This window comes from Melospiza georgiana, chromosome 12 (genome assembly GCF_028018845.1).
Source record: "Melospiza georgiana isolate bMelGeo1 chromosome 12, bMelGeo1.pri, whole genome shotgun sequence".
Classification (NCBI taxonomy): Eukaryota; Metazoa; Chordata; class Aves; order Passeriformes; family Passerellidae; genus Melospiza; species Melospiza georgiana.
Genome location: NC_080441.1, coordinates 181478 through 324373, shown reverse-complemented (window position 1 = coordinate 324373; position 142896 = coordinate 181478). Strand labels below are relative to the sequence as shown.

Sequence of the window (142896 nt, the reverse complement as noted above, 5' to 3'; positions counted from 1 at the left end):
CAGCTGGATTACGGCTCTAACGATGCCAGCTTTTACAGGGCTCAGAGACTCCCAACACAGCCACGGGCACAGAGGACTTGTATCCCTAGTATTTAACCAAACAAGGAATTGGAAATTGTTTTCTTGCCTTTTTTGCTTCTTGATTTGCTTTTTAACAAAACAAAAAACTGCTCCCGTTCATGCAGAGCACAGGGAAATCAGCAGTAAATTTTTCTGCAGTTACATTTGTCTGGGTTCAGTGAGGTACCAATGCCAGTGGACCAGCACAAGGCAGATTTTTCTCTTCCTCTGTGCTTCAAACAATAAAAAATTCAGGTGATAATTTACTCCACAGCGCAGCACCCAAAGCAGGAGCACAGGTCCTCCCACTGCTTAAAAAGCACAAGCACGAGGGATAAGGATAAATAAAATTGGAGGCATATTCAATTTTTAAATATTTTCTTTTGATAGGTTGTAATTGTAAATCAGAGGGGTAAATCAGATTTCAAATTCTGTCTGCACTTTATACATTGGCATTTTTGATTTACCCAAGTTACATGGGAGCAGAAGAGGCAATGTTTGCCTCTATGCCTCTGAAATCAAGAGATAAAACCTTATTTTGCAATTACAGCAAGATATACAGGCTAAACTAAAGAAGTATCTTTTTTTTTTTTTTAATTTTGTTTTCCCTCTCTGTTTCACACAAAAAAATAATAAATTTTACATTGCAATTCTGTTCTGGAGCAAAATAATATTCATTGTGGAAAGGGAATTTAACCTGAGAAATCTGCTTTCTGCAGCTCTTGCTTGAAGTGGTTCATGTTGATGTTTGAATGATTTTGTTTACCTACACATTTTGTTAACTGGTTTAATAAATTATGGCAGACCTTTAAAACCAGATCGAAGTGTACAGGGTATAGCCAAACAGGACAGCAGAAGGTTCACAATATTTTAGTGCTTTCAATAGAAAGACTCTAATTTTTTTATTATTATTATTATTATCATAATAATAATAATGAATAGCTGAAGTTAAATGCTCTTTAGCGGTTATTTTTCAAAGTAAACTGCAAAAGCAAAAGGAAACCTTTTAAATCCAGAAACTATTTTGAACCAGTTAGTTGGAAAAACTAAATTAAAATATTGGACTAATATACTCAGACCATGGAGTAATTTAAACTGCAGCAAAACAGCAAGAGGAAAATTAGACAAACAAATGATTTTTCCAACTAAATTCTTCGGGATAGTTTATGGTGTTAATCTCTCTCCTTCTTTCCATACTTTCTTACCAAGCATTTGCTACCAAAACATCAACGACTTTACATTTCTTGGGAGGTGGCTGATGGGATCAAAATGCCATTTCTTAAACCAGAGAACAAACCAGGTTCGTGCCCTGCAGTTTTGCAGGTGTTGTTATTAAATGACGGATGGATAAGACAAATGTACTCTATTGTGAACAAATTGTGAGATACCAAAGGGATAGTCCCTTTAAAAATAATACCATGTTATTTATATTTTAAAAGTAGATGTCACAATTTTGTATGAATAGTTGTATTTAGGTATTTACTGCATTTAACATTATTGCAGAAATCTAAACTAGATATGTACATTCGGCTCTTTTTTTTCTTTAATTGAGATCCACAGAAAATACAAACTAATTAGCCACATGTATCAAAATTATTAATGTAACCTCAGCTATTCAGTTGAGTTGCATTATGCAATATATGATCCAATAAATTAGGTAACATAACAAAACCAAAAATAAAGGCTTAGGTCTCAGTACAAATTAAACTATAAAACATTGTAGTCAGTGCTTGAAAATACCCCATCTTTCATTTCTAAATTATTTAAAAACTAATAAAGGTGGTTTCAAAAAGTAAGGAAAACAAACTTATTCCAATTTGGTGTGAAAAATAATTGAATCTGAAAATTTTATGAAAGGACTTTCTCTAAACAGAGCTACAAAGCACAAATAGACCATAGTGATTACAAAATAGCCATAATTATCTGACTGGCATTTTACGTGCTAGATGCTTGTAAAAAATGGAGATTATAAACTGAGCACCATAAACCTCCACACGGTCGAGAGAAGAAAACCCCCAGACTCAAGAGCACAATTGCCCTGCACCCTCCGTGTGCTGCAGCCTTTCGCTGAGAGAAGGCTTTTAACCAAATCTGGCTACAGGACAGGAATGGGAAAGGGAAGAAATACAGGTTTGTTCTGCACTTTCATCCCTTTCTCGTAGCGGTGTGAGAAGAGACCCTTGGGGTGGTGTTTGTGACAGGGCAGAGTTTCTGCAGCGCCTGTGCCTTGCTCTCAGCGCTGAGCAGCCCGTGGCTGAGGCTGCCTGTGGCTCAGGCTGGTTTCTGCAGCGCAACGGGGGCACCGTCCCTGCCTGCGCCCTCCACTGCGTCCCCCGGGCAGCTACGGAGAATCCCTCCCACGTCCACTCAAGGGAGAAATTCATACTAAAGGAAACAGCAAACTTCTGTTTAAAAGTAGTGACAGAGGCAGCAACGAATACTCCAGAAAAAGCAGTCAGCACTTTAAGGATTTATGTAATTAAATCAATCTGGTGCTTATTCTCTAAAATATCACTCCTGAATTAAGAAAATCCACTCAACCGAACTCTGCATTTAAAAACCTCTAAAAATCTTAAAAAATTAACTGATGAGGATCAGGAAAAAAAAAAAAAAAACACCAAAAGAAATCCCCAAAGCAGCCTCCCCAGCTGAATCAATGTCACATCGGAAGAGTGAATATACTGGAAATTTGCATAAACTTTGAGGAGAAATTTTGTTGTGGTGGTTGTTTAGGAACTACGCTAAGCAAGATAAGCAAGAAAGCTATGGTAGAAAGCGCCACAGTTTACAAAGGTAAGCTACCCAAACCAACACTGCCTTTTTTTTTTTTTTTTTTTTTTTTTTTTTTTTTTTTTTTTTTTTTTTAATACCTTGGTGCCCCCTTTTGGTCTATACAGTTCAAGGCATTTTTCCCCGTTTAAAAATTTAATCATAAAAATACAGTAACTTTTCACTAGTGAAATCTTAATCGAGAGTCTCATGGCTGCTCCATCCTAATGACAGTCCACTGTCCCTGCCATCGATTTAGCCCCTGTGAACACGCACGAGTAGCAGCTAAGGTCAGAGGAACGGGCTGATTTCCATTAGAAAAATTGCCCCTGTGCAAACCCCTGCTTTATACAGTTATCTTTATAGACAGTAGGGAAAAATTTTAAATAATAAAAATATAATTTTAAAAAAGAGAGAAAAAAGAAAAGAAAAGAAAAGAAAAGAAAAGAAAAGAAAAGAAAAGAAAAGAAAAGAAAAGAAAAGAAAAGAAAAGAAAAGAAAAGAAAAGAAAAGAAAAGAAAAGAAAAAAGAAAAGAAAAACAGAAAAGAAAAGAAAAGAAAAGAAAGGAAAGAGGAAAAAAAGGAGAAAAAAAAAGACCCATTCATTACCTTTGCTACAGTACACTCAATGGGGGAAGGCTGAGGCGGGTGTGCAGATGATAACTTTGCCTTGCTACATTTGTATGTGCGACACTGAGGAGAGGAAAGCTCCCCAGCAAGCGGGAGCCTGAGCTCGGGTCCAGGTTCTTGGCATGCTGCTAGCACCCAAACCTCCCCGATCTTTGAGGAGAAGAAAGCAAAGTTTGATATATATTAATTAGACCAAAAAAAAAAGAAGTCTCATCCTGACGACTTTCATATTGCGGTGCTAGTAATTATGCCACAGAAACAAGATCTTTCCACGTTCAACATCACTGTGTGAAGACGAGCTTATTTCCAGCAGGGATATTGAGTCCTGCCATCTGAAGGGCCAATCAAGTGTGAAGTACAGTATAGTTTTAGACTCAATTGAAAGGAAAAAGCTTGACTACTAGTTCATAGCATGACAACTTTCATGGATTAGCTCAGACCCTATTCTACTCTGTGAAAGGGTATCACAGCATGAAGACAGTTTTCAATGCACTAAACTTTAATAGCTGAGTGGGGGAGCCAAAGCTTCCTTTTGGTCTCTATAGAAACAGTATAGCCAAAATTTCAGCCAAAATTAAGATTCCTTGGTTTCAGTCCTGTATTTACCCTCCAAGATCCCTATTCACAAGAAGTCTTCAGATTATATATAGCTATATATATCTCTATATATGTAGATATACATACATATTAAAAAATAGTTATAGAGAAAACTACATACATGCTTGCGCATGCCATTTTTCCAGTGGAAGATAAAGTGAGTTAAATGCAAGTAACTAATTCCCCCAAGCCCCACCACTGCTCTCCAGTGTCCCAGAGTCCTGGAAGGAAGCAGTGTGTGCAGAGAAGCACCCGAGGAGGCATCACCAGCACTCACTGGCTTTTCCCTCCCATCCCAGCTGCAAAGCTGTGCACCCTTCATATCCCCATCCCACCAGAGCCCTCACCCCTCTAGCATGCTCCAGAAAGTTGGAGACTTTATTTCGGCACCAGCTCCTCCACTGAGCATCTCCATAGGGAATGCCGTGTTTTGGCTGTTGATGCTGGAGGCTGATGGAAGCTTAACCTGCTTGGCAGTGTTCAACCCAGCAGTAGAAGTTCCCCATCTGCATTTTAAGAGAAGCACTCTCATGGTGAAATTAAGTTCCGAGAACAAGGGAAAAAAACTCTCCCGCAACAAACGCTTCCCGCACTCCCCTTGCCCAGCCCGTGTGGAGATGCAGGCGGGTTCCTGCAGGCAGCGTGCCTGCCGGGCGCACGGGACACAGGGCAATCTGTGCCATCACACGGGGCTGCAGAGCCGACAGAGCCAGCTCCCTCACAGCCTTCACCTCGGTCCTTGTTTCACCCTGGGCCGTGCATTTCCTGACTGCAGCTCCCAGCAAACATCAGCCCTGTACACCGACATGCAGGCAAACGCATTTTCTCTCCCCGCCTCTTACACGTCCCCTCTCTGCAATCCTTTGATGTGTGCCGCAGGACCAGGGCTGGGCCTCCCGTGGGCTGTTACCTGCAGGTACACACGCCGTGCTTTCCACCCGTCCTATTCAGGTTTGGCACCTGTGCCTGGGCACTGGCAGGGCCAGTCTGGCTCCTTCTGTGAACTTGACTGGGCCACAGATGCCTCTCTTCCCGCTCTTCCCTCCCCGCACCATCAGGATGTGTGAGTGCCTCCTATGGAGAGTCTGTATTTCACTATAATGCTCCTACCCTCCCTTTCTGGAGCACTAATCCTGAGTCACCAGAGCCACAAATTTGCCTTGCATGGCTAGAGAAGTGATTCTACGCCCCCTGCTTTGGGTCTGAAATTAATCCAGCTCTGGGAAAGGTCACTCCACAATTTCCATACTATCAGAGCTGTGAATTTCTGCAGAGATGCAGGTTTTGATGAAGTTTTGATTGTTAAGGCAGGGCCATCCCTGGGATTCTAACACCCCTGACCAGCCCTCTTGGCCATGCAGAGAGGCAGGATCAGCCCAAGGCTATCTCCTGCTGGGCAGGGAGCTGGTCTGGGAGCATGGACTTCCCCCCAGGAATTGCAACTGGTTGCACATGGAGGGCTTGTGCTGCCCCAGCTGCCCTGCTCATTTCTCCCAAGGCTCTCCCTGGGCCCTGCTCTGCTGTGCCCTGGGAATCCCACAGACCCTGGCATTGCCCTCCAGGCCTCACCTCAGCAGAATCCCAGCAAGATCCAAGACTTCCTGCAAGGCTAAGGAAAGTCCAACATCACCCGTCTTCTTCCAAACCCCTCCCTACCATTTAGCAGATGTACACTACCATGAACATCTGCTAAAGGACTTCTGCAAAGAAAAATTTTGAATAAAAAGTTCACCTACTCACAAAGAAACAGAAATTCCACTTTGTTAAGCCAGCATGGTTCAAAGCTGCTCTATCTTCTTTCTTCACTGTTGCAGAGTCACAATGTCCCAGGACCAGCAGCTTCGCTACTCTCCCAGTGCATTCTACAGAGGTGCAAAGAGCTGCTTGCTGTGAAACACCTCTCCCCTTTGGGACCCTCTGTCCAACTGCTCCCAGGTGAAAAGTGAAGTTCTGAGCCACAAAGAGCAGCCAAAATCAATATATACCTAAATGTCCTTAATAAATTTCAGTCATAACCACATCCCATGTAGAGTCTCCCTACTTGGGCATCACTTCAGAGGCTGAGTGCATGGGTCCAGTTCTCTGAAGATCCCACCTGTGTGCTCCAAGGAATGCTGACAGGCACCTCGCAGATGAGCAAACGCACCCAGGAGGAAAAACATCAGCACCTTGCTGTGTGACAAACAAACTCACATTCCCTCCTGGAGGAGGTGCCTTTGGACCAGCCAGGCCTGCCCAGGTGCTTGCTGTAAGTAAAGGCTGTGGTGGCCTACTGGGCTGCTGCTGGAAAGCTCAGCACTGTGTGCAGGCTGGAGGGAAAGTTGCCTGGTCACAGTCTCCAAGGCCATCTCCATCTGGAGAAGCCTGGACTAGCAGCAGCAATCTGGGGAAAAATCTGTCCTTGGAAAGCAGTGACTTTTCTTGTCCCCTGGTAAAAGGGATGAAATCTCTGTGGTCTCGGCCTCAGCAAAATTGCCTTTGATGCTCAGACCCACTCATCATTAGGACTGTGAGCAGAAATTAGAGAGACATGCTTATGGTTAAACACTATTTCCTCTGTTGGTTAAACACTGCCTATTTCTCTCTCCATCAGGAACAACATCTCCAAAGCTCCAGGGTGTAATAATAACCCTGAATGGAGACTTTTTCCTTTGTGCAGTGCTCAGCTATGGAGGGAAACAATCTGCAGTTTAAATGATTTCTTTTCAACAGATTTGAGAAAGCCATGCTGCACTAATTACACACACAGTGGACAGGTCCTGTACCCCCTAGTCACTTCCTGAGCAGCCAAGTATTTTTCCAAGGCTTTGATCAGGCCCAGTGCACCAAGACCAGTCATTTTTGCACAGGACAGAAAGACCAAAACGTGGTCCATGGGCACACATTGACAGCTCAATCGATGGCTGGGCTCCTGCCATCGCTAGTCATGTGCACGGGTGGATGAGTCAATGTTCTTATTTAAACCTGCTCCCAGGGCCCTCGGGCCCTACATGTGTCACTGTGTTAGATGCCATTGATGCTGCAGCAGCTTCCTTGCAGGACATCAAAGCATATTGGAGCAAATCCCTCATGTGTGAAGGGAAAGCCAGCCTTTTGCACTGAGGAATCCCCTCTATTCAGCCCCAGAGAAGCTTGTGTTTGGAGTCAAACCAGACAGACATCAGCAGGTGGGGTGGGACGATGGTGACAGCCAGCCTGAGCATGCCACTGCCACCCATCCCCATCCCTGGGCAGGCATGGGGAGAGGGGATTGGGAGATGGCAGCAGGAGGCGAGTTTGCCTCTCTGCAAGCGCCCAAAGGGTCAGGAGCCCAGCTGGGCTCAGGCAGGATGGGTGGAAGGCGGCGGTGCCATCCCCAGAGCAGAGCAGGGACACGATGCTGGCAGAGCCCAACTTCTCTGTTTCTCCAGCCAAAGCAAAGGCAGCGCCTGCTCAAGGCTGCTGTACCATTGCCTGGCCCAGCAGAGACGCCTGAGAGCAAAAACCACCCAGGAGCACACAAGTTCTGAGAAAAGCCAAGAATGGTGGATTGCGGCCAGGAACTGACTGGTGCCAGCTGCCACGGGCACAGGAAGGCACTGGACCTCACTACAGGAATGATGCACACATCCTGCACCTCCAGCTACACTTGCAGGTCTTGCTTTGGTGCCGTGAGACCCTGCAGTGCCTCCAAGGACACCTCTGTGCCAGAAATGAAGCACTGTTGGAAGTCTCACTTTGCTTCAGTTTCTCCTCCTCATTCAGCTGCAGACTCCCAAATGGCTCTTAGTCTGATAATCCTTTTGTCCAAGGCACATCTGCTTCTTGTGTTCTCTGTTCGATCTGCAACCCAGCCTTCCCCCCGGTGGAATCATCTAAAGGATCTCTCACACTTTTTGCTGACCAATTTTTGTGGTATTTGGGTCATAAACTGTTTGATAGATTCTGAACGGTTGCCTTTGTTTCCCCAAAAAGGTGCTATTTTGTTCACAAACACTCCAAGGAGCTCAGCAGTCTCTTTTCCTACATATCTTTTCATCATTTTAACACAAAAGCAAAAGCTTTTGAAATCCCCATTTCATGTTCGTACATTAGGTATCTGAATTCCTCCTACATGTGAAGCCTGAGTCTGAATATGAGCTCACCCCAAAAATCTCAAGTTTGCAATTTAGGCATTTTCTTTTGATGCATTACTTAAATACACATTTTAACTATTAATTCAGACAGCTTAGCGCTGTAATTTAGTAGCCAAACCCTGCATTGGGACAGATCCTCACCTGCTGCAAATCTAGGCTGCTCCCATCCCAGCACCCCCGCTTTCCTGCCCCCCCATTCCCACCAAAGCATTGAATTATTCCAACAAGCTTCTCTAATTGGACTTCAAAGAATTCAGCTAATAAAATATTTAAACATTTCTGTATCCAAAATTAATCAATTTAAAAACACCCGGAGAAAACAAAATTATAGTTTTATGGAAAATCATGCTTCACAATGAATCTCTGGAGGAAAAATTGTGCCCCTGCTATTTAACTTGAGGAGGAAACGATCACCCATTACTTTACTTGATTTCATGAGAAGTGGGAGCTCTCTACATACATTTCACCCTCTTTGTTCCTATATTTCCCAACCTGCTTAGTTGCAGTCATCATTCCTCCAAGAATGGAGTGATGATTTTTCCGTTCCTAGACCAGGTGGGTCCATCCTTCCTCGGTGCACTGCTCCACCAAGAGCAGAGCAAAACCCTTTCCATGGCTTCTCCATGTGTGGAGAGAGCCCCAAGCAAAGTCACTCTTTCTTGCTCATCTCCTGTCTCACTGGGACTAGAGATTCCTCCTCCTCAAATATCCTTTCATCAAGGTCCATGCCGTGCTTACCAGGTTTAACAGATGGGTGCGAAGGAGCAATGTGCATCATCTGAGGCAAGTGGGAGGGGAATGCTACATCCACGCTGTTAGATGGGAAGGGTGCTCAGGAATAGGGCTGTGACTCAGGCTGGCAGGAGAAGGGAGCAGCCCTGGGAAAGCTGCAGGGGTTGGGGTGCATGCAGGGGCTCACCCTGCTCTGTGCCCCCAGATCTTGGGAGCACAACTACAGCTAGGGGTCTTGAGCACTCAAATCCAGGATTCCTGCTGAATTTGGAGTGTTGCATGGGGACTTTCAGGGTGCTGAGTGAGCTGCAGGGAAGGCAGACTGCTGCACCCAGGCGGGTCAGCCCTGCCCGCAGCAGGTGCCCAGGGCTGCAGTCACCTCTGCTCAGTGGAAGCTCCCACATATCACCACTGGAGCTCTTAGAGGGAAAAATTAGAAGACTGAATGGCCTGCATACATTCAACAGCAACCTACTTCATCCTGGCCCCCAAACAAATCCCTGCTTATTCCAACAGATGAGCAGGAGCCTGGAGCAGCCATGCCCATGCCACAAGCACCAGTTTAACATATGCCCCTTAGCATTTCAGGCATCTACCTGATGAAGATCTCTGCTGTCCACCAGGAATTGCTGAAGGTGATCAGCAGGCAGCTCCCTGGCATGTGCCAGGGTATCCATGTTATCCCTCCCTGGGCGTGCACCAATAGCCAGGAGGAGCTGCTGCCTGCAGTGCAGGAAAAGCAGGGACTCGAAAAAAAACCAGACTTTGCCGCTGCTGCTGCTGCTGGATACCCACAGAGGAGCCCGAGGGTTGATTTATTATGGCTGTACTTTGGGTTAAACTCATATGGTCTCCAAACCATAATTAACTGCCATGCTAAAAAAAATTAAATAATAAATTACACTAAGCAAAAGCCCAGGGGCTGCCTCAACGTGATGCACTTTGTGTGATTACCCAGCACAGCACGAGGGTTGGACCTCACGGGCTGGAGTCACTCATCATATTCACCAGCACCAAATTCATCCACCCTGAATCTCCTGTCCTTCATTTCTGCTCCCTAGGCTGCCAACAGCAAAGAGATCTGAGTGTGCAGGAGGGTTCCATGTGTCCAGAAGATGTAACAAACCCCTGCCCTGGGGAGCACTTCCATTTTGTCTCAGTGGTTGTAAAGGAGGGTCGCTATAATTGCTGCCCTTCGTCTGCCCTCCGTCCCTGTCAGCTGCCCGTGTCTGGCACTGATCAGATATGATTTGCTCACCCTACACACACAGACACTCACCAAAAGTTAAGGCAATTGCAGCAAAAATTTCTCTACCTGCACTGGACACTGGGATGCCCACAACACCTAAGAAACTGGTAAATTAGCTGCATACAGTGAAACTGAATTTGGTTTCCTTTCCACAAAACCATGAAGATATTTATATATAATTTATCTTTCTAAGTTGTCATGTGGCAAAAGACCTCTTGCTGTGAGGCAAGCTTCTCTTCCTACTTAGAGAGAATTACGTGATTAAATAGAGACCTGAAAAGTTGTGAACAAGCATTGAAGAAGAAAAGGTTTCCTCTTAAAGCCTTAATGAAGTGGGTTCATTCCTCCTCCAACATCAACTTAGCCTTGTGTAGTTTGTTTTCACTCTGGTTAATCACTGACCAAAGCTGTAGTGCGGACCACCAGTTTCCAATAACCCATAAAAGGCAGATCAGAAGCTATTGTTCTTTTCTGTAGGGCTTAGCAGACAACAGCTGAATAAACCTGTTCAAAGTCAGAACAGTCAAGGAGGAACAGAAGCCCAGCCATCAGCTGCAGGGAATCCTGAAAAGGAAATTCATTTATTATGACATAATTGATAGCACACACGCAAATACAGCACGCGGGCCTGTGCAATCTCGGGTAATTAAATACAGAGCAATTACCGGGTCACAGTTAGAGATACTGATGTTGTTCCAAAGGAAAAAATTGTGCCTGCTTGCTCCTCATGGATGCTAACACTAGGTGGGTGCTCCTGGCATCCTGCCAGTTCTGGCAAAAATATTTCCATGGGGCAGAAGAGGTGAAAAAGGGAAGTCCATGCAAATGTGTGTCTGGAAACAGCACCCCTTAAAACTGTGAGAGCTGAACGAGAGGTAGGAAGGGCTGCAATGTGCTGGGAAAAGAAAAAAGCGTCTGCTCATGGTGAAGGATTCAGGGCAGCATGAATGCAACCTCCTAAGGGAGGCACATTTGGTCTTGTTTCATTTGGATTTGCAGCACTTCTAAGCATGCACAGGGGGTTCTTGGGATGCAAGAGGAGTCTCTGATGCCATGAAAGTTCATCCTTGTCCTACAATCACCTACCCAAAACAAAAAGTTTTGCAACAACATAACTATCCTCTGAAATAAAAAAATAATTAAGTGAAGCATTGAGATGGTGCTTTTGCTCCAAATAGACTACCGACCCTTCCCGAAACATCATGTGAGAGCTTCCCTGGTGGCTGTGCCCCCTCCAGTTCCAGCAGTGGCTCCATCAATCCTTTCTGCTCTGAGACACTTCTCCAGCCCCATCCCAAGCAGGGTCCAGCTGAGGGAACAAGCCTGCTATAGCAGATTTAAAGAAAGGGCAAACCGACCACATAGCAAGCCTGAAGAGACGTGCTGGTGAGGAGAAACCTGCCCCCTCCAACCCACGGGGCAAGGTCCAGTTCAGCCAACTGTTCCCTGCCCCAAAATCTTTGAAGCCCGCTTGAAAGTGGCTCATACCCTTCACCCCTGCACTGGCACCAGCACCCAGGGTGAGAGCTCATGCTTTTACGGTGGGAGGGGAGGATTCTCATCCCCACTGTCCCTTCCCAGGGCACACAACAGCACCAGGCTCCCTCCATCTGCTCCAGCAGCTCCTTTTCCCTGCAGGGTGTCATTGCTGTTCTCCACACTGCTGACAGTGAGCCATGCCTGGCTCCCCAGTACACCCAGGGCAGAACCTGCCTTCACCACTGCCTTTGCTCTGCTGCCCACAGCCAGCTTGTCTTTCAGCTGAGGGGAAAGGATTCCCAGCATCGCTGAGAACCACCCAAAAATAAATAGCAGGACCCATCCCAGTGAAGGTGGATGCCAGGCTCCGCTCTTCCCAGGGAATGATACACTCAGGTTAATGGGACATTTATGACACACAAAACTTGTGGTTTCAGGGGAAACAGAAGCCATGAGGGGAAAAGCAGGCACCAGGGGGACAGCGTGAAATCCCTGTGGGGAGTTGCTCTGGAGTGATGCAGGCAACAGACCTTGGAGGTCCCTTGGGAGAGACATGGCACTGGCTTTGGTCTTGGTGGGGGGAAGAAATAAGTGGAAAGATTCAGGGAAAAGCAGCAGGAGTCAAAGGAGCTGTTCTCTCACCCCATTTCTTGCCTGAGATAAAGCAAAATAAATAGGTGAAATGTGTGGGTAAAAATAAAGATTAAAGAATAATAAGCAGAGAGTGATGAAGAGCAATGAAGTGTTTGGCTCAAACAAGGATTTGTTTTTGCTGCTGCCTGGAGCAGGGAGGGAGAACCAAGATTTGCTGAGAGCACCACAAACTTTTAGACATAATTTTCTACTTTTCAGCACTTTATTCCTCTCACCTGCATGCTCCATGGGGAAATATTGGTTGCTTTAATTCTAACATTTGGAGTGAAACCCATTCATGAAACTTGCTGGCTGTGTGATTCAAACGAGCCTTCTCTTTCCTCTTTTTGTTCTCACAAGAAAATCAATTCACTTGAAGAGCCTCTTAATCCCATTTTTGCAATCAACAATTGCCACTTGTATATCGCTCTAATAGATTAAGAAGTGGGATGATGCGGTTGTCTGGTCTAATTCAACCCTATTCAGGTAACTGCAGCCCAAGGCACTTTGTAGTGCCAAGTGTAGAGCTCTACAGGAAGACTTTTGCTATCATAATTTCCTGTGGAGCTATGCACTGCCCCCACTGAGTAGCCTGAATTACTTTGAATTAGGCCCGACAACCACAGAGAGCAGAAATCCAACAAGCAACAATAACCAAGTCTTTGAGCATGACTTGCATGGGTTATTTTTTTTTTCTCTTTTTTTTTCTTTGCATTCGAACAGAAAGAAGGAATTTCAAAACGCGCATCTATTTAAATGACAGCGACCTGCCATAAATCAAGTGGGAAACAAAAGGGGAAAACAGTTAAAGTGAGAGAGAAGTTGAAGTGGAGGAAAAATTAATCAAAACAGTTTTCAAAAAAAACTTCATCGTAAGAGCCTGTGAAAAAAAATTCAGGCCTACAGCCTCTCCATGGCAACGGAGAACAAACACATGTTGGATACCAAAATCATAAAAGGTTTGTTTTGCAGGAGCGAAACAGAGACAGATGGATCCATGTTAGTTTTAGCTTAATTTTTTAAAACATTTCAGGCAATTTATCAGCCAGCATGCTCTACTAGTAAAGAAATACCTGGAAAATCATAAATAAACCTTTAGTGACAGTTCTGCAACATGCTCCCCAAAAAGAAGCACCAGAGTGCATTTAAAACCATAAATATAAGGCTTAAAACTGAGATGTGACTTGAAAGTCAGGCTGACATCGCATCAGGTAAACCAGGCTAACACTGCTTTTCAAATCATACAGGCAGCTCTACAAAGGAGTAATTCTGTTTTTAGGGGAAAAAAACAACCCTGGCATATGTTAAATTGTTGTCTGGTTCCAGAGAGTGAATAAATTGGACAACAGAGTTAAAGACGTGCCTCTCAAGGGGTACAAGTTAAAAATGCTCTGGGTAGCAAAACGATGATCTCGGGGGAGTGAAAAGAGGTTTCTTTCCTTTTCCTTTTCCTTTTTTTTCTCCCTCTTTTTTTTTTTTTATTTGTCATCATCCCTTAATTATTACCAACATGGCAAAAAATGAATTAAATCTAAATAAATATCGAAGGTTTCTCTTCTTAAGAGTTTCAATCGCTATTCCTACTCTTTTACCTTTCTGTGTTCAGAAAATAAAGAGAACAAAGCAGGAGCCCTACTGGTTCAAAACTACCAGAACAGACAAACAACAGAGCACAACTGTTCCCTCATGCATGCCTGGGATTAGGATAAAAGCAGAAAAGACTTCTGAGAAAAAGAAAACAACAAAAGAAACAGGAGTGCTGACAAAACTTTTTTTCTTTCTATTGAGGCAAAAGAGAGAGAAAAAAGGAGCCCAGCTAATAAAAAAAAAAAAAAAAAAAAAAAAAAAAAAAAAAAAGGAAAGAAAAGAGAGAGAGAGAAAGAAGGAAAGAGAGAAAGAGAGAAAGAGAGAAAGAGAGAAAGAAAGAGAGAAAGAAAGAGAGAAAGAAAGAAAGAGAGAAAGAGAGAAAGAGAGAAAGAGAGAAAGAGAGAAAGAGAGAAAGAAAGAAAGAAAGAAAGAAAGAAAGAAAGAAAGAAAGAAAGAAAGAAAGAAAGAAAGAAAGAAAGAAAGAAAGAAAGAAAGAAAGAAAGAAAAAGAAAGAAAGAAAGAAAGAAAGAAAGAAAGAAAAAGAAAGAAAGGGGGAGAAAAAAAGAAAGGAGAAAGAAAGACAGAAGAAGAAAGATTAACAAACAGAAGTAAAAGGGTTTCACCTCCTGTTTCACTTTTTACTTGTAGCCCGATCTGGTCAGGGAAACAAGGCGCAGGAAAAGAGGTGGTCCCAGGCAGGGCACACAGGGACAGGGACCGTGCTGCCCGGCCATCCCTCAGTCCTGGGACAGGGACAGGGACAGGGACCGTGCTGCCCGGCCATCCCTCCCTGCCGCCTCTCCAGCCCCCGGGCACTCCCGGTGCCCGCTGCGCTCTGCTCTCACTCTCCCCACCGGGGACCAGCTCCACGCCACGCCCGGGTGCTCCTATAGCCCAGACTCTTGAGTTTCTAAATTAATTATTAAATTTAAAAATCCAAGACAAACCAGAATTGTTCCAAAGGGACCCAGAAGTCAAAGTGGCTAAGGAGGAAACAATTTAAGATCTTATAAACTACAAACTTCAATGACATGAGTCAGTCTCAGTTAAGGTGACCAACATTGCAGTTGGACATCAGCATCATAACACTGGTAGCTGCAACTCACCAAACCGAGACATACAACACATTTGCACTGGGACAAGAAAGACCAAAAAGTTTTCCCCAAAGCTTTCTGGGTTTCAGTAAAATTTGCCTGTTGAGACCCAAAATGTTATAGGGACATCACAGGTGCCCATGGGACAGTTTGATCCAACACTGCACAAGAAGGGTCAATAGCCTTGGGCTGCGTGTGCCAGCTCACAAGGGTCTTACCTTTGTCCTAAATTCTCAAACGTCCAGATCTTGCAAATGGCACCTTGCTGGCAGTCCTCGAGCTGTTCAGACCCTTGCTTATGGAATCACAGTTTCCCTGTGCTATCACCAGATATTCACATCTGTGTCATCTACAGATTTGAGAGCAGCAACAAGGAGCAGGAGCCTTTGGGCTGCCAAACGTGCAGATGAAAAGCAAATGCTGCCCTCCCCCATGTGCCCTCCCTGCAGTGGCCCTGGGAAGGGATGCTGTCACCTCCCTGGGAAAGGGACCAAGCCTGCCCAAAACAGATGGCAGACGTGGAGCAGGAGGACCTCAAGCCCCGCCGGCTCCCACACAGCCCCAGACTTCTCTTGGGAGGGGAAAGACTGCACTAGGACGATGTGCTAGGCACAGAATTGAATCCTTGGGATGCTGTGAGTGGGATACAGCAGTGCCCAGGTGGAGGCAGGCAGGGGAGTTTCTGCTTTTCCCTCAATAAAAGTGTTTGGTCAGCCGTGGGGTTCTCTGCACACAGCGCAGGACAAGAACTTTGGGGTCCAAATTATTTCTTTGAGTTTCAGGAGAGGGAAAACCAAAGTCTTACATGAGACATTCAACCATGTACTGTTTTGTGCTGTGCCTGAGGTCACGCCCATTTAAGCACAAAAGGGTGCAATAAGGAAATAAAGTTATTGGAGGCAAGGCACAACTCCAGATATAAACTAGTATATTTAGAGGCTTAACCTACCTCCCACCTCCGCTCTGCCCTCTCCAGCCATTTACACAAAATGTCCTCAAATTGTGTTCCAGCAGCTGAGTGCTCAGTAGCTGAAATTGAACCCCAAAATGCTACACTAACATTTCACCCATTAGCAATGCGGGATCATGACCCAGAAGATGGAAGCATCAAAGGCTGCCACGCTCAGAAGCCTCTCTGGTGGATCCCCCGGTGCCTGGAGAGAGCTGTGCCAGTGTGACTCCAGACCCCCGAGGTGCCGGCTCTGGTTTGGAGGGATGGCACTCGTCCCGGATTAGCCCAGCTGGCCACTGGTTGTCACTGTTGCACCATTAAAATTGAGCTATGGCCGGTTGATCCCCTCTGTACTTAAGGCAATCTTTAATGGCAGGAGCTCCAAAATATTCCTGGGAACATGGTGGCATTTACTCTCTCCAGTTGTGATGCTGGATTAGGTGTCTGTGTCGAGGATTTATGCTGACATGCAACACCAGAAATACCAATGGGCACAGTATCCATCTCTCATCTTGGCTGTACCTGGTCCCCGAGGTTTCTCCTAAAATAGCATCGTGTCATGCACATGGCAGCAGCAGTAAGATTTACAGAACCATCCAGTGCTGGCACCTAAGCTTTGCAAAGTACCCCATCCACACAGGCCCCTCTCCTTGCCACCTTCATCTCCCACACTATGGAGAGCACTTTCCTTTCACTGCTTGCTGCTCTGTGCTCCTCTCATGCTGCCTTTAATCCAGCTGATTTAATAAAAATCCCTCACCCAGTATGATTCCTCTGAAACCAGCAAGACAGAAACACCAATCACAAACCCATCCCTAAGCACTAAGTCCAGGCCACACAGCTGTACATACCCCACTGCTCCCTGGAATACCACCTGTGTCTGTGGTTTCTCACCAGGTTTATGCCCTGACCTTTCTACATCCTCTCTCCTGCCTGCATCTTTCTGCTGGGGAAAACACACTTGCAGTGCCCGTCACCAAAGAAGAAACTGTCAGAGGGACAGCAACCCTGTGGGCTTCATCAAGGTGGGCTTGGGTTTTAAGGAATGGGGAAAGAGTGGAATAACTCTCAGGGATGTAAATCAAAATTAAAATAATTGCTTGCTAATACTTTATTAAATAGGATCCTGGGGAAGGCCACAGACTCAGATCTCAGAAGTGATGCTGCATCACATCCTGTATGGGGAAATGGATGTGTTCATGCCTTTTCCACCACAAAACAAACAGTTAGCAGGTGGTTAAAAAGCAAAATTCAAAGACAGTGGTTACAATCATGACTCACTATTCCCTCTTCGTGGTCCAAAACCTCAGGCCTTTTAGAAATGCTAGTAATTCTTATTCCAACAGTAGATTATTCTCTGTCATCACTCCTATGGACCAAACACATGCATGCCTTTACTTTTTCAAATATTCTCTAGGGGTCTTTTCTCCATCACAGCAGATTTCTAAAGGACTCTAAAATACAGGGAAGAACAACAGCTGTCCTGCTGTAATTAAATAAATAAGCATATAAATTGAGATTTCAGTGATCTTTTGCAGAAGTTATCTATTTTTTGCAATATCCTACTTTGCTGAACTTCATACACTGTGAACAGTGCTCAAAAACCATGTAGGAGAAACAGAACACTTCCACTGAAAAGTAAATATAAGGATCAAACACTGAGGCTTCATCCCCCTCCTCTGATTATCACTAGTTCATACAAAAATTAGGGAGTAAAAAGTCTGTTTAAAAAAATCACATGTCAAACACCCCAAATGTGAAATATTTTGTCTTTGAAATGTTTGGGATCTAGTCTGAGAGATCCTTAGTATGTACATATGTGCATCCCAGTCCATGCTCCAGGTTCCTGTGCCACGGAGCTCTCACTGAGCCTGGAGAGGCTGATGAGAGCAGGTTCCCACAACACCCACCTCAAAGGATGGACCAGAGCAGGCGCGAGACCACAGTCTGGGGCTCCCCTGACTGAAAATGCTGTGGGATGCAAAGGGGTGTGCAAAGCTGTACAAACAATAATGGAAAGAGAATGAGGCAGAAGCCAGACTGGAAGGGAGATAAGGCACTACAACAATGGCTGTGCACAAAAGGGAATATCCCATGAGCTGATGACATGTTTGAAGAACATGTACTGGGACCATAATGCTGTTTGTCATTAATGTGTCATTAAAAACATCCCTGACCACCAAAACCATGAGCATGTGCTGAACTGCACCAGAGAGCTCAGTTCCAGTGCTGAAATGCTTTGCTGTGCGTGGCCTGGATGATGGGTTACTCTGGTCCAGGATTTCTGCAGGGAAAGGCGTCCATCACAATCTGAGCAGGATGAAATCCTTCAAACTCATCCCAGAGCCCATGGAAATTTCACTCACCTTTCTGCCTGGACTTCCCTAGAAAGCAAGTCATCTCAGTGGCTCATCTCCTGGCTTTTAAATCCAGTATTCAAATCACATGCACACAAAATCATGTATAACTATCAAGATTAATTATGTAATCAAGTCTCATTTGGGCAAGATATCATCTTGCTTGTACTAATATTTGATTTCTATTACAAATTTCTCATGCTGCTAAACCTCCCCCTCCAGACTAGTCAGTAATGTTTGGTGCTGAGCATGTACATAGAAGTAGAGAAGGAAAACACCAAACCTGCACACCAAGGCAAATTTCAGATTATTATTTAGTATATTTACATAGAGATAGTTTTAGTTTTACAGTAGGCTAAAACAGTGGACTATATGCAGAATTAATCTGACACAATGAACATCATTTTCTGGGTTTATATAGCTCATATCTCTCTTAGAGGCAGATGCCAAGGACCAAAAAGGTTTTCAGATGGCAGCATCACTGCTTGGCAGGCAGCTCATTAGCAACTGAGCACTTGTTTCAGCAATACTGATGCAGCTACAAGTGTTGTATTAACTCCTGCTAGGTGATCTGGGCTTGATGCCACATGCTTCTTTAATAGCAGTAGTGTTTTTCAGGGCAAACAAATTTTATTCCTTTCATGTTCAAATATGAAACACTTTCATGCCACATAAAATTATGTTAAAACACCCAAACTTACATACTGAAGTTTATTTCCGCCAGAGAGGCTTCAGACATGTACAGATAAAATGGAAGGACATTTCTGAGTTGTATATTATAAATGTTCATTGAAGTCAAACAGAGTGACTTTCACTGACTTCAGCACACACTGGATGAGATCTTTGAAGATCAAAGGGTGCAATTATATCTTACTTGCTGCTGTGAATTTGAGGCTTAAGCAAATTATTCTGTTGGTCTGCGTTTTTTTGTTTTTGTTTTTGGGGTTTTTTTGGGGTTTTTTTTGTTGTTGTTGTTTGGGGGTTTTTTGTTTTTGTTTTTTGGGGTTGGTTTGTTTGGTTTTTTTTTTTTTTTTCAATAGCTTAGCTTATCCTAGAAAAGAAAGGACAGCTTTGGGCTTGGAAGACTGCAAATAGCCAAAAAAGTGAGTTGCTATGTTACCTCAAAGACATCTGTGATACCTGCCAGACTCCTTTAGGGTGGGAAAACTTATCTTTAGAGCCATATTACAGCTAAAAGCCAATTATAGAAAAATGCATGTAAGCATCCCCAGCCCCTCTCCACCAGCAGGTATTTGTGTAGTAAGTGACATCCCTGGCATCCATATAGTCTAAGGACACCACAGCTGCCAGGCCCAGGGTGCCCACAAGGTGCCAGTTCTCATCAAGAACAGCAGAGGTTGGAGGTGTAACAAGGCTCATCATCCTCAAATTTGACAGTGGGTGCTTTTTATTTTTAAAGGGACGGGGTAATCACCAGGAGGGGGCATTTGCCATAGGATGGGACAGGCAACAACTAAGAGTAGCTGATTTTCCAGAGGACTGAAAGCCCTGTGGAACATCAACAATTTGAATTACACCAGGGTCAGAGAAGTCCCAAGGAGTTCTCTGCTCTTGCTGCCCACCCACAGGCAGGGTAGGCCCTTAGCTTCTGCTTATTACCTGAATTACACTCTCATTACCCTCACATGAAGGAAGACTGGCAGTGTGCAATCATTTATTTCATTAACTAATTCTTTCCCATCCAAGTTTCTTCTTGACTTGACTTATTGTGCAATTTTCCAAGGCACAGCTCAGGATTTTTTCTTACAGGGACACTGGTCACCAGCTGAGAAAGAGCCCAGCCTGTGTGTCCAGGGCCGGGCTGCAGGCTGGGCACTGGCAGGGCCTCTGCAAGGTGCAACGACACAGCCAAGGCACATGGGGATCTGAGTACCTTGTTCTGTACAGGCATTTGTATCCACTGTGATACAACACAAAAAACAAAAATGCATTCATGCTGTCCAGAATTTGGATGGCTCCAGACCTGCAGCTACCTTGGACAGCTTCCACTTCCAATTTTCTTATGACCATCTCAGGGCGGTGGTTTTGGTGCAGCCCCACAAAACACACTTGCATTCAGAGGTTTGAACCAGCCCATCTCCCAAGGCACCTTTCTGGATAAGGGCTGAGGACCTGAGCACCCTCCAGGACAATGAGCAATTTTAAACTAATCGCAGTACCATCTATCTTGAGTTCTGGCTAGCTGACACAAATGTCACATCTGGATAGGTTGGTAAACTTAGCTGAACCTCCTGCACTTTCACGCCTCCCATCCCAAACTCCCCCTGCTCTCCAGCCCCCAGTCCCAGTCTCCGATCCCCTCGCCTCCCTCGATCCCCAGCCAGGCACGCCCTGGGGCGCAGCGGGATCCCGGCATCCCAGCAGGGCTGGGCAGAAGCTCGGCAGCATTGGGTGGGTGTGAGCTCAGCCGACACTGTCACCAGCAGAGCTGCACAAGAGCTGCACAAGAGCTGCACAAGAGCTGCACAAGAGCTGCACAAGAGCTGCAGTCCAGCTGAACTTGGATCAAATCCTGTAACTATAAATCTTCTGGGAGAAGCCCAATGAGTTTCATGTAAGCAAGGAAATAGAACAAATTACTACAATAATACAGCATCGATTTCAGTAGAAACCTCCCCACTTCAGAGATTTTCAGTCCAGTTGTCCATTCAACAGACAGATTTGAAGCAGATAACACAGCAAATTTCACATAATTAGCCCCAAAGTAACGAGTTTCTTATTAAGTGCATTTTACTGCCATGTGCCTTAAGCACTTTTCTAGACAGAGCCTGAACCTCTCCTTTCCCCCAGCAGGAACTCCCCAGTTTGTGTGTATTCATTTAAATTCTGTCCTAATTGCTCCCTCATCAGCTATGAATCTTAAGAAGCTTAACTGTAAAGTGGGTAAACTTCGTTTACTGACAGAAAATAGAATATTCTCTAATGATGAGATGGTGATGACTCAGGGTTATTGTGGGGCCCTCACACCTAAGGCTTTGGCAATGAGGCAGTAATGCTTACACTGAGATTTTTGTCCTTAAAGAGGACAGAGAGGCTTTGCCTGGACTGTACAGCACAAAACACAATCCTGTGATGCCACTGGGCTCCTCTCCAGCCAGGGGATGCTGGAACAGCAGTTGCAACCCTAAAAACCATCTTCCCAAGGCTCCACCAGCCCAGCACAGGGCGCTCCAGTTTGACAACACCTCTCCCATTTCTGGGCAACGTGCACATCAACAAGCTCAGTTTTTTCAGATTTAACCCAGCAGAAAGAACACAAATATTAGTTTAAATTTCAAAATTCCCATCCTCTGGCTTTGGCTCAGTGGTGGCTGCTGTGGGGCAGCCCTGCATCAAGTAGTTGATATATTTATGAAGTCCTAACGTCCAAAAATACTGCCAGCAGCAGCTCATAATTCTCTGACGTGTGACCTGTGGTTTTTAAATACTGACCTGAAAAGACTGGCTGCTGGGAATAGATGTGGGTTTTTTTCTTTCTCAGGTTCTCCTCTGAGACATATTTGCTGAAATACTTTATTACCTCATCACTGAGCATAATTTAAAACTGCAGTTAAGCACTCAGCATTTAAGTAAGAGCATGCATCATTCTGACAGTGTTCAGTTGTGAGGGTATAAAAACTTCACAAACATTAGTCCCAAAATTTCTTAAAATCTTCAGCTATTTCCTCTGCAAAAAATGCTCTGAGTTTGGCACATTCATTGACACACATTTTGAAGCTTTAGGTTCAGCCTTCTGTGTTTCAAGGTAACTGTTATGGCTTTGGCAAAACGTGTGAATTTAATTAATGTAATCTAAACAAAAGAAGCATTTCAGAGCTGCTTTAATCCATACGAGACCAATATGCTGATTTGTCAATGTGAATTTAATTAGTGTCTTCGAGTCTAAACTCCAACTCCCTCTTCTTTTATCTAATTATCACATTTATAAAAAACATTATCACATATTCGTTGGCCTGACTGCTTTGCCACGCAGTCACACTGAAATCTCAGTCATCATGCGCTCCTAATAAGCTCAATATGTTTCAAGGTCACCGCACTGGGCACAATAGCTTCCCACAGCCAGCGCACACTCCCTCTCCAGAGGCCCAGGACAGCTCCTCTAGCATCGTGCCTTTTCCCCATATTTGCCATGCAAAGTGAGATCCTTCTGGTGTAATCACCAGTTGAGTGCATCAATTATGCACCATTCTGGGGATGTCCACCACAAGGCATTCACTTATATAAGAATAATTGAGCAGAGAACAATTGCTATTCCTTTCACAAGTGGTTCCCAAGGGCTGCCAGGGGACTGAAGCAATTCACTCTTCATCAAGCAAACATTCAAGTCATGAGCATGACCCAAATCTCTCTGAGGATGTTGAAGATGTTCTCATTTCTCCCTACAGTCCCTGTCTGTCAAACCCAGCAAGGCAGCTCCCCAGGCCAGTGCTTCTGCTGCAGGCTGGTGCCAGGCCTGGGAAGGGGCAGCCGGAGCCAGGCCCAGGCCCAGGCCGCGCTCGCACCGTGAGCCCAGAGCCCTCATGGCCAAGGAGCTGCAGGGGAGCTGCAGGGGAGCCCGGGGCACTGGAGCTGCAGGGGAGCTGCACCTGCACCCGGGCCACCCCTCCAGCAGCAGGGAAGCTCTTGGCTGTGGGGGGAGACAACTCGGGCAGTTCCCACCTGGCCACCCTGACCCTCCAGCAGGATGTGTTGCACACACCCTCCATTGCTCTGTGTGCCAACCGCACCCGGCTCCCAAAACCCCTTTACGTCAATTGCCAGAAATCTGCAACCTTTAGCTTTTCAGATGAACAGACAAGCCTTTGTTACAGTACCTGGGCAAACTCAACCTGCTGGAGCCAAGCAAGGAGTGGGTGGTGGCTCCACACCTGCACTAGAAGCAATGAATTCCCTTACCCCCAGCTCCAACAGCACTGTGACCTGCCTTTCCCCAAAGGAGAAAAATCCTTCTACAGGTTATTCTTAGGAACTGCAGCAATATTGTTCAAGGAGGCTAAAAATTTTGACCCAAATACCGTTTTTCTTTTAAAGTTAGTCAAATTTCCCTAAATGCAACCCACTGAAGGTCATTCAAATAATATGTGATAAGTGATCCCAGATAATTCTTTTTCCTTCCACATTAGAAATGTGTAAATATCCTGAATTTCCCCTTTCCCCCGATAAGCAAAAATCCAGTGGAGCAAGGTCAAAGGCTGGATTTCAGACAAGCCTTCGAGCCTAGTACAGCAGCACCTCATCCTTGCAGGTCATCCTGCAGCCCATCCTCCTTGAGCAGGGCAGCAAAATACAGCAGAGCAGCATGCTCAAGTTTTGTTTTTCTTCTGTATAATTGTTGTATTTTAAGATAAACTGTCCTTGCTTGGTCAGGTTGTGATTATCAGCCAGTTTGGGTCAGAGTTACTGTCAAGGAACTTAACCACTGGATACTGAAGAAAAAAGGAGCTTTACAAGAGCAGTTGAATCGGGTTTCTGTTCAGAATCAGGCAGACAGCTCTGCCAGAAGAGCAAAATCCTTGAAATGCTCTTCACTGCACTTTAAAGACTAAACTAATGCCTGGATTGCTCATCTGAGGTGCTCACCTTGCCTGTGCTACCAGCAGAGATCCTCCAGTCTGCGCCCGGGGAGGGGAAGAGCTGCCCATGTGCAGGTGAACCACAGCCCCACCTCAACTGTGGGCTGGAAGCTAGAGAAGGAAACTTGGAAAAAGTGGCCTGGGAAGGTAATTTAGGTCAAAATTCTCTGAAAGCCTTGAACCACAGAGGACTGAGGAGTTGTTGCCCTCTAGAGATCTTGCCCCATACACGCAACCCTTGTGAATTTGGCCTCCCTGAAGTCAGTCTGGGCAGGGGGAGAGAGCAGAGCATTTTTGGGAGCTCACTTACACAGCTGGTACAAAGAGAAAAAGCCTGGTTTCCCTTTGGATGGAGAGACTTAAAGAAGCATCCACACAAAGTCAGATTCAACTGATGAACAGCCAAATCCTTATGAGGCTTCCCAAAAACAGTAAAACTCCAGGAGGCCAGTGCTGGGAGCAGGAGAGCTGTGCACCTTCCTCCAGCACGTGGGTCCAAGTTGCCCAATAGACAGCTTGGAAGGCACCAGAAATCATAGGAAATTGAGCTAGAAAAGATGCCGTAGTCTCTGCCCCACTTCAACACAGACTGCATAAATCTGCATGGCTGCAGACATGTTCACCACGCTGCTCTCACCCCACAGTGCCACAAACATCCTGGGCAATCCCATCCTTTACACTTAGGAAAGGTTTCTCAGCAGGAAGCCTACCCATTCCTGCTGCAGCCCAAACCCTGACTTCTCACCTTACCCCTTTCAGATACAGGGAACAAATTACTTGTGATCCTTGCAGCAGGTCTTGGTATTTGACTGCCGTGTTCCTCTTCTACATGTGTGAGATGGGGTGGCAGGAGAGGGGGAATCTCCATCAATGACAGCCAATTTTTTTCATGCAAAGAGAGGAAATTCTGCATTTTTGGCAAAAGTGAACTTTCATTAATTCTCCCAGCTGGAGCTTCACCATTTTCCAGAGGAATTTGGCCATTTTCCCAGTGTGCAAAGCCTCTGTGGGTTAGCACCAGCAGGGTTTCATTTTCACAAGATCAGACTCCAAATACACAACACAGCCTATTGTCTAAATACAGTGTGAGCACAGCTCAAGTCACCTGATCAGGGCCTGGTTTCCTGGCATTTACTTTCCCCATCTGTTGGCTTTTAGCACAAATTGAAGCACAAATGCCTACTAATGCTAGTCTCACATATGAACGTGCTCACAAAGCCATATTCTATCATGCTGAGCATATTGGACCCAGTTCAGTTTGTGTGAAATGTAAGGCATATCCCAAAGGCAGAACTGGAATTGCTTTGAGGGCGTGCTCCTTGCCCAGACCTCTCCCTGCTGAACATACATATGCCGGAGACCTCTTTTGGAAAAAAGAGAAATGCACATAAATGGAACCTTCCCTCAGGCTGGCTCTGATCCTGCTTCATTTCTCATCTGACCCCCAAACATGTTCCAAATGAGCTTGGAGAAATCAATCCTGTTGTGCGAGAGACACAGTTTTGAACGATGATGCCCTGAATTTCCTTGCGCGTTAACGAGCGGGATGAGCGAAGAAGTGACGCAGGCGCCGCAGCAGGATGGCTCTTGCACAGCCACACGCCATCCGAAAGCCAGCCTGGCCTTTCCAAGCTGCCCACGGCTTCTGTGGCCTCCAAGGAGCCTCTCTGCACAAGGGCTGCAATAAACCTGAGCTTCAAGACCACATTAAACATCTACCGTAAGTGCAACGGATGAGTACAGAAACCAAAGCTGGTGTTTCACCACCAGTCATTTTCAAAGGATCCTCTTTAAGCATTCCAGCTCAGTGTTGTCTTGGGAAATTGGGAGTCAGAGTAGGGATTTGTCCTGTGCCCCTGGCTATTTCCTTCAGTCTTCTGCCCTGTGTCAAAGCCCCGTGGAGCGGGGCCCCTTGCATGCCACCACCCAGCCTCAGGGATTGCCAGTGCTCATCCCCAAACCAGGTTTCTGAAGGTCAGTTCACCCATAACCCGGGCAAGGAGGGATCATGCCAATTAAGAAGCTTACCAAAATCAGCACCTAGACCTAACCCACAAGGCTTTTCTGGATTTGTGTGCCTGTAATTTCAATAAAGGAGCTTCTTCCATATGTGCACCTTCTCAGTTTGCCTTTATCTCTTTGATTCATCCTTAAAAACAGCTATAAAGTCTTGTGTCACATTTCATCTTCTGTTTCTCAGAAGCGGCTGAGAAAGCACCAGCTCTCTTCTCAAAAAGGGACTGTGTGACTCCTCTGATGGAGCTTGCACATTGTCATATCTACTCCTGGTGAAATATCCAAGGGCAGCTTCTGGGCCCCTTCTCTTTGAGCATGCAAGCAGAAGTACTCTGCTCCTGATGGATCATGTTCAGGACATCTTTTTGCTTTCTCCACTCCCAAGAAAGCATGCTATTTTCTACTTTATATCCCTTGGCAATTCCAGACAAGGTCTTAACCACATCCTTGCACATAGACAGCAGACAAAGCTCCTTCTGAGCCCAGATCTCCATTCATCATCTTCTGCCAGTGCCACATGCAAATTCTGTCCTCCGTCAGTGTTGCGTGCACATAAGAAGCCAAGCAGGCACAAAGCCAAATGGACAACAGAGGCCTCAGCAGGAGGACTGGGAGCAGGTTTGATGCGGTCCCAGGAGAGCTGCAGCAGTCAAGGGACAATGGTGACACACAGACAACAGTGGTAGTTGCATCTGCAAGCCAGTTTTGTGACACTCCCAGGGCTGGGGCAGATTAAACTTAAACTGGAACTTAAAGGGAGGTCCTTCAGAGACTTTTCCCTCCCTTCCCTGCTCCTGCCCCGGGAAGCATTCAGGTGTATTTTTCTACAGGAATTTTCACACTAAAGGTGGAGCAAAAGGAAAAGGCATAGGTACCTCAGATCTCCTGAGTCTCTGGGCAGGTAGGTGCTTGCTCCCAGCAGCCTTAGGACACGGTGTCATTTCCCCAGAGAACAGGGCTTGGCAGGGAACGTGTCGTTCCTCCAGAGGAGCAGCAGAGGGATGTGGGTTGGAGCGGTGGCACAGACCCCTCCTGTACAGCCAGTGCTGTTCTCACCACACACAGCCCCTGCCCGCCCTGTGCTGCACCAGGCACAGCCAGGGAACCCCAGGAGCGTGCCCAGGGCCCCGCAGTGAGCTGGAGAAAGCTCCACAGGGCCAGGACTGCTTCCCATGCCCACACAAGCTGTCTCACAGATGCCAGCCCTGCTTCCACCAAGAGCTGCTCACTAAGTGATGCCACATGGACATTGTCCCAACAAAGATTGTGCACAACTTGGCCAAGCATTTCTCCAAGAAAAAGCAAAGAGCTTTTTGACCTGCACACACCCAGGGCAGCATCCCACAGATGGAGTCTTAGCTCTGCCCTTCAGCGCTGGCCATACCTGGAAACAGTCACTGCTTTGCAATGCCAGGAGATTTGTTCACCAGCAGAAACCACCCTGGGGAGCTTTGCAAGTGGTGTAAGACCAGCCCTGGGAGCACACACCACTTCTGCCCCTTGCCAAACTCCTCCTTTAAAGAAAAAAAAATAAAATTCACCTCTCAAAGTACAAGGAGTCGCTTAGCAGTGCGTCGAACATTATTTTTAATGTAGCCAAATGGTGTGGCTGGGAGTGTAGCCCCAGAGTCTGGCCCCAGCACTGGTGAGTTTGGAGATGCTGCTGCTCCACTTCACAGAATGGAGAAAAAACATTGATTTGACTTCCCTCCAACAAATAGTTTTGGTTGAATTTTGTTGATGTCCACCACCTTTCTGACAGCAAACCAAAATCTCAGCTGCCAAACTGTTGTTTTTTTTTTTTTTTTTTTTTTTAATGCTGAAGCCATAAATTCCTCCCTCCTGTGAGTTTACAGCAGGGAAGACTTTGCTAGTGTAAGAAGGGGTAAAAAAACCTGCACCACCCCAGACCTCCTCAACTACATGAAAGCTGCTCTGTCAGTTGTCACTTTGTTATTTCAAGATGGGTGAAATGAATGGTCCACAGCCCATTGTGACAGCTAATGGGCACCACAGCCCACGCCAGGGCATAGTCAGAAGCAGGCTGGGTTCTGGATGCCCCAGCAGTCCCATGCAGAGCACACCACCCAGCTGTCAGCCCTGAGGATCCCCAGTCCAGTGCAGTCCTGGAAAAGATGTTCTGAGTGTTGGTAAAGACACCTGTATTACCCTACTAGGAACATCTCTTCAGACTCTGATGGAACACTTCTTTCCAGCACAGCAGGGGTTGTGCCCTACTCCAAGCACTGGTAAATATTACAAATATTAAAATGCTTTTAAAATGCAAAGTACAGCATCCAGCCCTCAGGCTGAAGTTTTTGAAATAGTCACTATGATATGGGCCAGTATGTACTGCATTTAGATATATATATATCATTTGATAATCATGACTAAGCAATGATTTTTTGATTTTCTAGCTATAAAAACATCTTTCAAAGAGCAGCTTTGTCACTACAGCATCTTTCCACTATGGCATAGAAAGAGGCAGCCGGCAGACACGGCACTGAGTACTCGAGAAAGTGCCTTTGCACACATAGCGTGCGGAGAACCGAGCTCCTGGAAAAGCCTGCCTCAGTCAGACAAATCAGGCTTATAAACTCACCCCGTTTGGGAAGGAGGGAGTGCAGAGAGGGGGCTAATGGCTGCTTTATTGCATTAGGCAATATCTTCATTAAGGCAGAAGAGAGTAACTGAGGGGAATGTGCATGTAGCGTGACTTCTTTGCTAGAACCCCACAAACCACCAACTGGCAGCTCCTTGGCTCCTCGCCACCCAAATCCAAGAGACCATCTGGCAACTGGTTCAGTTATCCCTCCCCAGTTAACAGATGTACACTAGATGGTGTGGGAATGGCATTTTGCAGAAGCAATTAGTTTAATCCTCAGATAAACAGTTTAAATTCCAAGTGGTTTGAGGAAAAGAAAACAAAAGGGAAAAGAAAATCCAAAAAACAAACCAAGTTGTTTCCACTTTCAGTGAGAATAACTACTGAACAGCTAATTCAGCTGGTTTCACCACCAGTGTGTGCTCACGGGGCTTGTTCCTCTTTCCAGCTTCATCTGTTGGACAACACAAATCCACCAGATTGATTTGGAGGCTGCGACTGCATGGCCCCACTCCCGTGGCTGTGCAAGCACTGCTCCCACTCTCCCACAGCCAAAACCCAGCTGGGTAGAGGCTGCTCTCTCAAACACTGCTCCTTCCTGACTTCAGCTCTTTGTCTGGCCTTGGACAAATCATTTAACCTGGTTAAATCAATTTGCCTGGCTCACACACCTCTCTGTCTCCAGAAAATGAGGTAAATTATGTGGTCCTGCTACAGGGAGTACTAAGGTGGAATCAATTAGGGTTTGTGAAGCACTTGGAGAGTCTTGAATTGGGGAAATTATTGAAATAGAGAACATCCTTATTAATTACACTAACTGATTAATTTATTATTAAATTAAAACAACTTTGTTCTCTTGAGAGGAGAAAAATATTTTTCCAGCCATTTCTTTTGCTCACATACTTGGAAAAGTGACTTCCAACTAAAGAAGATTGAATGAAGAGCTTAACCCAAATAAAATAAATTGCCAGTAATTTCTGGTATCCCCTATACCATTATTGAACAATTTGCATTTGAATCGGGGCTTTTTCTATCACAATCCAGCTTCACCTGATCCTGCTCTATAATCACCATCCCCATTTATGAAATCCCAGCATGTTGCCGTAGAAATTATGTCACAAATTCATCATTATGACTTCCCCAGCAGGAGCAACTGGAGCTGGAGATTGGCTGTAAAAGTTGCCTCCTTACCAGTCATGCTTTAAAGATATTTTAATGTTTTTTTTTAAGGTAGAGAAGTGAGATTAGCTACTATAGGGAATTAGACAAGCATGTCATGAATATCCCAGGGATACAAGATTACATCCATGAGTCACAGGAAGCATAAAATATGATCAAGAGACTTTATGGAGGATGATCTTTGAAATTACCTCCTAATCGCTGAGCAGTTTGCATAAAACTGACTATTAGTTAAAAAAAAGTAATTCAAAATTCAAAAGTGAACCCAACTGATAATAGTGAAGTTACAGCTATTCCCATCAGTAAGGCTTATCAAGTGTCAAGCCACTCCAGGCCCACAGCTTATAGGTTTGTACACTCCTTTGATAACATGATAATTGGTCAGGTACTGTGGCAAGAAACATTCAGAGAGTAAACTTTTGAGGTAAATTATTTAAATATAAATATTTTAGACTTTTCTTGCGAGGCTATGTTCTTCCTGCTACTGCTTGTCAAAGGCTGGCAGGTACTGCAATTCCTAATGAGAGCTACTGAAGAACCTTGACACAGGAAAGCCTCAAAACAAAGACTATTTCTGCTATAAGCAATACACTTTGCCACCAATTGTCTTATTATACCTCCTAATCATTAAAAACAAACAACATCAGAATAAAAGCCTCTTTTTATCAGTGTTAAAACAGAAAATAATTCAGTGAAAAAATAGCACCTTATGTAGAGTGTAACACCCAGTCTGAGGGCCCCACACGTGAACTTGGGTCTCATCTGGGTGCATTCTCACTTTCCCTCCTTGCTCCCACGCAGCCGGAGCCTCCCGCTCCTCTCAGCCTGGGTGATTTCAGAGGCGCCGCGGCTGAGGGGATCAAAGCCACGTGTGCCAGGCCCCCATGCATCAGCTATTAACTCAGGCTGCCACCAGGTCTCATCTGAGCCAACACAAATTATGGCAGCTGGAAAATTACCCAGCTGTAAATCACCACTGCGTGGTTGTCAACCAAGTTCTCCAGTTGGACGCACAGAATTCTCCTCTTCTCCCCACCAGCTTTGCACCTTTTCGAAATTTAAAACAAGGAAACTAGGCAGCAGATATGTCCCATATTTAGTTAGAATAAATGCTTTTGTAATGTTGTTGAGCAGTCTGGCAGGTTAATTAGTTCTCTGAGGTATCCTAGAGAACAAGATTTGCCTGGTAAGGGAGACACCATCCATTTAAACCAACTAAAGACAGTGAGGATGAGCAAGAAACACCAAGATTTTGCAGAAAAAAACCCAACCAATGGAGGAAAAGGGAAAAGAAAAAAGCGTAATACAGACAGGGGCTTATGCCTATGTTCCCAGAAGAGCAGCCCTACAAGCAGAGAGCAACCACCAACCTGCAGGTAAATAACAAGATCATTTAGCCCCCATAAGCCTGTTACATTGCAATTGAGCCCTTCTGCTTCTCAGCAGTGACAGGCAACAATTGATTAGTAGCAAACACTCTGATGGGTACTTGGTCCTTGGTCCTTATTCCAGCAACTAGACTCTTCAGCCAGTATGTCTGTCCCAGTGCAGCACAACTCATTAAGAGAAAGAGCAGGAGGAAACTTGGGAGTCATTCAGGGCTGGAATAAGGGGAAGTAAAGAAGCAGACACACCTGGTTCCACACATCCTGTGGCAAGATTCTGAGGAGCTGGGTAACTGGATCACACTGGTGTGTGGCTTTCTACCCAGGAAGCATGTGTCTGAAGCCTGGTCATCTCTGGACAGTATGTAAGGAGTATTGTATGTAGTACACAGGAACAGTGGTTTAAGGTTATTAACAATGTGGGAAGGCATCCTGTGCTTCCTGAAGGATACCTGCATTGGGCCAGGAAAGCATGGTTGGGCTTACAAACTACACACTGAAATACCTGTCACTTAAAGAGCAACCTGAAGAGAAAAGCTACCCACTGAATCCGATCCATGCCATGGACCTGCTCAGAACCTCAAAGGAATCTTCCCTAGGGTTGAGTCAGAAATCTGGGGGGGCAAAAGACATCCTCCTCCCTACATCACAATGCTATCTTAGAGGGTCTGTAGGAGCTCTTTGTGGCCACAGCCACCCCAGTCAGCCCTTTCACAAACTCCAAACACAATACAGATATGTCTGCCCCAGCACAGCACAGGCCACAGGGTGACAGCAGAGCAGCTGAACAGAATACATGCCCTGAGAGCCTTTCTTGGGCAATCATTAGGCTGGCCACCCATGGCAGGGACAGGCCTGTCCTTCCATCTCTGAGGGATAAACAGAGCAACCAGGAGACAGGGACCACCCTCCTGGTTTTATACCCAAGGCACAGAAAAACCCCAGCTGACAGAAAGATGGCAGGGTCTAATTCCCTGCTTTAAATGTCCCAATTCACCATAAAACACTTTGGTCTCAAGCACTGGACAAGTCATTGCCCCACGTGCAGCACCAGAGCCCTGCTGTTTTCCAGACAGCATTTATTTGCCAGTTCTTGGGGACGTACATGGTCTGTGGAGGACAACAAGCTTGCTATGACAGCAGCATCACAGCCCAGGGGCACAGACACCATCGTGCCTAGAGACACTCCCTGCCCCAAGACAGCCTCAGAAGCCAGCCCACTTCTGCCCAGAAAACCTCTACCCCAAGTCAATGGCATAACAATTACTGCCACAAACACCTCCCTTTTCCCCCTTTGCCCTCAGAGAGGCAAAGTTCAAAAACTGTGGATTGTTTAACTCACATCTTTTCCTGTTGTTTGGGATCGAGAAGCAGCAGACACTCCAGCCAACAATCCAGAACATACTCCTTCCCCCAGCTCCCTCTTCACCACACCTGAAAGCCCTAACAATCCCATCAAGTCACCGGTTTTGCTGCCTAACTACCCTCAGCTGCACAGGCAACACCAGTTCACTCTGTTCCCTCCTTTCTCACTGATGCTGAGGCTAGTGGATCTCCCCAGCCTGTCCTGCAGGAAGCTGCCCATGTATCCTCCTGAGACACGTGCTAGATCTGCTTCAGCTTCTCCAGTCCCCATAGGACTTCTTCCCTGAGCATGAGCTCATCCTGCAGGGCTGCTGTTTTGGATAAGGCATCTGCCTTTTTGTTTTCTTCCCTCTTAACCAAAGCTTTCCTATAAGCACAAAGCCAAATGACAGCTGGCTCCTTTTCCATAGTCAAAAAAGGTGCCAGAAAATTCTGAGGGCATATATTCAGATTCTCTACAAAACAGCACAAATTGTAGATATGGGAAGTATAGAGTACAAGTATTTAGATGTAGAGGACCTCAGGAGGAAAAATGGGTGGTTGTCTCTTTGGCAGGGGGAATGCAGCAGCAGTAGCAAATCTCACACACATGCACACGAAAGTTCACTGATAACAGTTTAAGAACAATCAATTTTACTTCATGACTTTGGCTCTGGAATGACTGGCAAGCTTCAGAAACCTGTTCAACCCACTTACTATGTTTTAGCTCAGTAGTAGTCACAGTAAAAGCACCACAAATACAGTTTTACAACCCATTTTACTTTGCCTCTTGTGAAATGCATATTTATTAATCTGGCAAAATTTCCTGCTGGGAGTTTATGGCAATTGTAGCTCCAAATTCTCTCGTGAATTAATTTCCCTTTGAACATGTAAAATTTAAAAGCAGCTTCATGCAACATAAGTATCCAATAAAATCCCCCCCAACTTTAAAAATAAAATTTAATAGGAAGGGCCCATACAAACAGACCAGCACCAATTCCAAGAGCATGAAATCTCTAGAGTGGTGCTTTTGAACCAGCTGATAACCAACCACAACCTGATTTCTCTGAGAGCAATGCTGTTGTTTCCCACCTCAGCAAGGGAACAGAAGGGAAACAGAGGTTTTTCTTGGTAGGATGGGAAAATACTTGTGAGGCCAAGTTGCCATCAAGAGCATATCTGAACCTCTTTGGGAACTATGTTTACTGTAGCCAGCTCCTCCTGGTACGCCAATGCTTGACACTTTTTAAGTTGTGTAAAGCTTAGTTTTTATTCCTCAGGCACCGTTCAAAAGATGTGGCCTGGCAGCCATCCCACCTGAGCTAGGTGATCTGTCCCAACATTTCAGTAACCTTGAAGGAACACCTTCCAGAGAGACCTGAAATCCTTATACCAAAGATTACACTATCAAAAGGATAATAAACATTAACTGCAGACACCTGGTGTTTACATGACTATGAAAAAATACAGAGTCATTTTGGGTCTTGTTAAATTGTGGGTTTAGGTGCTGAAAAGTAGCTTCCAGCAATGAATGTTTCCATATGCCATTTAATAAGCTTTGAGTATTTCACCCATTAATCTGAGTGAATATCCCCCTACTCACCTCCAACAGCATCTGTAACACAGCCATTGGAATTACATGTCTGCAGTGACTCTGCTCAGCTTCCAGGGCCTTTCAATATTTTGGGGAGCCTCTTTAAAACTTTGACATTCCTTAGAGAAGAGCCCTTGCCATCTTATAGCTGAAGAGGCTATTAAGATGTTCCATCTCACACAATCCAGCACTGAAGCTAAGGTCTGCATAGGAAGGAAAAGGCTTCACCTTTATGAAATATCCATTTCCAAGCCCCCTAGATTCATGTCCAAACTTCCCAACAAGCTCAATTAATCTTCACAGGATGAAGAATATGGAGACATATGTTGCAAATGGCTATAAGAAAAAATAGGGGGTTAATCTTTGATAGAAAGTGGTTTGCCCAGCAAAAAGTATTTTGGGGTAAGCTGGAGAAAGCACAGAGATGACACACAGGTCCAGAAACCTGTGCCCATCCTACAACCACAGATTCAAGCAACCCACCAGTTTTTGCACAATCTGCACCAAAAACATAATCAAACTGCTTATGAACAATATAAAACTCAAAACCAATCAACTGTTCCAAGTAATATGATCTGTCCAAGTAGCGAAGACCTAATCAACAAGAAAGGAAAACATCAGCTGGAGTTGTGCAGTTTTATTTGAACAAAAACCAGTGTCGATATTTTTAATAAAGTCTACATTACACTAAATGCATGTACATTTGTAAGAAGATAACCTATTTGTAAAGAAGGTGCAGGATAATATGTACAATCATAGTTTAGTTTAAAAAATTCACATTTTACATAGATTTACTTGACAGTCCTACGCTTTCATGGTATATAAATGGTAACCAAAAGAGGTAACAAAAAACCCCAAACTCCAGTCACAAGGAAATTCAGCTGGAGGACTGCATAATGCACTCAATTTTTCAAACAAACTGTTTCACGGAATTCTTATTCATCCTAAATCAATTTTGGATATAATTTTTGAACTACTATAATTAACATGTTCAATGAGTATATTGATGTAAACATTTTCGTTTATATCAAAATGGCAATGGTGCCATTTTCTTCAATAAAAATATGCATTTTTTGTTGTTGTCTGGTCTTCCACTTTTACAAATTAGAATAATTACACAGGATGTTCCTCAATACATGGTAAAAATTATCAAACAGCAAGGAGGATATGTTCAAAAGACACTTTGAAGCTTTTCAGTCCACCTTCACAACACTGTAAATCTTACTTACAAACCAGAAGCAGGCAAAAAATCCAATAGTCCCTGAAACAAGAAAGTAATAATGGTTAGTTTATCTTCCAGCCTGCCCTGACAGAGAAATTTAACATGTACTTCCCAGCAGGACAGAATATAACACTGTAATCCAGCTAACTACCCAGAAAAACAATACCTCTTAAATTTAACAACACACATTCATCCTCAAGCTAGGTTATTGATTTAGATCAAAGATGACTTTTTTAGGGTCCAGGCTGCTTCACATACATTTAAGCCACTGATGACCGTGTTGCCACCACTATGAGCAGGGACACAAGCACCCATTCAGAAACTGACTTTTATAAACATGCCAAGCCAGCCCCTGCCTGATTTTTTTAGGTCTACAATACTTCACTGTCACCTATGAATTATGACACACAACTAGGCCTTGAAAAAATTCACCTGTCCCAGTTTTATATTCATTGTGCTCTATTTATACTTGAGAATTGAAATTTCTTCTTCTGTGTATCCTGTTACTTCCTTTTAGCAAAGGAATGCTCTGAGTGCTACAGCAGCTGGAAGTAAGCAGCAAGTGAAAGCAGCAATGACAAACCAAAACACTGAATGAGATTAGTATATAACAATTTTCTATTTATAAATTGATTAACAAATTTGTCCATCACATTTACTTTTAAATTACTTTAAGAACTTCATATGCAAGGGGACAGAGTCCAAATTAATTCAGTCTTCAGCCTCTAAAGGAAGCAACACACTACTTGTCAGACTTTTACTAGTTGTAAACTGCCACAGAGATGTTAACCCTTAACAGACAACAAAAGGGAATATCTCAATTGCACTGAGTTCCCTCTCAAAAACACAGCTATGTGCCAGCCCTGGGACAGCCCTTCCCAGCTCCACAGCAGGCATTCACAAGATCATGCATTCAGCTCCCTCCAGTTTTATATTATCCTTTTCTGTCTGTACAGCCCATGTTTAATATCCAATCTCTTTCACTATTGTGACTGACTTAATAACTAGAAGATTCTTTATGAAGCATTCGGGTTTTTTATGAGTTACATTTCTATCTTTCAAACTATAGCTTCACATTTCCCAAGCAAACAACCCATCTCGGGATGCTTATTATCTGTATGCCAATTCTTACATTCCTCATGCTACCATGTATTTTTTCAGTTAAAGGCTTTTCGACAGACTATTATTATATGCCACAGATTACCCTTTCCTTCGAAGTTTGCAGTTGTTGTTCTCTGAAACGGTAGGAGACAGCAGATTTATGGCCATTGATAGATGAGACAGCAACCACACAAAGAATGCAATTCCTTTGTAGGCTTGACATGACTAAGTCTTAGCAGTTCACGGTCATATCCCACTCCTTCCTACTGTCCCAAATATTCTAATACCAGCATTGTTACTCTAAACCTTTGTCTCACAGTTTTGTTCTAATAATGGTTCTCTGTCTCTGCTTCCTGGTTGTTTTTATAAAATAGCTCTCTCCAAGCCTTTTATGGCTTTGAAAGCAGTTTCTTCCAAATGTTTAACACATTAGATACCTTAGAAATTTATCTGCTGCTCTAGAACAAAAATGTACAACTATCCCAAGAATGACAGCTACTGTGGATTTCTGAGCATGCCACAACTTAATATGGGAACACACTCTAAATCCACATATTTTCCTCCAATCCTTGTTAGTCTGAATCTTTATAATACATCAGTTTTCTATAAAACATTGCCTCAGTCATAACAGAACTTGAAGACTTCACACTGTGAATAAGCATTTTATCTATAAACAGATTTACACAAGTTCCAGTAACATTGATTTTCAACTCCCCCTCCTAAAAAAGTCTGTTTAGCAGATCAAAGACCAAGTACATCCTGCTCATTTTTCAAACTTTATCAAAAATTTTGCCAATGTACTGGAAGCAGAGTAAGACACTTTGTAAGTGGTAATGTTTGTCAGATATCAGATTTGAATCATAAATTCAGGAGAGAAAGGCAACACTCATCACCAAGACACAGACTTAGGTAGTCAGAACCTTCTCTGGTGAGCCAGATTCCTTCTGTCGCTACCTCTACATCAATAATTGGGGCTAACCAGCACTGTAATTTCTTCTTCCCTCCCATGAACGAATATATCCTACAAACTCCAGATGTGGATAGCTCTAAGGACCAGAAATATCAAAACCAGAACTAAAGACCCCATTATCTGTCAAAGGTACCTCTCCTAAAGAGCCACTTGATGCTTTAAGATCAGTTTAAAGGTAGTGGCACAAACTAGGTTGAAAACTGGTTATCAACTAGGTTAGAAATCCAACTGCAGATTTAGGAATGCAAATGAATCACACCAAATCAACTAGGTGGTTTTAGTGCCTTTTTTTTTTTCCTTTTTTTTAAAATAACATGGGCCAAACAGATCAGAAGCTTCTAAAGGCTCAGGTCAGCAGAGTTGTGTTAACACTGCAACCAGTATTACTGGACAGAAAGTAATACAAGGTAAGAGAACATTACTTGTAAGGTTCTCCTGAACAGTAGCTTTACCTACATGATTGCTTATATTAGTGCAAAAAAAAAAAAAAAAGCTCAATTTTTGCCTCTATTTTTAAGAACATGAACCACAGCACAGCACCTGGTTCCACTGAAATTCAGTGTTTTCCCCCTCAGCCCTTGGGACACTTGTGATTCCATGAACACTATAAGCCCCAAAAAAGGTAAAGCAGTAAAAATGTTTCTGATTTCCTACATAGCAGTAAATATCCCATTCAAAGGGATCTGCAAATGAGTAGCAACAGGGGAAAAAATACTTCTGAACTAGTGTGGCTTGTTTGAAAATTCTAGCCAGAATGTTTTCCACATTTTCTGCATTTTAACCCATTTCACAAATTTGCCACTTGTTCCAGATTTGAGCACTTCACACTGGATCTTTAGGCTGGTGCTGACAAAACCACAGGTTTTCAGATTCTCCTTTTAACTACTTTGTCTAAAGCCAATCTTAAAACACAGACAACTGCACATCTGTTTCCAAAATCTGTACCTCTACTCAATAGAATTGCTATTATTAGTGGCACTAGTTAAAATCCAACCTTGCTATATCACATTGCACACTTGAAATTTATTTTCTTGAAGAGCATAGGTAGCACTTCAATCTTGACCAGTTTTCTAAGCTCATCTTGCACCAAAATGAAAATCATCCCTTATTAAAATGAGCCTCTCATTAGAACAGGAGAAGTATTTAGGTAAGGATTAGATAAGACCATACCAGGATGTTGCTTTTATTTGCCTCTTTCAAAACACATTCAAACTGAAACCCAAGTTTTGAAGCACTATCAACAAGAAGCACAGCTCAGGCTTTTCTCAAGACATGAATGAACACAACATGACAGAGAACAGATACCTAAAAGCGTTTTTGGAAAAGCTGTTAAAAAAAATTATAACACTAAGTACTTAAAAAAAACACCAAAAATCCACAACACAAAAAAAACTCAAAGCAGCAAACAAACTAAAACTACAAACAAATCAGTAAAATGCCCCGCTAGCTGCAAGAGTTGAGACCATTACATTTATTTTCTGATTAGTCTGAACTCCTACACATTTTAAGATTTTTTACATCTTTCACATGCACATCTCTGTCAAATGACCCAGCACCAAGCCTAACACCAATTCCTCCAATGAGCCTTTCTAATCAGTTTGTTTGGTTTAATCCAATATAACAAATTAGTTGGCTAGTCTTTACCCAATCCTAACCATTCACCAACTTAAACTGCATGAAAAAACACCTGAATGGTCTGCATTGAAGAACTCACTGTTGTGGAATAGATCCTTATTTTTCCCCTAAGCAGATGACCTGCATATTTTAAGATTCTACCTTTTAAAATAATCCCTACTATCCTAGGAAAGTGATGCCATCCCAGTGTACAGCAGCATGTCATTTACCATTCTAGGAAGGTACAGGTAAAGGATCTTTTGCAGGAGCCGTTTACAACTCACAAATCCAGATATGAAGATGACTCAAGACACTTCTTCAGCCAAGAAGCAAGATATGTCCAAAAATCCCTTTATATGTAGTGGGGAGACACTGACACCTTCATTGTTTTTTGATGATCTTGTCCTCTGCTTTATATTCTGTTGAATAGTCTGGTCTGTAATATATGTACTACCACTTTCTGGTACACAGAAACAAGATGCTATACACAAAGCCAGCATCTAACTGAGTAAGGGACAGTTATTAGTAAACCAGGTTAAATTCAAAATTAAAAACAAGGATTATTGCAAAGAAAAATGTCAAAATCCATTAAGCAGACTCTACTCATCTCTTCTAGCTTTATTGTTTAATGAAGAAAGAAGAATTCAAAGCACGAGCAGATTATAAGAAAGCAAACAGAAAAGCACTCTGCACTTGGCTGATACTTCTCATGTACCTTAAAAGCTCTCTGTATCATACTGGTTTCAATCACCGCACAGTGGTGGGTGCTTCAGAATCTCAGATTCTAAACACAATCTACCCAGAAGATCAAAACTCGATTTTGAAAATGGCATTAACTCACAAGTGAAAATGATGTTCAAAAATAGAGGTCACTGTAAAGAAACATGCTTTGACTATGTTCAGGATTTTTTTGCCTCCACAAAAAAAATACATGTAATAATGTAGCTACCTCCATCCAACCACACTTGGTATTTCTTCAAAGATTAGCTGCACTTTGTACATTAAAATTAAATTGTCTGGTTTAGGTGTGCACATCAACAGATTTCACTGGTCAGATTATATTACTGTCAGTCTTGGTATACAAGCATTCAGCTCCTATTTACTTATTCATTATGATCCCTTTTGAAATGCCCTGGGTAACGCAATGCGCTGCCCCTTGCATTTCTGTCAGAGTTGCTGAGACCTAGTAGGCAAGAATAGAGAAAACCAAGATACCTGGCACTAACTTAAGTGGAACAGATCAAGGTCCCATTTTTGGAAGGCTATTAATGCAAGGCATGTGTAACATTACATTAGCAAACTCCTTCACCTCCAGGAACTGTGAAAAACTGAACCCTTATTTTCTAAAGCTATGCCTGCTAAGGATTATTTTACAAAACAAAGCAAAGTTAGGTGTCTATTGTTTGTGCCGTTTGTCTAGAACAGTTTACACTTCAGGCCCAAAATCTATCACCCAACTAAATATGGAAAAGAAAGTTATCACAGCATTTTACATTAGCAAGGATTTATTACGTACTCTGTGCATCTGTTGTACTAATCAACCTTCTAGTGACTAGCTATTCTATTAAATGTAAAAAAAAAAAAAAAAAAAGGAGGGCCATGTAGTACCTTTCCTCATGAGCTACAAAAACAGCACAGGGAGAACCATTGTGGGGATTTTTTTCAAAAGAAAAAGACGACACTGCAAAAATAACTGCAGCACAGTTTATTATTGTACTTCAGGGGTCTCACTGGCCTTCATATCAAGAACTCCAGGATGAGCATATCTGAAGCTTTGAATACCATTTTGGCAGCTGGCATGACAACTTCAATTATCATTTTATATATGAAAGGGACATTTTTAATTCTACCAATTTGCATATTATAAGTGATATTGAAATTGGCAGGATAGCAACTAACCTATGCTAAAACTGAGACACATATTAACATATTGCTTTAGCATAAAAGTAATTAAAACATTTTAGACTATCATTTGGGGGGGTTTTAAAAGATAGATAGGTAGATAGATATTATAGAAGACATCTGGAGCTTGTCTGTTTCACTACAATTTAAGCATAGGTTAAACTGGTAATACGCAAACTTCCAAGTTTGCTTTCTAATAATTAAAAACCAGAAAAATTAAATCCTCCTAGTTTTTTTTCCCTGCTTCTTTTTAGAACTTTTATTGTTCTTCTTAGAAGAGAGATATTTCTAAAGAACAAAAACCAGCAATAAGTGACAGCTACTGTTATTTAATATCATTTCTACAGCATAACTGCTTTTTTCAAACACATACAGGAATTTTCTTCAGGGTTTTATGAAGAGTGGGGTTTTTTGCCTTGTGCCAACCAGTACTAGGAAAATTAAATACATAAGGATGAAAGGCATCCTTCTCCTCGTTACACTGACAAACTTGAAGTATGACGTTAAGACTTACCTTCATTACCTATTTCAGCCACTCTTTTTCAACTGCAATTAACTCAAAGATGCATTTCACAAAGTGAACACAACATAATCACAGCAGCTTTCAACAAACAGGCAGAAGAAGTTAAAAAGCAACAATATAAACTACCATGCCATCTGCAGAGAAATCCTCTATTACAAATCTTTGGAGTGACTGTCATGGCTGTTTTTATCAGCAGCCCATCATATGCGAAGAAGCATTTTCTCTAGTTCTGTCACTGCAGTATTTCATGAAGCCAAGCAGTGACACCTAAAAGATCTGACTTCATGTGTTAAATCTACATCTACAACAGCAGCAGTATGATGAACACCAAGGTAAAACACTCATGGCTATTTTTCAAGGCCAGTACCCTTCAAAGAGCTTCTTATTTCACTAACACATAGTATATTTGGCACAAATTTCTCATCAAATCAGCCTCAAAATTATTGTTTCAGTCAAGTGACTATGAACATTAAAATAATCCTCTGGAAGATACTTTGTTTGCATGAGTTACATCAGAAAAGTTGGACAACTAACACTGGAGAGCCATATTTCAAATTGGTTCATCCAGTTAAGGTACATTTCCATCATTATGAAGTGATTTAACGAGCAAGTAAGACAATTCTAACAGTACTAAAACTCTATCCTGTCAACATTCACTTCTTCCCCAGCACCAGCCTCCTTCACTTGCTGATAGTGAAAACTGAAAATATCTTTTATACTCCATAGGCAGAGAGAAATTATCTTTAACTACAGAACTTCTAGAACCAATTATGAAATCCAGAATCAAGTTAATACTCGATATTGATGAAATGAACAAAATACTTGATATTACATAAAATTATAATATTTGATAAAATTAACAAAAACAGGCCTTTGAAAATATAATGGCTTGATATTCAATAGAGGAAAATTAATTATACCATAAATAAATGTAATTTCAAGTTAGGAAGAAAATGTAAAAAAAATCTTACTATGCTGTGTGGTGTCACAAACCATGTAACTAACACTACCCAAAGAGTCATAAATTGTATTTAATATTTCATGTAATCTAAGTTTCACCTAATGTTTCTCATTTCAAAACCAGAGCCCTTTATATTAATTTTAGTTTGAAAATTGTACTTACCCGTGAAAAGGAAAAAAATCAAGACCATGATCATTGTGTAACCAAAGTATAAAATGGTGCTGGCAGTTCCCGTTATCTGGAGTTTGGAGAAGAAGTAATGGACTGCATAGATAAAGAGATAAACTGCTGTAAAACTGCTGGTCAAGAACGACCTCCACCACCAGTGATAGTCCTGAAAGAAACAATAAACCGCTTGCTGAGAATCACCATGTAGGAAATGGAGTATAGATAAGAGGGTGAAAAAGTAACATTGTCTTATGAACACATTTAATTCTGTAAAATTTAGCTCAGTAAAATTCCAACATGGCATGTAGATATTTTCTTTTTTCAAAGTCAGCCATATTGCTTCCACTACAAAGATGAAACTACTCTAAGATCAAAGCAGTTTGTTCTGCTTATCTGTTGCCAGCAGATTATTTTGAAGCAGAAGGCACATTCCAGAAAACTGGCTAAGACAGGCCTGCCAAGACTTACAACGCAATCAGTTCATAGTGTCCAGCATTTCACAGCGTATGTGAATACCTCACCTGTATTTCTCACATCTTCCAGTTACAAGTCATATCTACATCAGAACTGCAACTATTACCTCTGCACACAGGTGGAAGTAGCACAGCAAAACTGTAGCCTCTGAACATGTAATTAGAAGAATTATAAAAACTAGGAACAGGAATCCAAACATATAATACATCTGATGAGACCTAAAATTAAAAACAAATAAAAACATGAGTCTCATTTTTGGTTGTAGTTCTGAGTTAATTCACCGTGTCACATTACCAGATTCTGAGTCAACTTTATTGAGTGAAGGTGACAATTACTGCAGTACAGAATTTGACAGAGGGAGTATTAGTTGCATATTCCCTCCATGCTTCCCTTTCATAGGATAAACAGAAGCGAAAGTCCACAATATATCTGTTTGTCAGATGATTATATTTTTCAGCACAGTTACATTACACATTTTTTGAGGACTGATATAAAAAGTTAATCTAATGTATTTGCATTTAAGAACTGGTTTAGAAAACTGTTCTGTAAGATCTCTCAACCTATACAGATGACACCATAAAAACCTGGCACCTTCAGGATAATATTTCCCATTGAAGAACAATGTATTAGACATTTCACGTTTACATTGTGAAAGTAATGAAAGATTGCACTGGTTTAAATTTTCATGCACTGCTTGATTGGGTTTTACAAGATTCAAGAATGGAGTGGATTGGTCATGGGGAGTGGAGTTTGTTTTGCAGAACGTGGAATCCCAAGATCTTGACCTGATTCTGATCTACACAGTTGAAACTGTTAGATCACATTAGTTTCATAAGTTGTAATATAGTTACACAATTGATTAGGGTCTACCTAACCACAACAGCATGCAACCATATTTGTGCTGTACAGAGCCAGATGTAAAAGATAAAACAAGGCAATAGGGCTCTCATATAAAAATTTGAAGTTCTCCTTAAGAAGAATTAGTTTTGTTAATTCCAAGCACAGAAATAAATATAAAGGCTCCAGAACTTCCATAAAATTTGCAAAACTATAAAAAACTTTCAAAATTGGTTTATTCCTTATATTATGTGCTTTGGGATGTTCAAACTCACCATGTGTATTATCAAACCTGTATAAATAGAGGAAAAAAAAAAGTGATACTCACCAAATGCTATTCAGAATGAAAAAAAGTTGAATAAAAATACAGCCAAAAGGCAAGATACCACCCATAATGATACCAGGCAGTGGCTTTGTGAAAAATGACTGCTCTGGGATTTGGCGAGGAATCTGGTTTGTACGCACTGGATGCTCAATAGGCTGCAGAAAAAAATAACAGAAATAAAAGATTAATTATTACATCATAAATAAGATTACTTTGCCCTAGTATTAACATATAAAGATTTATAAACATAACTATATTTTCATTCATAAGCCACCATACATTATCAAACAAAAGAACCTACAAACTTGATATCCATTACTAGGAAAAAGCACATGTGCTTTAGACATTCCAACTATGGGCCAGTAATCAAAGCAGAACACAAAATAAATCTGTTCAGTCCTTAACTAAAAACAAAATAAAATTTTAAAAAATCCAATAACATCTCTTTTTTCTTAGCTCTCTGGCATTACCTCAAACTAGTGAAGTACAAAACTGAACCCTCTCTGAAGTACTACTTCAAAACTCAGCAATACTATTACTATTGCTGAAGCACAAATAGCAAGTAAGAGCTCCAAGACCATAATTAATACCTGATTCTAGTGAATGGACAGAAAAAACCAGTTTGGTATGACATTACAAATACACACTCTGTTTCAATATCAAGACAGTAAAATATCCTTTTACAATCATGGGATCACAGATGGTTCGATCCAACCAGATCCTGTCTAGAACTCTTGCTTCAATGGCTCAATTACAGAGGACAGGTGTATTTCAAATTTGTATTCAAAGGACCGTACCTTCTCTTTGAAGCCAAAATAGGCACCAACAAAGGTTAGTGGGACTGAAATTCCAAACCACATAGCAAGGATAGCAACTAAAGTGCCAAAAGGGATGGCAGCTGAGGAGCCTTTCACCCACAGAATGAGATTCATAATGAAGAAATCAGCAAAGACAATCCTGAAAAATAAGATCAGAAAATATATTACAATATTTAAGAAAGAATAAATATCACTTAGTATTACAAAATGTAAATTAGTTCAAATAAATGTAGCTTCTTTCAATTTTCCAATTTCCCAACAGTCCTAATTTCTTTCGCCACTGGTGCAGGTAAAGTAAAAATGCCTCCACCACCCAATGCTTGTAATATATGTACCTATGGTAAAGCCATTATTTAAATAAAGACTCTGTACATAACACCAAAAAGTAACAGATATATGTCATTGAAAACAACTATACAAAGAATGGAAAAATACAGAATAAATGTAAAAACTCCTTATTCGGGCCTTCTTTCCTATTAAAACCATAAATATTTTTTTTATTTATGTCCCTTATAAATAGTAAATTCCTTCTGAATAAATACAGTGATAGCAAAATCTCCTATTTAGGAAGCCCCATGGACTCTCCCAACAGGGACTCTAATGTGCTGCTGCAGTTTGTGTCACAAGGGGAAGGGGGGATTAAAGAGGGCTCTGCTCTACAACAGAAATATTTGTATAAGCACGGAGTTACACATACTGAGTAGCCCGTGCTTCTGGAGAATTTAAATAAAGACTGCATCAGTCATGATTTGCCTCCAGACCTGCTTTTCCCTCCCCCCTTAAACACATCTGCCTCATTTTCTAAATTTCCTGGACAAAAGCTAGAAACAACTCAGAGACAAGAATCAAGGTGTTGCTGAATCAAGGTGAGATGAAGATTTCAAATATCCCATTCTGAAAACAAAGCAGAATGTTCATTCTGCAAAGGAACTCCATATAAAAAAAGCTTGTGCTAACTGTCGTTATTTCTGGATTCAAATACACACCACAGAAAATTCAGCCTCAGAAAGGGTCCTGTAAAGTGCACCACTGTCTGGGTTTTGTTAAAAAAAAGTGTTCCTGAGACAGAATTTAAGCTGCCCCAAAGTGAACATGCACCCTGTATTTAATGTAAAAAGGAAGGAGTAAGGATTAGAGCAATAGACAGGCTCCTTTTTTTCATAGGAGAGTCCTGACATTTGCCAAAACTGCTTGGGGGAACAGACTTGTTGAATAAGCACATCCAAGCGACCCCTGGTGTAAGCATCTTGTTGAACAAAAAAAGAAAATCAAATAATTTTAAAAGTCTTTCTGATCTTTATCATCTACCCAGGCTCATAACATAGACCTCACTTACCCCCTCCACAATTATTAAAAATACTGCAAATATGAACTCCCATCAGTCTACTGAGATTAAAAAGGCCTTGGGCTGTTTATGATATTATGCAAATTCACTGAACTAGCACAGTGTAATCAGGGCATCTGTTTATATTCTGTCAGCCTCAGTCATTTTACTTCCTCTGTGAAACATAATTTATTTGGGAGTTTAACTGACTAGCACAGTATTCTTTCCATTGATACATATTTTCTTCTTTCTCGTGATAACACTTAAATGAGAGCAGGGAGACTGAAGCACATTCTGTTAAGAAGTAAGATTTGTCACAGAAATACTAGACTTGATTGTTAACTTGTTTAATTTGATGAAATTCTGCTTTACTTGAAGCCAAGTCATGTTTTATTCATAATGAGTCTTTGGGGGAAAGAAATACCCCAAGAAACTTATAATCTTTTCTTCCACTTTTGCCAAAAATACTTGCCAAGGGATGACTTCATGTACTCAAAGGTGCAACCAAGAAACATGGAAGACTTGCAGAAGAAATGAATTTCTGCTCCCTCTCCCCACTAATTCTCAAAAAAGATCATAAGAGCTATGAGAAAACAAAAGGTTGAAGTGCTATTGCTCTTCCCAAGCAGGACAGTGTTGCCCACATTATACAGTATGATACACACTACAGCCACATCCCAAACTGGACACCACCTACATTCATGCAACGTAATATATACATATTATAATATTAGCATTCTACAAATATTAAAATGGATCCTATATGTGTGGTGCTAAAGTAACTTTGCTATAAAGATATAGTTTTTATTTCTGTTGTTAATTAAGCTTAGACACAGTAGTGAAATAGCTGATATAAGTATGCTTGTGTTAAAATGCCTGCTTGGATGGGATAACATCCAATGAACACAGGATGAGGACACCTACTACAGATATGCCAACTATCAGCACTCATAGTCTGAAGAAAGCACAGACCAAGGCCCAAGCTGGAAGTGATAAAGAGAAGGAGCCAAAACCAGAGCCCAGAAATACACATGCTCTAAAAAGGTGGAGGGGCCATGTAAAATAGTTCCTGTAATATGTAAACTAGTTTGAGGAAAACTTTACTATGCATAATTGTTTATGAATATGTAACAAGCTGAAAGTAGAAATGATACATAAAGGGTGTTTTCAAAAATAGCAGGTGTGCCAAGACACATCTAGCCATAATATCTTTGCTTTATTGTCTTTGTCTCCTATTGTCATCTATTAAACCCTAAATTTTTACAGGAGAGTGAACCATGTTCTTCACATGTAAGAAGACTATAACCAGAACCACCCAGTATTGCAGTACCAAACTGGAATTACCCCAGCACTGGGCCCAGTGTTCTGGTGCAGTGATTCCCAAAGGCTGTGACACAACCTTGCAAGAGAGTTGCCCCATTCCTCCTACCCCCACACCTGACAACAAAACAAGAAGCCAAGAAGCTGTGTTCCAGCTGTACCAGGCTCCAGCTCCCCAGAGTTCACTTTTCTTTATAGTCACAGATAGGCAATGCACAAAAGGAACAGCAGCTTGGGAGTACCATACACAAAGTCACACAGACAAGCATCATAACAATTGGCTTTTCCCCAATTCCTTCCTACTTCTGATTTGTTTATAGTTAAGAATAAAAGAAAGAATGAGGGGAAACAATACTAACCCAGGGCACAGCAGAGCTGTAAGCAAGACATTGGTCTTCCACTTCTCACCTCTGAATGCTGAAGAGAAAAAGTAAAAACAATTTCAATGTCAAGACTTTTTCCAACTGTTTGGCAGAATGGCAGCACAAAGCAGATACACTGTCTGAGACACCAGCTCCAATCGGAGGTATATACTCAGCCCAGCAATTCTGAATTTAACACTTTGTGTCACATTAAATAAACGCATGTACTTACTCTTGTACATTCTAGCAGACACATAACCAGCTGGAGTTCCAAGTAAGACCCACAATACAACTGCACAGGTCATCAGAGCACCACGGTTGGCAGGAGAAAGGAAACCAAGGCAAGCTAGGACTAAAGAAACAAAAAAATTTAGTTATTTGTGGACACATCTCAAAACATCACTGTAACACAGATCACTGTGAAGGTTTATCCCTTTCACTACCACATATTTAAATGAAGGCTGAGTGTCTAAGCTCTTGTACAACCTCATCACATAAACATACCCCTAATGGTACTGTTTTGTTCAAAAGCATTATTTTCACCACCTCTCTTAAGTAGAAAACTTCTCATAGCCAAAATGCTGAAAAATAAAATGCCACCATCCATCAAAAGCATTTTCTCTTGCCACCAATTTCTTTCTATATTACTAAACTGATTGTGCAGGAAACTATCATTGCTAAGCAGGACACAGAGTTGTGATCAACAATGACAGACAAGCCTATTAAGAAAATTCTAGTAATCTTGCAGTATCATGCAATAAATCGAAAAAAGCAGCTCCCCTATGAAAGACCAAAATCTGAGTTAAACCTGGAGAACAAAATTTGAAAGATTCTTCTTTTGTACTAAGTATCAGTGTACTTTCCAATTCTACTGTACAGTAAAAAAAGGAATGCTCATAAATTTTACAGATAACGAATAATAAAATAGCACCTTGTAACAGGTTACAAAATCCTATGCATATACAGCTATTTATGGTAGGCTATCATTATCTCAGCATTGTGTCAGTAATATTTCACTGGTGTGCACTCTTGCTCATATTTCTGTATGGCTGCAGCCTCATGTCAAATATATTGGACAGAAAGGGTTCCTGGAACAAAGAAACTTGTAAGAAGGAAGTTTGATTTCTGAATTCATGAAGAATCAGCATTAGCCCAGATATCACAAAGTTTTAAATGCTTACAACAGCCTCACTAAAGCTATCTAATTGCTGTTATGAAATTGCCTTAATATTTTATGTTACTAAAGGAAGAACTCTATTTCCAAAAGAAGGCTTCTATATAATAATATTGCATATTTCTTACTACTATTACACTACATACACATCACCTTAATGAAGTTACTTACATAAAGTAATAAATGTCATAATGAAAATTTGGGTTCCTTGGCCCAAAAAGACAGACAGTAACATTCCCTTCCTTGGAGGTCTAAACACATCTCCATGAACCAGCTTCCAGCCAAATTCCTCTTGGGCATCTTCCTGTATAAAATCAACAATGTCTTTAGCAGCAATACATAATGCAGTAGTGAATTAACACAAACAAGATGCAAAATAAGTATTTAAATTTTGATTAACTTCCAGTTAAGATCCAAAGGCAGACTAATTGCATCTAATTAATCACTCATTGATTTTATAACCCCCTAATGGTTCAGTGAAAAAGGCAAGATTTATGAAGAAAATTCTCATCTCCTAAAGCAAGAAAAAGCAAATGTAATTAGTCAAACCAGAGAAAATCATTCTAGATTCAAACTAAAACAAAGCATTTAGTTTAGTTTTAACTTCAATCTAGTTCATGTATTTATTTTTTCTCTTTTGATTTCAAATTCCATTGGTCTCAATGACAATACTGAAAAAGAATGAAACTGTCTCTGTACCCCAGAGGAAGTTTGCACCCTGGAATCATGAGGGACAAGTACAAACACTCTGGCCCACTGCCAGATGTGAATGGATGAAAGGACGGAATCGGTAGGGGGAAGCCTCAGTCCAGTGGCTCTAAGGAACCACTGCTGAAGAACAAAACTTGTCAATAAAGTCACTCAAAACAGACACCTCCCCTCACAAAAAACAACCAAACAACAAAACTAACGCACACAACCACAGATAATCAACCCCACAAGAAGACCCTCTACCCCTCATAAGGTACCTGTACCTGTGACTAAAAGCTACAGGTTCCATTCAGTGTAATACTGAGTTCAGTTCAAAGGTCTGCTTATCACTAGAGTTAAAGCTTGCCAAAAAACAGGGGAAGAAAGAAAGCAGATCACACTAGTGAATGACATACAGATGATGTAACTTTTCTTTTTCTGGAAGACTGTCTTTGCTTTCCCCACACTGATACCTCTGCTTGCTAGAAATTACTCTCAGAAGGCTGATATATGAATACAAAAATTGAAAACTATTAAACACAAGATAACACTGATTAAAATACAAAACCACAGCCTATACCTGATAGAAAATTATACCAGATATCCAGGTATAATTCCACACATCAGTGTTCTTTCAGCAAAGAAAGATTCGTTTGGTCAAAGAAGCATAAATACAAAACTGAAGTCTCAACTCGAACTAATTGTGATAATAACAAGAAAATTGTTGAGGTAAGGCAAAATAAAGGCGTTTCCCAGGTAGTTGTATGCAAGGAATGGAAGAGTTGCAAAGGTTACCACCTGAAGCAAATCTCTGTTTCCAAAATGGTAAACACTAAGCAGGAATAAACGTTTAGTACTTCACTTCCTCGTAGAACACAGAATATGTTTACAGATTTGAAATGACTCGTACAGAATCCTTGTCAACAACTCATCTGGGAAATGCACTCAAAATATACCTTCTGGTTCTAATGTGAACTTTAAAACAAATAGCTACATGGTAATTATCTTCATTTAAGAAATAAAGGGAAACCAAGTATGGCAGATTGAGACTCTTGATTTATCCTATATAAGCCTATGCACCACAGTTTGTCTCAAAGCTTTGTTTTTTAATTAAGTTATTTTATTACTGGCTAACTAGCTAAGAGTCAGAGTATTTTTCAGACATCTATTCAAAAAATTCAGCAGCATTTCATACTGCTAACCTTACAACATAATGATAAGAACTATACAGCCAAACCAAGTAGTAAGCTATATTTTAGAGTTTCAAACAATATTAGAGCAAAATTACTCTAAACTTTTCAAAGGTGCTGTAATCCTCATCTTACCCATTAATTTATCTTAGCATTCAAAACATTCTAACAAAGATTCAAGTCCTCTACATTCAAGTAGTCATTACAAAGATTTTAGGAAAAAAAAAACCAAAAAACCAAACAAACAGAAAAACCACTTTACCTCTCACTGGTGAAAACATACTGACATGAGTTCTCTTCAGTTCAGGAATCCTCTCTTAGTCATAAGACCCTAAAAGTAATCTAATGATTTCTGAACACTTCATTAATTAATGTCTCACTAAATCCACATCACACTAAAATCCAGCTGGCATCAGCTGAAACATTAAATGCACATTCTAAGACCACAGTCACTGGCTGGTGCATCGATCTCTTCTGAAGTACAATCACCAGTATCCCCTAAATGTGAGATACTACTTTGCTTCTCCGCATCTTCTTCAGCCAACGTCCTCTTTTGCACAATTATTTCACACCTTTTTAAATAAGCTCCTTGAGCTGCAACACATTTTTAAGTCTCTCACACCTGGCAAGAAAATAAAAACTGTGGCTTTCTGAAAGTCGCACCTATCCCTGATGGTACTTATAAAAACTAATCAAGTTTCTGCAAGTCTTGCTCTTTATCACATTAAGAACGATCAACTAATAAAGACAACACAGTATAAAATATTGAACACAATTTAATTGAGAGATCAAATAGAAGCCTCACAAAAACTATCAGTTAAAGGATGTGAGAAAAATCATCATACTTTAAATCACTGTCTGGATTTACATCAACAAAAGATATTCAATATTAAAACCACAAAGAAGAACAGAAGTATCTTCACACAGAATTCAGTCAATATGAAACATTTTTGTGCATTTTGAAGTATTTCTTTAACCAGATGGAGAGCAACAAAAGTGAAAATTCAAACCTTTGTTGCATCTGACATTACTCCTCATCTCTGAGTTGCAGATACCACTTTTACCAATGAGAAAAATGCTGAGTAAAAATTACTCTCAGTCTACCGGTCAAGTCTTTCCAACTCTTTCCAAGTTATATTCACTTCCACTATGGAAACCTGCAGCTTTCCCATTTTAAGGAGTACATATCTCAAAAAAACTCACAAAAGGTTCAGTCGGATAGCAATTTAAACAAACTAGACTCAGTTTAAAACAGTGATTACCATGAGAATTATATTTACAAATAAAATTAAATATCATTTATGCACATACCAAGTAGCTCTAACACAGCCACAGGTCAGAAGTTGTGTTGCCCATGAACTGCAATATTATGATCTCCTAACTAAACAAAGTAATTCCACCACAGTTTCCAGCCACAGGTAACATCAATTTGTATCAGCCTATGTTAATCAGAGTATCTCCAATAATTTTTAATCCCCAGAGATATTAACATGTATCAAACTCATCATAATGATACATCTCTCTAGACTGTACTCAAAACTAAGAGACAGACATCACTATGGACAGAAAAATGTGCTCATGTAAAAGCTGTAAATTTTACTCACAGAAGAGTCGATCTGGTTGTATCTTGCAATATCTTTATGAAGAGTCCTCAGAATGATCATAGCCACCATGCCAGATAAGAACAGAACAATTACGAGGGAATTCATTATACTGCAGATAAAGAAAATGTCAAACTTTGAATCCAGTTATTCACGTTTCAGGAGATTTATCAGTTCATACTACATGTACAGCTCAGATCTGAGGAAAAGCCTTAGCTATTCAGACTTTTCAGTATTTTCCCATTAGGAGAAGGGGAAAATAAAGGTACATTACTTAAAAGTCTCTGACTTCTTAGGAGACAGAAGTGAGTAAAACAGTATTTCATGATACCTTGCTAATTCTGAACACATTTACATATTGTTTTTCTTTATTTTCTTCCTTATATAGCTAAGAAGTAATTTCCCTGATGAAACAACTACAGTTCTTAATGCAGACTGTCAAACAGGTTTTGTATCTATTAACCAATGAAACTGATTTTGTGCCATTTAATATTTTGTAGAGAACAATTTATTTGGATTAGCCTTTTCAAGATTTACATTGCAAAACATTAACACTTCAACACAAATTATATACTTACTTAGTATAATTCCCATGCTATGGAGGGAAATAAAATAAGCAAGAGCTTTTCACATACATCTTTTACCCATAAAAAAAGATGTTTTCACTGTAAGCAGCTGCTGAGTACAAAACATGCAGTATATATATGTACCTCTCATTTGGCAGTCAAAGCCAGACAGTAACAGAAAGAACACTGCAGAGCTGCGACGAGTCAAAACTTCTCCAGAATGGAGATGATAAAGTAAAAAAATGTAAGCTGTTTTCCTTTTGGATACTGTTGAGGCATTCCTTTCACAAAATGCAGTAATACAATTGCTCCCAAGAGATGAAAACTTAATTCACATATGAAAGTAAAAACTTTTCTTGACTGAAAACCTACAGACATTGTTCTATCTCCCTAGAAGTACAACTAAGAAATCTTTGTGCTCCCCTGCAAGGTTACTCACTGAATAAATGCAAATCTTACCTAAACCACTGGATGTTTGTATGTGGCATGGACTCCAAAATGTAGTCCCACCTGGAAGCCCACTTAATATTATTCTTTTCCTATAAGGAAATGAAACAGTAATTAATAGAAGTAAGTACAAGTTTGTTGAAGTCTCAAGAGGAAATAAGCATACCACATCTCTTCCCAAACCTTCCAGTCAGCATTCACTTCTAAGCTTGGTATCAACTTTGGATGTAATTCATCTCTAGAGACTCTAAAAGAGTGAATTTTCATTGAAATCTCCTATCATCATCTTCTACCTTTAAATTAGGCTTCACTAAGCCTGATCTTTCCATGATTTGGGATGTAGCTGCCTGCAGATCCCAACAGCTGAAAAACCATTATGACATCACTACAAGATTTTCCCAGCATAGCACAATGATCTTGAAATTTCAACTTTGTCAAATGTACTCCAGAGAAAAATTCCAAGGGAAGCTAGAAATATGTTCTTCTAATCACTTTTAATGGATTTAGCACAGGCTTCTTCACTCTCTGCCATAGTGTTGGCTGATACAGACTATTTTCCAGTCTGATTCCTGGCACACAACTTTCATTTCCAGATATTCCTTTGATGGCCTCCATGTCTACAACTGAGGACTCTGACTCACAGGCCTTGTTGTCCCCATTTATTTATTTTTATTTGTTCTCTTTGGATGAACCCATATGTTGTCCCGCTACCAAATTCTATCTCCTGACTGGCACGAAGTTCCGCTGAATTTCTTCATTTACGCACAAGGTGCTAAGTTTGCACAGCTAAGTACCAAACCGCTCTCATACTTTTATTTTTGTACACTTGTGTACTAAACATTAGAGCCATGATGATGCATACTTTTCACACAGTGCTAAATACCTTGTCCATGTCAGTTAATTAAAGCAGACCCCATAACTTTTTCATCAGAAGTACATTAAAAAGGACCACAAAACAGTTATATATTTATGCTTTATGTAGTCAGGCTTACTTAAATGGATGCTTTCCTATTTAAAATGCTTCTCACTGATAAACACTCCACTTTCAAGTTATTTTTTAACTACTAATAAAAAGTAAAACACAGAAGGTATTATTTCAAACCAAGGCTTATGGATGACAGAGACAATAAGCAGTTTGGAAGTGCCACCTGCTGGAAGTATCCAAACCCACTGGATGTGAGCCTTACCTGCTGCATGTCAGGGAGAGAGTGTGGGTACCCAAACAACTCACCCATTGTGTAACCAAAGCTCATACTGAAGTTCTGAATCACAATTTACCTCAAGATTTAAACACAAATGTTAATGAAAGAAGGCTCATTCATGTAGGAAAATCAGAGTTGAAAGAGGATTGAGTGTCTCAAGGGAAAAGTAACAGGCTACCGAGCCTTGCACCTCAAGGTCACTGGTTCAAATCAAATTCAATTTGGCAGGATGAAAGCTGTTGCCATACCACAGCTGCTTCACTGTCTGTACAAAACAAGCTTGTGGTCTCAAGCCAAACCCTTTAAGACTGGGGTGTTACATCAGAAAAACAACCACGCTTTCAGGACTGAAACAGAGGTACCAAGATTTGAAGTACCTTGAATCAAATTATAGTCACACCTACATGAGGCTCACTTCCATGCTGGGATAAAGACCCGTTTGCCAGAAAGAAACCTCCTTCTAACTCATTACAGGCTGAATAAAGCATTAGTGTATTAGTAAACATTAGAGTATTAATTGTAAAAAATAAATTATCACCTACTCAAGAAAAAGCCAGTGAAAAAAATAAACACCACACAAAATGAGACAAACCCTGCAACTTCATGAGATAAAACTTTACAATCAACATTTAACAAACAAAATGTCCCCAAATATAAACTGTTCTTTAACATAAGACTCTCAGCAGCTTGACTGAAATCTGAAAGCAGCATTTACCTCAAGGAAGACAACTCTTCCAGTTATACAATCTGCTAATTTTCTATTAGAAATAAAACACAGGGGGGAAAAAAAAACTTCATTTATATTTTCATAGTGTCACTTAAGTTACAAGAACAAAAAACCTGTTAAGATTTTCAGAAAAATACTTCACAAGACCATCCTTACAGAATTTACACTGCTGTAATCCACTTACAGCTATTAGAAAGTTATCCAATTGCTCTGATTTCATTCTTTTGTGGAATCACACATTCATGTAACACATTTAATACTTACTTCAAATGTCACAGAGTAGGTGTAAACCAAATTCAGTTTATTGGTGAATTCTCCAGGAATCTCCATAGGTGGGCCTTCACAGCTTAAGTTGTTCTCATCTGTATGCTTGTAGCTAACAGGGAAAAGAAGTTAAATAAATTTTTTAAAAACTTCAATTTTCTTTAAAAAAAATAAAGCATTGTGTTCCAACTACAAATATTCCCCATAAGGAGAGCTTCAAGGTTGAAGCAAAGCACCTGGTCAGAGAATGACAAAATTAAGGTTATGTGCAACCTAACTGCCCCCTCGTGGTCTGCACTGCCAGGGAAAAGGGAAATTCTCATTTTTCAGCCATTCAGGATGCTACTGATAAAGCACTTATGAAAAAATGAGTAAGACTGGTAGAATCTTCCGGGCACTCATGGAAGGAATAAATATAAAATACTTGTATAACAAGTATAATTCACTAAAAAAACACTGTACGTTCGCAAGAGAAAAACCAAGTACAATCAAGTCATGTTGTACCAAGCATGTCTGTATGACTTCAGAAACTGTGGTAGTGTAATTTATTAACTTACTTAACCTGTACAGAAAAGAGAGAAACGTTTAGCTATAAAAAAACTACCTAGTTTGAAATTTTATAACTGGGCTGCAATTTTCAAATACAGATAAATATGAACTGTGTATGAACAGATTGACCAGAGGCCAAAGTAGTTGCTCCAGCGTTCTTCTGACCTCTGAGTTGCTGCACCTCCACTCTGGACAACACGAAAACTAAGCAGCTACTGTTTGAGAAAATCAGTTAGTCTTCTTAGGAAATTAGTTGTTGTCATTCAGTTCTGAATCGCAGTGTTAACATGGTATTTCAACTATGCCTGTGTAACAAATTTACACAGGAAAAAGTACACCTGTACATTCATCCAAAGTACATTTAGGAGACAGGTAACAGATCTGGCATGGGAAACTTACTCAGTGAAAGGGTGTTTCTCAGTGTATCTGAAAACATACACACCCAGATACAAGTCAACCAAAACATAAAAAAGGCTCTGTTGTTTGGGTCAGGTTCTAAAAGTCTGCATAAGTAGCTTTTCCATCACAAGGGACTTCGGGAAACACTTCAAAACAAAGTTAAATGACATTTACAGTTGTGGAATTGTCCTTGTAAACAGCTCCAGACATAAACCAGCACACCGAAAGCTTTACCAGAAGTCAGAATAACAAGTTACTCAGAATTTCTTAACTCCAATAACATCTCCAAGGAACTGTTCTCTCTGGAACTGCTGTTAGGACTCCAGAGTACCAGAACCTGATGCTTTAATGCACAATTACCTTTGTGGTCTCAGTCTTGCCATCACCAGTCTTGCACCAGGCCAGTTTTCATCCTTCCCGCTGTGGTACATGATTGTTATGTCAACGTGGTTGAAGAGGTAGAAAGTGTTCTTCTTGTTAAACTCTGACTACAAAACATGATCAGGAGACTGAGCAACTTCTCCAACAGGAGAGGGCGCAAGAAGTCAAGAACTTTATCATGAGACTGGTGTTGCATGAAGGAGTTACAAAGGCAAACACTTCAACATTAATATACCTGTATAAAAGATCACTTTCAACCGTCTGGGGAGCCTGAGGAGTAACTGAGTTGGAAGGTCACTGTAGACAGAGTAAACCGAACGTGCATGATAAATGCAACACTTCAAAGAAGCATCAGACCTGCTGCATACAAATTAACTGACTGCAGTGCACAAAAGCAGCAGGTCAAGTGGTAGAGCAGAGTCATGGGAAGCTCTCTCCTCACCAAGAGGAGTGCTGTCCCTCATCCAGGAGGGATAAAATTATCACTACTATCTGTAATTGTACTAGTTCACAATGGATCTCCCAGGATGACTGACACATTTCCAGCTGTCAACATAATTTTCTCCGTCACAGCTGTGTTTATAAACCTTCAGCGACCTGGGAAAACCCTGACACATTTAACTTGTAAACTGTGCTAGACATGATTTTTGCAACTTTTACACAGAGCTCATTTCTAGGACTTCACTAGAAAGCCTCTATCTGATACTGATAAAAGAACATCTTGCATGTGAACATGACAGACAAAAAGTAAATAGGTACTAGGATGGATACACATTAAATTTCAGAATAAAATCTCAAATTTTTTAAGGCTTTTAAACACTGACACCATTCTTTTATAGCTTTATTAAACATATATTGGTCAAAGACCTCTAAGAACATTTTATTTGGAAAACTGTATCAGTGAGTCACTGCACACACAAGCAGCACTCAGCTCTGTCAGTGCCCACAGTCTGAACATTAAGCATGTTTACAAACACATCTGTTCTTTCTCAGGAAAACAAAGCTTGAAAGTAAAACCACAAATGAAACCACCCTATACTAACAAAGAAAGTTCCACCACTTACATTTATAACACAAGCATCTTTAACTCTACCATCTGGAGTAACAAAACATCCTATTGGAAATCCTGGATTACAGTATTTTTGTCCATCTTCCACATCATAACACCACGTTACAGGCATGTTATCGATAATCCTAGACAGAAATCATCAAAGAACACGTCCTCAGAAAGGGGTGCACCTCACTTCACAGTGACATTTCACATTCATGTAATGCACACACTTTTCAGTAACGCCTACAAGATGCACAGTAGAGACAATTATCACACAGACAATTATCACACAGAAGGAAGAAAGCAACAACTTAAAACATAGGTAACAAATGTCCAAAACCAGAAAATAAACCATATGTCTTGGCTTACCAGTGATGCTGATAATTCAATTGCATTCCTTTCTTCAAAAAAGCCAGTTTGCTTTTATCAGCAGTGTTTCCTGGGTCATATGATCTTGTACAAACCTTCTTGCAAGTTTCTTGCTTTTTAAAAGTGAACTGTTAAAAAAAGCACACACAAAAAAGTCACTTCAATTTTCCTTGAAAGATCTTTTAGCATTCTGGGTTTTTTTCAGATAAATTAGGGAAGTGTTTTCTTAAATTACTTTAGCTCCTTACTGTAAGTTTCTGAAGGATAAACCCTGAGGACTGAAAATTGAAAATTAGTAGAAAAGGTATTGCTTTTTCTTTTACCAGTTTATTTTGATAATTTCATCGTGGGCTAAAACAGACTTTCACTACACCATTCTTGAACGTTTCATGTTAACTTTAGCTGGCTTTCTCCATGACAACCAAGTTAGATAAGGCTGCCAAAAACATAAGTTGCACAATATCCAAGCTTCAAGCATAGACATCACCTAACACAAACACACCCAAATTTGCATCTCCAACTTCTAACCCGGTTAGTATTTTTCTGTTAGTGAGCTTAAAGCATGACTGAAAATTTTAACATTATAAAGGCCCAAATGCTAACCAGGAACAGCACTTCTTAATTACTGCTGTGTACAGCCATTTCAAACAGCTGCTATAACACCTAATCTATTCACTATATATCCAGTCTAAATGACCCATCATGCTACATATTTAAAAGCTTCTTGATACCACCAGTCATAAGACTTAAAATTACATTAGCTCAGACAATCAAGGAGATTTCTAAAAGCAGTTCATGTAAGGGAGAGGGCATCACCTACTTAACAGACTAATGAAAAGATGTGATCAGGTCCCTTAAGACTGTGTGGCAGCAGACTCAGAAACTGCTGCCTCTTTTTCTCACAGGGATTTGGATTATCTAGCAATCGTCACACACACACATAGCACAGTCTTCAGCTTCACTGGCAAATCCAAGTCTGGAAACTGTATTTGAACACCATACAGCTCTCAAACACTAAGAGCCACTGTCTGACCACAGCTCCTCCGCTGCTAATAACTGTCCCAAGTTGACGGCACAGCTTTTTAGATATGCTACATTTGGTCATTGCTAATGCAGGGCATGATACAGAAAAATACCACATACCCAACCCACAAAATATTTCCATACATTTATTTTACAGAAGGTTTCAAGTGATATGCATCAACACTGAAAAATCTGGTATCTGACAGCAGATGATAAGTATATACAAGCAGAGAAAAGCCCCAAGAGAGCCATAACCTAATTTCCCCTTCCTACTCTGGAAGTTGCCCAATACTACAACCAAGTATACAAAAAAGTTTCTGAACTACCACTTTATAGTCTCCAATGTTACATTTAATAAATCAATTATTTCACATCATCTAGCACATCTTACATCCAGCTATTAAATAACTACCTAAGATATAGTTTCTGGACTTCTCTACCATAGAGCAACAGGCAAGAAGGGTGATCACTAGCTCAGTTTCCTAACTGTAATTAACCAACTTAAGATGCCTTTGGGTTGGGAGGAGTTTTATTGGGTTTTATTACACAAACACCATAGTGTTATATTTGTTATATTAAAATATATAAACAAAAATAATCACCCAGTCATCAAATCTTCAGCTATATCTATGGATTACAGCCATCAGAACAACAGCTATCAAATTTAAACAGGATCAACTTCAAGGGATAAAATAACCTTATATGGAGACGATGCTATTCTCTCCCCAAACAGCACTTGTCCAAGATTTTCTGATGGTCTTTTCTCTTCCTTATCTTGACAGAAGTCAAAACTGGAAAAAAGTAGCAAAGGTTCCCTTTTACTTTGAATTGACATATAAATGTAAATACCAGCCTAAAACAAATTCTTAAATTACATCCTTAGTAGTTTTCATGATTTTTAACAGTTTAGCCACTGGTAGTTAAAAATCTGAGAGCCTTTGCAAAGAAAGGTAAAATCTATTTTAATATCAGTTTCAACCTATACATATTCCAGCACATCTTTAACAAAATGCACAATGGTTAATTCACCCACCCTTTTCAAATGGCAATTTAAAGAAACAATAGAATGTTTCATTTTGGGGGAAAAAAGGCACTGTGCTACAGATTTTTCTCATGCAGAAAGTTTCTGAAAAACTACACTCCTTTCTTAAAGGAATATTTACAAATAGCATTTAACACAAAACGCATTTCAAAGAAGGAAAGTGTTTTTAGTCTTACAGTGCCACACCGCCAAACAGCATTCACCAATTCTTTTCAGCTATATACAGCTTGAAACTGCTGAATATGGGAGAATGTAACCCTTCTGGCTTTGCATTAAAAAACCCCAACATAACAACAAACAAACCCATCTTTGGAACATAAGTACTTTTCCTCAATCAATGGTCCTAATTCACTGGCTTCCATAAAGTTTAAAGGAAATAGAGATGGGGGATTTCTTAGCTAGTCTTTCATCTCACTTCTACTGCTGCACTGCCCAGGGAAAGAACTAAAATACCTGCAAGTTTTCTTTTCTGTGCCCAGCAGCAAGACTGCAAATCATATTGTTTATCATCGCTTTGTAGGCCTATAAATATCTGCAAAAGCAGGTAGAAGTTTTCATATAAAAGAATCAAAATTAAAAAAAATCAAAACCAACAAACCAAGAATTAGCTACAGAGCTTTGGCAAAAAAAAAGAGGAAAGTTAACAGTGACTGGTCTCTGAGTTTCTTTCAATTATCAGGGGGAAAAAAGGAACTCAAAGCACCTTATGTCATAGATTTGCCTAGCAGAAAGAACTTTCAAATATGTCAAACAGCGAACACTAAATCTTGTACTCAGCTCAAAAAATGCACCCATAAGAAACTCTGCAGCCTTTTTTAAACAATAACTTCGGACAGTCAGGTGGCACAGGTGTGGCCTTCATCCTTCTCACCCTCTTGTACTTAATTCCTGCCACTGAGCACCGGATTCACTCTTTCATCCCTACAGCCACAATACTGACACCCTTACAGTAACAGAAAATCGTCTTTCCAAACACTTCTGGAAAAGTATTGGGATGTACTTACGCATCATATTCGTATGGCAGAACTGATTCAACAGAGTCCAGCCGATTCACGAAGAGCTCAATGAGTGACTGAAACAGGAAAGGAGAAAAAGCATGAAAATACGGACTTTCAGAAACAAACGTGTGGCCGGTATGAAACGCGAGGCTAACCAGCAAATGCTGCTACCCCATGACGGAGTTACCCTTGGCTGCTGACAGGCCCCGGCCACGCCAGGAAGAAGGAGCTAAGGGTCCTCGCAGCGCTGGGCTGTAAAGTTCAGAGGGAAAAGGGAATGCCTGTCTTCCCGGTGCAGAGGCTGCCGCCCGCGGGGCCACACCTATGAGCAGCGGGATTGGGAATACCCCGCGGAGTCCCCTCGCCGTGGGAGCCCCGCGTGGGGCACAGCGAGGGGATGGCCCACGTCGGGCCCTCCCGTGCGGGCTCTCACCTTGCAGCTCTCGGTCTGCTCGCTCTCCTCACAGAAGCTGACAGGCGCCAAGCCAGGCAGGTAGAAGGCGGCGCCGAGAGGCGCCACCAGCAAGAGTGCGGCAACCAGCAGCCTCATCTTGCAGCCTGGATGGGCAAAGGCACCATGAGGCGCAGCTGCAGCCCCGACCGCCCCGGGCAGCGCCTTGCGAAGGCAGCCCCAGCCCAGTCGGAGGCGGTGGCAGCCGCGTCACGGCCGGATCGGGGCCACAGCGGCTGCGCGGTGAAGAGGGAAGCGCCTGGCGCCATCTTGGGGGAGGGCACTCTGAAGAAGCGGAGGCGCCAGGCCAAGGGGGAGCGGCTTCCCGCTGCCAGAGGGTGGGGTTAGACGGGATAGCGGGGGGAAATGCCTCCCTGTGGGGTGCGTGCGGGGCCTGGCGCCCCGGCGAGGGTTGCCGAGAGAAGCTGTGGATGCCCCGCCACTGGAAGCGTTCAAGGCCAGATTGAAGGGGGCTTGGAGCATCCTGGACTAGGGGAAGGTGTCCCTGCCCATGGCGAGCAGGGTAGGGGTAGTGAAATCAGATGATTTTGAATGTCCCTTCCAACCCAGACTATTCTAGGATTCTATGATACCAGAATCTCTTTTCAAGTTTTAGCCCCCAGCAAAAAGCACAGAATCAGTTCGGTTGGAAAATACCTCAGATCATCGAATTTAACACAGGACTGAACACCATCACGTTAACCACACCACGGCACTGGGTACTATATCCAGTCTTTCTAAATACTCCCAGGGACAGTGATTACACCACCTCCCTGGGCAGCCCATTCCAATGTCTAAGTACCCTTTTTGTGAAGAAATTCCTGCTATGTCCAACCTAAACCTCCCCCTGAAGACTCAGTCCTCTCATCCTGTCACTTGTTACCTGAGAGCAGCCAGATCTTCACCTGGCTACATCCTCCTTTCAGGGAGTTGTAGAGACTAAGTGAGAAAGGCTTAAGTAAGATATTACCAGCTCAGAAATTAGGGGTGGAAATCCAAGTTTTCATATAGCAATCTGGAAGAATTATATTTGGTGGTTTTTTTGATGTAGCCTATAATGTTTGCAGCCACAACATGGCCTCTTGGTACAACACGGTCACCACAAACATGATGCCAGGGTCCAGTGTCAGCTGTTTAGGTGGCGATGGCAGGAGCAGTGCGCCGGGACAGCTGCAAAACATGCCTGAGGAGCAGGGTAAGTGCAAGTGATGGCTGCAAGCTCTGTGCTACCATAGCAAGATGGGTACTCACAGCTGTCTGAGACATTGTGCTAAAGGCATTCCGGTCAATGATACAGAAAGTATCATTGAGTAGCAAACACCTCAATCTCTCTGTATTTTCCATTTTGGCAAAGCTGTTGCCACTCACATTTCTGGACAGTGACACTACATTTGTATTGCCCTGCAAAACATCCACCTCCATTAATTTTAACCAGTTCATCAATATGTAGTGAATTGCCCTTACCATAGAACTGCAACAGGCAAAAGGAAAAAAGAATAAGAGGGAGCACAGGAATTCTCATGTTTTTTCAGCTGAGCCTGGAAATTAGAGTTGTCATTTCAGGCAGGTCCAGCTATGTCTTAGGGACTTATGATCCACCTTGTATGGCTCAACTGAAAGGAGCCAAAATGAGATCCCAAATAGGTGATTTGGGAGAAGCACATTAAGGAGTTCCAGTTTAGAAATGGCTGACAAAGTTCATGCCAGAAACAGTTATTTTGTGCTGTTCTCATCTACTCTAGTCTGAGTTTTACAGAGGAAAATTCCTGAATTTCTATAAACACCCATCAACTGACAGTGCCTAGAAAATTGCTCCTTGTTATAAAATTATTATGCTCATTTTTCAGTTATTAATTTTTGATTGAATATCTAGGGTGAATAATATTCCCTTTTTTATTAATTCTGAATGAATCTTTTGGGTTCAGATTATTTATGTATTCATTAGTCCCCATCCCTCAGCTCTCCTAAACTTTTTATCCAGTTTAAAACCAAAGCATGATGAACTTGGTAAAAGGCCAATATGTTTGATGAAAATATGGAGCATGGTACATAGTACTTGCATGAACCAGTTTGCAGTGTAAATTCAACAACACTGTTAAATACGCAGAGATTCATTCAAGAGAGTGACAAAGAATTTTATAACTTTTAATTCTCTAGGAAAAGATCTGACTGAATTTGGAGCAAGACCATACATACACTATGTAGTGAGAGACTGTAAAATACCATTCCAGTTTGCAATGAAGATGCAACTGAGTTCTGATAAGAAGCCTCATGAAGATTCCTTTTAGAACAATGGGTGGCCCTGATACAATTACAGCATTTATGTTCAATTGCTGTTTCAAATGTCATTATGTTCATGCTAATCCCACCTAACCACATGTTCAGTACATGTTAACAAAATGTTACTAAACTGAAGCCTGGAGTCATCAATTAAATATTTTAGTCTTTAAATCAGAGGTGACAGAAAAAGAGGCTTTTGTTTGCATTTGCTTATTTTTCCAGTTGTGTGGCAGTCAATAAATACACCATGGGTCAGAGAAGCACAGAGACCCCACCTTGATGGAGGCCATTTTTAGCATATTTCTTACAGGACTAACAATTTGCTTTAGTTTTCACTATCCATCCCAGGGAGACCCCTAACTTTAAATTGTTTTGTATTGAAACTAGAATTTGAAGCTTTTCTTCATATGGTAATTGGAAGAGTATCTGGTAATGCCATTCTTTGGCAACTGCATTGATATCACAGGCAGTGCTGTTCCACCTACTTATAAAGGTCATCTTTCCCTTTTCCCCTTCACAGTAACAGCATCCAGAAACTCTGAGCATCCACACTGGTAAGGTGACATCTTCAAGTACATACTGGAGTTTACAGTAGTGTTTGAGAGCTCCCCTCTTTTGTGTTCTTAACACATCTATGAGCTTCTCTGAGGCAACATTGCCTTCTGCTTCCCATAGCACAAACAGCAGCTAAATATCAGTATCTGACAGACTGAAAAACTGAAGATAAGGAGAGTCTGATGTTCTCTTATCAGAATGTAGCAATTATGCGGCTGCATAACTATAACAACACTGGGCAGTGCCCTTAGAGTCCATAGACTCTGTGGCATCTCCCAGGAATGAAGGTCTGGAGAACTGCTAGCAAGAACTGCAAGGCAGAACTTAAAAGACTGTATGGTGGTTAGACTGGGTGGCACTGAGAAAATAGGCCTTGATAACTGATTAATATAAATTTAGATAATCTTCAGGTTCAAATAATGAAAGTTTAGCCAATTTGTGCATGAGCAGATTTCCTAACTTTTCCACTATCAGGTTTAGCCTGCCAAAGAAAATCACAGTTGAACTTTGAGTACAAATAATTAACAAATTGAGTTAGTTGAACAAAAATGGCAAAACTTTGTGCCATCAACACGTTTAATTTTAAATCACACTTGTTTTGGTTTGCTGTTATTCTCCAAGGAAGGGGTGCTGCCATACACATCTATTAATCAAACTAATTAAAAATGCCTTTAAGGCTGCTTTTGCAAACTGGGTTAAGCTCCTGCAAACTCGAAAGTTTAACTGATACTGTGATTTTCCTTCCAAAGAAGTGATAGATCTGCTGCTTCACAAAATCAGTTAGCATTGGAAGGGACCTCTGGGAGATCATCCAGTCCAATCCCCCTGAGAAGGCAGGGTCACCTGGAGCAGGTGACACAGGAATGTCTCAAGAGAGGGAGACTCCATGACCTCACTGGGCAGCTGTTCCAGGGTTGTGCTACCCTCAATGCAAAGTTCTTTCTCATGTTGAGCTGGAACTTCTAGTATTTTAGTTTATGACCATTGCTCCTGTCACTAAGCACCTCTGAAAAGACTCTGGCACCATCCCCATCCCATGGCATCTGGCTTTGGGATTTTTATATGCATTAGTGAGATCCCCTCTCATTCTTGAATAGCCCCAGCTTCCATGTCCCTCCTCGTAAGAGGGACGCTCCAGACATCTAATCATTATTGTGATGATTACTATCTTCAGTAGCTCCTTTGTCGTGCTGAGGAGTCCAGAACGACACAGCACTACACATGGGGCCTCAATCCTGGGGACATGGGGACGAGGCACAGCCGGCAAACAAAGCTCTATCCCTCCTTTCGCAAGGCGCACTCCCGCTGTTCTCCCGCCGCTCGCGGCCCGCGGCCCGCTCCCCGCTCCTGGCAGGACGGGACTCCTCGCCCCTGTGGCCCCGTCCCATCCGGGCCCCGTTGTCCCTCGGCCGCGACGGGAGCCTCGCACCGGCCGCGGGGGGTCTCGGGAGCCTCCTACCGGGCTCGGCGCTGCCGGTGCCGCCGCATCCGGGGCTCCGTCCGGCAGGTGACGTAAAGCTATAAAGGCCCGCAGCGCCTTTGTTCGCCCCCATTGCGCAGTTGCAGATCGGCGCGGGCGGAGGTGAGCGCTGCTGCGGGCTAGGGCTCTGCGGGCGGCACCGCAGGACGCTGCGGAGACCCGCGGCGAAAGGTCCGTGGGGCGCGGGCCGCGTGGCGCGCTGCTCGCGGCGGAACAGAGGCACGGCGGAGCCGGGCCCGGCCCGCAATCCTTCCCTGCCCGGCTCCGGTTAAGACGGTGGGACCCCCGCCGTTGCGGTGGGGCGAGGAGGGTCCTGGCTGTGTGAGGCGCGGTGTCCGCCATTTTATGTGCGGGGGTTCTTGAGCATCCCGGGGGAGGGCGAAGGGGGCATGGCGGGCGCGCCGCGGCGATGTGTGCGGACGGGCTTGAGTCGCGCGGTGGGTGAGTGCCGAGGAGGCCGCCGGCGCGGGGCCGGAGCGGAGCCGCTGCCAGAGGTGGCCGCCATTTTGTGGCGGTGCCTGAGCCCGCGGAGGGTCCGACGCCCCCCGTGCTCACCGTGCCCGGAGCGCGGCTGAACCCTCGCCCCGTGCGGCCCGGCTGGGCCTCGCCGCGGCTCCCTCGGGGGTGCTTTGTCCGCGCTCCCGCGAGTGCCGGAGCTGGCGCGGGCCTTCCCGCCATCGCGCTGGAGACACGCGGGCAGCGCTTGTCCGCAGGCGCCGGGCGGCCTGCCAGGCACGGGGGCTTTGGCTTTGTCTTCGGCTCTTGGGCTTTTTTCTTTTTAAGCCCTCCCGCCCCCGCGACTGTAGCAGTGGCATTGCTGTGTAGAACTGCAGTGGTGGTCTGGTGTCAGTTCAGCTTCTCAAGTTGTGTAGGCCAGGACTTAAGCATAGGCTCCATGTACTTTAAATAATACAAAGAATGAACTTAATTTAAATACACTGACCTAAGATGCTCTGAAGAGTTAACAATTTTGTATTATGTTGACGTATTAAGCAAATTACTTAAAACGTCCAGGACAAAGGGAGCAGCACTTCTGGAAGAGTTTTCACATTCACCAGTATTGCTTCATTTTAACAGTGCCTTGTTCCACTATTCAAATTTCTATTTAATATATCTTAAATACATTATATAATGTGAAGAAGTAACTGTTAATACTACTTCGAGTTGCTTCCACTGCAAAAAATTGTAATTACTTGATTTTTTTTACCTCATTTTTCTTACCTAATATCTTTCTAAAGAAAATTTGCTTGCACGTTTGAGGACAGAAGTAATTTATATGAAGTCACTATTGCAGTATGATATTTTGTTAATAATGGCCTCATTCTTTTTAGTAGGTCATTCACAGAATCAAAATGGTTGAAGCAGATCGTCCTGGGAAGCTGTTCATTGGGGGCCTGAACACAGAGACTAATGAAAAAGCCCTTGAGGCTGTATTTGGCAAATATGGACGCATTGTTGAAGGTAAAGAGAACTTTTCTTAAGATAGCAATAGTATAAAACAAACAACAACATAGCTGTGATGACTTTTTGGCATTGATCATCTGAAATGATGGTGCTTACATGTCCTCTAAGAAGTTCTGAGCTTAAAAGGTTAAATAAAGGTTAAGTGTTCCTTACCAGGAATTACAGGGAAGGCTGATGTGACTTTGTTTCTGCAGTCCTTTTGATGAAAGATCGGGAAACAAACAAGTCCAGAGGATTTGCATTCGTCACGTTTGAGAGTCCAGCAGATGCAAAAGATGCTGCCAGAGATATGAATGGAAAGGTAGGAATTAAGACCATTTATGCGTTGCACTTGCTACTGACCAGGACAGTTAATCTTCGGGGTAAATCAACTGGTAATAAAAGTTGGAAAGAGCATGGATTAAAAGATCGTGGAGACAAGTTGTGACTTTAAATTCAACAAAATGTCTCTGTCTCCGTGTTTCTCCTGTTCATGGATTTGCTGATAGAAAATGGAAGTCTGGCTGGCAGTCAGCTATGCTCTCTTTTCTTATTGTTCCTTAATCGGTGATGGAGGAATCAGCTCTTCATTCTTGCATGTTTTAATAATGATTTTTGGGTTAATTTTCCTTTTTGATCATATTTGAATGCAGTACTGTGTAAATTACTTCAGGGAAGTGACTTACCTGAAAATTATTAATTGTTCCTTTAACATGGGTAACTGTGATTTCCCTTGAGTGCTGGAGCATTGATGAGCTATCTGGTATTCTGAGTATATTCTCCTGCATTTGGGCCTTGCATCATTGATCTGCTTGGTCTGTGTGAGGGGCGTCTTTCTAGTTTACGTGCAATGGCTTTGCAGTTAGCCAGCAACCGAATTTGTTCATTTACGCCCTAAAATGCAAGGGTGTAGCTTTAGGAGCAATAAGATATGTATTGTCTATAAAAATAAAAATATAGGCATTTGCAGCACAGGTTCCAAGATAATACCAGGATAGTTTGTCAGAGAATTGTAGGCTGCTGTAATCTGTATCTGTTGTGGCACGTGCTTGAAAAGGTAGATGTAAGTTGGCAATTTTTTGGTAAACAACTCCTTATCTTTATAAAGGTGCTGTCCCTTCAGGAAAGCCATCTTAGATCTCTTGAATTGCAGACTCTGGTTTTCCCTGCATTCTGTGAATGATTGTGTTTAGGTCACACTGCACTGGCTTTGTAAGCAGTGTCTCTTGAGATGCCATTCAAGTAAAGTGAAGAAACATCGAGTGATTGTGATTGACACTTGGAATTTTGGTATGTTTGTCTTGTTTAAGAAGTTGAAAGAAAAATATCAGTTGTTGCAGTCAGTAAGTAAAACAACTTTAGGAATAAGAAAGAGCTTTGTGTAGTGTTCATAAACACAAGAGGTTCGTAAAACCTCTTGTTATTTGTGTTATAGCAGGGTATGTGTTATAGAAGGATAGTGGGTTTTCTTCTCCATGGACTGATGTTTCTGGATGCTTTATGACAATCTTATCACAATTAGGGTTATTCTCTTAGAAGACTTCCTTCCCTTTTAAGCAAGCTAGTAGTTTTGTCAAGGCAGAGAGTGGCAAATTCAGATGACGTTCTTTCTATACTAGCCTAAACATCTGTCAGGGTGCTCCTTTTATTGAATTTTATTTCTCCACTGTCTAGTTTGCCACAGTTCTGAAGACTTGTTTACTGCCGTGCTTAAATAATTTATTTTCTCTGAAATGGTCATTGAGTACTCACATAAGGTAATTTCAAGGACCAATAGGCAATTGTCAGACTGAAAGGAATTCAGTCACTAATCTGTGTGTTTGTGGAGTGCACGTTGCAAATCAAAATCCCTCTGAAAATAATCACCAGCTGTTCTACATCTTGAATGTTGAGGCCCGTGTTTGGTCACATTGGAAATATTTGGGACAATACTGCTTGGTAAAGTAGCTAAATGAGACAATGTGTGTGGCTGAGGTTATGTCAACTTGTTCTGGAATGCACAGTCTGCGTTTTTGGCAAGAAATGCTAGAAAGGACGGCCTTGTGGATCATCGTTCTCGTGGGTTTGTCTTCACTATAAATCTAGAAGTACCTTCATCTGCTTTGAAATTGGAACAGCAAACAGTATATAAAAAGAACATTCTCAGATGGGATTTGCTCTAGAATGTCTTCTGGTCCTACTTGCTTTGACCATGGATATGAAAGATATTCATGCGGTGGTCTCTCCTTCTCATCTTCAGGAAGCCTTCTGGACAGCAGGTACTGCTTGTATTCCAAAAAGACTCTGCATTCAAGGTCTGAGGGAAGAGCAGTGTTTAAAGCCTGGTGTGAGAAGAGGCAATTGTCATAAATCACAATTTGAAGGTGTCTTTGTCCATTTGGAAAAGATGAGTTGGAGCATTCTTGAGATTCTAATTCTGCTGAGAAGCTGCAGCAGAAGCACTGGGCAGACTGCAGTTCAAGCAGTCTGTAAGGAGTTAGGTGATCTGTCTGGCTGGGGGAAGAGTTCTGCATTGCCTGTCTGTTGCTCATTCTGTCATCCCAAAGGAATTTGAAGTTGTAGCCAGTAGAAGAGGCTGACTCCAATAGATTCTGCAAGAATGAATTTGCATTTGATTTTTATTTTGCAAATGTTTATGAAAATATATGCAGAGTTTTGCACCAGTTTGGGTGAGGGGTATTATGTGAACAGCTATATTTCACTATACTGAGACAAGCATAGACTAGTCAAAGCGTTGAAGCGTTGAAGATCAGTTTGTCCTGCAGAAAGAGATCACAAGATAATTATTTTAGAGTTGGGATGGAGATTTTTCACTTCAGTTACTTTGTCTTCTAAATTCAATCAATGCTATGATGTCTGTGCAATGCAAAATAAATGGAGAAGTACTTAATAGCAGCTTACTAGCCTTAAGAAGAATCTTAATTCATGGCTGTCAAGTCTCCATCCTGATGCCACAAAATGAACATGCTTACCTGGACATAAATGTGGATACTTTCCAGTCTGTAATGGTTGTTTGGTGCAGTGGGCTGTTCTCATGACATTCTGATTCTGCATCTTTAAGATGAAATGGATAATTAAAGAGAGGATATGACCTTAGGCAAAGGGTCAGGACAAACCAAAGATTTTATTCCAGTGTAGACCTGCCAAGCCAGCTGGTCTGTGTTAAGAGGACGGAAGCAGATGCTACAATCCCTCCAGCGTGAATTGTACTCAGCACTATAGAAGATTGTTTAATTGACAGAAAGTGCTTCCTGTTCTTTTGGGAAGAAGTGATACAATGTACAGAAGCTTGACCTCTTAAGAAATGGATCTTCATTTCTTGGATATATATGGCAAAATATAACTCACTTAACGTGCCATCGAGGAACATGGGGAAATGGAGTCATTGCAGCATCAGCAGCGAAGTGATCCATTGAAGAGGAAAGCCCTGTGCGGTGCTAGGACCAGCTTCATGCGAGTTATTGTAACAGTTTCTTTGAAATACTTGATTTCTTGCCCCACTCCCAAAATTAAGCAAATTTCATTAATCTTTTCTGTTGAAATGTGGAACAGTTTGCAGGACAGTTCTCTAATTGTGTTTGGTTGAAATTCCCTGTCTCACTTTACAAATATGTACAGATTATTCATTTCACACATAGGAGACTTTTATTGCCAAACTATTACTGTCCTAAATTACTTGTAGCTTAAATTATTTCCATGCTTTTTAGCACCAAAGTGACTTTACTTTCTGGTGCTCATATCGTATTAAAAATGCTTCTATAACACTCAAAATCAAGGTTATAAAAATAAGCTACTGAGTGTTCATGTTGACAGCTTGTGCTTTGAGCTCATTGAAAAAACTTCCTTATTTTGAGATGGGTTGTGTGACTTTTATGTTTGGTGAGGTAAGACCTTTCTTTGAGCTAAGAAACCATAAAATGTCCCCTCTGCTTTGAAATAGGACTAACTTCAACAAATATTTTCTCGTTAGCAAAAAATACATTCTTGTATCTAGTGAAAGGTCTTTCTGGACCTATGGAATAGCTTTTTAAGACTATTTCTGTAAAGCAGTGTGCAAAGAAACAATCTTTTGCCAAGGTAAGATGCTTAAGTGCAAGGCAGAAGAAAATAGGAGGAGAAATTACAAGGAAAACTGTGCCTCCTACCTAACAGAAATGATAGAATTTAAACCTAGCATCCAGGTTTTCAAAACCCATGCTTGCAGAAGGGGACAGTGTTTGCTTTCTAAACTTAAAACAAGCTGTCAAGACTATCCATGAAATGAAGGACAGCAGTGGCCATAGCAAAGCTTAAGGCTTCAAGCTCTGTTCATGCTTGAGAAGGATGAAACTCGAGGATTAATTGCAATGGCAAATCATATGATGCAAACTGAGAAGTTCCAGTCATTAGAGTGGATATTTCAGTTTGTCATGCCAAAAGGCTTTTTGAGAAACCTTCCATAAGTAAAATATTGCACTAAGTCAAAGCCAAGACCAATATGATTTTGCTGGTATTTCTTACTTTTTTTTCCCTCACAGTGGATCAAGTTGAACCTGTGTATGTACACTCAGGTTTTCAAACAATCACTACAACTCTGAGCTGGCAAAATACATCCACCATTACAGTGAATTTTCAGAGAGCTAGGTTTTGACAGAGAACAAAAAATATTCAGTGCTTCTATAAAATACTATTAGCAGTGTAGATAAAGACATTACTAGCAGTCTAGCAGTTAAATTCGTTCATTTATTGCAGCAAAGAAGTGCAATGAACAACACCTTCTGCCCGATAATTAATTGTCATGGCAGTTAAATATTTAACTGCTAAAAAAGGCAAATAAATCATGTTTGCCAGGATAGGCATGGAATAACCTAATTTTAGCAGGGCTTGTGGTCTTGATTGTGCTATAATAGCCAAACATGTGGCATTTGAAGATCATCCAGAAATTTGATTAACTAGGTTGTATTACTGAGCTTGTTAGTACCTGCTCACGTTTGAGGTATATTGGCTGCAGAGTTCCTGGTATTGCAGATCTGTATTCCAGCAAAAGCTTCTACTTTTTTCATACCACAAAAAAAAAAAAATACAACCACGCAACAGAACCCACAAACAAAAATACCCCAACCACAAAGCGCCTTCCCTGTGGAAAAGCAAGTAATAGAGTAAATTGTGACAGTCACCTTGATTGAAAACCCATCTTGAAACACTAGAAAAAAGAGGTGAATTGGCTTACTCAGTCTGCTGTGTAGATGCTGAAATTGCTTCTAAATACTTCAGTGATCACCGTTTTATCAGGACGTCAAGAAAATGTGCTAAACGGCCTCCCCATTGCCAGAAATTCCGACTGAAGCTAAGTTACCTTCAGCTTAATCTTTTAACTACAGGTGCACTCCTAGTTTGGTACAAAAGTACATGGCAGTTGAAAGTAAATTGTAGATCATATATCATGTTTCATTTACAGAATAAATGACGTGGGGCTGCCGTAATCATTGGACACTTGTGTTTTCACTAAAAGACCTTTCTGATGCTGCTCTGTGGGTTTTTTGCCATCAATACCACAAGAATGAAGTACTGTAGAAATTGAAATTAGGCCCAACATGCTGCTGAGTACTTGGGGACTAATACTGAAGACTGAAATCAGTTCTAGAATTGCTCTAACTTATAAAATGGAAGCCCTATAAATAGTGAAGCAAGAGGGGCTTGATTTAAGAAATACAAACATGACTGAGCAGTAAGTAAAGCAGCTTCTTCTTTAGTCATTAGATGGGAAGGCAATTAAAGTGGAACAAGCAACCAAGCCATCCTTTGAAAGTGGTGGTAGGCGTGGGCCACCACCCCCTCCCCGAAGCAGAGGTCCTCCCAGGGGCCTTAGAGGCGCAAGAGGCGGAAGTGGCGCGAGAGGACCACCTTCAAGAGGGAGTCACTTGGGTATGTATTGACCTCTCTCATTATACACTTCGACAACACAAGACCAATCCCATTGGAAGATGACAATAATCCTACTGGAAAAAAAAAAGTCAAACACCTGAATAGTGCACTCCTTGTTCTTTATTAAAATGATGAAATACGATCTCGGCAGTTTAGTCAAAGTTTTGATTAGGCAAGTACACCTTAAGAAAAGGCTTTCAGATGTGAAGATTCCCTTCTACAACTAACACTCCACTTGACTTTTGCCTATGAAAGAAAAGCAGAACTCCTGCCTTGCACGTGAGAAAGGAAGCTTTCTGGTATTCAAGTTGAAAAAGTGATTCGCTACCACCAGGGAAAGGGAACTGCCTTTCATTCTTTATAGCAAAAGAGGTCTAAACTGAGAAAATTGTAGGGCTGATCCTTCCAGATCAGAGTGAGAGGGCAGCTAAACCTTTTTTGTTAAGTTGAAGCATTCCAAAGTACATTACTTGATACTGGATATTCATTAAGATACAGCTATTTATTCAGACTTTTCAGTATCAAAACAAAACTCAATTAAGTAGCAAACAGTACCTGAGGTGTAACAGTAAAAGCTGTAAGACAGGAAAAAAAACCCTGGAAATAGTGAAACTTCTGTCTTGAAGAGTCTGTGTAGTAGGTTCTGCAAACTCGGTAGTAGTGCCTCTGTTCCCTCTCTGTAGGCTCTTCTCTAGTACATCCCCCCCAAGTAGCTCTTCTGAGAACAGTAACTTGTTAAGCATTTAAGCTGTGACTGATTACAGGTATCAGCTGTCTTTTTCCTTTGTGTCACACCCTGTAGCATTCGGAAAAGTTCTAAAAGACAGTTCTTGACAGGAATTTAGGCTGTGGGAAGTTTGGCTCTCAATTCTGCCAGTAGCATTTAAAGTGGCTAGAAAACAGGAGAAGGTCTAGTTTTAGAGGTTTAGACAGGAGAGGACTAGTTTTAGATGTTTACTGTTGATCATGTAGTGGTAATAATGGCACCTTTAGGTTGTCGTAGTTCAGGCTTTAAGAAAATGCAGGTGAGTATCACAGAAATAATAATTGGTTCGTGGCTTCTCCTTCTAGGGTCTTCTCGAGGGCCACTTCCCATGAAGAGGGGTCCACCTCCACGAAGTGGAGGCCCTCCACCTAAAAGATCTGCACCTTCAGGACCAGTGCGTAGCAGTAGCATGGGAGGAAGAGGTGAGGACTTCCTGACTAAATTAATTGCTTGGTCAGCTCTAGAACCTTAGTCTTCCCTTAGGAACTGGTGCAAATCATTGATTCGGACTTCAGTTTGCTGTGGGATGATGTACTATTCCTCTAACCTTTGGTTCCTTTCAGACCAGTATAATTTTGTAGCTGTTGGGAACAATTTGGTGCAATTTGAATATGTTTTGTCTAGTGCCGCTTTAAAATTGTACAAGCAGAAATGTAAAGTGTTCTAAATGTAGGCTCTGGAGATATTATTAAATTGCTTTAAGCTATTTGTTAGCATTTGCCTTGAATGTTCTGCATGGCTAAATGCTAATTAAACGGACTGTTTCTTTGAAGCTCCTGTGTCACGTGGAAGAGATGGTTACGGTGGTCCTCCACGCAGAGAGCCAATGCCATCACGGAGAGATGTGTACATGTCTCCAAGGGATGATGGCTACAGCACTAAAGATGGGTAAATTCTTCTACTGTTTTATTTTAGTGAACTGGTTTTTGTTTGGAGAAGGATATTGATTCCAGACCTTCTGTGGTAGAACATGTAGCTAACATCTCAGTTTTTGTTCTTTGTAGTTATTCAAGCAGAGATTATCCCAGTTCCAGGGATACCCGGGACTACGCACCACCTCCACGAGACTACGCATATCGTGATTATGGTCATTCCAGTTCACGTGATGAATACCCCTCCAGGGGATATAGGTACCTACTGTTGGAGTTTTCTCCCTGTCACTTTATTTTTGCTGTAATGTCAGTGATTTGTACTAAGTCTTAGTAGTCTTTCCTCCTATAGCGATCGTGATGGATACGGTGGTGGACGTGACAGAGACTACTCGGATCATCCAAGTGGAGGCTCCTACAGAGATTCATATGAGAGTTACGGTAAGAATCCATTTTGAGGATCATATAAACGTACAGATGTCATAACATCTGACTTTGACTAGGTTGCTTGTGTTTTAGGGGGAAGTGGCACAATTTTTTTCCCCTACAGTGAAAGTGCAGTTGTTGGTTATCATTTGATCGTCTTTTTAATAAACTGTAAGCTAAAGAAGCAAAGTCTACAGTTCAGAATGACAGCTGTCTCTGGAAAATATGGCTGAATTTCTTCTCTAAAATAACAAGCTGTACTGGAATATCCAGTTAAAGAGCCTGCCTGAATAAACAAACACCGTCTTCATTCCTTCAAAATCTCTAAATCCACTCACTGCCTGATATGCAATCCCCACTTAAAATACCATTAGAGTGGCAGATTATATTAAGACCATCTCAATACATATAAAAAGAGTAGCAGTAAACATTTTAATACATCAATTCTGTAAATTCAGATTTGAAATTGTTCTATATAACTTATGGTGTTGCCATATTACCTGACCGTTGACCCTGCAGGTAACTCACGTAGTGCTCCACCTGCTCGAGGGCCCCCGCCATCATATGGTGGAAGCAGTCGCTATGATGATTACGGCAGCACACGAGATGGATATGGAAGCAGAGAAAGTTACTCAAGCAGCAGAAGTGATGTCTACTCAAGTGGCCGTGATCGTGTCGGAAGACAAGACAGGGGTCTTCCCCCATCCATGGAAAGGGGCTATCCACCTCCTCGGGATTCTTACAGTAGTTCAAGCCGCGGGGCGCCCAGAGGTGGTGGCCGTGGTGGAAGCAGATCCGATAGAGGTGGAGGCAGAAGCAGATACTAAAAACACTCTTAAACTTTTGGACCAAGACAGATTATTTCTCAAATGTGGAAGCTGTTCTATCTTTACTACCAGAGGACTACTAAAAAGAAAAGTTGTTTTTAACCTTTTTTTATTGTTGCCTGTTAAGTTTTTCCCTCCATGACTTTTATGCTTTTGTGAGAAAAGTTGAAACAATGTTTAATATCATTTCAAAATTGTTAACATTTCTTTCAGAAAGCAGATGTTAAATGTATAAGCTTGAGCTGTGTACTAGTGTTGTAATTTTCAAAGTAAAGTTTCCCTGAAATGCCACACTTCCATCTGATTTTCGTCATGAATGGAACAAGCTGTTCTTAAGATCTTCCGCACAACATCCAACCATCTAACATGGAGATGGATTGCTCTACATGTTCAGCATCTCATTCTGAAAGTATAGCTTGTGATTTGGAGGGTGGTGGGGATGATTCCACATAAAGCTCAGTTATGCCTAGAATTTGAAGTCACAGTATTCCCAGTACAAAATGCCTTCAGATCCTTGTGTAAAGAGAAATAGAGGATTTCATTCACTTAAGCCAGAAAAGCAAGTGGATAATACTATATTCTGCCTTCCTACTGTTTCATGGGGAGTTTAAAAAGATCTCCCTTGCAAAAAAAATCATGTTCGTGTAAGTCAGCTACAAAATACTGTTAAAAAAACAACAATCTGCAAACCATTGACCAATTCCATCAAAGAAGCTGCAAATCGATGCTTACTCACACTGTTTCAAATTTTTGCAACTCTGTAGTGTTTCACTTTTAAAGGAACATCTTTGATTCCAAAGGAGAAAATAAGATAAGCAAAGAAGTCTTTCTCTCCAACTTCTGAAAGGCTTATGGCTTCCTAAAATAAGTGAATCTTTCAGCATTCCACAGCTGATTAAGAGCATCAAATGCCTGTGAAACAGCAAAGATGGTAAGCAAAGCAAACTAGTTTTTCAGTCTAAGTCAAAATTGAAACAAGTTAACTTCTTCTAGTACAGTAAGACAAGCTGCATGTAATGGCAATGGAAGTGCTGTATAGATTAAAGAAAAAAAGGAAAATAAATTCCCCAATACATTAGAAATTCTCCAAATTCAACAATCCTTGGATAAAAGCATTTGTGGCACCAGTTTTGAAACTAAAGCTGTAATCCAGCTCACTGTAGACACAGTATTGCCATGTAGCATGGGGAGGGGATATTTTGTGACCAGTATGTCTCAGTGAAGATGCTTAAAAAGGCTGCATATGCAGCATATTAACAAAATTTAAACCTTGTGAAGTGAGGAATTGGTTTAGGTTGAGACATATCAGCTCAACTATTGGGAGTTGGAAGCAAGAAATGCAGACTTGATGTTTAGTTAGATGCCTAACTCTGTTTAGTTTGATGCTGCGTTGCAGGGATACCCAGGGATGCATGTGGCAGAGTCTGTGGCAAGTTGTTATAAGTTGGGTGAAGCCATGAAGTTCAAAAGAGCCTTGAATATAGTAAACATGAAGACCTCCAACTAAAAAACCAAACCACAAACCCAAAACCTTTGTACTACTGTTTAGTCCTCAGTAAATTTTGTTGTTCAACTTATGGATTTAACATGGCAGTGCACCATTGAAAAGGAATGAGAATCCATAAGCCACGCAACCTTTCTCTAAGCCATTCCAGTTCATTCAAAGCCAGTGAGTGAATCCTCCACCATTTAAAGAAGTAGTAAAAACTTACAACTGAATAATCTGCAAACAAAACTTGTGCTATTGTTTTGAAATGGGGGCAATTACTGTAGGTTAGCTTGTGCTGTAAAACATTTTTCTCAATTTGTTGTATCTTCTCTTAATTGCAGGGGGATAACTTCTAGAAGATACCACTGAAATAGTGCTGGTTCATCTGTTGACAGCAGATATGAGTGGTGCCTGTACCAATACATAAGGTAAATATTAAACCAGTGTAATAGCTGCAAGGATGTTCCCTGGTCATTGCGTTCGTAGGTTTGAATGGATGTTCTTCATGGCTAAGTGTTGTTTTGACTTCTGTTTAAGTTTTGGAGGAGGAGGCTTAAGAAGGCTTTATAAATCAGCTAGTTTGGGAATGGCAGCAAGACACTACTTGTCTGCAAAAATGGCCAATTTGAGTACAGCTAAAGAAAAGTCATGTGGCAGAAAGTGCTGAGCATGAGTTTTTATAAGAGCAGACCTTAAAAATCAGAGTTGTAATAATAAATGTTAGTATTGACATTTAATTTAATCCTGTTATATGTACAGGATTAACAATTTTAGTGAGTATAATCTTGGATTAGGAATTGATCTCTGTAGAGGTCCTGGGATTAAGCTGCAGACTTCAGGTGCCTCCAGAATGGTTTGAGACTGTAGAACAGCTGTGTTTCTTGGCTCTAAATCCTACCCTATTAAAATAATTTTTCAAGAAGATTGAAGAGCAGCAGTCTTTTAATTTTATGTGAAAGTGTGACTTGCTCCTATTTCTCTGAAAACTCAGAAGAAAAAAAGTAGTAGTGGCTGTCATGTTAATCTAGCTTTCTGGAAAATAAAAATTCTCTACTAAATAATTGCTAGTAAAAAAATGGAAGTAATTTAGAGTGTGTGCAGAATTTGACAAAATCTAGTACAGATTAAAGGAAAATGACAACTACCTTTTCCGAGAGAAGCATTTATGTAAAGAGGCATGTGTACTGCCTTATGTAATTCTTTATTGAGTCTGTAAATGTAAGAACATTTTTTTTGCTTAGGTTCTACATTCAAGAGCCAACTTTAAAATGGTAAAAAAGCTGTAGTTTGTATAGTTGGTCTATGTGATAGCTGGTCACTGTTACCAGGGAGATTCTATCTCGTGGTAAGGATAGATTCTGTTGTATACTGCATGATGTTTGTAGCCTCAGTTGGGCTACGATTCATTCTCCCTATAGAGTGTCAGTAAATGTGCAATGCCCTTGTCAGAAGATGCTAATAATGTTTTATAAATACTCCTGATAAATTGCTGACCTTACCTTGATAATAAAGGAAAACTATGCTTTGTTTCAGGGTACTGGAATGTGTTTCAGATAAAATACAGAATCATCACGAGTGTTTTCTGTTCAGGGGATGCATGTAGTTAAGTAAAACAGAAGCTACTGCCCTATTAGCTTTTTATTTTTCTGATGCTTGATAAAATTTCAACCAGCAAATGCTGTCCTTTTCTTTGTTTTCCTTTTAAGATGTGGGTGTTGAAGTATTTAAATTAGAGTCTTAGTGAAAGGACCCTTCACAATAGGTGTTTCTAAAGGTTATGAAAACGGAACCTTTTTCATTCAAAAATCATTGATGTCACTAGTGTGCCACTAAAGTGGATTAGGGAAATAGGTTTAAAAGTAGCGTTTCCCCTTTATTTCCCCAACCACCTGCAAAAAACCACAAGGAGTCAGTTTTTAAATTTATAGTTTGACCCCGATGGAGGTCTTAAATTCTCTAATGAAGAGATGAAATGCTGTCTTTAATGCAGCGTTCTAAGAGCCTTTAAAAGATACTGACAAATCATCATACAGCCTCTGTCAGAGTGTTTTAAACTTCATGTATATGCACCTCAGTTCTCTCTGTTAGCTGGAAAGCTGAAGCTTAATTATTCTTGACAAGTGAAAAAGCTTCCCTTTGTAAAAAAAAAAAGTGGTTTTTTTTCAGTTTAGTAAATCTGTTGTGACCATGTTGTAATAAATACTGGTATTAGAGACAAAAGCACACTCCATCAGCCTTGTCTTCAGCTTCTAAATGTTTTCAGATTCTTAGCAGGCATGGTACCAATGTTAAGGGAGCAGTAAATAGATCTTGTGGCAAGGAAGGTAATAATAGCCTTGTGGAAAATCAGGATGTAAATGGAATTGCCAGCTGTATACCTTCCCGTGATTACAAGTTTGATTTTATTTATAGCACATTAACTGTATATATAAAATGAATTCAAAGATAATCTAGCATTTTTGTCTGTTGGCTTCTGAGAGGGTACTAACTTGCATTTCCTTTTTCCAGTTACAGTGAAAGGTGAAGGTGGCAGTGCAGCAGTGGATGTGCATTGGAGAATCAAAGGATAACAAATCACAACTGATACAGCCTGGCTTTTGAGTGTAGTGTTGCCCACCATTTTCTAGAGCAATGTGTAAGCATTCTGGAGTTGCCTTTGAAAGTAGCACTACCAATATCTTGGACGTACATAAAATTTATGGTGGAAGCCAACTGCTGTCTGCCATAGCTTGCACCTTCCAACAGTCCAGAGTGAGCTGGTTCATTGCTCGTTGCACACACATCCTACAGCAGCGAAATACTTTGGTTGCATTTTACACGTATGCTTGCCATTTATGCTGGTAAAAACAGCAAGTTATACAGAAGTAAGTCTTAGTGTACTTGAATACAGAGGACTTCACCAAGAAACTACGGAAAGTTCTGCTATATTACATTAACAGTTTTGTCCCAACCTTCTGGATGAGAGGAAGGGAATATTGCTGTGCTGAGACAATGTTAGTGATGAATGGCCAGAATAATTAGTGTTCCTCGATGTACACTGGACATATTGGTGCTTCCTTCAAAACTTTGTCTTGATTTTGATGCATTTTTCTCTTACATACATGTTGATGGGCCAATGTATGTGAGAGGAATCCTCAGGCATTGGTATTTCATGTAGAAAACTCATAAACAATAATGGATAATAAAATATAAAATAATACTGATAAAATAATACTGACTTCTGATAGACATAAACTGATCTCATTTAAACAATCCTCAGCTCATGAGTGACTGAAGAAGAAAAAGCATGCATACCTTGTCTAGAGATTTACAACTTTGTTTGGGATGAGGACATCACTTCAAATCTCAGTTAGGGGCTGCAGATTCTAGGAGTAAATCTGTGTAGCAGATTGGTAGAATTGCAGTATTTCCCAGGGCAAATAAATTTACTGTTAACAAGAATTATGGGTTTGGGGTTTTATTGTCTAATTTAAAAGAAAAACATATTCTTGGACACACTTGGATGGTGGTCAAGATCACTAGTGTTACATCTTGGGAGTTTATTGTTACAAAGTGATCTCAGTATCCCTTCTGCAAGAAGGAGTAACATTCTGTACTATTTTCAGCATTAGCTTAGTGTTGAGCGCTGCTGTTCAGGCTGAACTGGATCGTTCTTCCTAAAGTGTAATGCCAAAATGGCAGCTACTGTATGATCAGTTCCTGCCTAAAATCCTACTTAATGAGAATGTACCCTGATCTACAGTATTAGCTCATGCAGAGAGTCAAACTTTTCATTGAAAGCCACCAGTTGAAATGTATCAGTAGATTCTGCAGCAGACAAATACTTCAGTTCTGTTCCTTGTATTTTCCCTCTGCTGGAAAAAAAAAGTGAATTACTTAATCGTGTGTGACTTTGAAAAGAACCACTCAAAAATGGTTTCTGAATATGTGACTGCTCATCTTACCTTGCTCCTGTTGCTGTGCTGTTCTGATGTGTATGCTGCCAGAGTCGCTTGGTTGTTGGGTAAAGGAAACTCACCCCCTTTTAAAATAACACTGGTATAAATCAGGCTGTAAATAAGATTTTAAACTAAGTTGACTCTGCAAGAGATGATTGATGATTCACTTGATTTGTTGCTGTCAGCAAATAGACAAAGGTGAAGTCTTTCCAAAGACCAGACCAGACACTTCTTTCCTTAGTGGCTCTACCTTCATACCTTGGGTTTGCCACGGGATTAATTTTGGTGTGGAAGTGGGTAAACAAGCTGGAATGTGTTTAGAAAGGACTCTAAAGGATGTGAGGTTGGGATTGAAGTAGCTAATGAAAAACTCCATACATTTTTGGACTTTGTGAATATCTATATCTGCAGATTTTTTCAAGCTGTTGGTAAGTGTTCAAGATGTGGGAAGTATTTTCATTTAATTGTAGTTGCAGACATTAATATCTTCTGGGCTGCAGCAGCTGCATGTGAAATAATCATAAAACTAAACCTGCGCATGTATACCAAAGGTTTCCTTTAGAGGAGGGAGTGGGTGAAGTACTTCAGTGTTCGGGTCTGTAACACTGACTTCAGTGAAGCAGATGTGTCATTCTCCCAGTGTTGGAAGTACTTCTATTTACATCAGAAACTGCTGTGTTCTGATGCGGTGGCTGAGGTGTCTTCTACATCCAAATGCATGTCCCCTTTGATAAATGATCATTAGTAGTTATCTTGGCTACTACAGATTTGAAAAAAGAATTATGAAATTGTGGGTAATGTATGTATTTCCTTCTGCAAAGCAATAGTGCTCATGACAACTGGAAAAAAAATCCCAAAACAACTGAATTGCCAATTAGTCATAATTTTTGAATCTTTTGCGCACTGCTCACCAAGTGCAGTGAGCTGTGATTGAGCTGTAGCCCACTTTATTCACAGTGCCTGCAGCCATGTGTTACGAATATTTCCACACTACAGAGATCTGGAACTCATCCGAGAGTCCTGAAAAAGGTCAGAATTTGTGTCTAACCCTGAAGGGACGGTTCTTATTTACTGGTGGCTCTTAAAATTGGTGCATTGGTAGGTCCCGGTACCAGTCATAAAACTTGCAAAGTACAGGCAAAACCATGCCCATTTACTGTGTACAATTTTATCATTCTGCTGCTCTGATTTTCCCCAACCCTTTAAATCATTAGTTTGGTAACACTGGGTTCTTGAAAGCTGCTTTAAGTGACAAGGGTAGGAATTGGCTCAGAACACTAACCAAGAAATTCTGGTCTCTAGGATACTTTGTTCTTGGATTTTTCATGCCATGGTGTTCCAGCTTCATCATCAACAGAATTGCTTCATTTTCCATCTGTTCTGTTGAAAGGACAGTTATAAAGATGACAGGACTTTTCTGACTTGCTGTGATAAGTAATGATGGTTAATACTGCCCAGGCAGGGTGGAAAGCTACCTTCAGTAGATCCTGCAGTGGTGTTAGAAAGGGACATCTTAATAAGACAAGTAAAATAGTGGGGAATTTTTTTCTCAGCTTTGGATGACTTAAATTCCTGACCTTTTTGAAGTTATCCAGATAAATTGTTTTGAGAGATTATCATCTCCTAAATAACCGTTTTGGATTATATGTGGACTTCTACACAGCAGTTGAAGAGAGGCATTATTCATGTGCATGTAAAGTGCATGATCAGAATTTATTTTCAAAAATGAGACAATAGAAAATGACTGTAAAAGGCAATTTTAACAACTAGGTTTGCCATATAAGGTTGAAAATCTCTATTTAGTCCTACATTCCTTCAAAACATCACCATTACGAATTCTGTTTTAACACTGGAAATTTATTGTTCTTTACAGTATTAAGAAATTTATTTCTTTGGGCAATAACCTTAAGTTCAGACTAAATTTACTAGGTGATAGGGTGCTAGCTGCCACAAGGAGGAAGTCCCTATGTGAGATATTTTGGTGTAATAACTTGATATAAAATACTTGTATTTTCAATAATTTTGCAGAGATGTAGTTAACAATCTGCTTTCCGTTTTTCCTGCTGAGTATTAGAAACTTTTATTTTGACAACAGTTTTGTACCTTTAAGTAACTTCTTTTAGTTCCTAAGATTTAGTTTCTGTACTAAGCCAAAAAAAAGGTAGTTTCACACTTGAGCTGCAGCAGGAAGATGTAATCACGGATGTGGGTTCCAGTACACTGTTGTACAGGAGAACAGCTCTGGCGGCAGAGCTCTCCGCCATGAATCCAGAAGAACAGATTGTAACATGGCTTATTTCACTAGGAGTCTTAAATTCCCCTAAGAAAATAGTGGATGATCCAGAGGGGTTCCTGAAAACCTCTCTGAAAGATGGAACTGTGCTTTGCAAACTCATTAATCGGCTTCTTCCGGGATCTGCAGAAAAGGTAATGCTTTCTGATGTATTTTGCTGTGTTGAGACAGCCCTGCTCAATGAAACCCTGCCCTGGGCATTCTGAGCCCTAGCTGCTCTGATGAGAGGAGCACAGAGCTTTAGAGAGAGGTGTTTTACATTTAAGTTTCTAATTGAGAGCCAAGTAGGATTGTAGCTTTGGTTCCTTGATTTTGTTTCTACATCCAGAAAAAAACCCTGCAAGGTTGCTGTTAATTCGCTTACCCACGTTCAGTCAGTGGCAGGAAATACTTGGCCTACCAGAGATCAGAATATCTTGATTTTTAATAGAAGGATTTGCAGTGTGTCAGTATTTACATCAATATAATTAATTACAACTGTAAATATAGTCAGTCTTTCAAAACTCTTACTGCAAAATGCTTTGTTAGTCAGTAAATGCACTGGAGAAGCAAATTGGAACAGGAATAAGCAAATAACCCTTGCATTTGTGCCATTTGGTCTGTCCCAAGACCAGCAAATCCATTGGTACTGAAGCCATGTGAATGCCTCCTGTTACAGTTTGACAAGGCATGTATTCACAGTCCAGAAGTGTGTAAGAATCTGAAGGAGAAAAAAAAAGGGAAGGAGTCCAATGAGAGATAGGAACTGGCAACACAGAAGTGAAGCTTTTAAAAAAGCAACTACACAATGGGTTCTCCACCCTGTAAAAAAGGAGCCTTTCATTATGCAGAAATCAGTTTTGCTAGCTCCTTATCTTTTTCTTACTTGTGGTGGTTTGGGGCAGCATGTTGTTAAAGGTCATCAATTTCCCACTGTCAGTTAGGGCGCTGTCATATGCTGGCATTCAAAACAAGATGCCGACAGTTTCTGTGTGTGCATCACTTCCTCCAGTGGCTTTCTTCCTGCTTCAACAGCTTGCCTGCCACCCCCACCCGCCCCCTGAAGAAGCTTCCCTAATTCAGTATAAAAGGCACATGTCAATATTCATGCAGGCCTTCTCGGTGCAGGCAATGCAATGAGATCAGTGGATTTTCTTTCTTTAGTATTGCCTGGAGCCTAAAAATGAAGCTGATTGCATCAGTAATATTCAAGAGTTCTTGAAAGGCTGCGCACTTCTGAAAGTGGAGGTAAGTCAACTTAGATCCTTTCTTTTATTGTAACATGCCAGTTTGATCAGCCTTCTCAAAGGAAGCCAGTTATCAGAGGGAAAAAGTTGGTATCTTTTGTATTAATAACACAAATCAGAGCATGGATGATTCAATATGCAGTCTGGGTAATTTGGAAACAGTGTATTAACTGTGAGCTTGACAGATTCTTATCTTTTGAGACAAAGCATGCAGCAATAACAGATCTGTCTAAACAGACTTAACCTAGACCTGTTCATATTTTTTTTTTCATTATTAGAAGGAATTGCACATTTTAGCCCTGCTTTAATGGGAAGGTGAAGTATTCTCAATACTGCACTATTTTTTCATCCCCTGCAACTGTTGTGTAAGATTCTGCAAAACATATTGTTCCTTACACAAAAAAACCCCAAAAAACAACCTAATGAAGTCAAAAGATACCTTTCTTGTGGCTGTTCCTGATCCTATCTGTGTAGATTCTTACGCTTAACCATAGCTCATATTTGCAAGATCAGAGTCTAAATGAATCACTTCAGAATTCAATTAGTTTTGCCATCAAATTTGTTACTATCTAAAGACTTTTGTGTTACACTTAAATTGCTACAGTAAAAAAAAGCCAAAAACCTGTAACTATCTTGTTTGAAATATGCTCAAGATTGTGAAAAATTTTTTTCTGAAGATGAGAAAGCAGGGACAGAATCCTTGGACATTATACAGAATATTCATGCACCACAGTGAGAAAAGTCCAACCCATAATAGCTCTGTTCCTGCATTTTTTCCTTTGAAGGTCTAAACAAGAAAAGGGCCTTTCTACTCTTTAGAGCTTTTTAGCTAAGCAGCATGAAAATGTGCTCATTCCAGAACTGTCTCCCTGGTCCTTTGTTGCCCAGTGATGCATTTCTTGGAGCCTGCTGCAGCAGCACAGTCTTAAGAGCATTTATATATATAGAGAGAGAGATTTATAATCCCTGAAGGCCTATTGCATCAGAAATCACTTGTTGCTAGTCTTCTGGTACTGACCATGTGATTTCCTCCATTTTTCTGAGTTTTGTTTTCTATTTGTAAACTAATAATAAAATGGTTGTGAGGGAAGGTATTCTTAAAAATGGGAATCTTAAACAGCTGAAAGGCAGGACAGGAGAACAGTCCTCGTCTGTTGTGCAGTGCCATCTCAAAGCTTTGAAGCTCATTCTGCAATATTGCAGTCACACTCCACAATTTTCAGATACTCAGAACAGGCAACATGGTGTGTCCATCTCTAGGTGTTCCTCTGATCCTCCATGTGTCTTTTCTTCCTTGGCTTTAATAAAGTGAAGATTTCTGGCTTTTTTCCCCTTCTGATTTATAACCCACTTCATCTTTGAAATATTCTGAGCCTTCCGTAGCTTCCCTTATGCTCATGTGCATCTCTCCTGTTTGCTGTGAGAGGAGACCTCAAAAGCTGGATAAAAACTTGAGCTTCTCTAGCTCGAGTTTAAATTTTGCAGTGAAATGACAACAATTTCTTCTTGTTTTTGTTTTTTTTTTCTTTTCCAAAATATTGTCATTTTATAACACCAAGACATGAATTTTCCTTCTTCCTAGTTCCTCTGTAGCCTCGTGTAGAAGAAGGCTCAAGGTAGGACAGCTGAGATGGTGGGCAAGACATGGCACAGGCGGAGTGCTTATGCTTCCTTCCGTCTCTTCTCCCATGTTGCCAGCTTTTCTGAGTCCTCTCAGGCAAAGCCTCTGCCATCTGTTCCTTCTAAAAGCCGCTCTGTTTGGAACATCTTGACAAGGAGACTCTAAGCAGCATTCCTACCAGTGATCTTCCCTCAAGCCTGACCCCCAGTTTGCCTTGGAAAGGGCCATTGCCCTTTAGGAAGGAGTTTACTCTGTCACATTTACTCTGGAAGCGTGTCTGGAGCATCAGAACAGGCAGAGAACCTTCTGCTTCTAAGATCTATCAGCATTTAAGTTGCAGTGATCAGGTATTAGGTAAAAGGAAGATGAGCACAGAATAGGGTTCTGTTATGCCTCAGCAACATAGCCTGAGGAAAGAGTAACATCACGAAAGGTCTGGGCTTAGTACATTTTAATTCTGTGAGAGCCATCCTGCTGCTTACCCAGACCACGGATATGAAAATCAAACCCCAGTGGTTCTCTCAAATTCTGCCCTTCTCCAAATGCCACAGTGAACTCTTGCATCTTAGATGTGATGTACCCTAGAGCTGGACCTGAGCCACCTCTGTCTTGAGACTGACAAGGGTATGCTAAGGTCAAATATTCTGTTCCTGTTGCAGATGTGAACAAAAGAGGGTATTTTGAGGAAAATGAGAATTCACAACTTCTTTTCTGGATGCTGACTTGTACAAAAGGGCCTCACCCTGGGGAATCTTAAACATGACATTAGCATGCCATCGTGGCATCCCTTGGCTTCATTGTACTCTGCCTTCCATTTGCTTTTGTCATGGGTGTTTGTGCAGCTGCCATGTAATACACCACTTCACTGGACATTGCCAGCATGCAGGAAAGTGGTCAGTGTGGAAGGCAGGGTTTCCAGCAGCTTTTGGTGGAAACTCAAGTCCCACCTCCCACTGAACAGACACTTCTTGCCAGTCTTTCCCAGTAGGAGGGAATGCATAGAGGTTACTCTTTCAGAACTACACATACGCACTTCCCTCCTACCCTTTGTTGTCCTGGTAACTCAGGAAGTGGAAGAAAGACACAGTGAGGCAAACAGCAACTTCTCTTGTTTACAGGTGCAGTGAAACATTTGGACATAGGGGTAGAAGGACACTGACCTTCCTGCTATGAGCTGGCTCCATTAAGATGAAGCCATTCTGCGGGCTGGAGGTGTGAGCTGGAAGAATCCACCTCATGGCAGAGTATAAATAACAAAACTGTTCCTTAGCTTCAGCCCAGGACTGAAGCCTGAAATCTTTTGCTCTTTCATGTATGTTAGTCCTAAAAGAGATGGCAAGCGGGGGAATCACCCCATCCTTCTAACCAGGCAAGAGTTTTAATGAGGTGAAATAATGAGAATGTGTCCTAAACTTTCCAGCAGCTTTTCTTTTCAGTGCTAGAATTTGATCCAGGTTATAAGAATATCAGTCAGCCCAGCTCTACTGAGGAAAAGGACTAGTCAAAAGACATGGGCACTTCATTGGAGCTTAGGTGTCCTTAGAGGATTCTTTCATGGTTTGGATGGAGGAACAGTGCAGAAATCCTAAATGTGCTTCATTCACACTGTGGCTTCAGCATCTGAGCTGTGTTTCTGACCCAAGAGCTGGTGCAGTGAGTGAGCGCTGCTAAGGTAACACCAGCTGGATGCTGGTGGGTTGAGGTGGAAAGTGGACAACAAAGAGTTTTGTCCTGATGGCGAGGTGCAGTCTAGTGTAGAAAAGACAGGGAAGAGATCATGACTAAAGAGAAAAATCATGGAAGGCTCCTGGCCTAGCTTGTTCTTGAGGACAAAAATGGGAACTTTGATTTTGCTGTTGACACCAGTGTGCATATAACAACAGTAGATCAATAGCTAAGCACCATTTGCTAGTGAAGAAGAACAAGACCTTTATTCAGTAGCCGTATTTTATTGTTATTAACTACAAAACTTCTGACAAGGTCTGTATTTTGTGAACTAAGAACAGTATATGCAAGATAAATCAATAGCTGGATTAACCTGGCTGTCCAGAACAATCGTAGAATATGCAGAGGACAATTACCATCACGGGCAGCACAGAGGTTTTTTGTGATATTGGAGGTGCCTGCAACCTCTGACAAACTACCTGGATTGAAGGTGTGGGAGAGCAGGTGAGAGATCATCACCCTTTTAGCTCCCCAGCCATGCACTCCCAAAACCTGCTCTGCTTTGGCTTCACTCCAAAGTGACATTACCTCTCCTAACTGGATAACATCAGAAGCAAGAGCTCCTGCCCAGCACCAACCAGCACAAGCACTGGAGAATGGGTCCGTCTGCAGTTAGAGTGACCCAGTGTACCAGAGAGCCCTGGCTCCAGGTGTGCGGCATGTCCCTGCATGGGGCTGGAACAACAGCTGGGCTTCACCCTGGATATCAGTGCAGCGCTGCATTCCCCGTCCACACTGCAGCCTGCTGGTGTGCTGAAGTATCTGAGGATTTTCCTGTTCCCTGTAGGAGAATGTTCTCCAAACAGATGGGCACAGCCAGTAGAGGATGCAGGCAGTCTCACTGCCTCAACTGAACTGTGCCCCATCTATGGGCCCTCCCGCAGTGTTTCTCTTCGCAGTGGTGCAAACCTGCTGCAATGGTGTGGGTATTCCTTTTCTGTTCTATCCTTTCCTGTCCTTTCAATTTTTCCTTTCCCCTTCCCTTTCCTTTCCCTGTCCCTTTCCCCTAATTCACTTTTTCCCTTTCCCTCCTCCCTTTCCCCTTCCCCTCCCTGATTTACTTTTCCTCCTCCCCTTTCCCTTTCTTTCCTCCTCCCTCCCCCACACCTCCGGCCTTTCTCTTCTTCCCTTTCCCATCTCTTTGCGCTTTGCTATCCCGTTCGTGCTCCTCCGGGGGATTCCCGGTGCCCCCGGCCCGCGGCCGGCGGAGGGAGCTGCGCCCGCACGGCCGCGCCGCGTCCCGCAGCGAGCGGCGGGGCGGAGCGGGGCGGCGGCGCCGCCTGTCACTTCCCTTCCCTTCCTTTCCCTTCCCTTCTCGGCGCCGCGATCCGGCTCCGGGTCAGAGCCGCCGCGGCCGCTCCGCAGCACCGCCCGCGCTGCCGCCATGCCCCGGGGCTGCGCGCCCGCCCGCCCGCCGCCGTGAGTACCGAGCGCCTCCGGGGCCCGGGGTCCCGCGCGTGTCCCAGCCGCTCAGCAGGGCTGTCTCCGCCAGCTCCCGCGGGTGTCCCCGCCGAAGGGGGTGAGGCACCGCGGCGCCCGAGCGGAGCCCCCGGAGACGGAGCGGTGCTTGTGCTCCGCGGGGCGGCCGCGCTCCCGCCGCCCGCCCGCTCTGTCTCGCCGGTGCTGGCGGAGCCGCGGCCGCGCCGCCGCTCCCGATGGAGGCAGAGGCGGGTCCGGGGAGCAGCCGGGGCAGCGAGCGCCCGAAGCGCCGCATCGCTGGGGGACGGGCGGCTCTCGCCCCTGGCCTCGGGTTTGGAGGGGTCGCGGCCGCGCCGGGCTTCGGGCTTGGCACCCAGCCGGGGGCTGTCCGACTGTGGACAGCTCGGACTCGAAACGCAGCCCGGCTTTCCCTAACTTTTCTGTGCTTCCCGTCGCGGGACTGGGATTTTGGGTGCTGATAACTTGCTAGCCGCGCCCGGGTTCGGTCTCCTGTTCTCGTCCTTCCCGAGGAGCCGGGTGCTCTGGTCGCGAAGCGCCGGCTCCTGCTCATCCCCTCGCTCGCTGCCTGTGGCGGAGGCTGGCGGTGCGGCAGTGCAGAGCTTCGCTTGCCCGGTGCGATGCTTGACGGAAACAGCCAGAGTGTTTTACCGAGGGGAGCTGCAGCCTGTGATTCTGGAAGTCAGAATAGCGTTTTAATGGAGATCCTCCGATGACAGGTGTAGATTTAAATGGGGGTTTAGCTACGTCCGCCTGATCTTCCATGTGTTAGAAGTGAAAAAGCCTTTTCTGCCTCTATTTATCTTCTAGCTGCAGCTTGTCTTTTAGCTATGAATGGAATTATCAATGAATTGTGCTGGAAAAAGTAAATTTTACTTCATAAATGAGGACTTTTTTTGTATGAGGAATTTATTCTGGAACAAGCTACAGAGTATATTTATTTACATTACAGCAGCTGACTCCACATAGCCACTGTTCCACAGTAGCTGTTCCAGAAAATTTCCCCATGAAGAAGTTCTAAATGTTATTACTTGCTTTTGGACTAGAATTTTTTTGCATATCTTTCTTCCTACCACTTTGATCTGGACTTTGTCAGCCTGATGACTCTGAGCTTACAGCATTATTCTCTGCATTGAAGGATTTGGGATGTATTTTTTCTACTTTGCTCCTTAGGAAAAAAAAAAGTGTTAATTCAAGGCAGGACTTAATTTTTCTGGAATTACTGAAGTGGAAGAAAAAGGATATGGATGAAAAAATGACACACGAGAGAGATGCATGCAAACAACCCATCCTGGCTGCTGGCTTTCCTCTTGTGCCATTCTGCAGCAGCTGCCAACGGGGTCAGGGCGCACCGGGCTCTCTGTTACCGTCTCCCTTTCCACGGAGATGGGAGCGTCGCTGCTTGGGGCTGAAGGCTGCGCTTGCACGGCGCTGCCTGTAACTGCAGGGCAGGAAAACTGGCTCCGTGCTGCAGCGGGCAGAGGGGATGGGACTTGCATGGTCCAAAGGAGCAAACCCGAGTGAGGGCAGGTGATAGATCAGCTCAGAAACTGCCCAACGTAGGTGGGTATGTCCCTGGAATGTGCAGGGCAGTAGATGCGATCGGAGCTGTGGAGCTACAGGATTAAATATTTGTAATGACAGCAAACTGTCCCCATGCTAAGCATGGATTAAATTTCTTCAGGGTAGAACATGTCTTCTATTATTGAGTAGCTGAGTCAATCTGCAAACATATTCCTAATAAAGAGCAGCCTTCATACTGTCCATGTTGGACTTTGGTGCTGCTCTGGTGTATCTGTTTAAAAGGAGGAGATGCCACCAGCAGATCCAGGGCTGTGAGAGAGGACAGTCCCCTTCCTATTTGAAATATGCCAAGCGTACTCAAGGAGCTCTGTGTGGAATGCAAGAAAGGGCTGTTTTAAAGGGCAGTCCTAGCCTAAAGGTAATTCAGACTTGTGTCCTTATTAAGCAAGATACACTCATTAGTGTGTTGGAAGTGTTTGTAATTAGATGGTGTCTGCCAGGAGAGCGTTAAAATAATCTTTCCTGTTCATTGGATTTGTGTATCTGTGGTCTCAATCTGCAAGAAATCATGTATTTGGGGATTAGCAGATGGTGCCATGGTGGTACCAACAAGAGGGACTTTTTGTAACTCTTATCTTTGCTTCATTAATGGTAAGATTTGTACAGTCTGTATGAAGTTGAGAGCGTTTTTCAGGTGTTTGAGGGGGTTGAAGTGTTTTGGAAACTCAAACTGCTTTCACTGTTCTGGTGGTGATTTCTGAAGAGTACAAGGTTCAGGTTTTTAGTCATGGAAAATAAGCCCTTGCTAACCATGTATTTCTGTTTCACCACTGAGGATTAGCAGCACCAAATTCTTTAGGGTGATTTTTTTTAATATAAGATAACTGGGTTTGTCTTCCTGTAAAAAAGTGCAAATAAACTATATATTGCAATAGCAGAAAATTCCATGTGTGTTAATTTCTGCTGTGGAAAATGTGTGTGTTTATACATAGATCTGTACGTACAGCCTCAATCTCTTCAGCTCTCAGTAACAAAAATAGGAACAAAATCTTTCTTTCCCTCAAGGCCAGCAATAACCTTCTTGGTGATTTTCAGAGGAGTCTCTGCTCTGCAGACAGCACTGATTCCTTCCCTGTTCCGAGCCTTACGCTGCAAATGCTTCTGGGCTCCCCTGCCATTCCCATGCTGCCTGCCAGGGGTGCCCCAGGAATTCTCTGGCTGTAAAGGAAATGGAAGTTGTCAGCCCTGAATGATCCTTTCCCTGCAGAGACACGGGGGCTGCCCAATCCCACTGTCACCCTCCAGCACCATGGGCGGCTCCAGCTGCCACTGTGAGATGTTTTGGGCTCGACTGACTGAGTTCATCTTTCACAGGTGTTTGATCCACATGATTTATACACTGGAGATCAGTTCTCCAAGGTCCTGAGCACATTAACAGCTGTAAATAAGGCTACTGAAGGTAAGAAAAAAGGGGTTCTTCTGTTGTCCTTTCAGACTATTTCTTGTGTGTATGAAGGGCTGGTTTTTAATTTTTGTTAATTCCTACTTTATGGTGATTTCTGGAGGTTTGTCAAATTGTGCTGCTAGCACTGATGGCGGGATTGACATTTCAGGCTTCTGCCAACTCTGGGTTAAAATGTGATGTTTCAGAGTTGTTGTATGAGCTCTGCAGACCTCAATTATCACTTTACACTGAGGGACCTCTGCTCAGTTTTGAGCATTAAGAATTAAGGGGCCTCAAAGTAGGTCAGCATAAGTGATCCTCAATGTAAATGAGCATGCACCTCCCAAAATGCAAACATCATATTTTAAGAGTTGTGTTTTGAAGCTGAAGAGAAAAACAGCTTCATCTGCATAATACCTTTCCTGAATGTCAAATTAAATGTTGTTGCTAGCTGCTCAGTCGATTGTATTGATGTTTTTCTCTCTCTCCTCTCCCTGGCTCCGTGGAGTAGGCTCCTGGATCTGAGAAGCAAGATCTGATGGCTTGTCCTGTATCCCTGGGAGCAGGAGTAGGCTGCTGAAGCAAAGCAAATCACCTTACCCTGATTCCATGCCAGACATGTAGCTGTTCCCTACAGATTTGCTTTAAAATGATATTCAGTAGCATAGTCTGTGAAAGGAGAAGTTCAGCGGGTATGGGGATAAAGGCACTGTGGTGCTCTGGGGAGGGATGAGGGGATCAGAGTCTCTTTTCTGAGATGAGGAGGAGCAGGTCTGCCTGGTGCTGGGAAGGGTTCACAGCTTCTTGTCATAGAGGTATGTTAGACAGACTCCTGCACACCCACCAAAGTCCAGCACCAGGAGAAGAGTTCCATTTCCCGCTTGTGGGTTACATTTGAGATGGTGTAAAGGAGGAAATCTCAAAATGAAAACTCATTACTTTCCTCTCATGGGAAGGCTTCTCTTTTAGCTTACTGCATTATGTCTATATATTATATAAACTGGTGTGTTGTTTATTGTGCATGTATCATACATTAACATACATAATAATATATGTCTAATAATAATATATAATGTATAATAATAATAGCATATATTTGTAAACCTCCTCCCACCCCCTATGATTTGTACTTACATATGTGCGCGTGTGTCTGTGTGTACAATGCTGCTCTGAAGAAATTCAGGTTCTGAGGATGCTGTTCTGCAGCCAGGACTCAGCTCTGCTGGCAGCTCACTCTGTAGAAGGTGGGGAGTGGGATCGTGGCCTCAGGCAGGCTCAGCACCTCCTCAGTTACCAGCAGCGCCCGCTGACCCTGTGTAGAAGCTCTTGCAGTTCTGTGTGATGGGGGATATAAAATGTAGGTTATGGGTAGGTTAAATGATGGGAGCAGCCTCTGCAAATGCTGCTGTTATGATTGATATTTTCTTCATTAATCTGAAAGCAAAAAGAGAGAGAAACTCTCTTGCCTCTGTCCTTGCCTGTTGCTGCACTGGAGGGGTGTGATGGGGTGTGTGCTGGCAGGGTGGCAAGGCTGCAGTGCCATTTTCACATCTGTCCCTTTATTTATGGCCCAAGCTCCATACTTCCAGCCACTCATGTGCCGGCTCAGCCCGGGACAGGGCTTTGCTGGGAAATAGTTCCTGTCATATTTTACTGGCGGGGCTATAGAGAAGCTGGGATCCTCTTGATTCCATGGCAAACATCTGTTTGAACATATGCTTTCTGCGTTTAAATGGTAAAAAGCGCAATGCCTGTGATATAATTAGCTGCTCAGGCAGAGAACACCCTTGGGAAAAGTACAGGGTAAAATAAATATATGTCTCAAACATTTACTTTTTGGTTGCTTAGTCAAATTCCTGAGGAGCCTGTGTCCTGCAGATGGTCCAGTTTGTCTGTTTTGCCAGAGGCCGCAGGCTGAGCAGAGCATCTGGGCAAGCCTGGTACCAGCCACTGCAGCTGCTGCTGTCACCAAGGCTCTGACATGCCTGCACATGCCAGCACCCGCTGCACTGCTGCATCCCAGCACCCTGCCTGGAGGCAGAGGGAAGTAGGTGTCAGCTGAGGAAAGGTTGTGGGAATGTATTTCTGAGGATCCATTTGAAGTCCAGTCCTTGTGTCTTCCTGTGTCTTCATGGATCTTTCTGTGTAAATAACTTGAGGCATCATTTTGTAGTGGCTATACTTGTAGTTCAGCAGCTATCCATCAAAACACAGCAATACAGATAAGCATCAAATAAGCATCATGATGCTTTTTGTCTGCAAGAGAGGGCAGGGGAGGAAAACCAGCTGTGCTGGATCAGACAAGGCTCATCTGCCAAAAATAGTGTAGGAATGTGAGCAGAAAACCCAGCTATTTTAACCGTAGTTTAAGCAACATATGGCAGCAGTGTTCCGTGCTGGACCAGGCATAAAATAGGACACTGTCATGATGCGATATAAATGATACGCTTTCCTGCCAAACTGTCAAAGGCAGTTTTACATTTGTTTCTAGGTTGCTGCAGATATTTATAAAAGCTTTGGAAGATTGGGAGGGGCAGGGAGAGTCATAAAATCCACAGTAATGGAGTAATTTCCGTGGGACTGTGGCTGTTGACTTGAATAAGTGAAGTCTGGACTCAGGATTTATGCCCTCCCTTTCAGAAGGAATCAAGGGACGAATATCTCACACTGGCAGCCAGCCACACCCCTGGCCTGTGAGTCACCAAGAGCAGCCAAAACCACTCTGCTCAAATATCAGGATGCTTCAGAGAGAAAAACCCACTCTGTTGGCCAAATGGGTTTTACATGGGGAGGGGTTTTGCCGTTTCCACAGCTCAGAAAGCTGGGAATTCACCATGCAGTTTTCAGGCAGTTGTGTAATGAGTAGGACAAGAGAGACAACTGACTCACTGACAGCACACAAGGTTTGCCATGGATGTTGTCCATCTCTGGAGCATGGACTGACTAGATGGTGTGTGAGTATGGCATGGCTGGGCTTTGTAAGGCAGCAGCACCCAGCAGCCATAGCCAAGGACCTGGTCCCCACTGTGCAAGGGTTAGGAGAGAGACAAAGCAAATCTCTTCCCCAGGAGCTCACAGTTTGTGTTGTTCCAGGTCCAATCTAAGGAAGAGATATTTTTATTGAAATAAAAATCCTCTGAGGAGAATAAAAGCCCAGCTGAGTTCCTGTAACTCCTACCAAACTTCCCCTTCAGAATGAGTTTTCCATGCTGACATTCAGACTGGAGGAGAATGGAGGAAAAGCAGCCTTGCAGTTTGTCTTTTCTGATTTCTGTACACGTTTTATGGCTGTATCACCCTCTCCTCTTGCCATGTTTTCAAGGCAGAATTCCAAACGTGGTCCACAGACTTGCACACCCAGCACAGGGATTCCTGCAGACTGCTCTGTTCTGCTTTCGAGGTCCATGGGGGCGTGTGGTCCCCACTGCAGGTGGAAAACTGCAACACTGGAATGCAGAAAGGTCCTAAAATCTGAAGAGAAGCTACAAGACCAATCTTAAAAATCCCTCATGTTTACTGAAATGATATCTGCTGTTGTGTCTCTTGAGCACCATGGGACACACAAAGGAGTGGTGTCCCGCAGTGTGGTATGGGGTAGAGCAGCAGCGAAGCACTGGGAATTACTGGGTGGCTTGTATCCCATGTTTTTACACCTCTGCAGCATCCAGCAGGATTCTGGGGCTCAGCGTGCCAGATTCTGCCGGAGCTGGAACTGCTCTTAGCAACAAGGCTACTGACTCAGTCTCTGCACAGTTAGGACCAGGAAACTTTTTACCCTCTGGCAATTTTTTTGGTATTAATATAGAAACAAATCACTAATTACAAAAACAGATGTGTCAGAGTAGCAGCGTTGCCTCCAGCATCAGGTGGGGAGAAAAACAAGCCTAGAGACTGGTTTGCAAAGCAAGGAGCTCTGAGTGTGAAGGAGGCAGCTCCAGGAGCTGCTGGGATGATCTGAGCCTTTCCGTGAGCAGTTCATCTCCTGGGGATGACACTCCTGTCCTTCCTCGGCATGGCTTGAATCCCTCTTTCACATGACTGATGGCAACGGTCCATGAACAGCAATCAAAATAGTGCCTAGCCTCTTTCAGCTGGATAATGAACCCAGAAGGACTCCTCTAAATAGAGGAGCGATTGTGTTGACCAGCTGTTGAGCATTCCTCCCTGCTCAGTGTGGATAGCCCACGCTGCAGCTGCAGAGGTGACCTGAGAGCACTCGCTGGAGAGCTAGGCTTTGACGCACCTTCAGCAGTACTTGCTTTGATCCAGAAACACCCTCAGTGGGAAACCACAGTACTGAATACTTTTCTACAGTTTTAAGGGGGATTTCAAAGAAATACTGCAGTTGGATGTGTGGCTGCAGAGCTGGCACAACCTAGGAGTGCCTTGAGATGCAATTCAACTTCTTCCATGATGAAAGGGTTATCCCAGCCCAGAAAACCACCCTCACTGCTGACTGAGAGCAGCCACGCTGCAAATGCCATGCACTTGCTGTCTTGCTCTCATAGATGCTCTTTGAACTGTTGTGACCTGTTCCTGTTCTCTTTACAGGCTCCTTGCTTTGCTGTGATGTGGAGGGATGGTGGACAGCTGAGTAACTCAGATGTTGTTTTGTTTCCCCAGATCAGCTGTCAAAAGGGCCATGTTCACATCTGTCCTCTCCTAACTCCACGGCCGGAGACCCCCAGAGTGACTCCACCAGCACAGCTTCCCAGTCAGCAAGGGTGTTACGGAGGCAGTCCAAACCTGTGGTACCCTTTATTTAACCTGTAATCGTGGGTTGGGTGGCCCTGGGGGGAGGTTGTGATTGGTGCCTCTGGGTCAACACCAGAGGTTGTTCTCCCCTGATCTCCATCATGGGTTTGCTGTCTCAGTTGGAGGGAGTCCTGCAGCTTCTCCAAACTGCAGTGTTTCTCTGTGTGACATGAGAAGAGTGATTCTTATCTGCCACCCATTGCACTGGAAAACTAAATTAATGCTTGGGAGGGACCTTGTGGTCCTCTGAAGGCAGTGTTTACACAGCAGCAACATATTGGTTGTTATACAGAGCAATACTGAGAAAACAGCTGTCACAACAGAGAAGAACAATGGCTTGTCCTAGTTGTTTCTGGGGTTTTTTGACTATTTACTGATGTTTTTCCACGTTTCTTCCCTTAGGAGATGACCGAGAATGGCAGTCACCAGCTGGTGGTAAAGGCCAGGTTCAATTTTAAGCAGACCAATGAAGATGAACTCTCTGTTAACAAAGGAGACATTATTTATGTCACTCGAGTTGAAGAAGGGGGCTGGTGGGAAGGCACCTTGAATGGAAAAACAGGCTGGTTCCCAAGCAACTACGTCAGAGAAATCAAATCTACTGGTAAGCAAATTGCTTTCAAGGGCTGATTGAATGACAGTGGCATAATGCAGTGAGGACCCTCATGCCTTTGGGAAATTGCTGCTATTTATTAAGGACCGTTTGTGTACTTCAGGCAGCTGGGCTAATGGAAGGATGAGCGGAAGGGTAAAGTGCAGTGTTTCGGATGAATTGCTTGAGAGCTGCTTCACCTTCTTCCCACCACATTGTGCGTTTCTCTTGCTTCCCCCAAGCCCCAGCAGCATGTAAGCAGGGATATTGTCAGAGGATGAGGACAGAGATGGATGTGAGTCCCCTTTGTCCTGGAGAGCTGTCAGCGTCTGAGCTCAGAACTAGCTTTTTGTTAGAGGCCTTGGTCAGGCAATGTATTTGTGCTTGATCCTGGCTTTTCAGGCATCAGTGGGATGGATGCTCACCATCACAATGTGGAATCTGACAAAAACGGCATGGCCACAGGGCATTGTCAATGTTTTGGTCCAATAGTGATGGTTGATTTCACAGAGTACATTTTTCCCCAGATGCTTCTGCTGCAATATTGGGAAAGGAAGAGAGAGGGGATGATCTGCCTGATGACATCTGCCTTTATTGAGCTTTGTCTTGAGTGTCCTTAACATTTTCTGTGATGTGTTTGTACCCAGAGGTAGGGTGGTGATGATGTGAAGCCCCTGCCCAACTGCCCTGAGGCATTACACATCCATTCAGACAGCTCACCCCTGTCCAGGCCTTTGTGTGAAATTAAACCGTTTTTTTGCAAAATGCAACTTAAGTCCTTAGTGCACTTTGAGCACTTACCATAGACAGAGACCAGCTGTGTTCTTGGTGCTGGTTCTGTGGCTCAGGATCGGCTCTGGCCTCAAACACTGAGATGCCAGCAGGGGTCTGCAAAGTAGCTGCAACATGTGCAGCCCCTGTTAGACATCCTTTCTTCTACTCTTGCAAAAATGAAGCAAAGGAGGAGAAAAAAATTCACAATATAGTGCTCAGAATTAGGTCAGTTTTTATTTTATTCTAAATGAAAAAAATCATCTCATCTCCCTCTGGGAAATGATGTCTGAGCTGGAGCAGGAAGTTGTAGCAGGGATTGAAGGCTTGTCTGGCACAACTCAGGAATCACTAATTAACACAGTGAAGGGAGAAGAGAGATGTTTTAAACAAAGGAGGGCAAACTTGAGTCCTGAAGGGAAAATCAGATGGGAGCTGCATGATGTGACAATACCTCACTGAAGTTAAGGGCCAGTCTCCCATAGATCGTGATGAAGAGCCCATGAGATTTTTCTGTCTGCAGAGCTTTTCCCTCCAGATCCTCTCTCAGCACCATTTGATGTGACAGGAGGGTTCATTGCCCTGGTGTGTGCATGCTCAGGAGATGTGTGTGTATTGCAAGTGAGGAGTGAGGGACCATCATTATCTGTCCCTGCCCCAGGAGTGCTGCTGGAGCTGCAGCTGGCAGGGAGCTGCTCTTCCCACCTCCACAGTGTGAGACCAGACACACTCTGAATGGAGTTGCTTGTTTTTCAGCAGTGTCCATACCTCTGCTGTGTCCTAGGTGTGCCCTTTGGGTAGAAATACTCTGTGATTCTGTGAAATAACTGTGGAGCTGAGCTCTTCTGTGCCTTTAGCTGGAAGTGACAGGAAGCACTACAAGGGCAATATTTAGACAGTACATAAAGAGAATAAATTTATCAATTTCAAGTTTCTGCCCTGCTGTCAGTGTGAGCAATCGCAGGGAGCCAGGAGAGCCTGGCTGTGGCACTGGCACATTTCAGTGTGTGCAGCGTGGCCAGGGAAGGGGCTTCTCTAGGGAAGGAAAATTGGAGCAGGGATTTGTCCATGTGTGTGTGTGTGTGTGTGTGTGTGCATATGTAAAGAGCTGGAGGCATCCACAGGGATTCATCAAATGCAGAATGAGAATTGATTTCCAGGGTTTTGTGAGCTTTTCATTTAAATCTACCTTCATTCAGAGAAGGATTTTGCATCACAAGTGGCTGTGGGGATAGGAGGTCAGCATATTGATCTGGGTTGGCTTCAAATGCCTTGTGAATCACTTGCTAAAAAAGATAGTATCTGTCATTTCTGACTGAAGTCCAATTTTAAAACCAAATTTAGTGGGCCAGGTGAAGCAACACTATAGTTCCAAACATTGACAGATACTGGGCTGCTGCCAGGGATTTTGGAGCAAACCTGGACGTTGGTTGGGCAGAGGCTGCACAAAGCTTCTGGTGTGACTCGCTTGGCCACTGTCAGTGTCGTGCATGCCACTGGTTTTAATCTAGTTTTTTTTTGAAATGGGGAAACAAACCCTGCAATTGAAGTTTTGTGGTCAGAGGGGTGAAGTTATATTTGCTGGATGTAATGTGGCAGTGTCTTTTCCTGATGGAATAATGAGAGCTGTGCACTGTAATTTATTCATGGGGTTTTTTTTGTACAGATAAACCACTCTCTCCCAAAGCACTGAAAGGGCTAGAAAACACTCAGATGACAAAGAATTATTACTCTGTGGTAAGTTTTAAACTTCTGATCATACATTTTAATAAGTACCATGTTATTAATCTTCTGAAGTAGCTCCTTCCCATAAAAATCATTGATGCAATTTTAACAACTGGGGATGTGACTCTGTGTTTAAATGCAGCTGTTTCCATTCCCTTGATTCAAGGCCATTGAGACAATAAACCACAAATGGAAGTGGCTGCAAGGTGTCAAAAGTAGAGACTTGAAGTAGACAACTGAGATAATTAAGGAGAGGTTGCAGCTTTCAGATCAATGCTAGGGGAGAAGGCACAGTATTTCCTGTTGATAAAGACAGGGAGATAATGTTATGGTGTAAGCAAGCAAAATCAGGGCTCTGGCCCCTTTCTTGGGTTTGGCTGGAGATGTTACACCCCATGGTGCCTGTCCTAGGCCTCTGCCAGCAGCTGCCACAGCTCATGGCCTGGCTTTGTGACTGGGCTTGGCTTTGAGATGCCTCGTGTGAGCATCGCTGGCTCTCAGTGCTGGAGCTGAATCCTGCTTATCAGTATGTCTGAATATATGTCAAGCAAAGCAAAGAAGAAGCAGTATGTCCAGGGAGCTGAAATCACCTCCGCTGTCTCCAGAGCTTATCAACACTGAGAAACTGGAGTGCTGACTGGGAGGTGCAGGCACTGTGTTTGTCTGCTGTGCAGCCAGAGACAAACCAGCTGCTGAGATGGATTAACAGCGCCAAATCCAGATCATTACATCCCTGAAGTGGCAAATGAGGTGTGCCCTGCTTGATCTGCCACAGAAGCCATCCTTGGTGCAGCCTTTAACACCTGCGTTCCAGGCCTCCCCAAGTTTGCAAAGTAAAATCTCAATATTTGACCACCAGGACTTCCCTGAGTGTTCTGGGTTCTGGATTAAGAAATGTAATTTCTGGACTTAAGATACACTTCCATGCTTTGCCAGACTTGGAAGCTGATGTCATGTTCTTTTGACTAGTTTGCTGGAACAAAGATCTTCTCAGCGCTCTGTCTCTCACCCTAGGTGTTGCAAAATATTCTGGAAACAGAACGAGATTATGCAAAGGAACTACAGTCACTTCTGGGAACTTACTTAAGACCCCTCCAGTCTTGTGATAAGTAAGATAAAAGGGCATCTGAGTTGGAGAGAACACTGTGGGAGCCTTGGGGTGTCATGGACAGAGGGCACGTGTTTAGACATTGTCCGGTCAGGAGAGATGGGAGAGTCGTTTTCTAAGGCCTCTGTATTTCAGTCACTTCTCCCTTCCCAAAATCTTCATGTGGGAAAATTTTTGTGCCCTCAGCCTTGTAGGCCTAAATGAGGGTGTTATGACTCTTAGGATGACAGAAGCAGGCACATTAGCTTTGGAAGCACCCGGCCTCACTCAAGGAGCAAAGAAGCCCCTGCCTGTTGGACCTTCCTCCCATAGGGAAACCCTGAAGACAAAACTCTCTGTCTGTGCACACACCTCCCTCCCCAGCTCTGGCTGCAATCCCATCTGTCTGTGTCTATTAGACAGCTAAAGATCTGGCAAGATTAGTGGGATTAAGTGATTTAAACCCAATTGAGATTATCCTTGGCAGCAGACTCCTTCTCTAGGAGACTTTGGTCTGTAGTTCACAGACCATGAATTTTGTCCGATGCTGTATCTGGGGAAGGAGAAATTTTTGTGTCCTTTTGGAAGGTCTGCTGATGAATAAAAATGGGGTGCTCCTGAGAGCTACTTCTCTTTGATGGTGACTGTGATGTGGCTCTTGTAGGCTCAGCACTGGGGACACGGCAGCATTGCTGGGAAACATGGAAGAAATCTCTGCTTTTCAGCAAACACTGAACCAAGCCTTGGAAGAAGTTGCAAAGTAAGTTTGTGTCATAGCATGGAGGTTGTTAAGCTTTTTAACTGTAGCTAAAAATAATAGAAAGGCATGTTCATTAATATTTCTCCTGACTGCTGTCTTAGACTTGTTAAATATAGAAGAAAATAACAGGACTGAGGAAAGGTTGCAGGCGGTGCTTTGGCAGGAGGAAAAGTAGAAGGAACTCTGAGATTGGTGGTGTTAAAGCATGTGCTGAACGAGTGTCACTAGAACTGACACAGAAGTCTGCCTAACCCAAAGATGCAGGCACATGCAGGGTGGGAGATCGGGCAGGCATGAAGATGGGAATTGCCAGGGAGCAAAGAGCAGATTATTAGAGGTGATAATTTCCTGCGGGGAAGCTGACAGACATAATTAGCCTTAGCTAAGGGCTGAAAAGAGATGGGGAACGACGGAATATTGAGAATATATTCAGGCTGTGGCTTCTCCTTTTCTCCCTGTCTTTTCATATTCGTAGGCAGCCCAGAGTGGTACCCCCGCACCCTCACACTGCCCTTAGTTCCAGCACATCCTCATCCTCATCATCCCAGCTGTAGCTCTGCTGGTGAGACATATCAGGTTGAGTCACAGATTGTCTGAGGCTGATAATGGGTTGTGATGCTCACAGTCTGCACCACAGGAAGCCAGACCCACCTGAGGATCCCCCTGTTCCTCCTGCCCAGATGGCAGGTGTGGATATTTTGCTCAGTGCTGCAGTTATGAGGTGGCTTGGGAATGTCCCTGAGCAGTGGGTAGTTCCTGGGCAGGTCCCTGAGAGTGCTGTAGCTGCAGGGTGCAGATCCAGAGGCTTAACACAGCTGGTGTGTTGGTGTCTGCAGGCTCCCTGAGAACCAGCAGCGTGTGGGAGGCTGTTTCATGAACCTGATGCCCCAGTTCCGCTCCCTGTACCTGATGTACTGTGCTAACCACCCTTCAGCAGTGAATGTCCTCACACAGCACAGGTAGGTGATGGAGAAGGAGATTCAGACTCCTTTAAAAAGTTAACTCTTGTTATTAATACTTGGCCTGGCATGGCCGTTGACCTATGTTGACCACAGGTCAATGCTATTTGCTGCTGCTGGGACTTCGGGCTTTTCAGCAGGGCCTTTCAGCTTCAGCATGAAGACAACTCACACTGCTCGTGTTCAGAGCTGATCTCACAGGTCCTTTTTTGCACAGGACTCCCACCTTGGGTCAAACAGGCAGCCTCAGCTTTGGCAGTGGCATCTTCTGTGATTTTTACTTGCTAAACCCAAATGCTGTTTCAGGTCTACTGCTCAAGTGCTCACACACTGACAAATGGGAGAGTGTTCCCCTGTGGCACCACGGTGGGGAGCACATCACTGCAGAAGGAGAGTGGTCATCGAGTCACCCAGTTACCCAGTTTATTCACTGAGCTTCTATTCAACCAAATGGTTGATTTTCAGGGTCATTGGTAGAACACATTAATAACTTCTTTCTTCAACATGACCCACATGAGTAGACATTTGATTTTGTGTGATGTCCTGCTCAAGAGTGTGCCACGCCAAGATGCTACAACTGTGTCATCCCTAATATAGGTTAGCTGTCTTCCCTGCAGTGATGGGAAAGCCAGATCCAAATGCATAGTGTTTAAGTCTTCCCATTCTGCAATGGGAACTCACGGTGTATTTACTTACCTGCTGAAAACCAGCTTTAATTCAGCGTAACAACATGCCCGGCTCCAGCAAATGACTCATTCATGTGATTCCTCAGTCTTACCCCTTTTCCTAAATCAACAAAAGAATCAGCTTTGGCAAATGTGCTGACACACAGAAGCCGTGTTCTCTGGAGCAATGTACATGCAAACACCTGCATCACAGTTTCCAGCAGGGTCCCAGTGCATTGCTGCAGCCTCCTCCAGCACAACACCAGCCTGTGCATCCCCCTCTCCCCGCCCACCAGATACCTGCCCTTGTGCCACCTTGCAGTGCTGGGGGACCAGCTGCTGGCACCAGTGTGCCCCAGAGCTGTGCATTCCAGCCCCTGTGGCCGCACGACCTCTCCTACACCCTCTCCTGCTTTCCAGAGGAGAAAGGTCTTGCTTGGGTAGAAGCTCCCTGCCTGCTCCATGGAGTGGGTGGGTGGTGCTCAGAGGGGAGTTTGTGCTGCCCTTAAGGAGGCCCAGCTCAGAGCAGAGCCCTGGCCATCAGGAGAGCATGGGCAAAGCACAGCCCTCAGCTCTGAGAAACCTCCTCGTTGTGGTTTTTTTTTGTTGTCTCTTTTTATAGTGATGAGCTGGAGAAGTTCATGGAGAGCCAAGGTGCGGCCAGCCCAGGCATTCTCATCCTGACCACAAGCCTCAGCAAACCCTTCCTGAGGCTGGATAAATACGTGACCCTGCTGCAGGAGCTGGAGCGGCACATGGAGGTGGGTGGGCTGCTGGGCAGGCTCTGCCTCGGGGTGCTGCCAGAGCTGCTCCCTGTGCTCCAAGAGACACCTCTGCCTCTTGGTATTTGAGCATCATGTGGCTAAAAGCACTTACCACATCTCCAGGGAGATGTCCCATGTCCCCCAGACATTATTCACCTTTCAGATTAAAAGTGAGAAACTGGTGGAAGAGTCTGAGGAATGTTGTGGAAGCACATTACCTGTTCTTCACCCCAGCCCTTCCTCAAAGATGGGCCATTTCCAGCACAAGTAAAAGCAGAGTCTAGGGACAGGCTACAGCTGCTGTTTATTTGCACAGCCAAGAATAAATCTGTGGTTATCATTTTGTTATCATTTGATGAGATTCCTAAGCCTGGCCACTCACTCCTGTGGCTCACAGGCACATTCCCACCCCTTGCCCCAGGGTTGTGCTCCTGGGTGGAGGCAGATCTGCACAGACATGGATCTGGCCACCAGCACAGACACAGGGGTAGAGAGTGAGCCCCTGGGAGCAGGGAGAGCAGTCAAGGGCACAGAGACTTCCTTGGCAAGAAGCAAGTGTGCTTCAGGGCATTTCTTGCCCCAGGGACTGTAGAGATCTCTGCTGCTGGAGCTCTGCTACTCACTGCTGGTGCACTCCAGCTGCAGGAAGGCAAAACTCAGGGGCGGTGCAAGGGGCTGGAGAAAACAGAAGTAACAGTCTGTTTTTAAGCAAGTTTCCTTTTTCTCCTCATCCAGTTTTAATTACCAGTTAATTCAGCACATTTACCCATGACATTTACCCATGACCTACAAGCAAGCCAAAGGATTAAATCTTCTATGCTTGAGCCAGGGATGTTCCTGCATAGGAGAGGGCATGAGAGCCTGCAGGGTGGGCGCACTGCAGACCTGCCTTTCCCTCTCACCTGGCTGAGCTGAGCTGCAGGGACTGAGCTGAGCCTGGCTGCAGCCACCATGCCCGTGCAGGGATGATGTGCTCTTTGCAGGATTTGCATTGTGCTCTTTGCCTGCTCTTCGCAGGCGGCTCAGCAGTGGGTTTGGGGACACACATGTCACCTATTTGTCTTGGTTTCTAAGCTGAGCGTGGGAGTTTTGTTGCATGAATCAGTAGGCCTGAGGTTTAAGCTGTGATGCTGTGGGAAGAGGATGGCTGTGTGCAGTGTAGATGTACACCACAGCATTCCCTGCACTGCTGCAGAGCTGCTGAGGGGGCAGGTGTGTTCAGGGCAGCCGCTCGTCCCACACTGCAGATGAGCAATGCCAGGCTGCAGGGACAGGTCCATGACAGCCTTGACACCTTATGATTTGCTTGGCATGAGGACTTGGTGATGAGGAGCCGGGCCTTAGATCCAGGAGAACATTCTGGGAGGGTACTAGCATACAGCCGGGGTCAGAGATAAGGGGCACCATTCTGCTTTTACCGGGCCCAAGAGCTCTCTGCTTAGACATGCCCTCCCTTAAGGCCAGAGTTGAAGCCCCCTTGATGGTGGTGGGTTTCCACCCTTGATGGGCAGTGGCTGGAATATCTGGCACTGCAATGGAAGTTTCCTTCCTGAAGGTGTGCCCTGCACCCCTGCCTGTTTTCATTGATTTTTCTTTGCAAGTCAGATTTGTTCTAAGTCCAGTCATACCTACTCTTGCTCTGGCCACTTCACACTCATTAAAATCGATATCAGTAAATTGCATAGCTGCCTTTTGCCATGCCATGTTGAAGTGGACGGTGGGGAAGGTACCTGGGAGACTTTGACCTCCTCCTGGATCCCATGCTGCCTGTATGCTCAGCCCTGAGTGTAGTGGAACAGTGGGTGATGCTCAGGGTGGGTGAATGCTCAGGGTGGGTGCTGCTGCTGCTGACGGCTGAGGAATTTGCTCTTCCTTCACTAGGAGGCGCATGCAGATCATGAAGATGTTTTGAAAGCCATCACATCCTTCAAGTCCCTTGTGGTAGGTGGCAATTCTTAAAATAGAGCCCTCCATTTCAGGTCTGCTTTTCATGAAGAATGAGTCAAGCCTGACATTTGTCTCCCCATTAGGAAAAAAGGTCTTTTGGAATGGAAAAGATGGGTTACAAAGAAACTTCATTTCACATTTCAAGCCTAGAGCTGCTCCTCTGGCTGTGGCAAGTACATGCTGGCTCTGTAGTGCCAGAGCAGAGATGGTGGATCTCCAAGTTTCTTTCTCCTCTATTACTGAAAGCCATGTGTGCACCGTGGTGGCAGCAGGGTCCCTTTCGTGTCCTGTTGCCTTCAATCTCTAATCATATTCCACCTGAAACTAGACCACTCCTTGCTCATTGAGTGAGAGGTTAGCACAGCTGTGACTGACCCAAGTGCTGGTGCCAACGGGAAATTTTGCTGAGGTTTGCTCCACAGGCATCAGGAGGCTTGGACCACATTTCAGTAATTTGTGGCTCCAGGTGGTAATTTGTGGCCATCGGTGGGGAACAGAGAGAATGGGTGAGTCAGAGATAACAAACCCATTTCTGTGAACTCTGTAGCCTGCACCCCTCAAAGTCCTGCTGCGCTGAGATGAAATAGAAGGGGAAAAGCCATCCATATGCACAAAGGTTTTACCTGGAAAAGCTTTTTATGGAAAAAAACTTTAGTCTCTCTTGCTTTGTAGCCACAGAGGACCTTTCACTATAATCACTCCAGATATGGTCCAGCTTCCTTCCTTTAGCATAACAGATGTCACCTGTTTGTGACAAACGCAAGTGTTTAGCAGTGCAGATAAAAGATGGGGAGGAGAAAGTTCATAGAAAACAGGAAAGGGCGATCATGTTACATTTACTTAGAAACTCAGAACCCTTTCCATTTATTCTGGAAGCTGATAGGGGAATAACTCATTTAAATTACAAGGTGTCATTAATCTTTAGGAAATCTCGTAAGCGCTGGATGGTTTTACTTGAAATGTGTACTTGGATGATGAGTAATTTAATGTCATTATGACACAACTAAAGAGGTTCGGTGTGAATTTGAGGTTAGATGGGCAGAGATGCCCCTTGTGATGGGCACGTGGTCCTGTTATAGGACCAGGAAGGCTCCCAAACAAAGGCAGGGAGGGACCAAGGAGCTGCTGTGAGTCACAGCGGTGCCTCTGCAGAGACTGTGATGCACTCCTGGGGATTTTATTTGGGGTTTTATCCTGGGAACGTTGGATTCGGACACTTGGGAAGCCATCAAAACGTACGGTAGTTGTAGAACCAGAGTAAACCCCAGTTTGGTTCAAATGTGTGTGGTTTCAATCTAGACCCAGTGCAGCCTCTCTCTTTGCAGAGCTGGATAGTCAGTGAATTGGAAAGGAGGAAAATCTCTGTCAGATAAAGGGGTTTGGAAACACCAAGCAGTTGGTGAAAATAGGCTTGGTTTACCTTTGCAACAATTTTCCCCATTGGCAGAGAGGTCAGTTAAAAAAAGTATTGCTTGGATTTGCAGGACTCTGTTCAGTCAACATTGTCCTCTCTTGCTGAGAGCTGATGAGATGCTGGTCACTCCCTGAAGCTTCTCCAGTCCCCAGCTGCCCAGCACTGGTGCAGTCTTTTCAATAACAGCACTTTCAGAAGATTCTTTTTTGTGCTAATCTACAGCACCACCTAGTCCTGCTTTTGGGTTCCCAGATTTTGGTTGGAAAATATCCACCCGTCTGACTTGTTGGGGACCTTGCAGTGCTACAAGTTCAACTCTGCTGTTTGGACACAACCGGCAAAATCCCTCTAAGCAATAGCAAAATTAGAGACATTTAACTGTGCAGCCGTCTTGGTTTGGAAATTGTGACCCTGAACTCTTAGAGGTGGGGCTGGTTTGGAAAGAAAAGTTTGCTCAGAGCAGTTTGCAATTTCCTTGACATTTGAATGTAATCATTACTTCATAAATCACTGGGATGTGATTTTTTAACAGACCTCATGTAATAGAGCCAAAATAGGCTTTTCTGATCCCTGACATGACCATCTCTGAGCCCACAGGGCTGTGTGAGTTGTTGCTGGTGAAACTGGGATGGTTTGGGTTGGCTTCTGCCCTTTGGCTAACTAAGCTCTGCTGTGATTCCCAGTCACAATGCCAGGAGTTGAGGAAGAGAAAACAACTTGAGCTGCAAATCCTTTCTGAATCCATCCAGCGCTGGGAAGGAGAGGACATAAAAATGATGGGAAATGTCATCTACATGTCCCAGGTTATGGTGCAATCTGGGGGAAGTGAGGTGAGTGTGGAGATGTTCTGCTGGCTGTAGACTTCACGTCTGAATACCCACTTGCTCCCAGGGTAAGTGATGTGAGGTGGTAGTTCCTCTCCTTCCAAGCCACAAACTGATGACAAATAATGCTGGTAAATAATTTTACCTTGGGAAGACCTGTGCAATGGGACTGTGCATGTCTTTGGAGTGAATCAGGCACCCTATAGGCTTAGTTTCAGGCCTTTGGTGACCCACTTTTCAATAGAAGAAGTATCTCGGTGTCATGTAGCGCATTAATTTCCCTCTTTCTCCCCTGTGACTTACTCTGAGAAATGAGAGTGACTAGAAAATGTGGTATGTGCATCACAGGGGCTGCTCTGACACCCCATCCCAGAGCTGACTGTGTTTTGGAAGCAACTGGAGTGATTCTTGTCCTACTAGTCCTAATGCATCGCACCAGCGCCTGACACAGACCTTCCACAGTGGTGCTACAGCCGTGTGTGCTGCATGCTCAGTGTGGGAAAGTTCCTGTTAGCACTGAATTTTTGCTGTTACAGTTTTTCCCTGGGAAGGGAAGACCTGTAAAACAAGCCCATGCAGTATCCAGTCCCAAAAGTCTTTCTTGTTTGGGATGTGAGATGCTGGGGAACATAAGGCCATCTGAGGCACTCTGCAATGATTGGAAGAGGATTAGCAGGATGCAGACAAAAATCTCTGCAGGGAAAATTGGTACATAAATGAGGTGCTGTAAAGAAAAAAAAGCCAGAATAGTTGGTTTGGGGGTGATCTCACAGGCTGTGATTCCAGCTGCAACAGGTTCAGTTTGCTACAGGCAGGTGCTTGTGATGCATTGCAGACTGCACTAACTTAAATTCTTATCCCCCCAGGAGAAAGAGGAGCGGTATTTCTTGTTATTTTCTAATGTTTTGCTGATGCTGTCTGCAAGCCCACGGATGAGTGGGTTCATCTATCAGGTAGGCCTGCTTAGTTTGAAGTTGCAAGGCGTTCGGTGTAAAAGTGCAAAACAGATAGTTCTTATCAAATTTGAGTCCTCTGCATCCTTTGAACTCTCTGTTGTGATGCAAACACCCCAGGCTGGGAACCATGTGCCAGCGTAGTCAATGCCTTTGTCCTGGTCTTTGGTTAAGCAGCATTTGGTAAGTGAATGCTGTGAAATTAAAAAAAAAAAATAAACAAAAAACCTCAAAACCTGTTGTTCTACCTGCTGTTTTTGAGAGTAGGGTCTGTGTCTAAGGTGTCCTGATCCAGCTGTAGGGTTTCGACCAGCCAGCTGGCTCTCAGTTTTGTGCCATCTCTGGAAAATACTTATAAAGCCCACTGCAGAGTGCATGAAAATTCCAGTCCATGAGGTACTACTACATACAACTCTGCATTTCTTGTGTTTTACCATTTTACATACCCTCCAATGGCTGTTGAGAGCTTGGCTTTTCTCCGGCTGTCTGAAACCATCAATACTGCCAGGAAAAGGATGCTCTTGTTTTGATGTGACATTTGTCGTAGCAAGGAAGATGAGAAAGATTTGGGAAATATTTGGCTGGGTTTTCTGGCTTGACCCACTGGTGGGAGTAAGGTGAGCAGGCAGTTCAGCATGCAAATCAGAGGGATGGGGAAGGCTTTCAGAAAAAGCCAGGGGAAATTGATCCTTCTGACTTGACTGTAAAAAAGGTTTGCGCTGAATGAAGGGAAAGGGTGGCAGATGAGCCAGGGATGACTCAGTTGTCATGGGAGCCTCATCTCTGGGGTTTGACCTAGTTGTGCAGGGAAATCTAGTTCCATACATTAGAGGAGACTCTTCATGCAGTCCGAAGCCTTCACAAATTAATTTTAAATGGCAATTTCCAAAGAGAAAGGAATCAGCAGAAACAAGCAGAACAACACCTGCTGGCACTGACTGCTCTTCAATTCTCCCAGGGAAAGCTGCCTTTGACAGGAATGATGCTGACAAAGCTGGAAGATGCCGAAGGGAATGAGCACATGTTTGAAATCACAGGTCAGTGGGGCCTCTGCCTGGGGCAGTCCTCCCAGTGCAAGCAAGAGTTGCCACTGGAAGTACTGGTCCGCCTCCCACTAACCCCCTGCCATGATCTTTCTCCTGCTCTTTTACCGTGTGTTGTCTGAATTTCTGAGCAACTCTGTCCTGCTTGAGGCAATCTCCTCCAAGTGCCCTGGAGCTCTGCCTCTGGCTGCCTTTGGAGACCACAGTGCTTTGTATGGGACAAATCTCTCGCCCCAGTAGCACTGCTCTGCGCTGTCTGCGTCCAGTAGCCATGCCTTGTAGCTCTGAGTGCCTCATTTATTGACAGATACCTGGTTCTGGTCATGAGGGAGCTTTCATCCTATTTCCCCATTTAGTGTATCTCATTGCTTGTAGGTATACACAGGTCATTTCATGCTCAGTGCCTGGGCTGCAGTGCAGCTGTTTGTGCTGGTGGTATTTAGTGCCAGGATCCTATTCATCATGGAAGTATTGTGTTTAATGACCTTCAACATTAAATAATCCTCACACATTCATCTTACTTGTTCCCTTAGCATTTCTTGCAGCTCCCACACTGTCAGTGGTTGCCTGGAGCAGCATGGGCAGTCTCATCATCATTGTAGATGTGGTTTAGTGGTGCACCTTGCAGTGCTGGTTTAATGGTTAGACTTGATGATCTTAGATGTCTTTTCCAACCTTAATGATTCTTAATGATTAATGCTTCTATCTTTGCCCTAACCTTTTTGGAGCCACTGGACTGTGCAGACTGAGGAGCCATTTCCTGCTGTGCTGAGCTGATCTCACCCTGTGTTTCCTCCTGAGTCTCTACCACTTGCTAAAGACAGTTATTTAACCCTCTGCCACAGGGAACATGATGGAGCGGATCACTGTGTCCTGCAGCACCAGCCAGGACTTGCACGAATGGCTCGACCACTTGCAAAGGCTGACCAAAGGGACATGCAGCACCGTCTCCAAAACACAGTCCTGGAGTCCTCATTCAGTAAGTGTCACCTCCTGGCCTCTGCTGCCCGGGTTCCTCGCTGCTGCCTCAGCTCTCTGTTTCAGCAGCAGCCTGACTCTGAGGTAACACACAGCTCTAAGACACATCCTGCCTTTTGCTGTGTAACCATGTTGTGCTTGTACCATTTTACATGTATCCTGCCCTATTTTTGTTGCAACTTAGGTGTCGCAGTATCTTAACGCCTGTCCATCCCCCTCCACTTCTCTCCCTTGTCTGGTGGTTAACAGTCTTGGTTTGCTTCTCATCTATTTTCTCAGACATTTAGTTCAGCTGGGCAGATCCGTGGGCCTCTGGAACCCCCCAAAATCCTCAAGCCCTGGAGCTTGAGCTGCCTCCGTCCTGCTCCTCCACTCAGACCTTCAGCAGCACTGAGTTACAAAGAGGTAATAATCCCACCTCCCTATCCAGGACCCTGATTTCACACAGTCCCTAGACCTTGTGTACAGGTTTCGTATCCCAGAGCAGGGACACAGAAATGTAGGTTCTTGGGGATGTTGAGAGAAATTACTCTGCCTCTTTGGCCCTAGTCCTGTGATGGATGTAGGTCGCTGTCCTGGGCTTTGTGCTACATGGGACTCATGAGTACCTGTGTGTGCAGGCTGGATGTTAGCTGTTGGCTGCCATAGCCAGCACTCTCAGCCGCTGCATTTCACCAGTCCCACATCTGGGTGTCCCATTGAGCCCTGTTTTTTGGAAGTGCCATGGTGGAGCTGCCTTCTCTCCTCCTTCCTGCTCTGGTCTGAGATGTGGACAGGGGCCTGCTCCCTGCTGGAATGTGTTCCAGCTCCAGCTGTGGCAGCAGCTCAGTGGTTCAGGATTGAGAAGCGATAGTGCACCATGAGGAAGAGGCAAAATGCCTGGCCATGCTTCTTGTGTCTTCCACCCTGTTTTGGTGGCTGGAGCAGGGCGTGGGGCTTGACCCTCCTTTGCCACCCACCAAGTGTTACACAGCAAGGTCCTGCTGGGAGGCAGCAGCCCAGGGATTGCTTCATCTGCAGGAATCCCAGCCTGGGAGCTGGGAGCTGGTGTGGGAAAACCCAAAATACAACCTACTGCTCTTGTCACCCTGCAGCACAACTGTAGTGCTCTCTTTCCCTACCAAATGTTAAATTTTTGGAATTACTCACCAGTATCTCAGGTAACGTTCCTCTTAGTGAGTGAGCACTCTGGGTCTGAGTCAGCTGCCTTTCTTGGTACAGCAGCCCTGGGAGTGTTTCTGCCCCAGTGGGGATGGGGACAGGGAGGGGGCTTGGATCCCCTCAGCCCTCCCAGCACTTAGGGATGGAGAGTCTGGCAGCTGGCACAACTGTGGGTCTGCTGCTCCAGGTAGAGGAGCCTCATTGCATCTTGTTGCATTTATTTCTTAGAATTTGTCAAGTAACACATTTCAGTTTGGGAATTAAATTGGTTAAATACTAACTGAGCAGACTGAAAATGACCCATAATCTTTGCATGTTCCAAATTCCTAATGGAGGCTAAACCCTTTCTTGCTTGTGTGGTCAATTAAAAATATTGGCTTGAGGTAAAAGAGAAATTTTTCTGTGAGAAAAATGACAGATTGATGGATACAATACCATGGTCCTTTGCAGTTTCTTGTCCCCTGCCACTCATAGCAGGAATTAAACTCTCTGTGTCGAAAGCAGGGGAGAGGTTTTTGCCACAGGGGCCCATCCCACAGTGAGTCCCAAGGGATAGGATGCTGGATGGTATCCTGCAAAATGCCATAGGACCAAAAAATGTGGCTTCTATGGGAACAAGCTGTGCTGACCATGTCAGTAGAAAGCCAAAGGCCAACGTGTCCAGCAGAGCTGGGCAGGCACAGCCTGGTACTCAGTCCTGCCTGAGCCTGGCGAGAGACTCATGGACACAAGCCTGTGATGACAGATGGGGAATAAGTTTGGTTGCTGGCCCGAGCAGATCCACATCTGTCTCATGTCTTCCTCTGGGATACTTAATCCCTAAACAGAATCCCTATTTCACTGTATTTTAGGTTTTTTAATTTAAAGCTGAGCACAAAATAAGCAATGCTGACAGCTCCATGCAAGCACCTTCCTATAATGAAGATATAATGAAGAAATACAAATTTCAAAGGTTATTTGCAGGGAAATGAGTGGGACAGTTTGATTAAATGAGCTGAGATTTTTAGACATCCAGTGTTACTTCATTGGTCTTCTCATAGCGTAAGATAGGATGGCATAATCTTGTACACTTCCTTGTACCCAGCTCAGGAAACCTCAGACCCTGCTTGTGTATGGCACCTCACTCTTGTTGTTTCCATTGAAATTGGGTATTTTTCCTGTTCTGTTTCCAGTAATCATTTGAAATGACAGAACAGGTAAGTTCTGTGGGTGTCTGGATTCAGTTTAGCAAAGGGAAAATTATTTATAGATCATTTCTTCTACTACTTTTTTTTTTTTTTTTTTTTACCTGGCTGCTTTCCATTAGGTGAAGACGTTATAACATCAGGGTTCAGGACTTTGCTGGGCAGACCTCGTGGCCCCCTGGTTCAAGCATCCCAGGGATGGGACCCAGGGATGGAATCCTCCACGGGATGTGCAGGGAGCTCCCTGTCCCTGCCAGTGAAGCAGGGAGGTGTTGCAGTGCTGATGCCTGACATGGTCAGGCCTTCCGTCAGGATGGAAGGTCCCCTTTGAGCAGATGAAGTCCCGGGAGATTGTCAGCAGGGTGGGCAGAGTGTCCTGACATCCTGACTAGGCTGGGCCGGGGCCCTCGGAGTTGGTGTTGAGGGCAGGCCCTGAGCGCTTCCTGGCACGTGGTCCCAAGCACCAGTTTAGGCAACCAACATCTACAGACACCCACTACTAACCAAGAAAGCATGTTCTCTGTGTTTAGAGTGTATTAATGCCCAGTCATCCTGTGTCTCACATGTAAATTTTCAGTTTTGCATGACACGGTGCTCCTTTGCATGTTGATAGTGCTTTAAAACCAGGACAGAGGGGATGCTGCATTAATCTCAGGACTAACACTGAAATGTGGTTTAGAATTGTGGATTTAATTGACTTGGTGATAAAAATCATCAGTCTCTCACACTCATCTTCTCTTTCTTTGCATATTCATTGTAGAGGATGTCTTATATCTTAAAGGTAAGGGTAGATACATCTCTTTGGCTCGTCGTGGCACAGAATGCTTGTTTCTGTTAATGCTTCTTGTGCTTGCATGACCCTAATTTTGCCTCGTTGTATCTGTAAGTTATTGTCAGAGTCAGTAGTAGCTGGCAAATATATTTTAAGATAACTCTCAGAAAGGATTTAGTGTTATGGTACTTAAACCTCCTGGCATACCTCTTCTCCTTTAAATCCCTATCGCATGTAACCTACTAATACTCTAATTCTTTCCAAATCAGCAAGGCTTTTAACTGAGTGAAGGAGATAAAAACTTGTGTTTCTTACTCATGGAGTCATAGCAAACACTAACTTTATGTGTGTTTGTTCTCTTCTCTGTGTATATTTGTGTATGGGATTTATACTCTTAAACTGTGGGCATTTAGAAGCAGAGCTATTTGCCAACTCTTTTATATTAATAATTAAGTCAATGGAATAAGCAACATTTTAGGGTTTTCTAGCACAGACCACAGAGTTTGTAAGCAACTAAAAGTGGTATGAATGTATTTGAATTCTTTGGCTAAAGGATTTTAGAGAAGAGCTGCATTTAGTAGAGGAGCCTGTCCTGACACAAACCTGCAGGTGCAATTCCCACTGCTGTTCCAGGGAGCAGTGGGTACATATGAAGGGGAAAAACTATAATTTTCCCCAACTCTGTCACTGTCTGCTTTGTAGCTTTCTAAAGTGTTGTGTGTAGCATGGGTAGCTGCATCCATCTGTGCTGCTCCACTGTTCCAACTGCCTTTGGTTCTGGTTAAACACAAGAGTCTATTTCTCTGTAGGATTCTAGCAAAAGTCCAAAAACAATGAAGAAGTTTCTTCCAAAAAGGAAAACTGAGAGAAAACCATCTGATGAAGAGTTTGTTATTCGGAAAAGTAAGTGTTGCCCAGAGATGCTTTGGCTGCCCCATCCCTGGAAGTGTTCAAGGCCAGGTTGGATGGGGCTTGGAGCAATGTGGTCGAGTGGAAAGTGTCCCTGCCCATGGCAGAGACTGGGACTAGATGATCTTTAACCCCAATCATTCTGTGATGCTATTTTTCTTTCATTTCTGGAGATTTCTGTGTTCTCGGTGATCTCCATGGGACGTTGAAAACACCCTTTCTTGCAGTGCAGGATGTGACAGGATGCTCTCACTCTGAGCCTACATGCTCCTGAGCATGGGAGACTTCTGGAAGTGCACGGGTCCTCAGCCTCTGACAGATTTCTCCTCCCCTCCCAGTTAGACATGCCACCACCCTCTTTGTGGTTGCTAGCACAAGGTCATGGGTTGTGGGTGGTCTTATTCTGAGTATGAAGCCAAGGAACTACTTCCAGGTAGTTAAAAACTGCATTAAACTGCACATCAAGAGTCACCAAAATATGTCTGACAGCTGGGACAAACCCTTACCTGGCCATGCCAGCATGTCCTAGAACAGTGTTGTCCATGGGGAATTAGGAAACAAAAAGGTCCCCATCGCAATAGGGATGTTCACCTGCAAAGAGGGGTGTCCTGAGAACTCCCTAGAGCCCACTTGGGGCACACCCTGGTGGCTTTGCACGAAAGGCCGCGATCACCGCGGTCAAGCCATGGTCGTGCTGCCATGCACAGCTCCAGGATCAGCTCTCTCCCTTGAGAAGATGGCACTGAGCGGAGGCTGGAAATTAACACTTCATGTTTCCAAGTCCTGCTCTGGTGCTGCTGTACCAGAACTCCCACACTAGGGTTGCTTTGCCTGCCCATCTCCTGGTGCTGCCTGCACCCAAAGTAGGGCATCACCGCCTGAGCTTTGCCAAGATGAGCAGCTAGAGATAAGTTTTCACACCATTTGTTCATGGTACTTGATGCCAGAAAATGTAAAGGACCACAAAACAGATTGGCCAGAGTCCCAGAGGCAGTAAGGCAAAGAAACAGCATGATCTCTTAAGGGGGCTTGGGAGCAAAGACTGGGAGAGACAAGGCCAGAGTAGCTTGGTTTTTGTGCATGTTATTGTTTGCAATGTTTTACAGGTACTGCTGCGCTGGAGGAGGATGCTCAGATCCTGAAGGTGATTGAGGCATACTGTACTGGGGCAGGCTTCCAGCAAGCTCTCAGCTCAGGTGGGCACACAAACACATTATTTAGCTCCTACTCTGCCCACAACACCGATAACCCCTTTGGGGAAAAAAGATGTTGCATCATACAGCAACGAGACTCGTGCTAGGAAACTGTAGTGTTCAATCTTTGAGATAAGGAAGCTTTATCTGCCTAGTGGTTTAGTTGACATTGTTTTTCTCCTAAACACAGAGAATGAAGCAGGTAGGAGGGCAGATGAGACTCTGCAATTTCACCAGTGATTACCTGATGATAATCTCAGGTTGCTTATAGCTTTAGAAAGGAAGCATGAGTATTATCTCTCAATCAGCTATGCGTTTAAGATTTATAAGAACCTATCTAACATTTTCACCTCTGGAAATATAACTATTTATCATTGCTGGTGAGATGGCAGCCAATTAAATCTCTGAAATTTCAAATAATGGTACATATAAAAAAGGGAGGCCATGGTTCTTTGGGGAGCTCTTGACCCTATTCAGATGGTTTCAATTATAAGTCATGATGTAACTTTAGATGCAATAAGTACTCTTGAAAATTTTCCAGTTGCTGCTGTAGCTCTGGGTTAGTGGGATGTAGCTGACATCTCCAGTCTGCCCCAGGCTGAGGGTGGAGCAGGAAGAATGAGAGCTTCTGTCTCTGATGTAGCATGGGCCCCAGGGAAGATTACCCCTTTTTCTCCCTCATGAATATTTCTTGTACACAGGCTCCCGTAAAGACTCCATCCCCCAAGTCCTTCTTCCTGAGGAAGAGAAAATCATCATAGAGGAGACACGAAGCAATGGCCAGACGGTCACAGAGGAAAAGTGAGTGTGACTGCTCTCCACTTGCAGATAGATCCCTGTGTCCCTTTTTGGAATGATGCCCTCTCCTTCTGTGCCTCCACAGAGGAGCAGGCCTGGTGTCATTGACTGCTGCCTTCATTCTAGCAAAGAACCACCAGACAATTTCAGCGGCTACTTTGTCCCTTTTAAGGACAGGGCCACCCTCCCCGCTGTCCTGACATGGCTGTATTCCTCTGGCAGTCTGGATCCCCATTTTATGGCTTATCCAGATGTAGGATAATGGGGTCAGTGAGGACAGAACCAAGCAAGTGGCTCTAATTTTTTAAACTGCTGATGTACTGAGCTGTTGCTGCCCCTTGGGAGCCTGCCTGGCACGAGCCTGTGAGTGCTCCCAGCCTGTTCTGTAACTTGCACATCTGGGTGACTATGTTGAGCCTCTCCCTTTCCAAGCCAGTCAGTGTGTTCCTTTCACATTTGATTTTTTGCAGCACGGCCTCAAGGAATCAAGGCTGCTTTACAAAAGATACTCAGGCATTTCTACCTTTAAAGTAATTGTTATTTATTGCCATAGCATAAACAAGGAAGCTAAAGCCACAGACCTTTGCTGATAACTCAAAGCAGAACAAGGTATCAAGGTTTGAGAAGAGAGCCCTGAGTTTTGTACCAGCGGCATATAAATGCTCCTAGGCTGTGTTTCCAGAGTCCCCTCCCAGGCAGCAGCCTGATGCTTGGGAAGCAGAATCTGGCTGCAACTTTCCTGTCAGCACCTCCCATGCTATCACTGTTTTCCTGCACACCAACTCTGATTTATTTTTTCTTTAATTTGTTTTTTCAGAAGCCTTGTTGATACAGTTTATGCACTGAAAGATGAAGTCAAAGAGCTGAAGCAGGTAATTTGGGTGGGATTGTTTGTGCTGGGAGTTGAGTGACAGCCAACCAATCTGTGCCGGATCATTTTCAGCTGGTCGGTGCCAGGAAAAGTCTTGCTGATGCTGGTCCAATCCTGCAAATTCCTAAAGGAGCATTAGTGTTTTTCTGGTTTACCTTCCTGAATCACAGAATCATAGAATCTTTAAGGTTGGAAAAGACCTCTGGGATCATGGAGTCCAACCATCAACCCAGCACCTCCACTATGTTCACCACTAAAGCATGTCCTGAAGTGCCATACCTACACATTCTGTGAACACTCTCAGGAATGGTGACTCTACTACTTCCCTGGGCAGACTGTTCCAGTGTTTGTCAACCCCTTCCATGAAGAACTTTTCCTAATATCCAACATAAACCTTCCCTGCTGCAGCTGGAGGCCACTTCCTCTCATCCTCCATGCTTGAGTGCTAGAGAAAGCAAGAGGGAAGGAGGAGCTGGTCTTTGTGGTAACATGAAAAACTTTCCCCCTATTCCAAAAGCTCTTTCAACTTGACCATTCATTTTATAGGGGTCTGGTGGACACTAGTTCTTATAGACTCAAAGGAAATATGTCTTCTTCCCTCAGTACCAAGTCTGGAGGTGGGAGAAACCATCAGAGGGGAAAAAGGTTCTTCAACACAAGATAAAATTAGGCTTCAGGGAGTATGTTTCTGTCTGCCCAAAGTCAGGGAACTTCTATGCAGGTCTGTGAGGTAGTAGGACTCTGTTTGGGTTACTCATGGTCTGATCCACTTATGTTCTTCATCCTCACAAACTCCTATCAAATGTCTCTGTTTTTTCATCACCTCTGAGGCATCAGATGCATGGAAGTACCTCATTGCATAAAGTGCATGGGCATAACTGCATCTTTATTCCTTTGGTTTTCACCTTGTAGGAAAACAAAAGGATGAAACAGTGTTTGGAGGAAGAGCTTAAATCCAGGAAGGACTTGGAGAAGCTGGTGAGAAGGCTGCTGAAACAGACAGATGAGTGTGGCAGGGAGGACACCGGGCGCAAGTCATCCCTGATCGCTTGAATTCATGGAGAAGCTGCTGGCAGTGGTGTGTGACCTCAGGTGTATTTTTGGGAAGTGGAACTGGATCCTTTGCGTCTTCTTGCTCCTTATTTTGTTGGTTTGGGGTATTTTGTTACCAAAAAAAAAAAAAAAACCAACAAAAAAGTCATAGAGAAAAAAATAGTTTTTCTTCCATCCAGTAAGGAAATAAAGCAGAAACAATCAATCACAACTGAACCAGTAAGCAAGCAGTCCGTGATTCACAATTCATCTGCAGCAACTAATACCTCATTGTACCTGCTACTGGGAGCAAATACAAACTCTGCTAGTGATTGTTGCTCACAAAGGCTTGGGCAGCATTTTCCTAGAAGAAGCTTAAGCACTTTTTAATACTTTCATTCTTTCCAAAAGCACCAGTACCTATTTATTGAATGAAAACATTACTGAGGTGGTATTGAGCAGAAACCAAAAAAGCACCATGCTTCTCTTTTCAGATAATCACAACTGGGGAAGCTTTTCCCATCCGTCTTCTTTTCCCCCATTAGTTGACTGTAGCGAACTAGAGCCCAGCAATACTGTGGTTCCTGTGTGGCCTTGATACTGATTAAAATGTGCAATTAACATGAAGATGTTTGAACTCCTTGGGGGAAGTCAGATCTCGAGCACCTGTCAGAGCGCATAGGAAGGTATTTTGCACAGTGCTGCCTCCTTACAGCTCATGATTGGCACAACAGGTAACTGCTGTTCTGCCCCCATCCCTTTTCTTATGCATGATGTAGAATTCCTGCCCCCTGCTTTATTTTCACATTGAGTGTCCAGGTAGCCTAGGAGATGATAATTTTGCTGTGCTTCCTCTTGCAGGACATGCTTTTCTCCATATGAAATGTAAACACTGCTCGACAAAAAAAGCAACCCTAAATGTGCTGGTCCCCTGCTCCCTTCTGCCCATTTCATGCTTTTCATCGCTCCTTCCCAAAGGTTGGGAATGTTGCCAGTGGCCACTTCTCCCCACATCGCCCCACAGGGACTTTCTGCTAGGGAAAAGGAACAACTTTCTCTTGAGATAGGGAAGATATTTATGCTTTGACAAAAGCTGGAACGCTCCTGAGGCAAGGATGTGCAACACCAGGTCCCTGCACAGCTCCTTGAACACAGCATACAGGCAACATGCATATGTATCAGCTCTCCTTATCTTATTTGGTGTTATACCCTAGTTTAGAAATGGTGTTTTCCTTCCTTCCTTCCTTCCTTCCTTCCTTCCTTCCTTCCTTAACAGTATTATAAAAATAACCTTCTGTTAATGATGTCTTATTTATCTCACAGGGCAGCATGGTCCCAGGGTGTGCCGAGGCACCACAGGTCATTACAGTCACACCATTATGTTGGTTGTGAAGGACATAACACAGGCAATAATTACAACTCTCTCCTTGCAATTAAAATTCAGCCAGGACATTGCAAATGGCGTTTTGGGAGATACAGACTCCAGAACATGTCAAGGAGTGTAATAAGAAACCCTCTTAAAAGAGTTTCTAGAGAAAATTCTATTTCTAGGGCAAAACAGAGGTCTGGTTACATTTGCCATCACCAGAGCATCCCAGCCAGATAGCAGCTCCCCACATCCCTCCCTGGGCACACAGCTGAGTGATTTGGTCAGCAGTCAAGCGCTGCTGTGCTTGTGAATTGTTTTCCAGGAGCAGGACCTTTGCTGCACTTGGTGCTGCTCAGGGAGGCCGTGCCCAGAGCCCTCGGCACTGCCTGGCCCCGCTGCCTGCTCCAGGCTGGCCGGCACCGGGCTGCTGACAGGCAGAGCAAGCCAAGGGAGAGGGTGCAAATGTGTCCTCGCTGCCCCCAGGCTCAGTTGAAACCCGTGCTATGTACATATGCATGTTTGTGAGATGTAATGTGATGGAGGGCACACTGGGACTTTTTGGATCAAGCGTTTGTCAAGAGCTAGAAGCCAAAAAAAGACAAGAAAATAAAATAAAAAGGAAAAGAAGCCATGCCAGATGGACAGCAATGTTTCCATATTTACTTTGTTTACAGTGCTTTGTAAATAGGTTTCAGTGAGTCTGTCTTTAGATGGATGTTGTGTCAGCTGCCTTCCAGTGTATCTTTGTCATGTAGGTTTATTTACTGTAAACTACTTATGCAAGTTCAACTTTTCTAACATGTTTTTATTTTGAACAGTTTTTTAATTGACATTTTCAACAAATAAAGGATAAAAGTCACTTCTTAGCCCTTGGAGCTGCTTCCTGTGTTTCTGCCATGAAAGCAAAGCCAGTGCTTGCTCTGGGCATCACTGATTTCCTCAAAATGCCATGGCAGCATCATACATCTCTCATTTACTGGTAGGAATGCTGGTGTGAAAGGTGATGCTGGCACTTGGACTGTTGCTTCCATCGCCGTCCATATCTGCAGTAGGCCAAGAGCACCTGGTCCCAGGACAAGAGATGCATTTCCATCCCTCAGGCCCCACATGCACTCTGTTCACAAGGATGCTTTATGGAAAACAGACTGCTCTGCTGCACCAGGCACTTGCTGTAGATAAGTGACTTCCTGCCTGTTTGAGATTTTATTTTTTTTAGTTTGTGTTTTTTCTGGCAATTAGGTGTGGTGACAGGATTTCCTTTGGTCTACCACCACTTGGACAAGATGTCTCCTGCAGGCTGGGAGTTTTTTAACTCTTTGGTGGAGATGTGCCATGGTCTGTGGTCTCAGGCCACAGCAGAAGTGGAAGATCAAGGGCAGGAGGGCTGGACACTCCTCTCCTTCCCCAAACACAGTCTTGAGAGTAGGAAAAAGAACAAGGGAAAAAAGAAACACTAGCCTTGGGTGCATCATGGAAAAACACTGAAGTCTGAAACTTCCAGAGGGCAAGCTTAAATGGGATATTAGAAAGCCTCACTCTTCCCTATGAGAGGGGTGAGGCCCTAGAACAGGTTACCCAGAGAAGCTGTGGCTGCCCCATCCATGGAAGGGTTCCAGGCCAGGTTGGATGTGGCTTGGAGCAACCTTGTGTGTGTGTGTATATATATGTATATATAAATATATATATAAAATGTGTGTATCTATATATATATCTATCTATATATCTATCTATATACTTTTTTTTTTTTAGTAAGATCAGTGTGTATTGAACCGTACAAACACCTCTCCCAGCAGATCTCCATGCTGCTGCTTGGGCAGCACTGCTCATCCATCACCCGCTGTGCCAGTCCTGCTGATGTGCCCTGCAAACTCATTACCCTCTCAACCCCTTAACTTGGAACAAAAATCAGTTTGGAAATGGTAAAATCCACAGCCTGAGGACTTGCATAGAGGCCTCACGTCAAGGAAAAAATCAATGTATTGACAACCTTTGAACTTTCCATGGGGAGAGCAAACAGTGCCAGCTATGGCAACAGGCAGGGCTGGGGGAGAAGGACACAGTGGAATGGCAGCAATTGCCTCTCGTCCTCTCTCACACACTACCTCACATCTGAATCCCACTGGCTATTTTTGGCAAGCCAAGAAACAGAGGCAAGAAACAAAAGCCCTGATAAAGGCAGCTGTGGGAGCAGGGGCTGGAGTTGGTCAGGCAACCCACAGGCAGGAGAGATGACAGCTGGCATCTGCTGCCCTTGCTGCAGAATTTATGGACTTCTTTAATGACTGTTTTTCTCCTCCCCTCTTTGTTTTCCTCAACCATGCAATTTGCAGCTTCTGGATCCCTGCTCAGTGATCTGGGCTGGGGACCACAGCCCAGCCCAAGGTCTCTGGCAGGTGCTCCTGGCCATCGAGGCTGGGGGCTGCAGGAGGCTTCAAAATGTGCACTGATCACAGATTTTCCGCCTGTGATGAGCACGTTTTCTACTCCTCGCTTTTGGCCACACACACACTCCTCACAGATCTCTCCTCCCCATTCACTTGCTCCAAGCTTCTCCCCCCGTCTCAGACCATGCTAGTTCGCACCGTTTTCGGTTTCTCCTGTAGCTCCCACCCACGCTCCCACCATGACCGAGCACCTCCACCTCCCCTGTGGAGGTTTGTGGTTCTTCAGGCAGCCCAGCACTGCCTGCAGGAGCCTGGCCCACAGGGCTGGCTGTGTTTCAGTACGAGCAGGGGATGTGGTCAGACCCACACTACCACAGGGCACCGCATCCATCCCTCTGCTCTGAAGCAGAGACATCCCTGCAGGCTTCATGACCTCAGGACAGACAGGAATTATCCTCTTTCAGTCAGGTGTCCTAAATCCCATTAAAACTAGTCCCCACCCCTCTGTTTCATTGCTGTGCTAGGGGCTTCAGCCTTGGTGTCTCGCTGCCCTCCCAGGACAGGGGCTCCCTGTTTCCTTCTGCTGCCAAAATGTCCCTGGTGTTGCCTGGCCCTGGCACCTCAACATGCCCCAAGGAGCATGGTGGAATGGCTGCCCCTGGAGGCTTCTGGGACTGGCTGTCCCCACTGTGACCCCCCAGTGCCACCCCACTGCCCTCTTGGTCCCCAGACCCCCAAGCAGGACCCTGTGAAATCTCAGCCTGGATTTGGGAAGGGTGAGCAGTGTTCAGAACATACAGAGCCACCTATGTCTGAATCCATAAATTGTATTAATTGTGGCATGATGAGTGGAAGAAACCCCACACTGTGGAAGGGGGAACCATGAACACTCAATTATGCTGCAAAACACAGCATAATGCACAGTCCTCAGGCACTCAGCTTCTCTGGTTACAAATATAAGATGGGTTCAATTAAATAAATAATCTTCATACAAGATGTCAGACAAGAGTGGTCCATCCCCTAAAAAAGTTAGTTTTGGAGAACATCCAAAAAATTCTTACTGAATTATAGTGAAACCAAACAGTCCCTGAGCTCTATTGGTTTTGAAGGGGGCTGTGCTGGGCACTGAGCTCTGCAATGAGCTGTGCAAAGAATGCCCTTTCTGTCCCACCAGTGGTGGCATTTGGGCACTACGTTAGGACTAGACCTGCAGCCTCCAGCACAACAAAGCCTAAAGACTGTCCAAATCTAGAAGTTCTTTCATTTGCAAACTTGTTGGTGTCCAAGATTATTTCCAAACTTTGACACTCTAAGTGTGACCTGTATAACTAAACACCCCAGGCTTGTCACATGCGTCACCTTCAAATGTTTTTTAAAATGCAATCAATATCCTTGTGCTCTGATCACCTTCCCTGCAGACCAAGCTGGAGAATAGGGTTGGGAAGACCCTAGTGTGCAGTGTCACCCAGGTACCCCCTGCCCAAGGGGGCATCTGCACAGTCCTGCTCTCCTGGAGCTCCAGAAAAAATGCTTCTGTGGACATGTCCTCACTGAGGACAGTCAGAAGATGCCCTGCACATGTGTCTTGGAGGGAAGAAGTAGGTGGTCCTGCCACCCTGTGCTTTCCTGGTCCTCCTCCTTGGGTAGGAGGGGTCTCAGGAGAAGATGCAGTTCCAATTTTGATGGTGGTGCCCAGTGCCCCTTCCACAGGGTAGTGAAACTGTCCACAGGCAAAGGTTCCTCTGCCTGCAGAGGTGGGAGGACAGTCTGGTGAACTGATTCAGGTCACCAAGAGCACACCACCACTAGGACCCTACTTTACCTTGAAATCTGCAGTCCTCCCTCAGCCACCAAGCACCCCTCTGGTGCGGAGCGAGGGTCACCAAGCATGAACCCAGCCAAAGCAGGGCCACCCCGAGCAAGTTGGTTGAGTTTCACCGACAGGCATGGATGGAAAAAGGGGGTTCTCCAGATACAGCCGACAGCTGGAGCGGCAACAATGCCTCACCAGCAGCTACTATGCAATGACAGTGCTGGACTTACTGATTCCTTTAGAGAAGATGTTCCTAAGCCTTTTAATGTTTTTCCATTGATGTTTGGAAGCAGATTGGTGCCGGAGATATGCATGAACCCAGCTTGGCTGAAGTGCCCTGAGCCATCGTACATTTTTAGGAAAGAAACATTGATGGCAGAGTTTGGAAAACAAAGCTCTTATGACATAACAGGGACATCGACCCTGCCGGGAGTGTGGGGTGTGGTGGACCCAGACACACGACACCAGCATGTACCAAATCAGTGGCTGCGAAAGAATAAAAACTGAAAGCAAATAATAACAGCTTCAAACTTTCTTCCATTTGTGTTCTCAGGGCCCCTTGGCCCTCATTAATAAATAACAAAATATACAAATTAAGAAACAAGAAAAACAGAGAGGCAGAGGAACATAAATAAGGGGAAAAGGGAAAGGCACTTTGTTCAAGAAGGTTGGACTGAATTGCCAGCTCAGGACAGCCCTTTCCTCACTACAGCTTGAAGATGCCAAAGTAGGTGTTGCCGTGGCTATACCCCACTTTTGTGGAATCTGTCACATTGACAAAGACCATGTCATCTTCCCTGAGGTTGAAGACACCTCCCACACGGATGGACTGGAGTGCACAGACGGTCTTCGAGTGTTTTGCTTCATGTGTCTTCAAGGAGGTCTGTGTCTTTTGTCCTTTCAGCAAGAGCCGGTCCTCTTCTTTGGGGATATGTAAATAAATATAGAGGGTGAAGGGTGCCAAAGACACTTCTGGGGTGCAGAAGCTGACTTGGGAGTAGATGTAGTAGAGCCCTGCTTCCTCCACCTTCAGTTTCCCCTCCTTGTTGGATATCAAGCTGTTTGTGGGGCCATACATGGTCTCCCTCCACTCCAGCACTGTAGGGAGACAGCATGGCAGGTGAGCTCAGAGAAGGAGACTTCCAGTTTGGCAGGCTGATTTGGGGGAACACCCACAGACATCTGGCCTCGAAGCCTCTGTCTGTCTGTGAGGCACAGTTAGTGGGGTACCCAGCCCAGGACACCATCCCCAGCCCAGGGTCCCAAAGCCAGAGCAGATTTAGCCCTTGTTTGCTGATCACTGGCTTTGTCAGCCTTGACTGGATATGTGAGTGGAGGTACATTTAGCTTCCTTCATCCAGCCAAGTGGAAATGCTTAGGGAGGAGGATTGTCTGTGTTTACTACAACAGACCAAACAGTGTCACTTCCATTTGCTGCCCTCATGGACTTCAGTGGGACACCCTCCAAACCCTCACAGCACTACCAAAATATGCTGCAACTCTACTCTTCAGAGCCTCCCATCCCAGTTTTTTTCCATCTGGGGGCTGCCTTTTGTCTAGAGTCCTTCCTCCTTTGAGATGGCAAGGCTTTATCAAGGAAGTACAAAAATTAACATTGCACAGTTGCTATCCCTACCTAAGTGCAGAGCTGCAAGGGCGTAGCACAGTGAGTGCTGTTTCCCATTGCCAGGACCACGGCCCACACAGGTCAGGTGATGCCATGGATTTTGGGACACTTTTGGTGTCATCACAGCAGCTCATGGGGTTAGTGCAGATAAGCCTATACAGAGACCTGGAAGCCATGGCTGTAGGGCTGAGCTCAGCTATGACCTCTGGAATTTGGACGTCTGCTTTCCCCAGCCTACAGAGACACCTCGAAGAACAGTCAGGGGGAGCAACTTGGCTCCAAGGGGAATAATGGGTTCGACTACCCCAGCCCAGAGACAGTGTGCCATGGGTAGTCCTGGAGGAGGCATGAAGCCCATGGGCCCTGACCAAGCATCCCATAGGAATATTTCCCCACACAAAGTTGGACTCCAGGCAACTGCTGCTCTCTGGACTCTGCTTTATATGCTCAACAAGTGTTTGAGCAGGGAGTTTTAAAATACAGCGAGTCTCTCACTTCTCTGATCTTATCTAGCACTAAGCTTTCCACAGGCAGACTGAGCACTGGTGAAATGTTGCATCAGAGACGGAAAGAGCAGTTGCCGATTACTGTCAGTTACTCCAGAATTAAATCAGAAGTGCTTAGATTGTGAAATCCTTGCCAGATGGAGTGACTGACCGTGCGAGCTCATACTCACTTTGGTAAGCCTTGCTGTTGTGGGAAATCCCTAAGCTAAGGCTAAGCTGAGGGATAGATCAGCAAGAGCAACCAGAACCGATACAGTGGATGCACAACTGCAAAAGGACTCAGGTGTTTCTCTCAAACGTGATGTGGCCATGGCTGTGAATAATTGCACCTTGACCAAAACAGTTTGGAGCCCAATGCCGTGACTGTAAAGCCCTCAGCCCGCCCATCTTACTACCAGGAGCACTACGGGTGAGAAGAGGATTAAATCAGCAGACGCAAATACAAGCAGAGCCCTCCAGCAGCAGCCACCGTAGCAAGAGATGGCCAGGAGAGCAAAAAGATCTATTTCAAGAACAAAAGAAAAGTGGGAGGTTGCTTTCCTTAAATACAAAGCTAAAAAGATTTCCACTCATAAAAAACACTGGAAAGATTAAGCCCTTGTGGTGCATTTCTAGGAAGGCACACATAGGGCTACTGAGGACAATTGGGATGTGTGAACCCCACATGGCACAGGTGCACGTGGCGACGTGACCACTGGGAGGTTTGCTGTGTTTTGGGGACACATTTTTGTGCTGGAGTTGTTCTGTCCCGTTCCCCACCCTTAGAGAGCCACAGGGCAGGACTGGGAATGCACACTGCTGTGTCCCTCTGGCTCCCTGGTCAAGGTAGGACCAAGTGAGTCTGTCTTACCTGAGCCTGCCTTGTTGCTCGGCTGACCTGCCAGGTGAACTGCAATTGGCTGCCTCTTCTCTGCTGCAATTTAGAAAGGCCAGTGTTATTGATGCCTTGGCACTCACTGTTTCCCCAGCGCTCCTCTGCAGGGACTGCAGCTCCTTCACCCTTAATGCTTCTTTACAGGCAAAGTCATCATCTCCAGATTCCACCCCCAGCCCAGAGTGAGGCAGGACTCCACTCAGCAAAGAGCTGCAGGTGCCTCTGAGGTAAAGCCTCTGATGGATGAAGCCTGCGGAGGAGATGGTGCCACCTTGCCCGCCGTTGGAACAGGACCTGGATGTGCCCACCCCTCACCTGCCACAGATGTTTCATTCTTGTGTGTCACGCGGGGATGCTCGTGGTGCTCAGGACCTGCCACGTAAAAAGGCCACAGATTTAATTTTGGGCTCAATTTCAACAACTTCAGACTGTCTTCTCTGACACCCAGAACCGCCTGCCCTGGGGAGACAGCCATGGCCAGTGTCCCCCTCTGCCAGCTCACACTGAGCTCAGTCCTACACCTACGGGGATGCTCCAAACCCCAACGCATCCCCTGCCTCCACACCATGCTCTGAGAAACTCATGGGCTGTTGAAGGAAACCCCTTCCCAGGCCAAGGAACTTGCCCTCCCCCAGCAAGTCATGAGTGCGCTGGCTACACCAGGAAACTCACCTCTCTGCATTTCAAACTTGGGCTGCTCCTTGGGGTGTCCATCCTGTTACAACAGCAAAAATATATGGTTTTTTCTCAAAATCAATGATTTTGAAAGTTTCTATATAAAAGATGCTTTGGTCATTGCTAAGGTTTGGTGATATTTAGCTCCAACAGCCCTGTCAGTTCGTGACAGAGCATATCTGAAGCCAGAGAGCCCCTCTTGTACCTTCCCCAGCTTCACACATGACCATGGGCTGTTTGCAGCAAGGAGTTTAGAGGGTTTATGGTCTTAGGTTTGATTCAATTAAAATGATGGGTAAAGTGTTGAAAACAATAAGATAAACAAACAAGAAAAATCTCCTTTTCATGTGGGAGAGCCATGATGCAAGTGCTGCCAATGTACACTGCTGCCGTGCAGTTGGGGTTTTCAGGACTGCTGACCACAGCCTACCTCAGACACAATTTTTGGTGTCTGTTGAGTACTGTTGCAAACCTGAAGATTTAGCTGAGGCAGGTTTAGCTGAGGCGTTTGTTGTCATCAGGCAGTGACAATGAAGAAGAAATGTTCCTCTCCTGTCAACTCCAGCCAGCACAGCCACTCGTGAGCAGTGAATTCGGGGCTGAGGAGGATGAGAGCACCTCATTGCAATGCACGTTGCAATGCAAATTGGCTCTTCTGCATCCAAATGTGAGGAGCCTGATCCAACTAGAGATGCCATCCCTGAGTCCATGGGGTGGCAATTTGCACAGCACCCTCACGCTCCTTCTCACTGGTTGCCAGGAGCTGTTTCCTGGCCCAGGCCTTGCACTGTCATTGACACCTGGGCAAAGTGGGCAGAAATGTGTTCCCAGTGGCAGGTGGCCACAAGCATCCTCACAGCCACCCAGCACAGGACTGGAGCAAGGTGCCAGACAGCAGAAAATCAATTATTTTCAGACTGGAATCAGGGAGAAGTGCCAAGGTGGCTGTAGCTCCATCCTGGCCACCACAAGGCACAAACATACCATGGCACGTTGCGGCTAGATGTACTCTGATCGAGAGCATTTTAGGAAAAAATCAATGAGATTTCTCAATAATATCATATAGTGTAAAAAGGATACAGCATAAAAAAGGGCATGTGCTACACAGCCTAAAAGTAAAGAGCACCCACGCTTTTAAAAAAAGCTTGGGGTGAAGCTCTGTGTGTGATTGGGAGCCCCTGTCCTTCTTCAGTGGGATCTTTATCCACCCAACTGCATTTACCTTGCTCTGGATGCTCTGGAAGCCCTTTATAACCTTTTCACAGTCCAATAATGTCGACTTCTGACCTTCTGCTGTCTGACATTTCTGAACTTTCTTCAGGAAGATGTAATCTTCATTTAAGCTCAACACCTCTTCCATCTGCCAACAGAGGAGAGAAGGGAGGGTCAATGGGATGTTAGCAGGAAACCTGCAACAGCAGAGCCATGCTGCATTCCTACCAGCAACATATCCAGCCTGGGAAGCTCAGGGTCGGATGCTCAGCACTGGAATGAGATAGGCAGACAAACCGTGGGCAGCAAGACACCCAACACAGCATCTGTGCCCTCATCCACTGGGAACTGAACCCATGGAGCTCACCCTGAATGGCAATTCTAGGTGACAGGAGGATTGCTAAGGATCTGTGGGAGTCACATTCTCTGAACCTGAGAGAATCCGTGAGAGAAGCAGAGAAAAGAAAGAAAAAAACAATTCTTATCTCAATTGCTACTCCTCTTGTTGTTCACAAGTGGAATGCACTGTGGAAGACTGTTTACCTGTAGGAAATTGGTAATTGGATTCTGTGTGAGTATTTTGATTCATTGACCAATTGAATCCATGTGTGTGTGTCGGCACTGTTGGCAGACAGACAAAAGATTCTGTGCAGTCAAGCTGAGTGCTTTGTGCAGATTCGGTTAATTAGCCTTCTGATAAGATGGAGTCCTCCTTGTCATTTCTTGCCTTCATTGGGCTTGCCCTGCTTTTTCAATAAGGATCTATCTTCTATCACCTTGATAATTAACTTAAAAGTCCATCTCTAACTTTTCCTAAAGAAACAGAAATCCCAGTGGGTGGCTCAGGAGTTTTGCAGGTCCTTCCCCAATGGCCTTAGCAGGCAGCTGGGATGCTCACTCAGCCCCTCACTGCCCTGTCCACTCAGAGGGGTTTAATTTCTACTGACTTCTTGACTAAAAGCATTGCCAGCAAAACAAAACAACATGTAGATTGGGGCTGAATTGTGCCAAGACCTTCAGATTAAAAAAAAAAAAAAATCAGAAAGCCAATAAGAAAATAATTAAATGCATCCAAATACTGATTTTTATATTTACACCTGTTTGGGGTTTTTTTGTTGTATTTTTGTTCCTTGTAGAAACCTAACATGCAGTTAAGTGGTAAAGAGGAAGTGCAGCTGGACATGAAGACACACAGCTGGGCAGAGAGCTCGGCACAGGTAGCACTAAGATATGGAGGATCAGATTTGAAGCCCTGCCACAAGCTCTGAAGGCAACTGAAATCTTCTTGCCTTCTGTGACTGCATTTCAGCTGCCTCTGAGCCTCGGCCATGTGCCCCTGTAGTCACATTTCCCTCTGCCAGAGACCCTCTACACATTCCTTCATGACAGCCTGCAACCTCCATGCAGTGAAGTCCCCTTCAACACCTCTAATATTAAAGCCCCTCTAGCTCAACATTGTTCTCCACCCTTGTAGATCAGAAACCACACATCTAAATTTTAATTTAAGTTGAAACAACACATGTAAAAATCAGTAACATCCACCGTATCAGTGTATCAGGTAAGAAAAATGCATGCTGGGTTTTAGGCACATATTTCTTTAGCAGGCAGTCATTTCTGGCTTGAAGAAAAGTAGCTTTAGATTGGTGATTTTAGGCATCATGCAGTGCAGCTGCAGCCATTCCAACCTCAAAAACGTCTTTCTGGACTTTAACTTTTTGGTAGATATTGTCTCAAGTATGGGACAGGATCATTAGCACTATGTACCTTCAAAAACAGAGGAGGTACTAGGGTCTAGTCTTTTCTTCCCTAACCTACACAACAGCACCTGAAGTGAGATGTTGATAAAATCACTGAAACATGAGAAACAAAATATTTCTGGACCTTTCATTCTCTCAGTTAATGTCACAGTGCTAATAAGTGCTACAAAATCAGAAAAAACCACCACCAGCCTAAAACAGCCACTTGCACGCCTAAACCACACCCTCTTGTCCTCAGACTAGCCACCAGTTAGCAGATTTATTCCAGGTGTCTCTTGGCAATTGGTCATTCTCTTTTTGTTAGCAAGGGGAACAGATCTCCCACCTATTCTCATGGCAAATTAAAGCAGAAGTGAGAACATGGGTGAGACAAATGATACTGCTGCCTCCATCCAGTGGTCAGCACCATTTTCCACCATGTTCATCCTCCTGGTGAGCAGATCTCACCAGACCTGAAGCCAAAGCATGCCAGCAATCCAGCAGGGACAGAGACAACTTTCTCTCTCTGCTTACCTTATCCATCTTCATGTGAAGATACAAACAGAAGAGCACGGTCCCAATGGTCTGCACTACAATAAATACACTGAGGAAGCCCATGAACATTTTCATGATGGCAGGAGATGTGCTGCTGATAGGACGGGGTGCCTCAGGACCATAGGGTTCGTTCATCCTCTGTGCACGTTGCTGGGGCTCCTCCAAATGCACTGCTTGCAAGTAGCATGAGAACTGTTGTGCGAGCGCCTGCTGCTCAGGGGATACAGGGTACAGCAACCTACACTTCCTGGAAAAAGCTCTTCATCGTGGGTAGGTTTGTTCACTACCATCTCCCATAACAAACAACAACAAAAAAGTTGCTTAGACTTTCTTCTCTGTTGCACTTCCATGCTTTTCCCTACTGTTCTACCAGAAACAGAGAAAGGTTCTTATTTCGTATATTCATATCTGCCCTTGAATCACTCAAAAATATTGCCCGGTGGATTGTTTTTACTGTTGTGAATGAAAGTCCTGTGGCAAGTTGCCATAAAAGAAATGCACACTGAATACAAATACAGAGCTTCTGAGCAGTACTGTGGGCTGCCAGGGGCTGGGAAGCACTCAGAGATTTGGTTGTTTCTCAAAAGGGGAAGAATAGCTTTTTCCTTTTGATTTCCTCTAAGAGAAGGATGATTTCTGCAGTGAAGATGCTTGGCTGAGGCAGGTGGGTTATGCTGGTTTCTGCTTTCCCTTGTGCTATCCCTGGATGATGTCTCTGCCTGGTTCTGGGTAGGCTGGGAGAAAGGACCATCTGTACAGAGAGTGTAACCCTGGTGTGGGCACAGCTTTCATGCTCTTTAGCAGACAATGGGACTTTGAGCTTGGTGCTTGGCTATTAGTTTGCAGAGACAAGTTTTAAGTCGCTTTCTTGATACCCTAGTGAGGTGCTCACCTGTATCCAAGAGCACTAGCCATCTCATACCCTGCCCCACTTATTTCTGTTACCTGTATCTATGTACCTAGGCATGAAAAGGGGTGTTGGGAATGCCAGATACTCTGGCTAGCTTCTGACCTCCCATCATCATTGCCATGCAACTTTGAGAAATCCATGTCCCCTCTACACCCTGACGCCTCTCGAGCTGGCTGCAGGGAGGTGAGATCCTGCCCCCCAGCTCTTCAGGAATCCAACATTCATGAGTACATGCAATGCTGCTAAAATAATACACCAAGTAAATACCAGGGGGTCCTCATTGCTTGCAACAGGGGACAGACCTCATTTACTCTATGTAAAGAGAATAAATGTGGGGGTTTGTTGGGATGCAGAGGAGGAGGGGCTGCAAGAATGTGTTGAGGAAGGCTGGAAGGCTGGTTTGAAGGCTTCATCAACCACCACGTAGAGTTGTTTTGAAAGTGGTATGCTAGAGGAGATTTTCTTATCAGATGTTCACACAGCTAATACAGGGTTGGATCCTGTAGGTGGGGGGTGCTGAACAGGTCCTGCTTGCCAGCAGCCCCAGGAGAGGAGGGTACACAGGGCCTTTTGGGGCTGCTCAGAGCATTGCAGGATGGAGTCCAGCATCTGCTTTTCCCATCTGCCTTCTTTCCCGCATCCTGCCCTGTGTGGTTAAGGTGTTATGAGCTGCAAATGCAAATGCTGGTAACAAAGCACAAACACCTCAGCAACTGAATCAGGGTTCGACCTTAGCAGGTCACCGTGCTCCTAAATATAACATACTAATCACAAGTGTGGGATGGCTCCAGGGTCTTTGTGGGCAGCATTTGATAACAGGGCAGAGGATGCCACGGGGTTGAGGCCCTGGCTGGTGCTTTGCAGTCATGTAACCCTTCAGCTTGCCAGGACTGTCACACCTCTGCAGTGAGGGGTAGGGCTCATCCTTTGGGAAGAGACTGCCAGCTCCGAGGTCAGCTCCCCTTCTGCCTCCTAGAGGAGAGAGTAGCTGCTGAAGTCCATCCCCTTGAATGCCCGTACTCTGAGGGCTGCCCACACACCCTGACCGTCCAAGGGCTGCCTTGCTGCTCAGCTCACCAGGGCTTTCCAGTCTCCTCAGGAGTATCCTCCCAGGGGCAACAAGGTGCCATAAACAGTACTGGGAATGCATTACTTGTGTCCCCAAAGAGGATCTCCTCAGTATCACTGAGCTTTGCACCTGGTCCCTCAGGCTTGCAGCTCTGCTGCGCAGAGGACCAAGCCCACACACAGCCTGGGGCCACTGCCAAGTGCTTTCTTTTTGTCTTAAAATTGCCATAATCTTTGGAAAGGCCCAGCCTGGTCTCCTCTCAGGCATCTGGTCTGACATCAAGCTCCTGCATACTTGTCCCTATCATGGCAAGTTTGCCATAGGCAGAAAGCCATTTGAAAATCCCCAATAATACTCCAGACAGCTAAGGGCCATGAGGCCACAGTGGGGAGCAGCATCAGCTCCCAGAAGTTCTCATGCTTTGCCTTAGCCCCACCACACTCAGCAGCATTTTCCAGGGCTCTTTAGCGTTTCCTCTAAATTTAACACATCTTGGGGAAGTCACTACATGTGAAACTAAATTACATGGCAAGTCATCATTTAATACTGTTCCCGAATGTGTTGGGACAGAGGCAGCCAACAACGTGTGAAACCACAGTGCTGAGTGTTGCAGAGTTTTTGCACAGCTATTCCTGAGCCCTGGCTTTCTCCAGTGGACAGAACCTTTTCAAAGACATTTCTGTAGAGCCACCTGCTTCACTGAAATGAGAAGAACCTGTAGGAAATGTTGAAAAGACCAAGCATGTCACTGGTCCTATTGCATGCTCCTTGATGGAGGCTGGAGCCTTAGATGGGCTGACGAATTTGGTGAGGAGGATGGGGAAGAGCTCCAGTTTTGAGTACCCAGCACAGAACATCACCATTGGCCACCGGTGCTGCAGGAAACTAAGTTGTTCCTTGGCAGCACCCTGATAGGGGAAATCAGGTGGAAAATATGACAGTGGGGATCCTGGCAGAGGTTCAGCAGCAGCAGATCCTCTTCAGGAAACCATTGCTCCACACCAGCAATCCAGCCCCTTGCTGCTGCAACTGGCGGGGAGCAACCCTTGTGAGCTGTCCACTCTGCAGCACCTGGTCCTGAGGCTTCTACGGCTCAACCTGGACCACCACAGCTGCAGAGCAGGGGTGTTGGATCAGACAGGAGGAGCTGACCAGGCCCTGTGGCAGGCAGACCCCCAATGAGCCGTTCTGGCACCGTGACTGCTCAGAGCCAGGCAACCCAGGGACCTGCTGCAGGGTACGTGGAGCTGTTGGCCCCTTGGGACATCCCCTATTGCCACCTCAAATGGCTAGTGGGGATGGAGGGCGATGCATATCCCTGACTGTTTGGCTGCTGTAGGAACATGGGGGAGCGAAGCAAAGTGGGAAACACAGTCTTAGGGAGAGTGGGACATGATTCAGAGAGATGATGGGCAAGGAAGAGAGGACCCAACAGCAGGAGGAGCAGTCTGCCTTCATGGGATAATCCCAGGGAAGATGAAGTCATATCTTCACTTGGTGATAAGCCCATCACCAAGAAACCAATCGGGTTTTCTTTCGCATCCCAAACTCTCTGCACGTTACCATACCCACCCACTTGTGAACGCAAACTGGTACAGTTCCTCCAGCCAGATAACCCCTGGGTGAGACAATGGGAAAATGTGATCCGCTGCTTGCATTCCTATTGCCCGAGCTGTGGTATTTCCGCTGATCAGCAAATTGTCTCCATTCGTATTCGGTGTTCTGAGTTTTGTTTACTGAGAAAATATCCGGTTGCCTGCCCCTGTGATCTGTCAAAGGCTGGGAGCATCTCTGAAGGCAGCAAGGTGAAAGCTGCTGAGAAGAGAGTGATTTTTTGGGGTTTTCTGGGTGCACGCTGTGGTTTCTTGACTAGCTTTTTAAAATGCGATGCTTGCCCCACATGCTCTTTATAATTAACAAAAGCTGGGTGTTGTGCAGTGCTAAGAGCAATACACTCGAAAAGAAGATTTTATTCTGAGTCAGAAAAGGAGTTTGCCTGCAATGTCATGGGAATGATACAGAAATGAGTCTATGAGAGAAACCTAAATTAAGTCCCTTCCGCCCAGGGCCAGGGGCAGAAGGGAAATTTGAATTTTTCTGTCATTTGCTTTTTCATTTCTTTAGATTTTTCACTCTCCTGTACCTTCTGAGCTCTCATGTCTCCAGGACAACCCTGCCATCAGAGAGGAAGAGGGAACAGATATAGCCAGAGCACCACAGAAAACATCACCAGCATCCAGAGAAGGAAAGGTTGCATTACGGTTTCTGTTCACTATCTACCTCAGTCGAATAAGATAAAATTCTTGGGAGTCCAGAGCAGCAAGAAGCAGTTTCAGGGAGAGAAAAACATGTCAATCCTTGTGAAAGCTACATCCCCCTGTGGAAGAGAAGAGCAGAATATGCTGGTTGTAGCCACCATGGTGGCAATGGCAGGCTGCAGCCCCATTGCTTGCCATGGTCCTCAGCCATAGAGAAACCCATGTGGAGATGAGCAAAAGTTCCAAGCTGAAGCAGATGTGAACATAGCAGGTAGATCAGATCAGATGTACAGTGTCATCTCCACTGCATTTTCCCTGCAGATGTGAGAGAACATCTGCCCCTCCAGATATCTTCTCTGCCACCATCCAGAGCAGCAAAGAACAATAGAAAAAGAGCAACAGGGGGTGGCACTGGGGTACTGCTGTCCCTCTGAGCAACCCTGTTCCAAGGGTCACTGTCCCCTGTGCCCCCTTCCCTCCTTACCCCCTCACCTCCCTGCCCTTCTGTACAATCCACAGTTGCACCCGAGCCAGACTTTTCCCCGGGGAGCTGAGGTGGGTGGAGAGCAGGGAACAGCAAAGAAACAAGCCCCAGTGACACCACAGAGGATGGAGGGCCCTGGAGGGCATGTGGCTTTCATGCCACATCTGGGTGACAATGCCAGCCTTGCTGTGCTGAGCCACAAAGAGCACCTGGCCTCAGAACTGCTGAGCTTTGCAGTAGCTGCAAAACCACAAATGGCACTAGAAACTTCTTGCTGTGAAGGCTGCACCTACTCCTCCCAACTTCCTAAAAATAGAGCCCAGAGTGGGGAGGCCCACGGCCCTGGCCCTGCCAAACAAGCCCCTCTTGCCTGAGTCACGGCGGAAGGGAGCAGAACACCCCATGCCTTCCCCACTCTCGGTGAAAGCTGCTCTCCCTGCACGGGGTGCGGGGGCCTGCACCCACCAAAACCACAGTGAAACGTCCCGGTGAGGCTCTGCCTTTTCATGTTGTGAAAGGAGAAGGGAGGAGTGGGGGAAAACAAAACCCGGGGTGGCTGCAGGGCTGGCAGTACCAGTGCTGCCTCCCACAGCATGGCACGATGGGTGGGTGGGGAGGGTCCAAGCATCATCTTTGCATCTCTCCTTCCTCTCTGCCTGTCCCATTGGGACAAAAAGGTCGACACGACTGCCTCTTCAGCATCCGTGTAGGACACACAAACGAAACAAAAGCCTCAGAGGGAGAGGGAGGATGCTGCCATTCCTCTCCCCACTATGGGGCTTAGACCAGTCCAGCCACAACTGTAACTGGCTCCAAGCACTTGCTGGGCTCCACAAACAAACCTTGCCACTACCCAGACTTGCCACAGCAGAGCCATCTCAGCTCCCACCACCCCACAAGGGTCCCTGGCCCCTGGCTGGGACATTCCAATGGATCGAGGCATTGAGTCTCAGGGACAGCTTCCCAGCTCTTGACCAAAGTCCAGGAGGAGATGTCATGTGCAGCTCTGAGATGGATGGGATCCCAAGGATTTCGAGGGGGTTCGTGTCCTGGGAGGTGGGTAAGGCACAACCTGAATCAGCTGTTGTTCCACTCAGTCTTTCTCTCCTTTCCCTCCCTCCATAGGTGGAGATTTGCCGTGAGCCTTCACCATGGCTGAGTCCAGGGCTGGCCATGCCTGGTTATTCCACTGGGGCTGCACAGCAACACATCCTGCATCCTGATTGAAACTTACCAAGACGTGAGCAATCTCCCAAGGCAGACTTGGTAGCTACTTGTTCAATCTTCTCCCTGTTTTTTCTCCATTACACCGCAATCCCCCTGCCATGGCAATATTAATGCAAATTACCCATCTTTTCCCAAACCCTTCACACATCAAGCTCCACAAAGCTCTCATCACAGGGCTTTCTTCACTGCTACGGGAATCACATCTGTGGCTCTTCACTCCTCCCCTTTTAGTCTTTGCTGTCATTTATCCTCTCTCCTCGTTGATGTTGGATCCTTGGGGGGCTTGTGCTCCAACCTCTAGATAACTAGGATCCCATTGGGTTGACACACAGCCCCAAGGTGAGCAAGGGAGGGTGACACTGCTCAGTGGCAGGAGATGAGCCAGGAAGGGTGAGTGGCCAAAGACGTGAGGGGCAGACTCAGGAACACTGCTCTGACCTAAGAGCTTAGGGGAGGAAATCCTCAGCCCCTACTTGGGACTAACCAACCCCATGGAGAAGGCAGCATCAGGGGCAGGCGGAAATTCACATGCAGCCATCTCAGTCAGGGAGCCCAACCAAGACATAGCATGTGTGGTCAGAAGCAGCAAAACCAGTCTTTAATCTCTTGCAAAGCAATGCAAAGGCAGAGCAGTGCTGCCTTCCATGCATGTTTAGACACTGCAGTGGTGTCATACAGCCCTTTTGCCTCAGAACTGTAAGCCAGGGTGCTCTGAGCAGGTCATGTTGGCATCACATGGAGCCCTTTCCCTACATGCTTCCAGTCCTGTCTCAGCTGTGGCATGATGATGGGAATGCTCAACCCAGCTCCAGCCTGAGCTTGCTCCTTGGCCAGGCTGAATACTTGCATCTCTAGGGCATCGTCTTGGTAACAAATCCCCCATAAAATCCCTGTGAACCTGTGAGAGAGCAGAGAACAACTCTGCCATCTACTGATTCCTCCAGCTCCTCTCCCTCCCTGATCCACATCTCCATTGCTGCCTCACACAGCCATCTGGAAAACCGTGGCTAAAAATGAAGGGTCTCCATGCTGGAATGTGATGCCACAGGAGACGCCAGAGAAGCCCTGCAGTCAAGCCCACTGCAGCCCATCCTGCCTCACTGCCCAGTGGCCCTGGGACGTAGCCACAGTTCAGGCTGCAGAGGCAAAAAGAGCAAAGTAAAGTTGCAAAAGCTGCTGCTGACATAACAATGTACTTTGTTCTCATGCCAGGGACAAAACCTGCTCAGAGAAAATAAAAAGTCTGGTTTCCATAAAACACGGATGTTTCAGGAATTCCTCCATCTGAAGAGACCTCAGGTGCAGGTTTCCTTTGCAAGGAAGTGGCACCTCATGATTGGTGAGGGCATTGTCAAGGTGTGCAATGGCTTTCCCCACAGTTCAGGGGAGCAGGGCTGGCTCAGTGTGTGCCCAGCCCAAACACTGGCAGCCACAGTGGGGAGGAGTGGGTGAGAGCATCAGGCCAGCCTGGCAGCCCGGACACCCTGACCAGAGGCGGTGCAAAGCCTGGGCTTGGGCTGAGCACTGACCCTGCTCAGCTGGTTCTGCTGATGGCCAAAGGAATATAGACAGCCCTCAGACACAAGTGAATGTCCTCCCTTCTGTAGAATCTCCTGCTGTGGGCTGAGCACAGACATCTGAGCAGCACAATACCCTACAGAACCATCAGAGGTGGCTCCAGCCTGTGTGGATCACAGCCAGCAAGGCTCTGACATGAAAGCAGGTCATCTCCAGGAGGATGCTGCAGCCCCAGCTCCTGCATCCCGCTGATGCTGGGAGCAAGGCTGCTACAATTTCTAGGTACCAGAGACTCTTACTGGCAGACAGAGGGTGCTTCTTGGAGCTCACTGTCTATTTACAGAGGCTTGGAGACCTCAGCTCATCTCATATTTACCACAGGGGCCAGAGGTGCATCCAGGTAGCATCTGCAGAACACCAGCCTTCTTGTATCCCCATGCCCAGCCTCTCTCCCACCATACTCAGGCTGTGACAGGCTGGGGGCTGGAAACCCTTGAACGTGTCAGCTGCTCCATCCTTGCTAGAGTTTTCCTGCAAGATGTGAAAAAAAATGTGTAGAAAAAACAGAGAAACATAGCTTGTTCAAGCACTCTGTTTCAGGGGATGATGGTGCTAAAAAAGCCCCAAATCAGAAATGATTATGCACATGCAGGTCCCCCCGGGATGAAGTCACACCAGAGGCACAAGTTTCTCATGGAGAAGTCTTGTGCAAACATAACTCATGCACAATAAATCAGACACAGGTCTATGTGCCTCGTGAGCGGATGCTACTTATGGGTCCAGATCACCACATCAAATTGCAGGGCCATGGGATTTCAGCTTCTATGCTGGTGCCCAGGCTCATCCAGAGTCCCCAGCAGCAGACAAGACCTGGCCTGGGGACACACAGATGCTTTTCAGGACCCACGTTTTCTTTCCAGAGGAGCTCCCTAATAAGCCCAAGCTGTTGGACATATTTCTTCTCACTCACTTGAATGAGTCACCAAACTCCAGAGGCTCTAATTCTCTTTTAGCAGAAAAGCAACCTTATTTCAAAGTGGAAAATCTTTGGCCTGAAGCACCCTGCACAGCTGGAGGGAAGCATTATGCAGAGGTGATGCAGTCAGAGAGGCGTGAATGCTGGAATGGCCACTTCACTGTAAAATACAGTGAAAGGAAAACCCCAGACACCCTGTTCAAGGAAAACACTACTGGCACTAAGCCTAAGGACAGGGAAAAAAGGACCAGTTCTCCCCACTGCTCAGGGAGGGGAAGATGAACCTGCAACAATCACCATTTTGCTGAGCCACAAGGAAATCTACCTACGTAAGTATTGTGTTGTCATCTCTATGACAGTAACTGGGGGAATCATACCGGAAACTGGGTTCAGTGGTTGGACAGGAAGGAAAGCAAACCTAGAGCACATCCCAATTTGTGCCCTCAGCATCAGCCTCCTTGCATCCCCTTGCAGGTCATGGGCCAGCCAGGATGTGGATCCTGTTTGCCTTTGGGATCTGGGCATATAGATGGAGAGATCTGGAAGGCAGGACACTCACTTTCCCTTGCTGCCTGTGTCTGGTTGCCTATGATATCTTAGATAAGTCACCTGGTCTCAGTTTCATCACTGGTGAAATGAGGCATCTCTGTTTCTGGGTAAAGATCCAGAGATATAAACAGCCAAATAGATTCAGCCTATATAGAAAATAATCACCATGCCAGCTCTAATCTGCAGAGCAGTATACTTTCAAAGTGCATTGTATCTTGAAGTGAGGATGCAGGATAAGAAAAATCTTCCCCCCCCCCCCCCCCCCCCATGCGGAGTCTGTTTTGGACATGATGGTAATTTCAGAGTCATACCCAAGCCCTTATGTCAAAATTTTTTCATCTTCCTCCCCTGTCTCGTTGAGTGGCTGGGTGGGCATCTGAGAGCAAGGTCAACTCACCACAAGGTCTCAGCCTTCCCATGAGCTGCCCTTGAGTTCCTACTCTGCAATGCAGGTCCCGAGGACATCACTGCTCTTCCTGGCTTCCTTTCCCAGGAATTCATCCTAATTTTCCAAGAACTGAGCTGAATCACACAGCTATTACTGACGTAGTGCAATGCTGGGTCTTAGTGCTGCCACAAGCTCACAGCTGTGAAGCTCTGTTGCACTGACACATGAGGCAGAGAGACTAAGTCACAGCCTGGATTTGGTGCAGGACGCCAAATTTATCCCAAATTTCCTTCACAACAGCAGAGCATGCAACCTCTGGAGTGGTTGTTGGGGGTCTTTGAAAAGA

General features: G+C 44.0%; 4 protein-coding genes and 1 non-coding gene across 12 annotated transcripts; 3 read left to right on the top strand and 2 right to left on the bottom strand.

The window, feature by feature from the left end:
- Positions 1-34596: 34596 nt before the first annotated feature.
- On the bottom strand, positions 34597-62217 carry LOC131088563 (transmembrane 9 superfamily member 2-like). The gene is made up of 17 exons (XM_058032715.1): positions 61999-62217; positions 61572-61639; positions 60223-60316; positions 58503-58630; positions 58147-58276; positions 57062-57189; positions 55754-55865; positions 53573-53652; positions 52551-52659; positions 49238-49370; positions 48125-48244; positions 47890-47947; positions 44866-45025; positions 44072-44223; positions 43013-43124; positions 42427-42598; positions 34597-35232 (listed from the first exon to the last, which is right to left on the bottom strand). Exons 1-17 carry the CDS (start codon positions 62113-62115, stop codon positions 35165-35167), a joined length of 1941 nt encoding a protein of 646 aa, XP_057888698.1. The 5' UTR covers positions 62116-62217; the 3' UTR covers positions 34597-35164.
- Positions 62218-66368: 4151 nt separating this feature from the next.
- RBMX (RNA binding motif protein X-linked) lies at positions 66369-76857 on the top strand. 5 transcript variants are annotated; one of them, XM_058032477.1, is made up of 9 exons: positions 66369-66433; positions 67666-67792; positions 67990-68096; positions 73507-73678; positions 74750-74866; positions 75218-75332; positions 75449-75574; positions 75651-75754; positions 76259-76857. In XM_058032477.1, the coding sequence occupies exons 2-9, from the start codon at positions 67684-67686 to the stop codon at positions 76564-76566; spliced, it is 1158 nt and encodes a 385-aa protein (XP_057888460.1). In that variant the 5' UTR covers positions 66369-66433; positions 67666-67683; the 3' UTR covers positions 76567-76857. The 5 variants fall into 5 exon arrangements, with proteins under 5 accessions (XP_057888460.1, XP_057888463.1, XP_057888459.1 ...); XM_058032480.1 differs by having other exon boundaries at positions 66386-66433; positions 67663-67792; positions 75666-75754; XM_058032476.1 differs by having other exon boundaries at positions 66386-66433; positions 67663-67792.
- Positions 67845-67916, top strand: LOC131088750 (small nucleolar RNA SNORD61). Its single transcript, XR_009115167.1, has one exon. It is a non-coding gene; the product is annotated as a small nucleolar RNA SNORD61 (small nucleolar RNA).
- An 8594-nt stretch (positions 76858-85451) lies between the features above and the next one.
- ARHGEF6 (Rac/Cdc42 guanine nucleotide exchange factor 6) lies at positions 85452-122655 on the top strand. 4 transcript variants are annotated; one of them, XM_058032352.1, is made up of 21 exons: positions 85452-85513; positions 93194-93278; positions 97887-98014; positions 98421-98622; positions 101048-101118; positions 102121-102215; positions 102858-102953; positions 103790-103912; positions 105200-105338; positions 107223-107282; positions 109386-109532; positions 110393-110479; positions 111438-111516; positions 112368-112501; positions 112780-112905; positions 115606-115626; positions 116427-116520; positions 117633-117722; positions 118421-118520; positions 119335-119389; positions 120301-122655. In XM_058032352.1, the coding sequence occupies exons 4-21, from the start codon at positions 98424-98426 to the stop codon at positions 120439-120441; spliced, it is 1857 nt and encodes a 618-aa protein (XP_057888335.1). In that variant the 5' UTR covers positions 85452-85513; positions 93194-93278; positions 97887-98014; positions 98421-98423; the 3' UTR covers positions 120442-122655. The 4 variants fall into 4 exon arrangements, with proteins under 4 accessions (XP_057888335.1, XP_057888336.1, XP_057888333.1 ...); XM_058032353.1 differs by lacking the exon at positions 85452-85513 and adding an exon at positions 90217-90277; XM_058032350.1 differs by lacking the exon at positions 85452-85513 and having other exon boundaries at positions 120301-120466; positions 120915-122655.
- A 4035-nt stretch (positions 122656-126690) lies between these two features.
- CD40LG (CD40 ligand) lies at positions 126691-133306 on the bottom strand. Its single transcript, XM_058032810.1, has 6 exons — positions 133151-133306; positions 130891-131028; positions 129666-129708; positions 129309-129365; positions 128970-129032; positions 126691-127084 (listed from the first exon to the last, which is right to left on the bottom strand). The coding sequence occupies exons 1-6, from the start codon at positions 133304-133306 to the stop codon at positions 126693-126695; spliced, it is 849 nt and encodes a 282-aa protein (XP_057888793.1). The 3' UTR covers positions 126691-126692.
- Positions 133307-142896: the final 9590 nt, after the last annotated feature.

Excerpts from the sequence above, each read along its gene's own strand:
- ARHGEF6 (XM_058032352.1), top strand. The coding sequence starts at position 98,424 with ATGACCGAGAATGGCAGTCACCAGCTGGTGGTAAAGGCCAGGTTCAAT. Across the intron at positions 112,906-115,605 it reads CAGCACTGAGTTACAAAGAG|AGGATGTCTTATATCTTAAA; the intron begins GTAATAATCCCA and ends TATTCATTGTAG. Across the intron at positions 116,521-117,632 it reads AGAGTTTGTTATTCGGAAAA|GTACTGCTGCGCTGGAGGAG; the intron begins GTAAGTGTTGCC and ends AATGTTTTACAG.
- CD40LG (XM_058032810.1), bottom strand. The coding sequence starts at position 133,306 with ATGAACGAACCCTATGGTCCTGAGGCACCCCGTCCTATCAGCAGCACA. Across the intron at positions 129,366-129,665 it reads CAAGTTTGAAATGCAGAGAG|GTCCTGAGCACCACGAGCAT; the intron begins GTGAGTTTCCTG and ends TTTACGTGGCAG. Across the intron at positions 129,033-129,308 it reads GAATGAAACATCTGTGGCAG|CAGAGAAGAGGCAGCCAATT; the intron begins GTGAGGGGTGGG and ends TCTAAATTGCAG.
- LOC131088563 (XM_058032715.1), bottom strand. The coding sequence starts at position 62,115 with ATGAGGCTGCTGGTTGCCGCACTCTTGCTGGTGGCGCCTCTCGGCGCC. Across the intron at positions 57,190-58,146 it reads AAGATGCTTGTGTTATAAAT|TCAGAGTTTAACAAGAAGAA; the intron begins GTAAGTGGTGGA and ends CATGTTTTGTAG. Across the intron at positions 49,371-52,550 it reads ACAACCAGATCGACTCTTCT|GAAGATGCCCAAGAGGAATT; the intron begins GTGAGTAAAATT and ends GATTTTATACAG.
- RBMX (XM_058032477.1), top strand. The coding sequence starts at position 67,684 with ATGGTTGAAGCAGATCGTCCTGGGAAGCTGTTCATTGGGGGCCTGAAC. Across the intron at positions 73,679-74,749 it reads TTCAAGAGGGAGTCACTTGG|GGTCTTCTCGAGGGCCACTT; the intron begins GTATGTATTGAC and ends TTCTCCTTCTAG. Across the intron at positions 75,575-75,650 it reads TACCCCTCCAGGGGATATAG|TCTTTCCTCCTATAGCGATC; the intron begins GTACCTACTGTT and ends AAGTCTTAGTAG.